Consider the following 144,179-nt stretch of genomic DNA (forward strand, 5'->3'; position numbering starts at 1 on the left):
AATGTTGGAGGTAGATTTGACAATTTCTTACCCGACTGTTAATAAGATACGAAAACAAAAGATTTCAAGTCAATACGATAATTAATCGGGTCCATATTGGATCACCCGTTTACACGCGAGTAACTCGTTTCAACCTGTTAGGAAAAAAGTTAGTTTTTATCCTTGTATTTAACAGAAAAATAACCATAGTACGTGGTAGTAAGGTAATCAGAAGATAATCCCCATGGTAAAATATTAGGATATAAACCCTTATATAAACTGCTAGCAAATCTAATCCAAAAATTCCCAAAGCATATTAAAAATACAAAGCAATTTAAAAATACCAAAGCACATTAAATAATTCATTTACAAGTGTGAAAAATGTTAAAAAATATTCAAACGCTCGTGATTGCAAAATTAATAAAAATTCATTAAAAATAGGCAAATGCTCATGACCGCAAATGTTAAAAAATATGCAACTGCTAATTTTTTTGTTTGAGTGCAAAATTAATAAAAATTAATGTACAAGCGTGAAAAATGTAAAAAAGTAAAAAAAAACAAATATATATATATATATACATATAATCACTCGTAAAGACAAGTTTTACAACTTTCTTGAATGACTCAATTCCGAAATCCAACACCAAAACCCATAAACCCTAACTTTATATTTAATCGTTGATTGTCATTTATGCTCTATTCTTTTTATTGGATTTCGTTTTTTAAATTTTGTTTTTTGAAAACATGATCTTTTAGCGGGTGCAGAAAAATGAACGGTTCGGATGGTTGATATCACTTTCCAATGTTTACTGTTAACTGAAATATAAGTCGTGTTATATAGTTTCTAAAGACTTTATAAACTTCGAGCAATATTTTCACTAGCCATAAAAATCTGAACGTGATACCAACGATCAGAACTGTTCATCTTTCTGCATCTGCTAAAAGATCATGCTTTCGAAAGAGAACAATCTGAAGAAGAATAAAAAAAAAATAAAAAAAATAAAAAAAATAAAAAAACTGGATGAGAAGAATAGAGCGTAAACATAAACGACAGTCAATGATTAAATTTAAATCTATGGTTTATGCAATTGTTGTAATGGCAGAGTTGACATCTCCACAAAAGTGCAAGCTTTGAATCTCATTGGCAAGGTTCTAACTTTTGAGAAAGGCTTTACAACCTTGAACTCTTTTCAGTTTGCATATTCTTGAACATTTGATATTTTGTAGTAATGTACTAATTTTTTTCATTAGGCTCTTATTTAGAGGTATAAAATACTTGAAAGACAAAAGTAATTTTATGTTTTGAAGTAATACGAGCAAAAGAGCCCCCGTGATGCCGCGTGTTTTAAAACTTTGTTAAATATGTGGAACTTGTAAAAATTTATTTACATCCATATCAAAATCCATTTACATCCCTATGTTCTATAAAGAACAAATCATACGTAAAAATTATCTTATTTACATCCATATGGTTGTATTAATATCTTGTTTTCTATGTCCCAACTTTTCACATTGTTGTTCAGTACTTCACTCTTCCTTTTTCTTTGCTGCTAAACAGATGTTTTTCTTGTACCATGCATGGGATTTTTAGAAATGGATCAAAACTAACATGCGATGAGAGCATTTCCACTGGACGCAAAAGAGGTCGGCACCCAATGAAAAAAACAAGCTAAGACTCAGCCAATCCACTCCAGCCCGTGGAATAGACTGGCACCCAGCCCAAGCCAGTCCACAGGCTGGCCTAAAATCGACAGAGGAAGGAGACGGCTCATCTGACGCCTTGCTAACATCATGGCTAAAGTCTCTCTCATCTGGAACCCCATCCCGATCCCTGGAACCCCATCAAACCCCTTCCCCTGATAAATCCATATATTCAACACCATGTCCCCCTTCCAAATCGTGATCTTTCTGCAACTTGGATCGTCGTCGATCGATTGATTAACTCGGATCTTCCTGCAATTGGAATTTTTTTTCTGTTTTGTATATTTTCGATGAATTTTTGAATATGTAGGTGTTGATTTTTGGGGGTTTACAGTGTGCGCAGGTCCAGGATGGTGGGTGTCCATGTTCAGAATAGGGTAGATTCGACAGCGTGGTGTACAAAGAGAAGAAAAAAAGGAAGAAGAAGAAGAAGAAGAAGAAGAAGAAGAAGAAGACGGGAGTAAGGGAGTCAGAGAAAAGAAGTCAGAAATTAAAAAAACCAAATTATTATTTTATAATAAAAATTAATAATATTTTAATAAAATTGACTAGGTTATTTTTTGGTTAGGGGTGGAGATGCTTTGGCTTATTACTGTTCATTGGGATCTATTACTGTTTACTTGAGTGGATAAATGAGCTGGGTGCTAGTGCAAAGTCTTTAGGGGTGGAATTGCTCTGAAGAACTTCTGTGTTTCACTTGCTTATTGATTGGGTTACAATCTCAGGATGAGAAAAGCATTCCATGATCTAAAAAAAATAGTTAAGAAAAGAAAAAAAGCTCATTACTTTGCTTTCATTACTGGTTGTGAATTTACTTAGAATACCAATTGGATGAAAAGGTATTAATTCATGAATTGTAGGAAAGGAGACAACAAATGCAAAGGTTATTTTGTGTGTGTGTGTGTGTGTGTGTGTCTATATATATATATATATATATATATATATATATATATTATACGAAACACACAAAAGGGATTGAAGTTCCTCCTATTCTGCAAGTACATAAAAATTAGAACTCACCAGTTGAAATGTCCCTAGCAATTTCCCGAGTTTTTACCGAGTAGGTATGCATGTTGGTCTTCATCAGTCACTCCATCAAACACTATGTATTCAATGAAAATTTTTTGTTGACTGCAGAATCAGATAAAAGGCCTATAGTGAGATTTTCTAGGAGTGTAAAACGATAGTAAAAGTTTCATTGCAAACAAATGAAAGCTAAAAGAATTTATTAAACACATGAGGTGCAATAAAACTTTACGTGTTCTCTTGGTAGTCTTGCAATGTATCAATCAGCTTTACTAAAGGAAAAGCCCGAGCTGCAGGCATTATCTGACAACAGATTTCTTGGACAGATGCATAAGTGAAACCGCTAATCCATAGCTAGAAGATCACTATGGAGCTTTTTGATAGCATGAATAATGCCGACCTACAGAAGATTAGATGCACAACTGTCAGAGTAGTAAGCCAAATGTTTTTAGCAATTGTGAACTACATCATTGCTTATGCAACTATGATTCACCCACATTCAATGAAAGAAGCAAAAGAGTACTTTGTACTACCTAATTTACTAATTTACTAAGATCCACAAAATCTAAAAGCTACAAAATTTTGATTATAGAATCAAATAAAATAGCATGAGAAAGTTATTAAGATACACCATATGTGAATGTTTGTGCAGATAAAAACATCTTAGAAATAATGGCAGTTTTCAATGCCTAGTCGACACAGTAATTTTCTTTGGCAGTCATGAGAAAGTTAATAAGATACACCATATCTGAATGTTTTTACAGATAAAAACATCTTAGACATAACAGCAGTTTTCAATGCTTACTGTCGACAACAATTTTCATTGGCGATAGGTGAAATAGTGATCCAGTCATAACATGAATTGCTTCAATTAAGGAACCCTACTCATTCAAAGGTTCTTCCATTCCTTGAAAAAATACATAAAATCAAAGTATTCAACATTTCAATGGTTCCCATATTTCTTCCGTATGCATACCATTCAATAACATCCACAAATGAGAGAATTTGGAAAAGGATCAAAGGATCAGGGTCACCTTGGGCACAACTCCAATTTGAACTTTCTTGATAGCATTGCAGAGGATTATCCCACTTCTCAATCCAAGCCTAACTCTCCCTCCGAAGGATCCGCCTGCATATCTATAGCAGCAACAACAACAATCATCTTTCAGAGTCCTCCGGCCGACTCATTTCTCCTTGTTGCTACAAAACAAAAGATTAGCTCAATTAGCACAAACAATCAAACGAAACCCAACTTTCAAGTATTCAATTATTTCAAACTTAATGGTTGAAGTAACTTAAGAAACTTATAAAGTATCAATTTGTAAAAGTTAAACCAAACAAAGGAGAGAGAGCTAATTTTCTGTTTGGTTAGTTAGAAAATGAAGGAAAATATAATCTTGACCTTTTGAGATACGCTAAACAAATTCAAAAACCCACTCCACATACAATCACTAAAACCGATTAAACTGGTTCAAAAGAACCGGTTTCCACAACCACTTCAAAAGTCAGCAAAAATAAAACCAAAAATTCAGAGCTATTTCTCAAAACATTAACTCCCAAAATGTCATACTATTTCTAGCCGATAACCTTTTCTGAAACCCTAAAATTCACAGATCAGAGGAACTTACTCATTGCAGGTTTGAAGCAGAAGCAAATTGCTCTTCTTTTAAAAAAAAAAATCATTGGGGGAAGATTCAAAAGTAGTAAAAAGAAAATAATGATTGAGCAAGGAAAAAAAAGAATTCTATACGACCATACCTGAGCAGCGATGTAGAATGTACACGGACGAAGCATTTTCTTTTTAGATGAAAACCTGTTGGAAAATCGAAAACCAAATGAGATTACATAGCACAAAAATTGAGGGGGGAAAATAGATTAAGAAAAGCAATTAAAAATGAAAACATGTAGTAGAATCAAAAACCAAATGAGATTACATAGCAGAAAAAAAAAATGACGGGAAAAACAGATTATAAAAAATAAACACAGAGGATGAATGATGTTGTCAATGTACTTAATTTCTCTTATAAAATATAAGACAACTATATATATTTCTCGACCATATGAGAGAGCATCAAATTTGAATAAACTAATAGAGGCATTAATCCTAAGTTGGTCATTCATTGTTGTCTGTCTAAACTTGATAGCATACTGTAAAGTCCTCTAGCATACATATTAATGCAATGTGAATTTAATTCCAGGGGCAATTTGATTTTTGCAGATTAAAAAGAATTGAAGAATATTGAAAATTAATAAACCCCATCACAACATCCACATCAGTGAAGAATCAAATCCAAATGTAAGTTGCAGTTTGTTATAGAGCATATCCAAAAGTAAATTGCAGTTTCCTATCTCTCTGAGCATCCAACAGAACATACCCTATAAAAAGATCAAAATCTGGACTTTAGCACCTATAAAAAAAAATTAAAAAAAAAAAAAAAAAAAAAAAAAACAATAAAATACAATCATAAAAGAACCAGCAGAGTCCATGGTACGATTCGGACAGGAAGCTTCCGCAAACATTTTTCAGAGCGCTAATGAAGATTTCCTTTAAAGACATAGTGCCGGTATAAAAGCTGTCATATAACATCACTTGGGAATGGGATTTAGTTTAGAGGCTAACCTTCCCGTAATCAAAAGGAATGATGCGTAAACCAGAAGGTAGAAGAGGTGCATCATCAGCAAAAGAAGCATCAATTGGAGCAAAAAAGAGTTCAGCACTGGAACCCAGAACATTCTCGTCCATTCCACTGCATAGCTATTAAAAAAATACAGCCATGAAATTTAAGCGGAATAACAAATAAATCAGAAAATAAACATCGAATAAACAGGATATTCCATACGGTAGGATTGTTTTTTGAATAACTTAGAGATGAGGAATTCAAATTCCAATGCAGACTCAAATGCCAAATAAACCAGAATACCAAATTGACTCTTGTGCTGATTTAATAACCCCAATAATAGTTATTCAAATTCAATAACCTAGAATACTAAATTCAATGCCCATATAATCAAACATATTTCAATAACCACAGAAGTTTAAATTGCTTACCGTGAGCATAGAGGGATTTGAAAGGCGACGAACAACGTTTGAGCCTGGATACAAAACCCTCAAAATCTGAAAAATTTGAACAAAAAACCCCCCAATAGTTACATATTTTTTCTAATGCTATGCTTTGAATCAATTGAGAAACAAAAACTCTGTATTTTCAATCCTTGGATCCCTAGAAAAATCACCAGAAGATAAATTGCTTACCTTCCGTAAATAGGGTTATGGAAAATGCGCGGATGGACTGGTGGTGCGTCGCGGTTCTCGCGTGTGCTGTGGAGCTAGTCGCCGGATTTGGGTGAATTGGTTTAGGGTTGGCGGTGGTTTCTTTTTTTTTTTTTTTTTTTTTTTTTCTTCTTTTACTGAAGAGAATCTCGTTGAAAGAGGAGGAATGGCTATCCACAATGGAGCACTGGAGCGGGAAAGAAGAGGTGGAGGAGATTGGGGCCAGTCCATTCGTTCCATGCTGTGAAAACAATTGATGTCGAATTCCAAAAACCACCGGGACACGGAGGAACGACAGCGCACAACGGAGATACACGTGTTAACATGGGCAATTTCGTAATTTTACTGTGCTGATGAGGAAAACAAAGATCAATCTGAACACTAAAACAGGGGCATTTTCAGTCATTTCACTGTGCTTATGAACAGTGCAACCGGGTTTTAGTATTTATAGAATTTATGTGACAATGTAGTATCTAGTATTACGTTTTTCATTTGATCATTTATTGATTTAAAATATTTTTTCTTTAACAAATAGCAAGTAGGATCATATTACCCATTTAATATTAACGGGTCAATATTGAATCGGATCATATTACCTGTTTATTTTAACAAGTGTTACACGACACGATTTATTATAATATCAAATATGTCACGAAAATGATATAAATATGAAAAACACGACATGAATGTCAGACCTAGTTGGAGGCACCGGCAGCAGCATCACAACAAGGACTATGATATTATGATAAATAGCCAATTTGGGTATCATATTTTCTTTAGCAATTTACGTAGATTTGAACTGAGTATTGATGCTACTAGAAATTTCGAAATGATGGGAATTCAAAGATCGTTTTTCAACGGTGATTTTATGTGGTCTCGTTCTCTTGCTATGGCGTTGTGTGGCTTTGCTCATCTGCAAAGATCGTGTGTGTGCACTAGTATTGGTTTGTCACGTCTATCGTTCTTGTGACAAATTTGTAGTGGTGCACTTTGCTTGTAGTAGTTGTGTAAAGGTTTTTAATTAATCACTTGTTTGTGCGAATTCACTCTAGATCAATGTATTAGTCACTAGAACAAATGTATCAAATTAGAACCCTTATATTTGTTTGTGAGATCAATGAAATATCGCTATCGTTTCTTGTCAAAACAATGGTACTTACGCTACATGGAGACCAAGAGCAAGGGCCGACCTTGAGGGAAGTTGGGTGAGATAATTGCATCGGCAGTCAGGGCCTTATAAGCATAAGGTTAAACTGCAACATAAGAGCCCAACGTTACTATTATGTCTTGGGCCATGAAAACTTCAGGGCCCTGGGGTAAGCTGCAAAGTTCTTCTTATGTACTTTCTAATCTTTATGTATAAAGCCAATAACCCCTATTGAGATCACAAGCCTTACCAAAAAGTTTTGGATAAAAATGCTCCCAAAATAAAAAACTTCAAAAGTAACCCAAAATAATGCACCAAATAATCTAAGGCTATTTTCATCATTTTGACAGTTTTTTTTTTAATAATTAATTATTTTTGTACAATTATTATTTTTTAATTAGTACCTCACAATATGCTAGCAATAATGTGATTCAATCAATGTTCATTAAATATTATTTTCTCTATTTTTTAACATGTTCAAAACATCTTAAGATGCGTGTAATGCCTATTATAAAAATGGTTTTTTGCACTCGCATAATAATGTGATTAAATTAGTTATCAAATGATTGTTTTTTTTTTTTTTGAACAAACAATATTATCTACACTAAGACCATCTCCAATGGTTGGGCTAAAAGCCAAATATTTTAGCCCGGAAAATTTAGCTTTTAGCCCAGAAACAACTTTTCTACTCCAACCGTTCTGGCCTAAAATTTTAGCCCGGGATTATTAAAGAATGAACTTAGGCTATTTTTTTTCTTAAATTAATATTTTTTTTAAAATAAATATGTAGATTGTCGTAAATTAATTTTATGAACATTTGAATCTAAAAAAATTTAAATTCCGATAAATATTGAAAAATCACTAAATTTCCCACAAAGCAAGCCGTCAACTTTTACCAATCTTTCAACCCTGGGCTAACTTTCAATTCACCAACCTTTCAACACCAAATTTTCAATTCACCAACCGTGCCAAGCATAGAGCAACATCTTCCTCACAAGTCCAATTACGACCTCTAATATACTCTCTTGCCATGTTGAACAATTTGGAAATGGAAAGAAATGGTAGAAAGATAAATTGGAAGAATTGTAAGAGAAATTTGAGTTTTGTGTGGATGTTTGAACAAATACATAGGTATTTATAGAGTTTTTGGGTGAATTTTGAGTTAAATAATTTTTTTTAATTATTTTAACCGTTAGATTTAAATTTGGGCCGTTAAATTTTTTTTTTTTTTACCGTTAGATTTGATTATATTTGATCTCAGCCATTGGATTCAATGTATTTTAAAATAACATATTTTAAAAAATGAAATTTGAATCTGGACCGTTGGATCAACCAACGGTCCTTGAAATGCAACCGTTGGATTGCAAAAGTAGCCGTTGGAGGTGATCTGGGTGGCCGACAACCCATTGACAGCGGGGCCCACCCTGTCGGGAGCGGACAGTAAGTGCTCCGCGTGGGGCGCGTTGGCGAGTGAACTGGCCGAGACTGGCCTTTGGGCCAGCGAGTCTAGTCGCGCGGGGGGGGGTGATTTTGGGGGGTATTTGGCCCAACTTTAACATTTGGCATTTAGCCCAATGTTTTAGCATGGGTTGGAGATGGTTTAGGGGGGAAATTTGGCATTTAGCCCACTGTTGGAGATGGTCTAAGGGAGAGGGGGATGAGCTTAGCCTCACAATAGGCTAGTAATAATGTGATTCAATCAGTTATTTATTAAATATTATTTTCTCTATTCTTAATGTAAATTCAATAGAATGTAGATGGAAATTGAAAAACCGATTTTATTATGTGAATTTAGTTGCTTTGATTGATTTGTGAGGGGTTTTTTCTAGCATGATCTAAGATTATTCATTTACTTCAAATATTTGACTTTCCTTTTGTCAATTCATTTATATAAATACATTTAAAACTTGTAAGTCGCATATAGCACGTCGTGATTTAAAAAATGTTTTTTGCACGAGCGTGAGCTTGTGCATGAAGGCTAGTTCACATAATTCTGGTATCCTAAAAGAAGTAAGCTAAATGTCTATACTTTTACTGTAGTTTGCAAATCAAGCAAGGATTGTATTTGTGCACTTCTTCTCATGCAAATCTAAGATTCTAAAAAACGCTATGTGCTAGTCGAGCTACAACGCTTAGTGCTTAGGTGGCTAGGCGAGATCTAGACGGGTGCCTAAGCAGATTTAGGTAAATTTCTTGTATATCTTGTAAATAAGTGCATACTGACACATAAAAAATTATACTTGTATGAAATTTATGGTAAGATAATAAAAGAATGATAAAATACAAAAAGAGTATCCAACAAGTTCAAAATTTAGAAACACATTAAACATATATACCGTATAACTTAAAACATTTCGAATGATTATATCTAATTTTTTAAAAATAAAAGTGAAAATCCCATGTAGTGGTGGATTAGAGCGTAGCGGCTGGGGCCTAGACGGAGTAGACGGTTTTGAGTAAATTTATTACATATGATATAAATTAATTTAATTCATAGGAATGAAATAATAATTCAAGTCAGTTTGAGTGATTAGTAAGTTAAATTAATTAAATTCAAACAGATAAAATATAATTCAAGATATTTTAAATAATTAGTATTTAGTTTTTAAACAATAAATATTTAAAAACCCTACCTAGTGGGTTGGGTAGTTCATAAACATTTAAAAATCAAAAGTTTGTTCATAAAAATCCTCGTGTGAGAGGTTTGACACCTCCCCTCCACCCCCACTCTCTCACATCAGGTAGGATTCCAAAAGGTGGAGCCGTTTTTACACCTTGGAAAGTGGACACGCATTTTTTTTTTGGGGTTTTCTTTTCCTTTTCTTCCTTGGAAAAAGGAAAGCCTATTAATGTTTTGAATTTTTTTCCTTTTCCTCTTCTTCTCCTTCTCCGATTACTCTGTTTTTCCATTTCTTCTTCTTCTGTCACTCTGTAAATTTCTACAGCAGCCTCTCTCGCTTCTTCTCCGAGCTCCTTCCTGCTTCCAATGCGCTCGCTCTCCCTCTCTTCTAGCTGCCAAACAGCCCAGCGTCCGCACAAACCTTGCCGATTTAAGAAACAATTTTGAGTTAATCGCAGCGGATCATTGCCGTTAAGCGCCCAAGCGCCGCCTAGGCGGCTGTCTCAACCGTTTTTATGAACACTGTGCAAATCTTATATGAATTCCAACACAGCAATTGGTACCTACGAAAATAATACCTGCTACGATTGTATCAGCAAAAATCAAACCATAAAGCTGCATTTTGAAGAAGAATCCTGCATTCCAATTCATATGCTATACAACTACACTTATTTTCTGGTTTAGTTTTGTTTCTTCGAGAGATCTCCTATCCAGGCTCTATCTTTATCGCTTACCCTTGATCTTGTTTGTGAGAGCTCCAATCCAGGCTCTGTCCTTATCACTGTATGCATACCCCATGCTGGAAGCCAACAAGACAAATCCTTCAACTTTTTGGATCTCATCGTCACTTGAATGCTGAACTTGCAGAATTGGTTGTACAAGGAGGGAACGAGTCCCCTGCGGTAGCATATCCCAGAGGTCCAGAATCTTAAACATAGACAAAAGTTTCATACTGTTGTAAGTAAAGGCAGTCATTTTCGGAAACAACGGTGATTAAATAATACCCAAGTTATAGCTACCTTCAATCTGAGAACGGTACAGGGTCTCCTTCACATCAGAAATGCCAATGCTTTCAATCTGTTTCTCAAACCAACCAAGTACGTCGGCTATTGAAACCTCATCTGATATGTTCCAAATTCCAATAGCCGCGTATGCACAAGTTATTTTCAACAGATATTATCTGAAATATTAGCAACTGCATTTTAAGACCTTAAACAAAACATCTAAAAACCCAAGAGCACAATTTTATTTACTCTCACTTAACATGACAAAATGTACCTTGTTATCCAAAATAAATATGGATTTTTCCCCTTCATCTATCTGCCAGGTAAATTTTATAACTGTGAAGTGCCAAAATGTAATAAAAACCTGCTATGTACCACTGCTATCGTGTTTGTATTGCACAACAAGATGTACATAGCCCAAGCCAAGTCCTCCTCCTGAGTATCTGAGACATTTTGTGATATCACAAATATTTTCTCACACCCTTGTGGGATGCTCGTTTGATCCATCGGAATAGCACCCTGCAATAAATTCCACATAGTCAGGCATACAAAAATGCTGATTAGGCAGTGCATACAACAAGCTATTCACAAAGTCATCGTGATCCAGTCTCAATAGATGAGTGCTTAAGAATGTAAGATCCCGATATTCCCATGGATTGGGATTGAACTCTTGGTGCGAATTGGTCTATAAATTGTACTGGTTCTACTATTTTAACTCACATAAAGAAATTCTACTCTCTTATCCGATTCAGCCGTTGAGAATCCCGTATGTTCTTTCATATTAAAAAGTAAAATGGATTAACCTAATGCTTGGATGACGGACTTTCAACCAATGAACTATAAACTCAATTATAAAAAGTTACACGGACACCACCAATGAACTATTGGAGCACTGCAAAAACACAACAACTGCGCTACATGGACTTTTAAAATGACACCTTTCAACGAGTCATTTGAAATTTCTTTTAAACTTATTGTATCTAGTCATTTTTAAGTCTCTCCTTGTAATTTTTGTGGTGCATTCTTAACAAATTTAGCCAAAGTTCCATGGAAGTTTAAAGTCCCTCATCCAAAGCACACAATAAGGGCTCATGCATCGAATATCACTTTAAGCCGCTTTGCATTTTTACGAGTTTTGTGCACATCGACATCTAATCAAATGGAGTTTATAAGGGCCTTGGAAATTATACCTTGAGAAATTTTCCAAGATAAGGAAGTGCTACGGAAACTCCGTCTAAGTTTATCTTACATTGCCAGTCCCAAGTCTGGATAAGGAAGGAGGAAGAGAGTGTTAGGTAGTCGACAGCCGGCACTCCTAGATTACGTCGAATCCTTATGAAAATAAATCCAGAACGAATATATAACCAACCCCACTTAGTGGAAAAATATTTTGTTGTTGTTGTTGTTGTAGGGAAGTGCTACGAGAATGCAGCCAAAGACAGATCCAAAGCTTCCGTCCTCTATACGAAAACCGAAAACAAAACAAACCCACAGAAATTAACATAAAATCCAACACAAACTGAAACAAAATTAACACACGAAAAATCGTTTCGTTCTCTTACAAGCTATACTGGGGTTGCAGTTGAGCCAACAAAATGGTTTAAAATCAAAAGCGAACCGAACCCGTATCCAATCCATCTGGGTAAGTAGGACTCGTCCAGCCCAAGGATTCCTACACAACCCCATCAACCAATCACATTCAAAATCTCAATCTAGAGAGAGAGATACCTAGTGTGAAGCGGAGGACGGAGAGCTTGAGTTGTGGGTTGGAGGTGCTGCTCGAATCGTTGAGACGAGCGGAGACTGGTAAGAAATTTGGGGAACTTTCTGGCGCGGGGTTTGGGCGGGGTTTTCAACTAACGGATTTGGGGATAGAAGGGCCCTTCTGGCGTTGCTCATTTTTTCTTGGGAACTGTTTTTCTAGCTCTAGTTTTTTTTTTTTTTTTTTTTTTTTTGAATTTAAGACCATCTCTAATGGTTGGACTAAAAGTCAAATATTTTAAAATTTAATTTTTAATCTAGAAATAGTTTTTCTGCTCTAACCGTTTTAACTTAAAATTTTAGCCTAGGATTATTAAAGAATGAACTTAGACTATTTTTTTTTGTTAAATTAAATTTAAAAAAAAAATAAATATGTAGACTATCGAAAATTAATTTTATGAATATTTTAATCTAAAAAAATTTAAATTCCGATAAATATTGAGTGGAGTCCAATTCGATTTCTGGGCTAAATTTTGGGGGGAAATTTGGCCTTGGTTTAGCATTTAGCTCAAATTTTCTCCTTGGGTTGGATTGGATTTTAGGGAAAATTTTAGGGGGTAATTTGGCTTTTAGCTCACCTCTTACATCTCGACCCGGGCCCCCACCAAATCCCCGGCTCGAATCCGCCGTAGCACGATATTGTTCGCTTTGGGCCCCGACCATGCCCTTACGGTTTTGTTTCTGGGAACTCACACGACAACTTTCCAGTGAGTCACCCATTATGGGATTGCTCTCGCGCGCTACACACTTAACTTTAGAGTTCCTACGGAACCCGAAGCCAGTGAGCTCCCAAAAGGCCTCGTGCTAAGTAGAGATGAGAATATACATATAAGACTTACATGATCCACTCCCTTGGACGATATGGGATGTTACACCACCATTGGAGTTGGTCTAAAAAGATGACAACGGGTGGCCAACCATAATTATTCATCATTTCTGAATCCGAAAAGGCTATGGGAATTTTACTTTATCCGTGGCCACAATCAAGCAAACTCACTAACTTAGAGTATCAAACCCGGAACCTCCAACATTTATTTATTTATCAAGGAACTGCAGTATGCGCCCTTACCATTGGGTCATTTATTGTGGTTATTCTAGTTCCAAGTGTTTGGGAGCTGAGCAAAAGTGGGAAAGCGTGGGATGAAAAGCAATGCTAGGTAAACTAAATTTATAAATAAGCACGTTAATCAACACTTAAGTAATAATCTAATTATCAACTTCCATGTCATTTAGTTTACAAAACTTACTCTACCTAGTATTACCTCGTTGAAGTGAGAGTCCAATGGTCCAAGTTGAGATTGCCCCAACTTCGAAAATTTGGGGAACTTGAAATTTTAGATGCATTTGTTGCCCAGGACTACCTCGGATTGGACTAGCTTTAAGGACTAAGGTGAATAAGAAGCAGGATAGTACAACTACAAAGCTTTTTCCCACTAAGTGGGGTTGGCTGTACGAATCCTAGAACATCATTGCGCTCAGTTCTGTGCCACGTATTCCGTTAGATCCAAGTACTTTAAGTTTTTTCATAGAGTCTTTTCCAAGGTCTTCCTAGGTCTTCCTCTACCTCTTTGGCCTTGAACCTCTGTCTTGTAATCACATCTTCTAATCGGAGCGTTAGTAGGCCTTTGTTTCACATGTCCAAACCACCGTAACCGATTTTCTCTCATGTTTCCTTCAATTTCTGCTACTTCTACTTTACCTCGAATGTCCTAATTCCTAATCTTATCATTTCTCGTGTGCCCACATATCTAACAAAACATTCTCATCTCCGCTACACCTATTTTATGTACGTGTTGATGTTTTGCCACCCAACATTATGTGCCATAAATTTCAACCATGTTCATAACAAAATATTCATGTTATTTGCTTCAACTTCAATTTCAACCAAATATTCATGTTATTCCCATCAAGCATTTCATCTTCTTCATGTTCAAAGTATGTTTGTGTCTGTTGAGACCCAAAAATGTCACATACAAGCTCGACCAAGCCTCGAAACCCAATTGTCATGCAAGCTTCTATTAAAGCCCAAATACATGCAAATGTGCGAGATCGAGGAGGAAATATATTTATGAACATGCCATGCTACAATAATTAGACCAGATCACGCCATGCCTATTTATCACGCTAGTCACTATTCATGCTAAGCTTAAGTCACATGCATGTGGCTTGTCAAGTGAATTGTGGTGTGGATGGTTATGGAAGTTCATTGGGCTTACTGGGAGTCAAGATAATGGAAGACTTTAGGTTGCTTGGGAGCCTAAAAGTCTAAGCTCATAGCCTTTGTATTCCACTTGGGTAAGTTTGAGAGAGAACTAGCTTAATTTGCCTTTTTCCCTAGCAAGCCAACCTTTTTAGTTATGACCAAACCATATTCATGCATTAAATGTATGCCAAACTTAGCAAGTCAAGCATTTAATGCTGACTATCCTTTCCTAGCTTGCACAGACAACCAAAGTGTTAAAGCCGTGAGGTGCGCTACTAGAATTAGCATTTGCGGAAGGCCATATTGGGATAGGCCCATCTTGGGAAGAAGCAAACTACAGGTCTCAACAGTGCAGTTATCTTACACCAAAATGGGTATAATAGAAGGCTTAAGGAGAAAGAAGGGGAAGACAAAGCCAGAAAAAGATATTCCCTTCGAACCTAGAGAAGAGCCCTTCACTTATATAAAGAGGAGGGGTAACACAGAATGGAGGAAGGGGTTAGGACACGCATAAAGGAATACAGAGAGAGATAAGAGAGAACGTAAGGGAGAGAATGCAAGGGAGAAAACAACCCTGTTAATAAGCCCAAATAGTTCCATTTAGTCCAGAAGCATAATTCAAGCCTTAAGCATCACCATTCATGCAACCTTAGTAATCCCCACAACCTTCCACTAAAATCCCAGTTATCGTAAGCTTTGCTGCTACCCTAGGAAACCTTGATTATCTACCAGAAAACACCATGCAACCATGCCAACTCTCTCAACATGCTAAACTAATGAACTTCTAGCTTCCACACCACGCTTCTCTTGATCAAGTCATTATTTGCCTAAATCATGCTATCTTCACGTCGTTGATCCAACCAGGATATTTCCTAAGACAAGCTAACTCTTTCGAGATATTCCGGGACTTGGTACAAAACCGAACCAAGGGAGACAAGAGGACGTTCTTGAAGCCCAAGTCCACCTTGATAGGAGCATATTTATGTGACTTTGTTATCTTATTTCTTTTCATTTACTTAATTGATTTCCATTTGTTATAGTAATTTAAGTTATTTTCATTTTATTGTAGGTCCAGTTGGTAAAGTTAACAATAAAAGGTCAAATGGAGCAATTTTGAGCAGTTTTGGACTTGGATTGGATAACATTCGTGGATAGCATATGGGTTGGACATTTTTGGTGTTTAAAAGATGTTAAACATGTGCTAAAATCTGGATAAATTAAAGTTGAGGCTTGGAAGACAAGGAATTAAAGTTGAGGCTTGGAAGACAAGGAATTGCACAGGAAAGAGGAATCCTAGTTGGAGTGAAACATTATCTTATCCTATCTTATCTTATCTCTAGTTGCAAGGAAGAATCCTAATCACATTCAACAATCTCCAACTGTTCTTAGAGTCCTAAAATGAATCAAAACGCCTAATCCCTTTCCTCCTTGGATTTAGCCATGCCATACATACATACATATATATATATATATATGCAATGTCCTGCAACGTTTTAGAAGGGTGACGCACCTGTCATTCATCCATTGATGTTGTTGGATTTTTCAAAGTTCTTTCTATCTTTGTTTTAAGTTTCAATGTTTATTTTAGATTGCTTTTCAATTATGATGAACATGTGTAACTAAGTTTCTTTTTAGTTAAAGGTGAATTCGAAGCCATGATAATATGTTTTATATAAATTGATTACATCCAGTTATTGTTTCATAAAACATGAATGCAATTTACTTATCCGGTTTATAGAGAACTTATTCTTGTATGTTTATTAAGGGTGCACACTTAGTTTGCATGTAGGGATTTGATGCTAGAATATAAAGGAATTTCATCTAATCGTTATGAACTTATATTTGTTAGTAGTAAAAGTCACTAGTCACGATTGAGTTAAGTAAATTCTTGGTAAGAGTATCATGCTTCATAGGTACGAATTCTTTGTCAATGCTTATGATTTTCACAGAACTTAATGATCTTCGAGATGTATCTCTATCATGTTTTTCATAGTTAGGGAACTTGAGAAGAATAATGTGGTTACTTCGCTGAGTCCAATTCAATGAACTTAAGGAAATCTGAGAGTTAATTAGTGTTGTTCATGGTTAATTTGGGGTATTGTCATTCATGGTTTATATGAAGAATTACTGGGAATCGATTTGTATGCATATGATTCATGTGTGGAGAAAAATCCTTTAGCTATCCTTCCATCCATATTTCATTCACAACTTAATTTACTTGTTGCCAATTACTTTTGTTTTAATTAAATTCATCCAAAATTCCCCAGTCACTGTTTTGTTGTTAGTTTAACTTAGTTTTAAATTTTTTAAGTTTAATTTGTGTTGATTAGCATCTCTTCTAAACCCCGGAATAGAATGCTCCCTACTTACTCGTACTACAATTGCATAATATATATGGTTTAATTTGTGTGTTAGTTTTTACCACATCACACCTCGACCTAAAAGTCCCCCAACATAAATTGGTGACTCTATTAGGGACCAACTCGCATCTTGATTCAATGACTCGAAGATTCAGTATAGATGCTACAAGGAGCGGTAAAGCCTCACTGCCAAGCAAGGCTGCTTACCAACTTGACGAGGCTCAACACGAAGGCCAGCACCAGGAAAGCCAGGAGAACCTGGATGAATATGTCGTACCAGACATCAAAGTAACCTTCTATGCTTTGGGTGAACCACAAAAAGAAATTGATGCATTTGTAAATGAGTTGAAAAACTTAACCCCAAAGCCAAAAAAGAAAGTAGTGACGAAACCTGCACGCCCAGGGAAAATACTTCTCAAGAGGAGCCAATTGCTGCTGCTTACAAGGGCCCTGAGAAAACACCATCCTTTGTCACTTAAGAAGATGTTATTGCCATATTGGAAAAGAAGTTGCACGAGAGCTCGAAGGGTTGGAGGTATGTTCCTAAGCCACCATACCTAGTCAACGTTCTCCACATGCCATATCCTAAGGGATACAAGACTCCTAACCTTGTTCTCTTTGACGGGAGGAAGGGTAGCCCTAAGGAACATATGAGCCGTCTCATTGACGCTTTAGACCATCTCCAAAGGAGATGTCAAGTTTTAAACCTAAAATTTAAATTTGAAGGCTTACGTGGCACTTTGGCATTTTTTTAACTTTTGGTCTCCAACCGATATGTCAAATTTTAAACATAAAATAATAATTCATATGTATTTTCTTTGCATTGGGAATGAAAAGAAGCAAAAGGATAATGCTTTAAACCAATAAAAAATTAATAAAAAACATTTAATAATTAACTAAAAAAAATCTGAAGGTGCTGTCAAATTTGGCAGCAAGGGGGAGATATGTCAATCCATGTCATGCCACATCAGATTTGGCTTCTCGGTTGGAAAACATTAATGCTGTCTTTTATTATCGTTATTGCTGATTTAGACAATTTGACATCTCCTTTGGATATGCTTTTAGGTCCTCATGTTGGAGATTGCAAGCTCTGTCTCAAGGAGTTCTCGAAAAGCCTAACTGACCGTGCCTATACTTGGTACACTACCCTCGCACCAGGTTCCATCCAGACTTGGGAGGAGTTAGCAGGCAAGTTCTGTAAAAATACTTCTAACATGAGGAAAGGGTCACGACAACTCAGCTTAACAATACGTGCCAAAAGCACCGGAAAGATCTAGTGACTTTTGTCAAACGTTTCCGAGACCTTGCCCTTGAGTGCTATGATGAGGAGAACGAGGAAACATTTATGGAGATTTGCATTAACAACATTGTTGCTGATTACAGGGTATACTTGAAGAACATTGGTAGTGCCCAGTCCTCAAGAATCTTGGAAGCAGTAGGAGAGACCAGCAAGTTAGTCAAGCATTCTACAAAGAGATCCTGGAAAACTGACAAGAAGGAAACTCATCGTGCCCTAGCTGTGGATGACATATCTGACTACAACCCATGGAAAAAGAAGGAGAGGAAGAGGGATAGGGAAATCTATCCTTCACTAGCGCCCAATGACGAGGAATTTCAGGCCATCCTGGGTGCAATGTTTGTAGGTGGAGCTATTAAACTACCCAGGCCCTACAAAGTCCCTTTTAGGGAAGATATGAAAGATCCCAGGTATTGTCGTTATCACCAGTGCATGGGACATCCCTCTACAGCTTAACAAACTCTAAGAAGGATTCTTTATGCAAAAATCTACGAATAAATGCTAGAGCTGCCATGCAAGACGTAAACCACAGACACTGACCCTTTGTTGAAACACTGAAGGAAGGAGGTAGCAGCTGCCATCATATGCTCTGGAGATGACGACGCCTACCACTTATGGATTAACGATCCCAAGCAACCGGAAGCCATTTGGGAACCTTCTGGAAGCATGGAAAAGACATTTTGGTGTAAATATTCAAAGCCACAAAGCTGTGACACCCATGGTCCTAAGTTAATAGATAAAGAGAAGAGAGTGAAGGCATCATGGATATTTCCCCAAGCTACAATGACGATGTCTTCATCGTCGAGATGTCAGAATCATACAACTTGAGAACCCCATAATGACAACAAATCAACCAGGAAATGACTACCGTGACTTCGCACAACCTCTCCGACATGTAAACTGATGCAGTAGAGCGTTACCTTTCCCAAGGGCAATGACCTATTGCAACACAGGCCCTCCAGAGAGATTGAAAATTCAAATCTCCCTTTGATCAGCTTGGATGTAACCCAGAGGCAAGGATCGATGCTGCTAAAACACTTATGCATGTTTCCAAGGACTACGGCCCCCAATGCTACGCTACCCAACCATAGAACAATGATGCCATTATCTTCATTGATCTTCACATGGAAATGGTTTTCCCTGATCATCAAAGACCATTGTACCTAGAAGGATAAATCAACGACGCCTTCACCAGGCGAACTTTGGTTGATACCACAGTTTTTCGTTTATGATGTGTTGGGGGGAGCCTAACCATATTGTGTGGTAAAGCCCCGAGCATGGAAGCATTACATGCCAAGAAGCCCCTAAGGAAACTAAAGATATGGACACTCTATAGTTGTTCCACACTTGGGGGCTCGACTTGGCCGGAACATTCAACTCAGCTTCTAAAGCCAATATATGGATCCTGGTTGCCACTGAGTACTTCACAAAATGGGTGGAAACAATCATTCTTGGGAAAGCAACAGGAGCTGCAGTACCCAACTTCATTAGGGAAAATAAACAGGATCAGGCACCACTGCTTTATGTCGTACTACCCCTAGGAAAACGGTTAAGCCAAAGTCACAAATAAGGTACTACTAAGGATCATAAGCGATACTTTGCACAATTACTCTAGGGGTTGGAGCAAGTATCTCCCAGATATCCTTTAGGTCTATCACACGTCTCCAAGGAATACCACAACCTGTGTAGAATGAAGGTGGAGATATCTCGAGTTACTCAAGGAAAAAAAGCGGAAACAGCTAAGAAATTAGCCTTATACCGCCAACAAGTTATCAGAGCCTACAATCGCATAATCAAGCCACTTAACTTCAAGGAAGGAGATCTCGTCCTCAGGACAGCCGAGCACATAAGGAGGCAGATCCTTTAAAGTTTGCCCCACACTGGGAAGAACTTTTTTGTGGCTAAAGTCGTATTATTGCTAAAACGCTCATGCTTATTTTAGAAAAAACAAGCTCCTTTTATGCAATGATCATTTTGCTTACTCTATAAGGCCTTGTAAAGCTATGCAATAATTGATGTACTTCAAATTTTAATGAAATGAAGGAGCATTTTGTCAAAATATTTGGTACATTTGTTTCTTTACATTGGCAAGAGTAACTAGAAGGATTTCTTCTCAACAAGCTATAATAGTAATCATGCCAAGGCTATAATAAAAGCCTACGCCAAGCAAACCACCCTAAGGGGCAAAACATGCTAAGGCTATAATAAATTCCCATGCCAAAGCCTATCAATGCAAAGAAAGTTGCTCAATGGTTCAATGCTCATGCAATATGCCAAACCAACATGCCATGCAAAACCATTGAGTCAAGCAACTAAAGATTTTCCAAAAGCTATACTCATGCAATATGCCAAGCCAACACGCCATGCAAAACTATGGAGTCAAGTAACTAAAGTTTTTCCAAAAGTTATACTTGTGCAATATGCCAAAGCCTATTGATGCAAATCGATGCCAAGCCTATCAATGCAAAATCAATGCTAAGTAAGCTGCTTAATGGTTCAATGTTTATGCAACATGCCACAACAACACGCCATTCAAAACCATTGAGTTAAGCAACTAAAGCTTTTTCAAAGCTATACTCACGCAACATGCCAAAGCCTATCAATGCAAAATCAATGCTAAGCCTAAGCCTATTGATGTCTATTGATGCAAATCAATACTAAGCCTATCGATGCAAATCAATGCTAAGCTTATCGAAGCAAATCAATGTTAAGCCTATCGATGCAAATTGATGCAAATCAATGCTAAGCCTAAGCCTATCGAAGCTTATCAATGCAAATCAATTTCGAGCAAGTCAAGCCTTCTTAGCACGCTCTGTTTCTCTGAGGAAACTCACCTAAATGTTCTCCTTCCTCAAGGAAACTCACCGATAGAGCACAAAGTACCAAAATTAGTCATTAGAAACAAGCAAAAGATCCAGCCTGTATCTCAAGGCCTGACATGATTTTAGTCAACAAATCCCCACACATGGAAATTAAGTAGCAAAGTTATTCCAATAGAAATTATCTCAAACGTCATGCCAAGTTAACCTTTAAAGTTCAAAGCTGAAGCAAGTAGAGAAACAAAACTAAGACAAAACGAAGAAGGCCTCATGCTTATAATCTGAAGGAGTAACTAGCCATTTGGAAAGAAAGATACAACAAAAGATCTTGCTCCACCAAGAAAAATGAAGCAAGGGTAAAGCAAAACAAACAACCAAGTGACATGCATTGCCTAAGAAAAATAAAAGATTGACCACAACAGACTAGCTTTCCAAATGAACACTGGAAGCATTAGCCCGCATTTGATCTGTCGCAAGTTAAAGGCAATTAGCCATCTCTTTTGAACTGCTATGGCACATCTACTTCAACTTGGACTTCTCATGCTTCAACACCTTACACTTAAGCTCGAAGGCATGCTTTATCTCCCTAACCTTGGCGAATTTCCCTAAGATGCCTTTGTCTTTCTTGAGGCAAAAGCCAAACATTGTGTCACGAAGCTTCTTCAATCTCTCGACCAATGAGTTTATAGGCATGCCTAGGGTCGCCAGATCGCTAATCATATCACACTAGCATAACATCTTATGTTCTATAAGCTCCGAATAGGGTACACGCTCCATGTCTAGCAATAGGACCCTTAGTTCCTTAAGCACCATGCTGCACAAATAGGGTGACAGTTGCCTTAGGTTTCCATCGGCCTCCCCTACCATCTCGAAGAATATGTCTAAGACGTCGAGCAACCCTGAGCGAACCATCATACCTTTGAACTCAACGCGAAAGATGAAAGTCTCGCCTTGAGGAATCAATTTTTCAATTGAATTTAGCATTCTCACACCATTTCTGAACTCATTCTTAAAGGCACCAAAGCCTCGTGCCATGGCTCTTACTCCTCAATTGAAGCTTGCTTTTCCGAAGGAAAAGTCTTTGGAGAAAAAATAACATTTAAAGCTTAGGCATCACTTGGAAAAACTCCATCATCTGCTGCCATTTCCTCAGGGAAAGCCACGAGTTCAGAAGGAACACCATTGAGGGCTTAAGGACATGAAGAAGCCAATGTAGCGCTCGTATTAATAGGAGAGATAGTTGCCCCAACATTCTCAGCATGCATGGATGAAGAAATCACCACATCCGAGCCATCAACATTCACCTATGAGGAAAACACAAAACGTGCATCGTGAATGGATAAATCAGTAAGCAGAAACATATAATATCACGAGCCACTAAGCCTATTTGAGGTAAAGCCTTAATGAGCTAACATGCATATACATGCATACATGCAACACGAAGAAAGATATGTCGATGCTCAAATAGGGATTAGTCACCTCATAACACATAGATGAATTCATGTGGGCAATAGAGAATGGGCAAGTAGTTGCAAAAATTCACATTAAGATATCAATTAGGAAAAAATAATACCTCTGCAGTCGTTGCAGTCACAACACTAGTCACTATGGAAGAACAATCTACATTCGCTCAGAATCATCATTGAGGAAAACATTAACCTCATTGAAATTTTCATCACCAATCAACTTTCTGCCGACAGCACCTTCCCTAAGGGAAGCCTAATGATACATTTTGTTTCCCAGCTCAGAAGAGACACTTGAATTGCTACTCTTTGTAGCTTCCAGATCCTTAATAGACTCATTGTTATCAGCAGCATCGTCGATACTCCAATCCTCTTCACTTGAACTGGAAGTATCGAGATACACTGCATGCTTAGGGGCACTAAATGATGCAAAGGCCTGTGAACTCCTAGTTCTACAGGCCAGACCAGCAGAGGCGACTTATTTATCAAATATTACTATGAAAAGACACGGTTAACATGCAATTCTGAAGGCGTTGGGGATCAAGCAAGGAAAAAAAAACAATGTTAGAAGATCCATTACCCATCCTCGACTTTGCCGAAACATTCTTCCACTTTGGTTCACTAGGAATATTAAAAGTGACAAATTTCCTACTGTTAGGAAGACCATCTTTTACCAGCTTAGGCCTGAAATGTTTCACCTTGCCACCTAAATCACAAAATACAAGATTCCTAAAACATGGGCTAAGTAGAAAAATAAAAGTAAAAGGTGTTCTAATAAGAAGCATACATGAAGCTACCCTATCATTCTGTCTACTAAACTTTCCCCTGCCATCACAAGATGCCTTGCTCTTCTTAATGCCTTGGGAAGAATCACCAGGAACGTTACTGTCCCCAGCCTTAGAAAGACATCGCCGTTTTAAGCCAAAAGTGACATTATCTAATACTAGCCTTGGATGGCTGAAGATATAAGAATGTAACCTCGGTTGCTTGTCTTCATGGAGCTTGGCGATAGCCTTAAAACACTTCGTCCAATATATCATATGGGCCTTGGAGATGCAACCCGCTTGAGTAATGTTGGAAATATAGTGGGAAGGCCGAAGGTTCTCGGGCAATAAATAGACGAAGCTTCAAAATAACCGACTGACGGAAACACTGTCTTCGACTAGGAAATACCATGGTACCCCTTGGTTAAAATCGAATTGTCACCTCACTCGAAAATGAGCATAAACTGCATTCATTTCCTTACTGTTCTCTCCAAGGAACAGAATCGGCGAAGCTAACAAAGCCAATGATTTCCCAGTAAAGGAAGGGAAATCCAAATTCTCAGACAAGGGAATTTGGGTCATGCTATTGTCTCCCCTACAAACGACATTAGTATAAAACATCATCAGTTCAAAACCTTCAGGGAACGCAGTGCAAAGGCGAAAAATGAAACTGCTCATGTCATTAAGAAGCTCTAGGATGTCTCACCTTTTCTCGGGAACCTTCTCAAACCAAATGCATGCCACCAGAAGTTTCTCAGGCATATAAGATGATGAATCAATAACAAAGCGGCTCTTAATGGCCCTGCAGAGGTTATGACTAATCTTCAAGCCTCTAATCATTTCCCAAAGGAAGATTTGTGGGAAGCTAACATGTAAGAAACTCTTAATCAGGGCATCGCCAGCTATCTGCTCATCGAAAGCATAAATCTCATTCAACTCGCTGTATAAGAGACCAAGGAATTGTGGAGCCAATGGAAGGACATGGCCCCGCATAATCGCCAAGGCCAAAACAATCACTCGGCGGTGGAAGGTGTCTTTACTGTTGCAAAATATAAAACGACTAAGCCACAAGCGTAGTATGGCCTCAAACCTACAAATTGGCTCCAAACTCTTCTGCCAAAAGTGCTTTATCTATTCATTGAACTAGAGGGCTTTGCTCAGTGATGTGGGAGCACCTTTTTTCAAGATATTATACACTTCAGCATCCACGAGAAGAATGTCATAATGGAAGGGGTTTACGTTCTCTACGATAAGAAGATGCAGGATGTTGGCTACGTCCTCCAGCATGGGGTGAACTCTCCCCAAGCACAAATAAAGGTATGAGTTTCTGTGCTCCACCTTCTAACCATATACTGAAGGAAATCAGACTCTACATGGACGACTTGCTTCTCAATCAAGAACACGGCATCCAAGACTTCTACCCTCTTCAGGATGGCGTATTGGTTAGACAATCCTAATTCGGTATCAACCCAGTTAGCCTAGTCGGTGGCTTCACTACAAGAAAAGTCAAAATGGATTAGAACCGCAGGGAACCGTCTGCTATTTATGCAGCACCTTGAAACGCACTTGGGATATACGAGATGAACCTCGTCCAGGAAATGCTCTTCTCCCTTGAAAGCCTTGTTCTGGAAGCCGAAAGAAGGCGGTGGTCTACCTCGATGGAGTCGGTTAGTAGTTGAAAATGACTCTTGTACGATGCCTAAGTATTTTTGAGAAACCACAGCCATAAAATTCCTATAGGAAACAGGCAACGAATAATAGGGGTCACAATACATCATATCATGCAAGGTAAGATATATAAGCATACAAAGTGAAACACAACAAGGAATCTCTCCCGAGAAATCAAGCAAGCACACCCTGGGAAAACAAGCAAGCGTGCCCCGTGAATGCAAAAGGATACGTGCATAAAATTCAAAGCCTTTCATGCAAGAGTCTAAGACTTTGACATAAGATTATTTTCCATACATGCTATCACGCAAAACGCATGCATCTTTCCCTACACATGCCATGATATCAAAGCCCAAAAAAATCTAGCCTCGAAAAGTATGTTATACGTATATCCAAGCAAAAAAAAGGTTATATGCGTTCAAGCTAATCATGCCAAGCGGATCAATGCAATTGATCAATCAATCCCGCTCAAGCACGCACCAACATGCAAAAAAGTTTGGCTAAATGACAATACCACAAGGCACATGAAAAGAAAGAAAAAAAATCTACAAAGGGGAGACCCAAGATCGAAAGTCATAGAGGAGCATGAGTTCGATTTCCCTAGGGAAAGATCATGCCTCTTCGCTCTATGAAGATCAAAACCCGAAATTTCCCAAGCGTAAGCAAAAGACCACATCATGCTTGGATTCACCAGCAAGATCGTCAGCGAAGACAAGGAAACAAGAAATTTTTTGAAGATGAAGGTTAAGGAACTCTTCCTTACATGAAATAATGTCTCGATGCAGAACACTAAAGAACCCAAAAGCACATAAAGATGCAAGTATGAGGTACGATGAATGATAAAGGAATGGTAGAAGAAAAAGTTGCGAAGGAAAGAAGAATTAAGAAAGAGAAAAAGAAAAGAATACAAATACCTATCCTAGAGAAGAGAGGTGTCTAAAATGATTACCAAGAAAAGAGGAGAGGTCCCAGAATTCTTTGGGTCATGAAACGGGCACGAAAAGCAAGGAAGCACATTGTCAATAGGTCACCAGCATCCATGCGAAAAAGAAAGAAAGAAAGGAGAAGAACTCCCATCAGGAAAGCCACGTTCAAAAGAACCACTTAGGCCTTGGTTTGATTATTTAGCCCGCCCAAGGTCATTCACAACCCAAATAATCATGGGGGCTAATGTTGAGGCCCAAAAATGTCACACGCAAACCCGATCAAACCTCAAAGCCCAATTGTCATGCAAACCTCTATTCAAGCCTAAATGAATGCAAAGGTGCAAGATCGAGGAGGAAATATATTTACAAACATGCCATGCTATGGTAATTAGACCGGTTCACACCATGCCTATTTATCATGCTAGTCACTATTCATACTAAGCCCAAGTTACATGCTTGTGGCTTATCAAGTGAATTGTGGTGTGGATGGTTACGAAAGTTCATCGGGCCTACGTGGAGTCAAGATTATGGAAGACTTTGGGTTGCTTGGGAGCCCAAAAGTCCAAGCTCATGGCCCTTGTATTTTACGTGGGTAAGTTTGAGAAAGAACTAGCCTAATTTGCCTCTTTCCCTAGCAAGCCAACGTTCTTAGCTAAGACCAAACCAGGTTCCTGCATTAAATGTATGCCAAACTCAGCAAGTCATGCATTTAATGTTAACTTTCCCTTCCCAGCTTGCACAGACAACCAACGCACGAAAGCCGTGAGGCGTGCTACCAAAATTAGCACATGCGGAAGGCCGTCCTGGGTAAGGCGCATCTTGGGAAGAAGCAAACTGCAGGTCTTAACAGTGCAGCTATCTTATAGTAAAAGGGGAATAATATGAGGCCTAGGGAGAAAAAAGGGGAAGACCAAGCCATAAAGGGAGATTCCCTTTAAACATAGCGAAAAACCCTTCACTTACATAAAGATGAGAGGTAATACAAAATTGAGGAGGGGGTTAGGACATGCAGAAAAGAATATAGAGAGAGATAAGTGAGAACGCATGGGACAAAACAATTCAAGAAATAAGCCCAGATAGTTCCATTTAGTCATGAAGCATACTTTAAGCCTCAAGCATCACCATTCATGCAACCTTATTAATCCCCACAACCTTCCAGTAAAATCCTAGTTATCGTAAACCTTGCTGCTACGCTAGGAAACCCAGATTATCTACCAGAAAACACCATGCAGCCATGCCAACTCTTTCTTAATATGCTAAACTAATGAACTTTTAGCTTCACACCACGTTTCTCTTGATCAAGTCATTATTTGCCTAAATCATGCTATCTTCGAGCCGTTGATCCAATTAGGATATTTCCTAAGACAAGCTAACTCTTTTGAGATATTCCGGGACTTGGTATGAAACTAAACCAAGGGAGACAAGAAGATCTTCTCAAAGCTCAAGTCCATCTCGACCTTAAAGTCCCCCAACAGTGTTATTCAAATCTTCTTTATATATAGAGTGGGAAGGCCCTTTTGGGGTTATACGCTTCACCCAAACATCAAAAATGTCCCCCAAACAAAAAGTTCAAAAGCAGCCCAAAATAATGCATCAAATAATGCAGAGGTATTTTCGTCATGTAAACAATATTTTTAAATGTTTAATTTTTTTCTGTGTAATGTTTTTTTCTTTATAATTAGTACGCTGGCAATAATGTGATTCAATTAGTTGTTTATTAAATATTATGTCTCTATTTTTAAACACATTCAAAACATCTTAAGAGGGTGCTCGTATCATATCCCGGCCCAGGCCCCCACCACATCTCTGGCATGACTCCATCGTAGCACGATATTGTCTGATTTGGGTCCCTATCACACCCTCATGGTTTTGTTTCTGGGAACTCATATGAGAACTTCCCAGTGGGTCACCCATCCTGGGATTGCTCTCGCGCGAACAAGCTTAACTTCGGAGTTCCGATGGAACCAGAAGCCAGTGAGCTCCCAAAAGGCCTCGTGCTAGGTAGAGATGGGAATATACATATAAGGCTTATAGGATCCACTTTCTTGGGCGATGTGGGATGTTACAATCTGCCCCCCTTAGGGGCCCGACGTCCTCGTCGGCACACTTCCGGTCAGGGATTGGCTCTGATACCAAATTGTCACATCCCGGCCCGAGCCCCCACCATATCTCGGCCTCAACTCCATCGTAGCACGATATTATCTGCTTTGGACCCCTACCACACCCTCACGGTTTTGTTTCTGGGAGCTCACATGAGAACTTCCTAGTAGGTTACCCATCCTGGGATTGCTCTTGCGCAAACTCGCTTAACTTCGGAGTTCCGATGGAACCCGAAACCAGTGAGCTCCCAAAAGGCCTCGTGCTAGGTAGAGATGGGAATATACATATAAAGCTTATAGGATCCACTCCCCTGGGCAATGTGGGATGTTACAGCTGATTATAAAAATGGTATTTTGCACGCGCATAATACTGTGATTCGATTAGTTGTGAAATGAATTTTTTTTTTTTTTTTTGAACAAACGATATTATCTACACTAAGGGGGAAGGGGTGTGCTTAGCCTTACAATGCGCTAGCAATAATGTGATTCAATCAGTTGTTTATTAAATATTATTTTCTATATTTTTAAACACGTTAAAAATATCTTAAGAGGCACGTAGTGCCGGTTATAAAAAATGTCTTTTGCACGCGCATAATAATGTGATTCAATTAGTTGTCAAATGATTTTTTTTTTTTAACAAACGATATTATCTATACTAAGGGGGATGTGTGGGTTTAACCTCACAATGGGCTAGCAATAATGTGATTCAATTATGCTAGCTGGAACCATTGAAATATAATCTTATTGCGAGTTTACCAGACTTACTAAAAAAAAAGAAAAAAAAAAAAAAAGAAGAAGAAAGAATTCTTTACAACTTTGAGTTGTGGGAACGTGAACGTTGAAACACTTTTAACAGCTAAATTGGTGCACCTGGGGATAATACGGTATCGTGATTAAGTTATGAGTTAGACAATTTAGGCATATTCGCACAAGAGGAACAAAATGATATTTGGGTATCCTCGAGAACTTCTCACTAGTTGTTGAGATGACGATAAGTCATCGGTGTTACGGGCTGCAGATTTAAATGTTAATGGTCTAATTGTTAGGTTCACTAAGCAAGTGGGCAAGACCGCTCATTTTCAACAACATTTACTAGTCAGTTATGGTTCGGACTCATTAGCGGAATTCGTGACACGACAAATGTTTGGCGAGGTCCATTTTTGTTTTGAGCTTTGATTTGTGTCGTGTAAATATTTTTCTTACTACATTGTTTTATTTATACGGGTATTACACTATTATATAGTAAGAATGGGTGAGCTTGGAGACATGAAAGATGAATAATTATATCCAATCGCGGCGGAATGACATTTTTTTTATGCAGCTGTTATAACTCGATTTCTTCTTGCGTATGCATTTACATACATATTTTCTCCCTATTTTCGAGTATTTTATTGTAGCAAGTTATTTTAAGTTTCAGGGACGAAATTTTCTTAAGGGGGTAGATTGTGACAACCCGTCCTTAATTTTACGTTTTTACTAATTTTAAAAGTGTGAATTTACGAAAATGCCCTAGAGGCAAGGACTTTGACTTCCGTTGACCAACGGTTTGAAAGAGGTGGGACTTATTGTTTTAGCTTATCCTTGTAGTACCCGTTGGTACGAACGAATAGGCAAAATTCGTTTGTGAGTTTGGGTTATAATGGTATAGTTACGAACGTTTGAAGTTGGTTATTTAAAGTTAGTTAATTGGTTAAGGAGGACCAATTAGATAAAAGGTTAAAGAAAAAAAAAGGCAGAAGCCCAATCAGAAACCAGGAAAGAAGAAGAAGAAGGAAAAAAAAAAAGGGAAGTAGCCTTCCCGTCGACCCACACCCACCGCGAGCTCCCATGGCCAACTCCGTTGGAGATTTTCGACGCCATCACCCCCATCTTGAAGCTCTCATTCCACTCTACAAAACCCACCCAACAACCACCTTGATAAACCACCACATGTGGTGGGGTGAAGCCACAAAATCTGATGCGTCAAAACCACATCCAATCACTCTTTTCAAATTTTTGGCGAATCGGCAAAGCAACGGCCGATGCCACAACTTGGGCTTTGCAGCCCATCATCCTAGGAGAAAATCCCAACCAACCTTGACCCCGTTGGACCACCGTAGACGACGAATCGATGCCGGGAAGCTTTAAGAACCCGCCGACTTTGTGGGAAATTAACCATCTTCTGTCCACTTTTGGACTTCGTGGCAGGTATGAAAGTTGTTCATCTCTTTGAGATCTTCATTTCTGTGAAATTTGAGAATTTTTAGAAATAGTGGAATTTTGTGGTGAACCGTGGCGGCCGGCCACTGCGCGTAGCGGCGCGTGGGCGGAGGCTCCACCTGACCTTCCTAGGCTAATTTTGAAACCCCGATTTATTTAACATCCGTTTAGTGAAATTATAATGTTTAATATAGTTTCATAGTTGACCACCTAGTTGGCCATTAAGGGTCCTTGCATGAATTGACGATCCAACCATTGGATCGTCACCAAATTTTAATACATTATGGTATGTAATATTTGAGGATATTAGAAACTTATGGATTGGAAATCTGACTTACGGATCTTCCCATATTGGATTTGTAAGTTCGTAAAATAAAACGTTGACCGCCACTTGAATCGACAATTGGTAGAGATCCAACTGTTGGATCGTAATGAAACTTTAGCATTATGTTCTAGAAGTATAATGTGGATCTTTAGAAGTTTCGGATCGGAAATCCAAGATGCGGATCTTCCGGATTGAGTTATGTAGGGTCGTGGACCCTACCGTTGATCTTTGACCAAAGGTTGACTTTTGGTCAATGGATCTCAAATCATTCTAGAACGTCATTGGGATGTGTTTTATGTAAATTACAGGTTCTATGGATAAGAGTTCTGAGATGTGACTGAATAATTGTTCTAGGTGAGGATCGTTCGTGACGTCTCGATATTTGTACTGGGGAGTTGTAGCGCGGACCTAAGGTGAGTGGGTCTTTTCCCTTTTATCGTTTATATATATATATATATATATATATATATATATATATATATATATGATTGACATCTCCACAAACGTTTATAAATTGAATATTTAATATAATTTCTGTGAATGTTTAGAAGTACATGCGTGAATTACGAATGGCTTGATCCTTATTAAGGGTGCGTAGGTAGTCTAACGTGACGTTATATGCAGCCATACAAGAAGTGAGATTAAATAATTGAGACAATAGCTTTGTTTGGGGAATAGAACAATGTGAGGGACATTGGTGTAAAATGTGAGATTTAACCTTATGTGTTGGTGGTTAAATGTTGGTTATAAATCAATGTGTGAAAAATCAAGAAATTAAAGTAAGGAAATGTATGTAATGATAGTTAATTAAACTAGTGTCTAGTTGGGCTTGTCACCGATGATTATCCCCAAAAATAAATAGTTCAGGAGTAGGGCATTACAGCTTATGCATTTTATGCTATAATATATATATATATATATATATATATATATATATGTACGTATGTATATAATTGAAAATGCTATGACATGGTTGAGTATTAGATTGCATTATGGTATATCCATATTTATATTACTTGCACATAACTATTGTGAATGCTTTGAAGTGCAAAGGTGAACGCAAGACACCCAGGTAAGTTCAGGTGAGTTTATGGTATTAGTTGAATCGATGGAGTTATGGCATGACTACATTTATGTGTTAGGCAACTTTGACATTGTCGTAATGGTTGCCCATGAGTTATACATGTTATATTGAGATGCATTGAGAACTCATAAACATGCACCCCAGTGTTAGTGTTCCCGCCCGTGGCCAGGGCACAGTCATTCACGTGATGTTCACCTCCCGCACCTTACGCTCACCTTGGACTCAATGTAGGTGCACAGGCTTGTCGTATAAACCACTATAGGTGGTTCCGACTCGTAGGTAACCCGCGATTATTCGCACAGTCTTCACGTGATCATAGCACTTAAGCATACTTATTTACACCCAGTCTTGTCATACAGACCACTAGAGGTGGTTCCGACTCGTGTGCAGGGATGTTTGATAAGCTATAAATTAAGTCGCACAAATCACTATAGGCGACTCCCGACTTGTATGCTAGCATTGATTGATGAGATATGGATAAGTCGTACAGATCACTATAGGTGACTCTCGACTTATATGTTAGCAAGGATTGATGAGATATCGATAAGTCGTACAGGTCACTATAGGTGACTCCTGACTTATATCCTAGCATTGATTGATGAGATATGGATAAGTCGTACAAGTCATTATAGGTGACTGCCGACTTATATGCTAACATGTTGATGAGCTATTGATTCAGTCGTATAGGTCACGTGAGGTGACTCTGGCTAGTATGTTGATGAGTTATTAGTTTAGCCGTTCAGGCCACAATAGGTGGATCTGGCTAACATACCATTTCATATTGATATAATGACTCCCGACTTATATGCTAACATGTTGATGATCTATTGATTCAGTTGTATAGGTCACGTGAGGTGACTTCGGCTAGCATGTTGATGAGTTATTAGTTTAGCCGTTCAAGCCAGAATAGGTGGATCTGGCTAACATACCATTTCATATTGATTTATTTCACCTGGGTTACTTATTCTTGTTAAGATATTTGACACGGCATAACTATGAGACGGTTATTTTGGTTAAACTTTAGAGTTATAGTCATGCCTGTTATTTTCTTGGAAATTATACAGGTGTTACAGCGAGGGGTTATTGCCTTTGGTAATTGAAATTGGTTTGAAAAGTTTTGTTTCACTCACTCACATTTTCTATTTTTCCACCCCTCAAGGTTCTTGCAGTATAGTTCCGTATCGATGAGGATTCGTGGCACTTTTCAGTACAGATGTCTTCTTATGATGGTATAATCATTATCTTACCTTACTGTACTATACCTATGCTCTGTATCACGCATGAAATGGGTCCAGACCCGCTCACCACGTACTCGTGTACTTAGGCACTTTAGATTTTAATTTATTCACATTTTATACATTATCACACTTTATGGCTTCGTCACCTTCCAGGTGTCGGCCAGCACGGCTCGATTCGGGGTCCTAGTGGACATTCCGGGTTAGGGTGTGTCATTAAGAGACACGTATCACTGGTGATAAAAAAAGGCCTTTCGCACGCACACAATAATGTGATTCAATCAGTTATTTATTAAATATTATTTTCTCTATTTTAAACACTTAAGAGGCGTGTAGTGCCAGTTATAAAAAATACATTTTCGCACGCGCATAATAATGTGATTCATTTAGTTATCAAATTATCATTTTTTTTTTTTAACAAATGATGTTATCTACACTAAAGGGAGGGGGTGAGCTTAGCTTCATAATGAGCTAGCAATAATGTGATTCAGTTAGTTGTTTATTAAAAATTATTTTATCTATTTTTAATGTAAATTCAATAGAATGTAGATGGAAATTAAAAGACCGATTTTATTATGTAGATTCATTTGTTTTGATTGGTTTATGAGGAGTTTCTTCTATCATGGTCTAACATTATTCATTTAGTCCAAATATTTGACTTTCTTTTTGTCATAAAAAAAATATTGAATCTATTCACGCATATAAATACATTGAAAATGTGTAAGTAGCGTGTAGCATGCCGTGATTGAAAAAAAAGAAGCCTTTTGCTTGCGCTCACGTGCGTGCATGAAGGCTTGTACCATATTAATTCATAGTTAAGCCAATACACAATGTTATCAAACTAAACCTCATTTCTTCTTTTGGCAATTGTCATCGATTGATAATTTGCAAAATTCTTGAAATTTCAAAACCAACAATTGATAATTTGCTTCACATGTAAACAAAAACCCATCCACAACAAAGCAGCCCATCACAATTTTGGTGCCTAGATGGACTTCTGTGGCCAACACCGTTTGAATGTCAGCCTCATTCTGAAAGAGATGACGCGATGCTGCGCGCGGTCGTAGCCATCGTCAAGCTGACCCATTGGTCGGCAGTAATTCAATTTTGGGATTTAGGCAGTGGGTGGGGCTAGTCGGTGTAAAGAGATTTGACGGCGAGGTTGTCAAGCAGGATGAGGCTGTGAACAGACTAAAGCATACAAGGGAAAAGCCTTAGTAGTTCGCTGCATTTTGGAAGGCCTAGCTAAGACCCTCTAACGAGGTCTTTAGTTAGATGCGAATCCCATTTAATTCCACTAAAATTAGTCCATGTGATTGCCAAATACAGGACTACACTAATTTTTAGTGCAATTCAATCAAGTGAAGGCTAATGAGGCCAAACAAACACGCTCTTAATGCACTCACTGGTATTAGATTAAAGGTACAAAGCTAGCATGTGTACTATTTGATTGCTATTAGATTAAAGGTACAAAGCTAGCATGTGTACTATTTGATTGTGGCAAAGGGCAGATTAAAATGTCTTTAGCTTTTTCGAACGCACTGGGAATTAGTTCTATTCTTTGAAATGTCGGAAACCTAGGCTTCCCCCAAAAAAGAAGAAGCAAAATGGAAGCGGTGCAGTCATGCACATCAAAACACAAAAAGCAAATGTCATTTGGTTAAATCTTAATTGTTCGCTCTTGAAAAATAATAATACGCAGCAGATAATTACCATGCAAAATGGTTGCATAAAGAGTGTGTGAACAAGTGTGTTTGAATCCAATTAGGGCGTCGAGATGGGCTCGATGAATAATACTTGCGTCTCATCCTTGGTATGGATTTTCTCTATACACATCACCTAATAAAAAAACTGTTCATCTCCTAAATCTTCATTTGAAATTGAAGATCCCCTTTATCGAAAAAAAAAAATCAACCAAATAGAAATTAATTAGTCATTGAAGAAAAGATAAGAGAAAATCGGTTGCGGTGGTTTGGACATGTGAAACGAAGGCCTACAGATGCCACCGTTAGAAGATGCGATTACGCGATAGAGGTTCAGGGGGATAGAAGAAGACTAAGGAAGACTTTGGAAGAAACTCTAAGAAAAGACTTGGAGTACTTGGATCTAACGGAAGACGTGGCAGAGAACCGAGCGCAATGACATTCTAGGATTTATACAGTCGACCACACTTAGAGCTGGTTTGGTATTGCCGTGCTTTGAAAAAAAGCTGATTCTGCTGTGCTGTAAGAATAAGCAGCTGTGAAATAAAGTAGCAGAGTGTTTGGTAAACTTTTATGTAAAATAGATGTGAAAAAAAGCTGAGTTTTGCAGCTTCTTGTTTTTGGTTTTTTTTCACCCAAAACTATGAAAAAAAACTGAAGCTGAATGTTTACCAAACACAAAAACAACTCCCAGTTTTTTTTCAGAATCACCGCAGTACCAAACCAAGCCTAGTAGGAAAATGCTTTGTTGTTGTTGTATTGATATGTATAAACTAAATTGCTACCAAAACCGTTTATTCATTTGACGGATATGGATGAATAAACTACCACCAATTTCTTCTCTTACTCACTATTACACCATGAATTTCATCTGATGAATTAATTATACTAACCCCTGGCAGATTTGGTCCATCTTTCAAACTTAAGACCCTCACTCAAACACTTGGAGGAGGAGCAGCAGCAAACAACGTTCCCCAAAAATTCAAAAATGGGACATTTTGGGTGTGGTCCCTAACTATCAATATTCTTTGACTGAAACCTTGTTAGTTTTCAATTTTTGATCGAAGTCCCTGAAATTAATGTGATAAATGTATTTCTATATAGGTTACTATATTTTTTAACTTAAAAATTGAAATTTATAGTTATTTATATTAATGAGATTTTAAATAAATAAAACTATAATTTGTGGGATTAAAAATATTAAAATATAAATTATACTCTCCAATATATTTTGTGTGTGTATATATCTCCAAATGTATGTATATAAATATAGGCACATTCATCAAAATTAACAAAAAAATTATTGTACGAAAATATGGGTACATACTTCAAAATCACACAAAAAATAATAAATATTAGGTGACACACTCTGACCGAGATCAGGGTATGCTGGCCGTCACGTGGAAGTGACGTAACTATGTGCACAGTGCGAAAGCTAATAAATAATAATAAAAGTACGAATAAATAAAAACCCAGCTATACACAAAGTAATAACACACATGTGCAAGCGTAAGTGTGAAAAACAAAGTTCAGAGCACAAAAGACCTAGTGCAGTCCGGGAGAAACAACACTAAATAAACACACCCAAGGGTGGTCCTACATTGGTGATAATCTGTCAGATAAGTCGGGAAAATCCTCTGGGGAGCCACCAAAAGCGCTAGCCAAACTAGAACCTGGAGGGGCGCAAAACAGAAAGCGTGAGTGAGCAAAAACAAAGCTTTTCAAAAATCATTTCATAAACAAAGTTCTAACCCCTCGCCGTAAAACCTGTATACTTCCCAGAAAAATAGAATATATACCTATATATAATAACCATGCTCGGAAATATGCCATGCCAAATGCCTCGAATTAAAATGCAAGTACTCAGGTAATGCCAATCCATGCCATATAATTTGTCAACCGGAGTCACCTAACATGACCTGTACGGCTGAAACTAGAGCTCAAATATCTATCTCACTAACTATACCTGCACACGAGTCGGAACTACCAAAAGTGGTCTGTACGACAAGACTGGGTGTATAATAAGCACGCTCAAGTGCTACAATCACGTGAAGACTGGGCAAATAATAGCGGGTCACCTACGAGTCGGAACCACCTAAAGTGTTCTGTACGACAGGACTGTGCACCTAACTTGGATCCAAGATGAGCATGTGGTGTGGGAGGAGAACATCACGTGAAGGACTGTGCCCAACTCTGGACGGGAGTACTAACACCGGAGGTGCAGGTTATGAGCTCTCTATGCATCTCAAATCACTACTGAACATAAACATAAACCATAACTCACCTGGCACTTACCTATGCGTCCGCAGCACCAACATATATATATATATATATATATATATATATGCAACTAATAATGCATAATTAAATGGGTAAACATAATGCATGGCATATAAACGTATAAACGTTTCATTTCACTTTCTATGAAAAACATAAGTATATAGGTATATATGAAAAACCAAAAGCCCACTCACTGGTATGTAGAAGGGTCGTAACCCCCTTACCTCGAGTGACCACGCTCGTCCTCGGGATAGGTCTCACCTATATGTGAAACAACTATAAAAACGTAAATTTTAAAGCACATAACCAACAATACGAAATAACTTCTCATACAATGCTCAAATGGGGTGTATGAATACACCAACGTGATCTACTCAACCTCACGAAAACCACCGGAATCTCACCAGGAAAACACTTTCAAGCACTAAAACCACCGGAATCTCACCAGGAAAACACCACCAACTCCGGCCAAACCTGCAACTCACGATCCCGACGTCCAAAACCTTCAAACGAACCACCCCGAGCCTCCTAAGAACCTCACCAAGCTTCCTACAAACTTGAAATTCCTAAAAACACATGGATTAACGTGTGCATGAATAGTGACCAAAATCGGGGATCTCGAGTTCGACGTGAAAACGAAGATATCCTTACCTGAAATGGGTATGGTTGAACTCCTAAGGACCTCACGAGCACAAATATGTAGTTTGTTTCCTCGATCCGTGACGATTTCAAGAGTTTGTGGTGTTGTCCGTACGAAAAGGATAGGAAAGGGAGAGAGTGAGTCTCGGGACAGGGCAGAGAGAGAGAGGAAATGAGTGTGGGTGTGTGTGTGGTCCAAAATCAACTAACAAATGCTTAAGAATGACCACACAACGAAACAAACATACTAGGAGCAAAACCGTCATTTTATCCCTACGGTACGAAAAGTCCGGGACAGGCTGTCACATTAGGCTTAATAACATTAGTAAATTTCTTCAATTAAACTTGACATGGATACATTCTCAAATCAAGAAAAAAAAATGTACCCATATAAGTTTAAAAATGGATTAGGAAAAAAATTGAATAGATTATATATATATATATATATATATATATAAATAAAAAGATTCATTTTACATAGAACAATTTGATATATTTAAGAATGTGTACATTGTAAGATTAAAAAATTGAAAACCTTTTTACAAAAAATTAAGGGGTACAAACTTGTCTAATTTATTTATTTTGATCTTGGAAATGTTTTGAATTGAAAATTAATTAGTAGTTTAATAAAGAGGTAAGTATTAAAGTCTTAAATCAATTATTAATTTTTATTTTAAAAATTACGTAACTTAAATGTAAATTTATTATTGCATTAAGAAACTTCGATGTAAATCTGAAAAATAATAACATTTTAGCTAGGGACGGATACCAATTGTTTCTTCAAAAATTCCCCCAAACAATGATAATCTTCTCTCCAATCTTCCACACCAGACTAATTCGATGCTTTTGTTCTTCTTCTTGCCGAAGCAGTCTTACGGAACCCCTACCCCTTCAAACTCTACTCAAAAGCGGCTTCACTCCCACGCTCAAATCCATCGTCCAATTCCTTCTCTTCCTCTCTCGAACGCGCCGGTTCAACACCCTCCTCCACTTCTTCTCCCGAATGGAGTCCAATCAAATCAAAGGCAACTCCCAGGCGCACTCCATCGTGACCTGGGCTCTCCTAGATCTGCAGAAATACGAAGAAGCAGAGCATTTTATGAGGACACAGATGACCGAAGCTTCGAAGTTGCGGCGGAATCGGATGAGGGACTCTCTGATTCAAGGCCTGTGTATCAACCGGAAAGACCCCGAGAAGGCTTTGTGACCCACGGTATTTTTCCTTCTTCTTTCACGTTTTGCTCGTTAATTCATTCGTTTAGCAATGAGGGAGATATGAGCAAGGCAATTGAGGTGCTGGAGTTGATGACTGATGAGAAAGTTAAGTACCCTTTTGATAATTTTGTTTCTAGTTCAGTGATTTCCGGGTTTTGTAAGATTGGGAAGCCGGAAATCGCAGTCAAATTTCTTTAGAATGCCGTGGATTCTGGAGCTTTGGAGCCTAATATTGTGACTTATACAGCACTAGTTGCTGCTCTTTGTAAAAGGGTAGAGTTAATGAGGTTTGTGATTTGGTTTGTAGGATTGAGAAGCAAGGTTTGGCATTGGATGTTGTTTTATTTAGTTGTTGGATTTGTGGTTATATTTCGGACGGGGTTCTGATGGAGGTTTTCCTGAGTCTGCATGTGAAGTGTATTTGGTTATGAGGAGGAAAGGGTCAGTTATCACAAGCAAAACTTACTATACAATTTTAAAAGGTCTAATTGGTGGTGGGAAAGATTCACTAACTCAGTCTTTCTCGAACATCTTTCTGAAAGAATATGGCCTAGAAGAACCCAAGGTAAGCAGGATTCTGGCTTACGACATATGTCTGAAGGGCGTTGATGATGCTCTCCGATTTCTAGACAAAATGAAGGACAAGCCTGCAACCGTCACTTTGCCTGTTACTCTTTTTAACACACTTATAAAGAATGGTAGAGTTTTGGATGCATATAAACTTGTCATGGTGGCTGGAGATGGTCTATCTATTCTAGATGCATTTGATTATTCGCTTATAGTTGATAGTCTTTGTAAAGTAGGATATATCAATGGGGCATTAGATCTGTGTAGTTTTGCTAAAAATAAATGGGTGACCCTTGATATCATCATTTATAATTCAGTTATAAATGGATTATGCCGCCAAGGCCACCTTGTTGAAGCATTTCGGCTATTTGATTCATTAGAGAGAATTAATTTGGTACCCACGGAAATCACTTATGCTACATCGATTGATGCCTTACGTATAGAGGGGTTTCTTCTGGATGCCAAGCAGTTTTTTGAGAGGATGGTTCTCAAGGGCTTTAAACCAAATATACATGTATACAACTCGATTATTGATGGTTATTGCAAAATTGGAGATATGAATGATGCCTTGAAGGTTCTTTATGATTTGGACTTAAAATCCCTCCAGCCTGATGAATTCACTGTTAGCATTGTAATCAATGGCTTTTGTCTAAAGGGTGATATGGAAGGGGCAATCAAATTCTTTGTCGAGCTTAAAGGAAAAGGTACATTACCTAATTTTTTGGGTTTCTTGTATTTACTAAGAGCTCTATGCGCCAAGGGAAGGATGGAAGAAGCTCGAACCATCTTGAGAGAAATGCTTCACTCCCAATCTGTTGTTGAGCTAATAAACAGAGTTGATGTTGAGGTTGAGACAGATTCTTTAGAAGGTTTTCTTGTTTCTTTGTGTGAACAAGGCCGTATCGAAAAAGCACTTACTGTCCGTAATGAAATTGGGTGCATGTTTTTCCCTGTTAGAGGTTCACCCAATACTCACCAACAATCTCATAAACTAGACAAGCCTTGTGACAGGGAGGCTTCTGGTACAGTTGTTTCAACTTCTGTAACCTACACTGATGCAGAGTTGGATAGTCAGCTTTCTGAAATGAAGAAAGTAGAGAAGGTGGCAGAAAATTATGATGGCATGGAGAGAAGGTCTCAGTTTAATGACTTTGACTATTGCTATAAACAAATTGCTATACTCTGTTCAAGTGGGGAGATACAAAAGGCTAGCCAGTTAGCAAAGGCAAAGGGGATGGTTCCCAATTTTGGCAGGGCCACTTGGTATAATTGAAAAATCTGGCTAAAATGGTGTTGTAACTTCCTTCCCCTTCAATAAGGGACCAGTGAAAGCAGTTACAGGTATATCTTCTCATTCTTTGAAAGTTTTTCTACCCTTTCAAATTAGTAATTGTTAATTGCGTGTGTGGTATGTAAGTGTGCTCTCGTTATTTATTTGTTTGTGTTATGCCATTTGATTTTTAAGCTTGGAAAGACATATGTATTGTTTATCTGCAATCTTTGTGTGCATATATTCAATTGATGATATAAGTGATATGAGGTCGCGTTTGGTACGCGGGACGAGACGGAACAGAGTGGAACGAAGCGTTCCGTCCCACGTTTGGTGCGCCTAAAATGACTGGAACGCATTGTTTCATGGAACAAGTTTTGGATGATTTTTAGTTCCACCTCCCCCCTGGAACGGGTTGTTCCATGTCCGTGGGACAGAAATTTCCAATATTTTAAGACAAAAATGCCCCTTGTCTTTTTCAAAATTTACAACATCAAAATCATATAACAAACCCTAAAAACTATCTTCTCTTCTTCTCAGCCGTTCCTCTTCACCTCTGCATCCCTCTCCCCTTCGCAACCTTCCTGCTCATCTTCTTCTGTGTAGCCTCGCAACCTTCCTCCTCGTCCCCTTCGCAACCTTCCTCCTCGTCCTCTTCTGTGTAGCAGCTCTGCGAACTCGGTGGTCCTCAGGTCTCGCTCTCTCTCTCTCTCCTTCTCCTCTGTATTTTTGGGTAACTTGAATGTTTGAATTGGTGATCACAAAATCAAGATTTGTTTGTCATTTACAGTATTAATAAGTGCCTGATTTCATTTGTAAACTATTTCTGTTTACAATAAATCCAAGTTGTTTGATGGGAAATCTGGTAACAGGCTGAAAGTGATAGCCTTTCTGCTTTTAGCCAAGAGTACATGATTTCTTATGCCATTGTATTCATCGGATTAATCCGGAGAAGAGTACATGGCCTTCCTACACGCTGACACGGCTTGGACATGGGGCAGGGGCCTTTTGTAAAATATTTTGGGAGTAGTTTTGGAAATATTGAATGTAAAATATTTTGAGAGTAGTTTAAGTTATGCATATTTCATTTTCTTTGTTTAAGTTCTAAATGTTTAAACCCTAAAACGTTTACGATATAAATGATCATTAAACTTATATATTTTTCAACATTTGTCATGTGCTCTTATGTGGTTTGCCTTGTTCCTGCAATGGGGAATATTTAGAGGGGTGTCCTTCTAAACAAGGCCAATTCTAATGTTTGTAGAACCTGAACTCCCTGAACAACAACCCACAATTGAAAGGACCAAAATTAGGGACTAAAAATTGAATTGGGGTGTGGGTTTTGCAATTTGCACAATAAAATTTGATGGGTTTGTGGTGAAAATTCGAATGGAGGTGTAGAAAATGGGAAAAATTACAAATTTTAAAGGGGTTTGCATGTGAAACACAACATATACCTATTAAAATTTGGACCAAGAAAAACAAATAATGGATAATAGTGTTCAAATTTGAACAACTTAATAAAATAAAAAAAAAAAGAAAAAAAAAAAGAGTCCTGTCCCGTTCCGCCCATAAAATTGTACCAAACAACAGACGGAACATGGGTATTTTAGTCATTTTAATCTTTTGGTTCCGTTCCGTCCATGTGCTACCAAACGCAGGACGGAACAACAGTCTTGTTCCGTCCTGCGCGTACCAAACATAACACAGAACATCCATTCCGTCCCGTCCCGTCCCGTCCCGTCTGCGTACCAAATGCTACCTGAGTGACATTATTTATCCGCTTTTTCCTGATGGTATCTGAAGACTTTTGGACTTCCAGATAAGCTATCTTTGTCAACATATTGATGGAAGGTTTAAAATTTAACAACATACTTCATGGTTCAATATCTTTGTTCTGACACTGTTATGATTTGCTGTTAATAATTGTTTTTTTGCTTATGTTAATCGCTGCATCTATGTGAACGCATATTTATATGTACTGACGTTCTTACATATATGTATACAGAGACTATGCCCTAAGTATAAGTTTTGGCTGCAACAGAATACTGTCAAACTAAACAGTATCAGCTGGTGGAACTTGAAACCGATGGTTATTTTGAAAAGGTTTTGTGCCATATAAACTTTTTCGTTGCTTTGGCATCATGAAGATGAAAAGGTAACCCTCTATATTGTTTCAATTCTTTCTTTGTTTATTTGTTTCTTTTGTCTATCGGTATTTATTGTTTAGTTACAGAAACCTGCTGCACAGTGTGGCGTTCAACCTTAAGTCGCCCTTGCTGCCGTCAAAGTATATGATGGAAAAAGTGGATGGTTATTTGTGCCCCAGGTAATTCACCAGCTCAGATGCATGAGTAACAGGTTAAACTCTCACCGGTTTTTATTTTTTATTTTTAACGTGTGCCATTTTTTCATTGCCTCCCCAAATATTTGGGCTACCTAGTCTAGGATTGAGACTTTCTTGATGATACTCTGTCTTCTAAGTAAGTTTTAAATTTTATATGCATTTCCCTACTCGCTTCGTACTTAAAACTGGGGCGTGATGATTATTTTGCTTCGTTCGCCTCTTTTCTTTCTGTCTGTATCTGCAAAAGACCCATTTTCTTTTTCTTCTTTTTCTTTTCTCTTGAATTGTCATTGTTTTTTCTTGAACCTCTTGCAGATTCCTCTGCTATAAGTATTTTTCGTTTCCATAATTATAGAGGAGAGCTGCAGCGTGACGCCAGATTATCAAACATTTCTCTCTTGTAAGCAAGCTTAACTGCAGAGTCCTAATAGATTATTGTGTATGATAACACCTAAATCATGTTCTTTCTTTTCTTTTGGTGCTTTAAATTCTCTTAATTTTACGGTATTGATTGATGAGCTAACAATTTCTCTCTTTAATCTTAGCCAAGGGACTTGCCACAACCCGATGATACTAGTTCGATTTAGTATTATCCGAACTTGTATGAAATTCTGTGTTACTCAACAAATGAGGTCTGGTGAAACATGTTGTCAACCTGCTCTATAACAGAAGAGAAAGTTACATTAAAGCAGCCTTAAGAAAACGGTGTCTGTAGAACCATGCACGTTGTCAATCAGGTTCAGGGATGCAGATATTGATTTGTTTCATCACCTCTGGATGATTTGGGCTTGGTTAACATTTGGTTTGAAAAAAGACACGCGAATTACGATTTCTTTGCTGCAAACGTAGAAATGTAGAGTTTCTTCATTTTCTTCACCTAATATCTCACAATCAAACAGTTAGTAGAACTTGTTCGACAGAAATAAGATGTTTCATCGGTGCTTCAAATTCCCAAAATGGTGCCTTGCCAGTGACTTGGGATCTGAGTAGCCATTTTTGGGATCCATAATTGCTTCATATGTAATGTCATATGCTTCGGCCAATGATTTAGCCACTTGGATACAAGCTTCAGAACGCAACTTTGGAACCTGCATCTGCTCAAATTCTGGCAGAGAACTCTCGCTTCCCAAAACAAGCCCAAAGAAAGCCTTCAAACACTCGGAAAGAGAGGCTGGAGAAGTGTCATCTATCTCTACCAATGGGGTAGTGCCAGTCTCCTTGCTGAGTGAGTCACGAAAGTAAGGCATCTTCTGCGACAAGCCACATCTTTTAAGGATCACATCGACTTCATTTTCTACAAGGGCTTGCATGTGTTTAGCTATCATCCCGAGGCACTTCACGTATTCCTCTGCAACCTCATGCCCAAGCAATGGTTCTTGTATGGCACACAAGCAATTGATGAGGAATATCTTCGAGGATGTTTCACTTGACTGCACCAATCCATTGAATAGGTATTAGGACGAAAGAAATGAAGAAGATTATGCATAAGAATCACACGAACATCTTCGAAACTAGCTTGAAATTTGTAAGAATAAGAGGCACATCTTTGGACTATTGCTAAACCAAACATTGATGTTATGTATCCTTTCCTCTATGTGTTTGGCAGGGGAGGGAGAGGATCTTGTTTGTCTTTGGCAAAGATTGATTTGGGATTAATCATAATTTGGCACCAGGAATAGATGCACACAAGTTGATGAGAAGTACAACAAAATGTAACAGCAAGCCATGCCGCTGAAGATAATCTGAAATCAGAGGCTCGGAAAGTAATGAGAAAAGAAACCTGAGATGAGGGGGCAGAATTGCTGTTGGACAATAGTGCATCAACTGGTGATTTAAGAAATTGACCTCAGTCAGAACTCATCCTATTTTTTCTTGAAGAGTAGCCAACTCCCTTGGACTTGTGGGCCTCTGCAGCTTGCTCACATATTGCTTACAGGAGTGGTTCTACTAATATAGAGAGCATTTGTTTGTGGGATCACAGAACTCAAAGCAATAGGCACAAAAGCACTCAAAGTGAAGTTCTCCGTAAGTTTGTTCTTAATCAATGGGAATGCGACAGTTTTGAAGCTTCGAGCATGCCTGAAAAACTAATGTCGATGTTGCTTTGACCATCATGAAACCAGATTATGTCAATCAATGCCATATATGTAATGGAATGTCCAGCACAACGCACCTTAATAATTGGATCGAGTAAAGCAGATATGACTGGACCAAAAGAAGGATTTTTGCCTAAAGTTGGAAGCATCATGCTGTTATGGGTCTCAACTATTTCAAGCAAAAGTGAGACTTCTTCCCTTACTGCTGGTGGAGGGGAGAGTTCAACAGAAACAAGGGGAGGATACCTCAAAAGCTTTTCCCCTCTGGTTTTCAGAATATCAAAGAAAGTTTTCCGAGCAGCATCCTTTAGTGTCCACAGTGTATCAGATAATGCTGTTTCTCTCCCAATAAATTCCGATACCTGCAAGTAGACACACAGCCATATATTAGGAGAAAAAGAAAAGAACGCCAAACATGTGGGACAACTTATTCCATTGATGGATAGGAAAAGGGATCACTTACAGTGTGGCTGTAAAACTCCAGGGTATTACTTAGTTTGTACGAAATTATAAGGCTGTCTTTCGAGAATCACTCTCAGGGCTCTTGGAGAACTGGTTTCTAGTTGGACTAGCATCTCCCGCGGCATCTGGATAAAGCCTGCAACAGGAACAAGAAGAAGAAGGATTAATTATATTCACAAATGGAAGTGCAACACAACCAATAGGTCTTTGTTTTCACATCTGATGTAACCAACCTAGCATGTCCCCGAGAGTTAGTATCATCTTTTATGTTTCCATGATCCAGAAAATAAAAAATTCAGATGTGAGAGAGTAGAGAGTGCCTGATGCTGTGTTCTCAAGAGCAATTTACAATTGGCATGATGAATTTCTTGAACATGTGAAAGCGCCTTGAAGAAGTTGTCATTCAGTTCTTCATCCCTCAATGCACTTATCTCACAAACCCCAATCAACAAATCAATCCACTGATTCGAATCTCAACACAAACCAACACCAAAAGCCCAAATCAAAAACTAAATCGATTGATTCGAACCTCAACCAGAAAACCCTAATCAATCAATTCATTGAAATCTCACAACTTATAAACGCAAACGGTTTGATGGGTACCTCTTGATTAGAGAGCTGGTAATCGCGTAGGAAGCAAGAGACGATCTGCTTGAGCCTTTCGGTGGTGGCGGTGCAGCTGCTGAGAGCGTCAGCGATCTTGTCGCAGCTAGTGGCCAAGGCCTCTTGGGCAGCCAGTGAGGCCTTCAGGAACTTGAGGTTGGTGGCGAGGCCTCGCTTCTCGATGGTGGATCGGAGGTTCCGCCGCGACTGAGGGGTATTTTCGGAATAGAAAGATGAAAGGGTGTTGAGTGAGGCCAGCACATCGGGGGAGTCGGTGCGACACTCCAAGACCTTTTTCACCTTCCGGGTAAGTCCCGGCGCCAGCTTCGCTCGTGTCAGATTAGCTAGTTGTTGAGACAATAGTTTATTAAGGTGATGATTCCGAGAGAATGATCATTCACATTCGGATTGAGACCAATACAAGAATTACATAACGTACCAACGTATTAACACATACCCAAATTAAAATTACACAATGTTTGATACATATGTGAGTCACTCGATGAAGGGTATGTTGTAGGATTGGGAGGATTTGACAATGTATGTAGAATGGCCATAAATCCTGTGGAACTTCTGCTGTTGAAAAAATTGATGCAAGTTGAAAGGTTGTAAACTTCAAATTAAAAATTAGTAAAAGAAAAGCTTAATCTATGGATACTTGATTTAAAAATTTGAAATTTGAAACGTGTATATCAGAATATCTTTTGAACTTAAAAATCTCTCACTTATTACTAAAAATGCATATCACTAAACCGCAGTTCCAACTGCGTTATACTATTTACAACGGTATAGACTATACATTACACACTTGTTCAAAATACATGAGCTTAATAACAGATAATATCATAGGCATATATTATTGCATATGCTTTAGCTCCAAAAGCCTAGACCATCTCTTATCAACAGAAGCAGTGCTTTTTCCACCAATATCTGCAAATCACAAATTGTGGGGAATTAATTACTTTCTTGCTCAAAATAATTGCTAATTTTTTTCTTGTCACACAACACTTACACTGCACAGTGGGATATGATTTCTCACACAGCTCTGAACAAGTATCCTGCAAAGTACAATTTCACCCCGTCGTTAATCAATCATTAAGGGTCTTCCTTTCGTGCTTTATGTCCGTATTATGATCGAAACTATTTCATTACTGGTTCATACTTTAATGGAGGTTGCAAGCCGTATCGTGTCCTGTATGAGTGAATCAAGTTCTGCTTCATTTCCAGGCTTCACGTAGATAACCTGTTGCAGCATGCAGCTGTGTGAACACACTATCATGGGGGGCTGAGAGAGAGAGAGAGAGAGAGAGAGAGAGAGAGAGAGAGAGAGAGAGAGAAGGAGAGCAAGAGATACAGAGAGTTTAGGGACTTAATGATGGATCATCGCCACCGATTTCAGGAAGTTGAACCGTGTGTTCGTCCCTGCTTGATGACAGAACCCACACGTTGAATTGTGTGTCAATCTGTTTAGACACAACATAACCAGATGAGTGCTGCAAAATTTGCGTCTCGTTTATTTCCATAAAGTACGATGTTAATATGTTTACCAACGCATAATTTGCTGAATAAATTTATTATCTCTAGCATTATTATTGTTGTGTTGTCTGGAATTTATATATGATTGAAGTAACGACTAAGATTTCATGCTTCTGCTAAGAAAATAAATACCTTTCTGCAGTAGGTAGAAGAGCAGTTGCTACATTTTCTGTTGAATGATGTTAATATCTTTCCATCAACTGAGAAGCCAAAGCTAGCATGCTGCAGGTAGTCATAAGCAGAAGGGAATTAACACTGGTGCTTAATCGAAAAAACTGTCTCGTTAACGACGATTATCTAATTTGCTATTCGAAAAAAATGGGAGCGACCTTGTGGACGCAGAGATTAACCGAAATTTGAGCGTCATGTGTATTTTCATCTTCGATCAAATCATCCAAACGCAGGTCTTGGAGGGAGAGAATGTAATCACAGCTCCAATTCCCATGCCATTTCCCATCTGCTGTTGATAATCTGATCACGCTCCGTGGGCTACTACTCCTGCTCTTCTTTTTGTTACCCTGAAGCACAAGTGGCAGCTCAACTATATTTATAATGCTATGGAGTAGTTATGCCTAGAACAATGTTCGGTTTGATAGACTTACGTAATCAGACTATGAATCTATATTGCGTATGCATACAAAAAACCACACATCCATATAACAATTGATGTGATCGATGGTACGCGGACTTATAGTTCAACACCTTAAGCTTCTTAATATACACAACATAAATGAAGAAAGCAAAAAAGCATGAGAGAAATCTGTGTTGTTTGAGGTTGGTACCAGAGAGAGAGATTTCCTTTTAGAAGAAGCTCTGATTGTGAAAGAACGAGACACCGAATCGGAGAATTTGGGGTTTGCCGGAGTTACAGAGAGAAGCTTAATATGCCTTGCTGATACCAGATGACCAGCTTCTGCCATCTCTCTTGGACTATAGTTCTTGTCCGGAAGGAGGAGAAATGTCGGACATGAGTTCTTGTTCGGAACCTTATCATCATATAAAGCGGTGGTACTTGGAAGTTTGGGAGACACTCAAAACATGGGCTAAAATTACAATGCTGCCCTCTTACGAAACGTTGTTTTGTTTAGGAAGGAAATTGTATCAATAGTCCAACAATTTAAATTAATTAGAGTAATGGTCCATCAACTAAAAATCTATGATTATTGATTCTTTAAATCATCAAAACGTATAGTTATGATTAGGGGTGGGCAAATAGGTTCTGTACCCACAGGTCGGTGCGGGAAGGGGTGGGTACAAAATTTCAAAACACAAAACGGGACGGGACGGGACGGGACATATAACCAAAATTAGTGGGACGGGGCAGGTTCAAAAATAGGAAGGAACGGGCCCCCGACCCGGCCTGTTTCTAGCTTTCTAGCTTTAGAAAATTGAAGTGGGTTTAATGTATGTCAAATCCCTCCACCTTTTATTGCCATATTTTCATCTTATAGACTGACTCAGTTTCCCGTTCTCCATTCATTCACAACTCAAGCTCGAGTTGAGTCCTCGACAGTAGCCGTCCTTCAACAACCACCATCAGACTCCACAGCCCTCGACAACCACTATCAGAGTCCTTGACAGTAGCCATCTTAGACTCCACAACCCTCGATTCCGTCTTCGTCTCCCTCTTTCTGGAAAAATGTCAGTGGCGGTAACCTTCAACAACCACCATCACCATCATCTCTCCGAATTGAGACCACCATCGTCATCTCATCTCCTTTCAAATTAAGGTAATATAATTTCTAAACTCTTAATTTTAACTCTCTGGTTAATTTTCTGGATTTAGGGATTTATGGTTATTTGCAATCTTTGATTCTCTCTGATCAATTTTTATATTTGAGAGTTAGGGTTTTCTACAATCTCTCAGTCTATTAAGCAGTTCTTCATACCCTAAACACAATCCATAAATTTTCCTTCATGGAAATTAAGAATTAGGAAGTTAGGGATTTAGGGTTCAAATGTTCATTACTGTACCTACCGGGTATTCCATAATGTTTGAAATTTGAATTGGGAATTAATGTATTGTTCAAACTTGCAGGCTTGTTGTATAGCATTGAATGGGAATTTATTTATTGTCCAAATCTACAAATGTACAACAGCTTGACATATTTGACATGTCTCACTTCTTAATTCTTTAATCTTTGGGGGTTTTGTGTTGCTAAGGAAATTTCTGATGCTATTTCAATTTTGACATCATTGCTAAGGAAAATACTTTTGTGCTGTAAATTTATTTGAGGATAATTTGATGATTGTTCTTTTCGTGATGATAGTTCTGTACTAGTCTCCCTAAATACAACTCCTCAGTATGTCAGAGGAATCTAAAGAACTATTGTCAGGTAATGCAAAGTTGAGTGCTGCTCTTTGTTGCGTGTATTTTCTTTGATGGATTGCTTTATTTGAATCTTGATATAATCAGGCATTTCATAGTAGTCCAGCATTTGAACTTACCAGCTCCGATGACTTTATTTGGTTTTTTTTAACTCCCTTTCGAGCAGCCCTACGTTGAATTGGCGCACTGCTATGTCAACGAAAAAATTGTGCATTTGGACGCAATGGTTGATAGACACAGGAAAAAGTATGACAATGTGAGTTCTTATTATGTTTTCATCCCGTTGTTTTTCCTTTATTCGTATGTCGTATCCATGGTGTTAAAGGAAAAGTGGATGCAACATGATTTCTTTGTAACCTACGATTCTCTGACTTGAATTCTTCAACCTTCTTAATTTGGCTTTGGAATTTTGTTTTTCACCAGGACAACAATCTTGTTGGACAGTTGGACTGGTGAGACAGATATTATCTTCCCAGTATAATCGAAACATTCAGAGACTGACTTAGACATACTGGACTCTTTCCCTTCAAGATTTTCAACAACCTGTCCCTCTTCATTTAATTTATAATATATATATATATAACAAAAAAAAAAAAAAAAAAAAAAAAAACTAAGGACCCATGGACTTGGCCCGAACCGGCCCGTTTCAACCAGGTTGGGTAAAGTCCGATTCCTATATAAGAATCTGCTATCCCCAGCCCGCGCCGGCCTGTACCCACCCCTAGTTGTGGTCATTTTCGTTAAGTCTGTTAGAACTTTCATCAAATGAGTCACGTGGGCTGAATCAAATGGTAAGTATGAAAAACCAAATGAAAAAAATTATAGCAATGATTACTTAATTTTAACCCAAGTGAAGAATTGGTCTCGAAACTTTAACCCAATTATAACAATTATTCCACTATAACCCATTTTGACAAAATTGTAATGGAATTGATGAAGCAGAATGGCTGCACTTTTTTTGAGTTAGAACACCGAAAGCCCATCTTCATTTGCCTCGATAACATTGGGGCTTCGAAACCCTGGAACAGGTGGAATCATCTGGTTAGAACCCTAAGGTACACTCTCTCTCTCTCTCTTTCTCTCTTTCTCTCTCTCTCTCTTGCCTTAAACCGTAATATTTTTCGTACTCCCAAAAGTTCGAAGATCTCGTTTGTCGACCACATCGGCAGGGCAGGCGGGACTAATCTGTTAAATAGGTTTTGCTACAAAATTTTATGTATGTTTTTCTTAATGATGCAATTCTTGTTTATTTTATTTTCTGGTGCTTGAATCCTATCATGGTTTGAGGGCTCTCATTCAATTAATACTATTTTTTTTTTGAGATTCAGAAGTTATTATTCCGAATTGAAGTTTCCTTCGAAAATCGAGAATTACTTTAAATTTTGATTTAGGTTTTTATCAATTGAAGAATGCCACAAAGATGGGGGTTTTCGGAATTGTGTTGATCAATTTGGCTGACTTAATTTCTGTAAGACTGTTTGTGTTCCCATCGTTTTCGGGTTCATCTTAGAAAGTTTTTCTAGTCGGCAGCAATTCGGGTTTTCTGTATTTAGTAGTAAAACAGCTCAGTACTTACTAAAGTGGTCATGCGTATTTATAAATGCTTCTGACCATTCGTACGAGTTTTCCTGAAGTTTGTAATGTGCAGGTTGTAGTTAGCACAAGGCTGTTTTAATGCCTGTTAATTAGTCGATTCATACTTAAGGTACCGTTTGGTACGTGGGGCGGATGGAACAGAGTGGGACAAGGCGTTCCGTCCCACGTTTGGTGCGCCTTGTTTCACAGGACGAGTTTTGGGTGAATTTTCGTTCCACCTCACCCTCCTGGAACGACTCGTTCCACATTCGTGGAACACAAAATTATAACCTCTCCGTCTCCTTCTTCTTCCTCCTTGTTTCCATCCGAGGGCATCTTTGCTCTCGCTCCGTTCTGTTCCGTTCCATCCTGTCCCGTCCCTTTCCATTCCGTTCCGTCCCGTTCCGTCTGCATACCAAACGATACCTGTGTTCCGTTTTTTTTTTTCTCGACAGAAAATGATAGGGTCCATTTTGCCCTTACCAGCTCCTCCTTCTGATGGAGACCTTGGGCCTCGTCCGGAATCCCAAGTGACTGAACTCAATCAGGATGAGAAGCAATTGGACGAGGAGTTGAGCAAAGCCAACTCTACATCAGTTGCGATGCATACCAGGGCTATTGGTATCATACATCCTCCTTCAGACATTAGAAACATTGTTGACAAAACTGCCCAATTTGTGGCAAATAATGGACCGAAATTTGGGAAAAGGATTATGGCTAATAATACCGGAAATGCAAAGTTCAGTTTCTTGATTTCGACAGATCCCTACCATGCATACTATCAGCATCGGTTGTCTGAATTCCGTGCCCAGAATTAGTCTTCTGGACAGCAACCATATACACAGCCTGCGGATTCTGCTTCACCTGAGTCAGCTCCACCAGGTCCAGCTGTAGATGGTGAAGCAGGAGCCCCAAAGCCTGATTTCTCAGCCCAGTTTAGACCGGTCCGCAAAGTGCTCGAACCACCACAAGCTTAGGAGTTTACTGTTCGTCTTCCTGAAGGTATTACTGGGGAAGAGTTGGATATTATTAAGCTCACAGCCCAGTTTGCAGCTCGAAACGGGAAAACATTTTTGCAAGGATTGACAAGCAGGGAAATGAACAACCACCAGTTCCATTTTCTGAAGCCTATGCATAGTATGTTCACGTTTTTCACTTCTCTGGCTGATGCGTATTCTAAGGTGTTGATGCCTCCGGAGAATTTGCCAGATAAGCTTAAGAAAAGTGTTGCTGACATGACAACTGTGCTCGAGAGGTGTGTCCATCGATTAGGGTGGGAGCGTTCACAAGAGCAAGCAAGACAGAAGGCTGAAGATGAGATTGAGCAGGAAAGGATACAAATGGCTATGATTGATTGGCATGATTTTGTTGTGGTTGAAACAATAGACTTTGCAGATGATGAGGATGAGGATTTACCTCCTCCGATGACCCTTGAGGTTATAAGGAGAAGCAAGAACACAGATATGGAAGAAGACGTTGAGCCTGGTAAGGTGGTGGAAATGGAAATGGATGAAGAAGAGATGCAGCTTGTTGAAGAGGGCTTGAGGACATCTAGACTTGAAGAGAATGATGATGAAAAGAAGAATGAGAATGTGGTGACAGAGGACCCAGAACCACCAATGAGAATTGTGAAGAACTGGAAGAGACCTGAGGACAGGATCCCTGCCGAAAGAGACCCAACAAAGTATGTCATTTCCCCAATCACTAGAGAGCTTATCCCGACCAACGAGATGTCTGAACACATGAGGATTTCTCTCATTGATCCAAAATACAAAGAGCAAAAGGAAAGGATGTTTGCTAAGATTTGGGAGACTACTCTTGCTCAAGATGATGAAATCTCAAGAAACATTGTGGGCCTTGCACGAACCTGTCCTGATGTTTTTGGTACCACAGAGGAAGAAGGTTCTAATGCAGTCAAGGCTGAGATTGAGAAAAAGAAAGATGAGCAACCAAAGCAGGTCATTTGGGATGGTCACACTGGAAGTATTGGCCGCACAGCAAATCAAGCAATGTCGCAGAATATCAATGGAGAGGACCAAAATGATGGTCTCAACAATGATGCTAGGAACCTTCCTGGTCCTGCAGCTCCTCCTCCAAGACCTGGTGTGCCTTCAATTCGTCCTCTTCCTCCACCACCTGGTCTTGCCTTGAATACCTCGTCCTCCAAACACAGTCCAGTATTCTGCTCCACCTAGCGGCAGTCTCCCTGCTCCTCCACCAAGGCCCCCAGTTGTCCAATATCAATCAATTCGACCTCCTGGACATCCAATGCCCATGAGTTCTGGACAGCAGTCCCCTGCTCAATTGACCACGTCCTATGCCTCCATCCATGTCTATGAATGCACCTGGTAGTTCTGTACCACCTTCACCTGGTTCTCAGTTTACACCAATGCAAGTTTCCCGACTGTATGTGCCTCTTCTCGTTCCTCCACCTACAATGCAAATGATGCCAGCCCCACCTTTGCCTCAGGGAGTGCCTCCACCACCACCTGAAGAAGCTCCTCCACCGTTTCCAGAAGAACCTGAGCCAAAGCGGCAGAAGCTTGACAATTCTATGCTTATTTCAGAAGATACAGTTTCTGGCACAGCATCCGGTATGGATTTTTTCGATATCCTTGTCTTTCTACCATAAATTCTTTAGTAAGTGCAATGCTATTGTATAATGGATTGTTGGTAGCCTGACAGAAACTATTCTTTTAATGGATTGTTGGTAGCCTGACAGAAACTATTCTTTTCTTTTCTTTTTTATCTTTTTGGTTACAGGGACCTGTTCGCATCACAGTATCTGTGCCCAATGTGGATGAAGGTAATCTAAAGGGACAACTTTTGGAGATCACGGTGCAGTCTTTGTCAGAAACTGTTGGCAGTTCGAAAGAGAAAATTTCTGGGGAGATCCAGCTTCCAGCAAACAAACAGAAGTTGAGTGGGAAACCTGGTTTTTTCAAGGACAACATGTCACTTGCATTTTACAATGTTGGAGCAGGAGAAACGCTTACTCTTTCATTAAGGGAGCGTGGTGGAGGAAAGAGATGAACATATTATGTGACCCAGGCGATTAAGGTTCTTGTTGGAATTTTCTTGTTACCATGAGAATCTGCAAGTTATCATGTGGGGCACTTTTATTCTACTTTCTTTGATGTTATATGGGAGATTATATGTTCGTCATGTGTTGATAGGATGATTTTGCCTGACATATTATTGTTGTCTTTAAAGTTTAAACTGATTGCTAATGTTGTTTCTACTACAGATTTGGTGCTTTGGCGAGTGTCTCTCAAGGACAATGGGAAGTCGATCAGCTTCTTTCCTTAACCAGAGCAAGTTATTTAATAAAATATCTAATTACTGCTCCTTTTTGCAATTCAGTTTTTTCCCTGGAAAATATGTGCTCATTGTCTTATTATGGTTTCGAGTCTTTGATATCTTTAGAAGCATGCTTGGTGTTAGAAGACCTTTGTTTATCTTAAGTTATTTTCAGTGTTCACTTTTTCAATTATTTTGATGAAAGATTTTGCTGTTGGTGAATGTTGGTATTTCGGGTCTTGTTATCTAGTATGTAGTATCATTTTGTTGGTTTAAACTATACTGTGCATTTAACAAAGGGCGTATAAACTTTTGTTATTTTACGTTCTGCAATCCTTGAACAGCCAATAGCAAGCAGCGGCTGGTAGAGTTGGTGTTGTCTGATGATGGTTGTTAACTAAAGGAGAGAGGCTTAGAGGTACGTGTTGGGCATAAATCTCTTGTGCAAATCGTTCTCTTATAGCTCATAGCTCCCAGTATAAATTTAATTGGAGTGTAACTGTACAACGCATGAGAATGTGATAATCCCTACTTGTTATGTTGTTAGTGTGGAATGCGGATGCAAGATGGTATCATGGTGAGTGAGTTTGACCACTGGCGGATTTGGTTTTATTTTGGCAACGAAGAGATGATTACAAGTTTATTACAAATGTACAACGTGCTATAAAAAGGAAGAGCATGTGTAAATTACAACAATTGAGATACAAACTTATCACGTTTGAATCACCTCTTTGATAAGGGAAATGATTTATACTATATGGCACGTATTGCATGTGATGCTGTACTCGTATCATTTAAATTGTTTTCTTAATAGAGATAGGGTTTACCTATACAAGTAGGTTGCGCCTCTATTAGAAAGGTGGTGTGCAGAATATGATTAGAGTAGCATTTTTGTATGGTATAAGAGGATGATTACAATCAAAAGGAAAAAAGTTCGGAATCGATCTTAAGAAGATGCAACTGGTAGATAGGCCTTTGTTTTCATCTCATTACTTTATGGATTCAAACTCTCTCCCTTTCTTTTAGTGTAGATCTATAAACCATGAATACGGGAGTTCCATAGAGATTTGGCAACGTAAAAATTCTCAATGAATCCCGATTTGTGAGTCGCATGGATTCACTAATTAAATAAATATTAAAAATATATTACATTTAAGTAGTGAATAGGCCATTTGTTGGGGGACTTTTAGGTCGAGGTGGACTTGGGCTTTGAGAATGTCCTCGTCTTCCTTGCACTGGCTTGTAATGCCTATGGCTAGACGCTTTCTTTCCATAGGTGCATTATGGCCGTAGAATCACCAAAGTGTCTTACTGCCATTGATGGGTCCTTCACTATTGAGGATCGTCTTCGACGAGGCAGGCCGTCGCCTCCTCTTGGTTCTTAGAGCAAGGCCTTCAAGGATGAAGAATCCTCCTTAGATTCAATGCCTCCTATTGATCCTAGACATATTTCTTGATGTTGCATCGAAAATGGGTTGCTTCTCGTCGTGTCGATCCACTTCGAGTTTTCCTGTGGTGAGGCTATTGGCTGGGTGGATTGGGTAAAGACTGAGCTCAGCTTTGCAAAGCAGTGCGCGACCTTGACAAGGGCCAAGGTTTTGGACACTGTCTTCATGACCAAGAAACAAGTTGCTCGCCTCAAGCTTGAGTTTCTTCGCCACATGGTTAGGCGGTGGAGTACAGAGACCCACACCCTTGTTTGTGCTTGGGGAGAATTCAACCCTACTCTAGAGGATGTCGCTAATATTATGCATCTTCCAATTGTGGGTAACGTGGAACCCTTCCGTTACGTCATTCCTTCGGCAAGCACTGACATTTTTGATGTTTTGAAGAAAGGTGCTCCTACATCTCCGCGCAAGGCTTTTTGCTTCAACGAATGGATCAAACACTTTTGGCATAATAAACAAGAGTCGAACTGCAGGTTCAAAGCCATGTTGTGCTTATGGCTAGGTCGCTTCATCTTCTATGATAGCAAAGATACCTTTAGTCGCCAAGTGATTCCTTGGGCCATAGCAATCGTACGTGGCCAAGTGGTTCTGTTGGCTTCGTGTTCCTCAGGCTCCTCTACCACGAATTGGACTAGCTTCACACCTTGGAGGAGCAGTCACAGGTAGTGCCCTATTGAAAAGTTTTGTATGTGCTACCTTTCTTCAAATTTTTTTTGTGGGAGTGTATTAAGGGTTTGAAGATAACTTTTTACCCCTCTAGCGCAATGAAAAGCCGTTACATTATTGACTCTGCCTCTGATTTACCTAAGAAGCTCCCACTGGCTTGTCAATGGTTTGGGAAGATTCTTGCAAAGAAGTAGGACTTCCTAGAGCTTTTGGATGATGTGAACAATTTTATTTTTTGTTCAGATGTGTCAGTCCTCGAAGGTTTTTCCTCCGTGATGTTCTTTCATCGATGTTGCATGTGAAGATGATCAAAGTGTGATGTCAATTCCTCTTTCCGATAATCTAGATTTTCCTTTGCTCATCGAAAAATCATTAGTTGTGTTAGCTCTCTCAGTCCCTTTCAAAGGGGAAGATAATGAGGAAATGAGTGCAGTTTACTCTCTTCCGGGTGCGACGACAATTGGGTTTTGATTAAGGTATGCCAATAACTTTCCCTATTGAAGCTAAGACCTCTTTCAACAATCTGTTTTAAAGTTCTGTGTGTGAGCCTTCGCCATATTTTCGTCCTTTCTAGTACATTACCAATCGAACCTGAGTAAGTGGCATCTCTAAAGGCTATGCTGCTTACTGGTTGAAGAGTTTCTCTGCCATTGCCTGATGTGAAAATTATCTTGACACACAAATTAAACCCTATTTGTGACAATTGTAGTATATATGCAAGTAGGGATCGTTCTAACCGGGGATTAACTAGGATGCTAATCTACTTTAAATTGACTTAAAAACACTTAACTAGACCTATATGATTCAAAACAAATTAAAAAGACTCAAAACAGCACAAAACAAGCAAATAGACTCAAACTAGACTCCAAAGGGTGATTTGGACGAAATTTAACTAACTTAGACTCAAAACACTAATTTGGACAGATTCAAACACTTTTCTAACTAAACTAACACACTTAATAAAAGGGGGAATTGACTTGGACGAAATTAATTAAATTGGACAGATTGTAAACTAAACAGATTAGGCACTAAATTAGGTGAATTGAATGGGAAAAAGGCTAGTTAGAGGGTCTTTCTCCACACATGCACATATGTAACACAAATTGATTTCCAGATTTTATCCCTTTAAACCATGAATGACAATGCCCCAAATTAATTGTGAAAAACACAAATTAACTTTCAGATTTTCCTAGTTTCATTGAATTGGATGGAATACGCATCGACAATCAAATTATTCTTATCAAATTCCCTACATGAACTGCATAATAGAGATAAAATCAAAGATCATTAAGCTTTTTGAAAACCCTAAACATTGACTAGGCATTCGTAACTATGAATTGCATGATACTCTTGCCTAGAAATTACTTAATACAATCATGACTAGTGATTTTTACTACTTGTGAATATAAGTTCATAACGATTAGGTGAAATTCCCTTATATCCTAGCATCAAATTCATGCATGAAAACTAAGTATGCATCCTTAATCAACACACAAGAACAAGTTCTCAATAAATCAATTAAGTAAATCACATTCACAATTCAAGAAACAAAATCTGGAGGAAATCAATTCATCTAAAACATATGTCCATGGCTTTGAATTCACCTCTAACTAAGAAAAACTTAGTTACACATGTTCATAACAATTGAAAAGCAAATTAAAATAAACATGGAAACGAAACGAGGGAAGAAAAAACTCCCAAAGTCTCCAATGGATGCAGATTCCTTGCGGCACAAGGGTCTCCTTCTCCTATGGAAGCCATGACACACCTTCTTCTCCTTAGGATTTGCGGCACAAGGTTGTATTTTCTGAATGGATGGTGTGTGTGTGAATGAATGAACGAATTGAATGATGAATGGCTGCCTAGGGTGTGTATGGGGGTGCGGCAACTTAAGGTCCCTTTATATAGTACTCGGCCAAAACCCTAGCAATCAGAATTTAGGGTTAAACCTAGCAGAAATAAGTGATTAGGGCCCCTAGGGTTGCGGCAAAGGTTGGGAACTTAAGTCCTAGCCCAATTGGTTTCAGATATGGACTAATACAATCCAAATCCAAGAGGAAAATGGGTAAATTAAGTCAGAATCCAATCAGAAAAAGGTTTAGGAATTTCGTCCAAAATTGGGCCTTCTAGAAACTAAGTGTTTTGTGGCTGATTTTGGGTGTTCTAGAAGGCATAAAAAGGGGGAAAGGTGTGGCACCCTTTTAGGGTCAGATAAGGCTTCTAGAAATTAGGTTTTTAGGTCCACTTGTAGCTAGGATTAAGGTGGAACAAGATTAGGTTAGGATAAGATAGGATAAGGTTTGGATAAGATAAGGTTGTTAGGATAAGTTTCCATATTTCTTGCTCTTTCCTTATCTTCTTTGTCTTGAACTTTCCTTTTCTGATTTGTAGCATGTTTCTAACCTCTTTTGACTCCAAATTCATCCATCCACCTTGCTCCATATACAAGCTATCCATAATAAGCCCAAAACTGCTCTAAAAGGCTCAAAATTGCCTTTTGTTGCCAACTTTGTCATTAGGACCTACAAACAAACGAAAATAGCTTAAAACACTATAATAAGTAGTAATTAGCTCACTAAATGTAAGGAAATAACATAACTAAGTAGCATAAATATGCTCCTATCATTGCCAAGTTTCATGGTGACAAACAATCGCGGTTGTCTCCCAATGTTGTCAACCATCCCTGACTAGTGCTAGAGCCCACATCGGCTGCTTCCGGTTTGAAGCGTTGGTACCACAATTGAGGAAAGCAATGCTTTCGGTGATTCTTCCCAGAGCACGAAGAAGAGTAGAGCTGTCTAGTGTCGATGAAGGGAAATCTACAAGTGGAGGGAATAAGGCGGCTTCAGGTATATTTTCTTAGCTTGACTTATCTTGTTAACTTTCCTCTTGCATGCTTTTCCTAAGTGCTTCACATGTTGTGCCTCAGTGATAGGAGCATATTTATGCGACTCAGTTAGCTTGTTTTCTTACATTTATGTTGTTAGTTCCTAGTTATTTTAGTATTTTAAGCTATTTTCGTGTGTTTGTAGGTTCAATTGGCTAAAGTGGCAAGAAAGTGCAATTTGGAGCAATTTGGAGCAATTTTGGGCTTGGAATGGTTAGCACATGCCTGAAGTAAGGTGGATGGATGAAATTGAAGACCAAAGGAGGCTAGGAATCTGCTAAAGAGATGTAAGAAATTAATTCAAGATTTGGAAGAAAAGGAATCAGCTACAAAGAAGGAAACATGAGTCAAACTTCCTTATTTTGACTTAGTCAATCCTAATCTTTTCCTACTTATGTTCCAGCTATCAAAGGGGTTCCTAATCAATTTAGGACACTCAAATATATGTTCTAGAAGCCTAAATCCCATTCCCAAACTCAATGCCGCATCTCCCTTCCCTTTCCCTTTCCTTGCCGTGCAAGGGAGCACCTTTCCCTTTCCTATTTCCTATTTTCTGTCCTTGCCACACCCTTCTTCCCTTTTCTCTTGGGATTTTGACTTTAATTACCCTTTTTCCTTGAGGATTTGGGGTCTAAATCTTTCCTAAAACATTTAATTAAAGCCATGATCCTTTCCCTAAAATATTCACATTCTGCCGCACCCATTCACACATCATCACATACACAATTCTAAAGCAATCATCCACTCTCTCCACACACACAGCCGCACCAACCATTCAACCATCCTACATGCACAATTCCGCACCTTACCATTGATCCATTCTTGACCATAATACACCATAACCCAAATTCAGCCATTCCACACCTTTGTGCCGCAGCCTAGCAAGGAAGAAAGAGAGGAGGAGCAGTCTTGGACGTTTTTGCCATTCAAGTTGGATTGTTGGAATGTTTTTAGGTGTAATATATCATTTGTTTTCAATGTTTAATTTAAATTCTCTTTGTTTTGCTGTGAACATGAGAGGCTAAACTTGTTTTAGCTAGAGAAGACTTCGAAACCATGATTATATTTGCAATATGAATTGATTAATTCCAGTTATGATTTCATAAATTATGAATGCAATTTACTTAACTATTTGATTAAGAACTTATTCTTGTATGTTGATTAAGGAGGCCTACTTAGTTTGCATGCATGAATTTGGTGCTAGAATATAAGGGATTAATATAAGGGAGTTTCACATAATCGTTACAAACTTATATTCACAAGTAGTGAAGGTTATTGGTCACAATCGTGTTAAGTTAAATTCTTGGCATGAGTATCATGATGTCATAGTTACGAATGCCTTGTCAATGCTTATGATTTTCACAAAGCTTAATGATCTTTGCTTGTGTCTCTATTATGCAGTTCATGTAGGGAACTTGGGAAGAATAATTTGGTTGCCGATGCGTTGTCCGTCTAATTCAATAACTTAAGGAAAATCTAAGGGTTAATTAGTGATGTCACGGTTAATCTGGGGTGTTGAGATTCATGGTTTATTGAAAAAGCAACTGGATATCAATTTGTATGCAAGTGTGTTATGTGTGGAAAATGACCCTCTAGCTAGCTTATCACCCATCCATTCACCCAATTTCGTGCCAAACTTTGTTTAAGTCTTTAAGTTAATTGTTTTTACTTTAAATTCGTCAAAAACCCAATCCCCCTTACTTTGTTGTGTCAAATTAGTTAGAATCTGTCCTAATTTGTGTTTTTAAGTGTTTGAGTCAAAGTTAAGTTAAAATTCATCCAAATGACCCTTTAGAGTCTAGTTTGAGTCTATTTGATTGTTTTGTGCTATTCCAAGTCTTTTTAGTTTGTTTTGAGTTTTTTGAGTCTAGTTAAGTGTTTTTAAGCCTAGTTTAGTGTTTTTAAGTCAGTTTCAAGTAGATTAGCAATCCCTCATAATCCCCGGCCTAGAACGATCCCTACTTACATCTTTACTACAATTGTCAATAAGAGGGTTTAATTTGAGTGCAATCTTTTATCACATCACTTAGATGACGCAGTGAAACACTTCAAGCCTCAGGTGGTGAAGGACGGTCCACCTAGTAGCAAGCTTGACTCTTCCCCTGCTCTGAAGAAATCGAAGAGTGAAGGTTCCGCAGCGAAGCCAAAGACTGGTAAAAGACCTTGTTCCCTTGCTTCTTGCTCATCTTGCTTTGTGGCTTGATGCTAATTATAAGTTTTTTACAACAAAGGCTCTTACCAAAGAAGTAGTTCCTACTGGCCCTACTTGTAGGACTAAGAGTGCCAAAGTGCCTGCTTCTTTTGGCACTCCCAAGCCTCATGAGTTCTTCGATATCACTGAAGCAAGTGAGGAAAAACGGAGTGCTGGGGAAGCTGACGACGATGAGGCAGCTGGAGGAGGCTTGGCCATTGAGGAAAGTATCAATACAAGTGCCGAGTCTGACCTTGGAAGCGGAGAACATCTTCAGGCTTCCCTAGGGAAGGACACAGAAGGTGAAGAGATTGGCAAGGAGCCAAGCGGCAAGGATGATAGTAAAGTAACAAAGGATGTTGATCTTGACGAAGTTGATGGATTTTTGAATGATGACGTTTAAGCGGAAATAGAAGGTATAGAGGTACATTTCTTCGTTGATGCTTGCCCTTGCGTGAATTTACTACTGTTTACCTTCTCCTTGAGTATTTGAATCTTGTTTAGACTTGCATGTGCATGTAAGAAGTAGCTAATTTCGCCTAGCATATTTTCTTCGTGTTTTTTCATGTGTATGTATAAGCATGTTGGTTTGTTGGAATTCCATATTAGATAGCTTCCGTGGGCTGTGCTACTTTGTGCCTCTGCTTGTTGATCCGTTTCCTTACTTGTGCATATTTTCTCGTTTTCCCTCGTAGGTGAATACTGATGTTGTAGGGCCTAGAGTAGGTGTTGAAGCCCTCGGGAAGCTCAAGCATAATATCGCTAATGAAGATAGGGTATTAAATTCGATCGAGGAACTGATTCCTTCGAGCGAAGCTTTCTCTTCCTGGGTTGACTTCAGGGGAGTAAAGCTCTGTTCCATACTAGCTGAGGTGTTGGGTTTGAGCGTGCCGGTGATGAAGATGTGAGCCTGATAGGTTTATCTTCATGCGTGGAATGATTTTTGAGGAACTGGGGACCTTGCTTTATGGCATGAAACATACTTCCCCATTGGAAATCACAGAGCACATGCTGCTATGTTGGCAAGACATGATTAGCGATGTGGTAGCTTTGGGTGTGCCAGTGGGTTCCTTAGTTGAGAAACTGGGAGAGTTGCGTGATACCATGTTTGGGCTTTGGCTTGAGAAGGATAAAGGCGTTCTGGGTTAATTTGTTAAAGTTAGCAAATTGACGTGTGCTCTTGAATTACAGCATAAGGAATTAGAGGTTGAGAAGCTCAAGTTGAAGAAGTTAGTATGCGGGAGCTCTATGGAAATAGTAACTTGTTTTCAACTTGCGGTAGATTAATTGCATGCTGATACCTCTAGCAGTTCCTCAGAAAGGTGGCGTTATGAGCTTAATTCCTCACCTTCCCACAAATGTGCACTTTGCATGACTGTTTGCATTTTTCTAACCATCGGCTTCTTTTCTTGGTAGAGCATGAACCTTGAGATGTTGAAGTAGCAGACCATGAAGAAAGTTGTTTTCCTCACTCCACTTTCACTTTTAGTTGTACTTTCCATTTGGACAGCTAGCTTATTGTTTTTCAAACAATGGCAATAAGACTACTTTGCTTTGCGTTTTGCTTATTTGCCTTTGACTTTGGCTGTTGACATTGAATTTAGCATGATGCTTGTGATGTATTTAATCTTGTAATGACATTGGCTTTCTTTTACTTCGAGTGCATGAGAATTTGTCGGATAAAATTCTATTTAGAGTTTCTAAGACATAGGTTTGAGCTTTTGCCCTCTTTCCTAAGGGCAATAGGTAATCCTGCCACTTGGCCTTTTATCAACGAGCTTCCCCGAGGAAGATGAAAAAATGTTGCAGCCTCTATAAGGAAGTAGAGCAAGTTAGGAAAGTTTGGCTTGCTTAACATTAATAGGCTTAGCATTGATTAGCATTGATTTGCATCGATACGCTTAGCATTGACTTGCATCAGTAGGCTTAGCATAACATTGATTTGCATTGATAGGCTTCACATAACATTGATTTGCATTGATAGGCTTTGGCATATTGCATAAGTATAGCTTTTGGACAAGCTTTAGTTGCGTGACTCAAGGGTTTTGCATGGCGTGTTGGCTTGGCATGTTGCATGATCATTGAACATTGAGCAACTTGCATGGCATTGATAGGCTTGGCATGTTGCATAAGTATAACTTTAGCATGATTTTCCCTTTAGGGCAACTTGCTTGGCATGGGCTTTCCTTATAACCTTGGCATGATTATGTTATAACTTATTCAGAAGAAACCCTTCTAGTTACCCTTGCCAATGTAAAGAAACGAATGTACCAAAGATTTTGATAAAGTGCTCATTCATTTCATTAAAATTTGGGGTACATTAATCGCTGCATAGCTTGACTGTGCATGGCTTGACTGTACGGTTGTAGGCTTTGGTAACTTGTTGGTGGTATAGAGTTACTTTCCTAATTGCTTTTGCCCTATTTTCCTCAAGTAACTCAAGGTCTTTCCATCACCAGCTTGTGTATGCTGCAGCATCCCATTCCACGTCATTGAATGCTAAAACCCTTGCCATGGGCATCATCATTTCCACAGGGGAAATAGCTTCGGACCCATACACCAAGAAGTAAGGAGAGAAGCCCGTAGCGTTCCTTGCAGATGTGCGATGAGCCTATAGGACATCTGGAAGATGAGTGCCCCAGCCTCCAGCGTAATTGTGTACCATCTTGCTTAGGATTCTTAGCAGTGTCTTATTTATGGCTTCAACTTGACTATTTCCCTTAGGATAGTATGACTTAGAGTAGCGGTGCTTGATCCCGTAAGCATAAAGTGTGGCACTTACTTGTTAGTTCACAAAAGGTGTGCTGTTGTCGCTCACTATCTTGTAAGGTATCCCAAATCAGCAAACAATGCATTCCCTGATGAAATTGGATACTGTTGCTCCTGTTGCTTTCCTGAGAGGGATTGCTTCTACGCACTTCGTGACTCAGTGGCTACTAGGATCCATATGTGGCCTTCGGAAGCTGGATTGATTGTTCTTATCAAATCAAGCCCCCAAGTATGGAATAGCCATGAAGTGTGCATGTCTTGCAGGAACGTTGGAGGCTTATGGGTTAAGTTTCCATGAACTTGGCATGCATGGCATCACTTGAGCATGTTGTGCATGTCTTCCCTCATATCCTAGGCTTAGTAGCTGCTTGTGCAATTTCTTTCGTCCTTGGTGCTCACCGCATTCTCCAGCATGTACTTCTTGCATGACTTATGAGGACTCGGATAGCCCAAGGCATCTCAATGGTTCCCCATTGAATCCATTCCAGTATAGAGTTGCCACATCCATGAAATACGTCTTTGTTGTCCCTTTCAACTTGCGTGCATCCTTGACATTGTTTGGCAGTGTTCCATCAATAAAAAAGATCAGGTATGGGGACCTCCAATAATCAGTGATGGAAATTGCAAATGCCTCTTCTGGGGAAAGTGTTCTACTGCATTTTGGATAGTCGGCTTGGATGCATGTAGCTTGTTGCTTAATCTCTGGCTAGTAGTACCTCTTTCTTTGTAGTCAGCGGTAGAGACTCACAACTTCATTGACTTCACATGTAGTCTCATGGGTCTCCTGCAACTGTTATTGTGCTTCTTTTTGTCTGAGGGATCGGGTTAGCTGATAGGAGCATATTTATGCTACCTAGTTATGTTGTTTCCTTGCATTTAGTTAGTTAATTACTACTTATTATAGTCTTTTAAGCTATTTTTGTATGTTTGTAGGTCCTAATGGCAAAAGGAGCAAGAAATTGCATTTTGGAGCCATTTGGAGCAGTTTTGGGCATGGATTGGATAGCTTAACTATGGAGCAAAATGGATGGACGAAATTGAAGACAAGAGAGGCTAGGAAATGCTACAAATCTGGAGAAAGAAGTTCAAATACAAAGAAGATAAGGAAAGAGCAAGAAATAAGGAACATTATCCAACCTTATTTATTCTATCCTAACCAACCTTATCCTATCCTATCTTATCTTATCCAAATCAGTTTGTGCCTTAATTCTAGCTATTTAGAAGGGATTAGATATACAATTAAACACATAACTCAGATTCTAGAAGCCTAATCCTTTATGTGCCGCATGTATGCCATTCCTTGAAGGTTTAGGAGTTGTAATCCCTCTCCTACAAAGGTGCCGCACCCCTTAGCCTAAGTTCTTCTAGAAATCTGCCCTTTATCCCTTCTAGAAGTCTAATTTCTGCCACAAAATACCTAGTTTCTAGAAGCCCTAAGTTCTGGCAAAAATTCCCTATCCCTTTCCCATTTGGTTTTAAATTCGTCAAAAACAATTCCCCTTTCATTTAGTCTTGTTATTTGAGTCAAAATTTGTTTTCTTTTAGTCTTTAGAGTCAAGTTAAGTTTTATTTTCACCAAAATCACTTGTTTGGTCTAGAATTGAGTCTTTTTGAGTGTTTGTTGCTATTTTAAATGTTTTAAGTTAGTTTTGAGTCTATAGAGTCTAGTTTAGTGTTTTTGACTCTTAATTGTGTTGATTAGCATCCTTAGTTAATCCCTGGTCTAGAATGATCCCTACTTGCATATATACTACAATTGTCATAAATAGGGTTTAATTTGTGTGTCAAGTTAATTTTCACATCATTAGCATTCTTTCAGATAGGCGCTTGTACAATGTCTTAATAACATTGATGTACTTTTTAAGGCATTTGACGCTGGGTTCTCCGCTTGGCTTGGAAAATTCCCTTCTAACAGTTTCCCTCCAGGTCGTCACCTTCTAAAGCTTCTTCTGGGAATGGTGCGTTAATGGCTGGGGCCTTTCTTCTAATTACAGCAATGTTGGGTTACTCTTCGACTAAGGTAAGCTTGAAGCTTGTCATGAGTTTCTCAGCTATAGTGTGGTATAATGACAAGGTTACTTCCTTCACCTCGAAGCTTCCTTGGACCTGGCTCAGGACCAAATTCGAGTCCCCTACGATTCTTATCTTCCTTGCGACCATTTCCATGGCTGTGGAAAGGCCTATGATGAAAGCCTCACTCAGCTACGTTGTTTGTGCATGGAAAGCTTAGCTTAAAGGCTAGGGCGGTAGCATGGCCTTATAGATTAATGAGTACAATGCCAGTTTCTCGTCCCATGGTTGTGGAATAACCATCGAAATGCATGACCCATGGCTTATCTTCCACAGTGGCGACAACTATCTCTGGCAGCGCACCTGGGACTTCCTTGGAAATGGTGGCCTCTTCTTCTTCGGGGAATAATGCTATCATGTTTATCACAGCTTGGCCTTTGATAGCCTAAGGCATTACATATATAATATCAAATTCAGAGAGTTGGAGCAATCAATGAGTGAAACGGCTAGACAACATAGGTATAGTGAGCAAGTACCTTACCGGGTCAGACTTTACCATAAGGTGCAATTTGTGGGCTAGGAAATAATGGTACAGTTATTGTGATGTGTAGACATGAGCTAGGTAGAGGCGTTCCATCTTCTTATAGCGGGTTTTGGTGCCTTTTTGTTGTCTGCGGACCAATCTACTTCTTCCTTAGTTAAACTGCCTTGGGCAAGTAGGGCTCCTACTACAGTGCTTGTTGTGGCTAGGTAGAGCTTGAGCGGAATGTCTGGGATTGGTGCCTTCATGGTAGCAAGGATGGTAACTAGCTGATGGACTGGTTGATAAGCTTCACTTCATTCCTTAGTCCACATGAATTCCTTCCCTTTCCTAAGCATTTGGGCGAAGGCTCCTGTTACTACTGCTAATCTTAGGATGAAGCACCGAATGTAGGACAGCTTCCCCTTCAAGCTTTTAAACTCCTTTGCATTTGTTGAGGGGCATGAGAGTTTCGATGGTGCACACCTTGTCCAGATCTACATTGATGCCGCGTTGATGCAGTAGGAAGCTCAGGAACTTGCCTGAGGAAACACCGAAGGTGCATTTTTTGGGGTTCATCTTCAACCCATATATTTGGCATCTTCCCAGCACTTTCCTTAGCACTTCATAGTGTTCTTCCCTAGTCTTGGATTTCACGACAAGATTATCCCCATAGTCTTCCACTTAATTCCTCATCATGTCATGAAAGACTGCCGTCATTGCTCGTTGATAGGTGGCACCAGCGTTGTTGAGTCCAAATGGCATGACGGTGTAGTAAAAGTTTCCAAACGATGCGCTGAAAGTCGTCTTCTTAAGAGATCACTTCCGGTGCTGTTCACTTTTAATGAAAAACCACATTTATACATTTCCTGGTACTATTCATTATACCTTTAAAAAAGGCTTTTCATTAAAAGGGGAGTTTTTTTTGGATTTTTCGTTAGTTTTCCTAAAAATTAACCCTTAATTTCAAAAATGTCAATTTTTATAAAAACTTTCAAATACATCCAAATTTTCACTTAAATAGACATAAATACCTCAAATTAAAAATTAAATAAATTAAAGGTTTTTTAGCTACCATCGCCTCAAGCTTCAATCCAACTCACCTTTGCTTCTACACTCCACCACCACAACCCTATCCCCTTTGACCCCCTCATCATCGACATTGAGCGCTGTCATGGTTATCACAAGTTGGAGTAGCAGAATTTCAATTATGCCTACTAATATCATTTTTAGTTTTAAATATAAGAATAGTTTTTAAAGTTAATCCACATGTCGTTATATGATTGTATTTGTGAGACCCACGTGGCGCCACATTATCACATTAATAGAGCAATTGACATATTTTTCATGAAAAAACTATAATGATCATGATGGACAAATTCAAAGAAAGACCAAACTGATTCACGATAGACAAATTCAAGAACACTATTATTGATTATCATTAATTATTAAGGACCAAATTAAGAAGTTATGTCAATATCACGAATTATTTTGGCTAAAAAACCTTTAATTTATTTGATTGTTAAATTTGAGAGTATTTGTTTGTATTTAGCTGAAATTTTGGATATATTTGAAAGATTTTATAAAAAATGACATTTTTAAAATTAAAGGTTAATTTTTTGCAATATTTAATAAATACTCCCCCGAGGGTTTAACCTCCCCATCCACCCACCCACAAAAACCCAAAAACGATGACTTGGCTTCACACAATCCCTTCACTTGGCAGCCTTGAGACGTGTTGCCCGTCATCTAGGAGAAATTTTTAATTGTGACGGAAATATAAATGGTATACCACCACATGTTTTTATGTAAATGATGAGAAATTTTATTTTTTAAGTTTAACATTAATATCTCACCGTTTAAACAGTGAGACATGATCAACACTGGAAAAATCTCTCGTCATCCGGGTAGCCCCAAACAAAACCTCGACGATATACGGAGTGGCGGGAACGATCAGATTGCTTACAGGTAAGTCAATTGCTTGCTTTTACTCGCTTTGGAGTATTTCGAAACGAAAATGTGTAACTTTTTTCCGTTGTATTGTATAAATCTGTGGATTGAATGGCTATATTTCCAGGGAATGGTGTTTGTTTGCTGAATTGATGTGTTTGGTGCAGGAAATTATGCTCTTGTAATAACTTCGCGGACGGAAGTTGGGACTTATCTCGGCTTCCCTGTTTATCGAGTGACCTCGATGAGGTTTCTGTCCTGCAACGATGGTATGAAGAATTCAACTGCTCAGGAGGTAAGGGTTTTGATTCTTTTCATTCGTTAGCGAGTTTGAGAGTGACTTGGGATGTTTTAATTTTGTGATGTGTTTGTGCAGAAAAAGGATGAGACGTACTTCATGGCTCTGTTGAAAACAGTCCAATCAACTCCGGGGCTGTACTTCTCGTACAAGACTGATATAACACTAAAGTAAATTCTTATGTCTATTTATGTATCTATTCGGTAAAGTGTTGTATTTGTTTATTTAATCATATATAATTGATCATTTCTACCAGCTTTCAAAGAAGATGTAAGTTAGTGGAAGGATGGATGGCCAAACCAATATGGAAGCAGGTTAGTTGGAAATTTGGAATATTGGGCTTATCGGGACCTGATTAGTTCTTAAAAGTGATTCATGTTATATACATCAGGTGCATATAAGCATATATATTGTCCACGCGTTTAGTTTACTAGGCATCCTCAACTCTTTCCAATTCAGAGGGTTAATGGGGAAAGAAAGGAAAACCGCCCTAAGGATTTGCCAACTTCTGTGTTTTTGTGCACTATACTTATCTTTTGTTCTCAAGGTGAAAGTTTCAGCTCAATAAAGATGCCTTCTCAGTTCATATCCTTGAAAACATGCCATCCTTTGTGCAATTTTTTGGTTGTCAAGAGATTCTCCCTTCCCCTTTATCCAAAGAATTTTTTTGTCAGCACTAGAAGATGAGAAAGCATGAGTATCGAGTCAACTGACATACCATATCATATGGATGTTTATCAGTTTTTTCTCTTAATGCCATTTTAGCTCCTATCAAATGTTTACTTTACACATTATGATCTATGACTAGTAATTGCTTGGTAGTTTTTAACATTATTTGTGTTTTCAGGCTGACCCTCGATTTGTTTGGAACATAAATCATTTGTGTTTTCAGGCTGATCCTCGATTTGTTTGGAACAGAAATCTTTTGGACGAACTTATCAAGTATAAGGTTAGACTTTCCATCTTTGAGGTCATAATTAGTTAAACAATTTAAAGTATTTTCTCGCTTACCGCCACTTAATGTATATCTTTAAGGAAGAACAGCATTTCCAAAAGTCGTCAGTTCTTCGCGCACAAATTTTATTGCTAATGCTCATTAATTTTCTCATGGCAGCTTGATGGGTTCATTATTCCTCTAGTACAAGGAAATATCCTGAATTTACTGATTTCTTATGTGTATGTCCCTCTCTCTCTCTCTCCCTCTCTCTCTAAGATTGAGACTCAGAGTTAGGTGAGTAATATGTTATGGTGTTCCGTGACCTACATTTAAGCTTCCAGACTGCACAGCTAAAGCTAAAGGCTTATCTGCCACACTTACGATGGTCTCAAAGAGGTGTACCCGGCGTCTAGGCCCAATCTTATAGAGATGATTGATTCTTGTAGTCACTTTTGTGTCCGTATCTGCATGTTTTGAAGGACTTAAACATGAAACACTGTAATGTGGTCGTAGGGACAAGAATGTGGAGAAGAGGAGCCAACCTTGATGGAGATGTTGCTAATTTTTTTGAAACTGAGCAGTTGGTGGAGATTGAAGGTTTCCAGCCCTCATTATTGCAGGTAATTCTCATATGAAGGTTCAGAAAAGAAATGTGTGCTAAGGTATTATTGTATCGGAGTATTTTTAGTTACTATTATATTTCTTTGCCTAAATAGGACATTAGCTTATATCATGGTGTCATTGTACATGTGATCAACTAAGTTGGCCGAGGATTAAACATTTGAGAAAAGTATATTTTGTTGAGAATGAATCCCATATTGATGGGAGGAGGGACCTTGCATGAGCTTATAAGTAAATTGGGCTAATCCCCATATTGCAAATTGGTTTTATGGTGGAACCTCAACTTTCTTCACATTCTGCGCTCCTTGTTGATATGAGAAATATCATAATTGTAGAACTTTGTCATTCTTTTCTGAGGTTTATGGACTGCCCCTCACATAGATGAAACTTTTGTACAGTTTAGCAAGGATAGATTGGTTTTTGCCAACTTTTATACATTTAGAGAACTTTTTCAATACTATACTTTCTAAATATGCAGGCGCTGTTTCACTATTAACCCTTAAGACTGATAATAGATTGGAAGTTTTGTCATAAATTAATTCAAGAAGATTTATTTATCTATTCCTTTTTTCTGTATAAAAACCTTCCATAATACTTTTGATATGTTTTTCAGATTCGAGGTTCAATTCTGCTTCTTTGGTAGCAAATTGTTGACTTGAGCTATAAACCACAACTTAGGATTATTACTCATGAGCAGAGAGTAATTTGTCGCCAGAGATGCAAATCCATCCCTTTTTACTCTTTTCTGGCTTCATGGTACAGTTCTTGTTAGAGTAGTTTCTGAATTTTCCCAATCTACTTACAGTCAAATGTTGTGGAGCACCATTTTTTTGATCTTTCCCAAAGATATGGAGAGACAATGGCAATAGACCTAACTGATAAAGTAAGGGTTTCTTCTCTTTTTAACTTTTTACTTTGAATTTAACAATCCTTGAACACTGGTTCACCTTTACGTTAAGCTGAAAATTTTGCAATTTTTTTCCTTCAAATTGTGTTTGTACGACATGCTCACCTTTTTGTGGCTCTGGGATTCGCTAAATAAGCAATGGTGTGTATAACTCGTCCCAGCTGATTGCTTGTGCTACACAAGTTTTACTTTTTTTTTAATTGTATGCAAAGTATATGTTGTTTCATATATTTCCAGTTGTTATAAGCTTTCCATTTATTGTTATTTGTAGCATGGTGATGAAGGTCAACTAAGCACGGCATTTTCTGCTGAAATGCAAAATCTACCAAACATGAGGTGACAATTTGCTTACTTATGTATGCAACTATGTTGGCTCCCAACTGAATCATTTTCCCACTTCAAGTGGATTCCTTTTTTGTTTTCGAGGTTGCTTAAAATGAAGTCAGTTCTATTGGTTGGCATTGGGAACAATGTCAGAAATGAGATTTTGTTCTCAACTTACTAGTGTTTTTGTAGCAGATACGTTTCATTTGACTTTCAACATGTATGTGGTAACTCAAACTTTGAAAACCTAAAGGTTCTATACGAGCGGATCTCAGAGCCATTTGAAAAGCAAGTGTAATGAAAGCGTAATATCTGATTGAATTAAGTATGCCAAAATCCAGGTATGCTGGCAATATGTAATACTGTTTTTAATCAAAACTGTTCCAGCTGAGCAGATACTTCCTTGTAGATGCGAAGGGCAATATACTTGAGGAGCAGAACTGCATTGATTGCCATTGCAGGAGTAAACTGAGATTTGACATTCAATTGTTTACTGGTTCTTTATTTTGTAGAGTTGCTTGGCCCAGAAGTCTCTAGATGCACAGTTGCAGAGGACTGGAGTGCTGGATTCTTCTGAAAGCATTTCTATGTTTGCTGAAGACTACCAAACATTTAGAGCATGTATGGAATTATTCGTGTCATGTATCCTATCTTTCATAAATGATCAAACGATGTCTATAATAAGTTGTTATACTTATTCTCAATTCCGGGTCTTTGGTGTGGGCGGAGCAAGGTGACGAGATAAGCCTCGACTACGCAGGGACATATGCCCTTAAAGGGGACCTGGTTAGGTAAATTCAACTGTATAGTATGACTTGAATCATGGACTATACACACACACACACACACACACACACACACACACACACACACACACACACACACACACACATATATAATGTAATTATGTATATATGTCCTTTTTTTTCGAATCATATTCTGGATCCATATTACCGCAGATAAGGGAAGCAGACATTTGGAGGAATAATTAAAGATGGGATGAGTGCTCTTTCAAGATATTTTTTGAATAACTTTCAGGATGGCATTCGGCAGGTAAACTGCCTCTCTTTGGCAAATAGAGTATTCCTCATCTGCATGAAAGCAAGTGACTTCCATGTATATATACTTGCTTGAAATAAGTTTCAAATTTGTTCAGGATGCTATGGATCTTATCAGTGGCCGCTGTACAGTTAGAAGGGATATTTCACCATCGCGGGCTGAATCTTTTTCTGTACAATGAATCTTTCAAAGAAATTGAAGTGCCTGAAGTCCTTGTCTGGTTTCATATATCCCTTTGTTATCAGTTGTACAGATCCTGGGTAGGATAATAAAATCTTGGTCCATCTTCTCGGAACCTTGATATTTTAGTTTATGATCGTTTGGGGAGTACCCTTATGGTTCAATTGCATCTCATGAAAGTAAATTTAGTAAGAAATCATGCCTACTTTAGCAAATACGAGCGATATTTAATGGATATGCCTTTAGTAACGAAAGGAGAAGTAAAATTCAATTCTAGCAAACTTGATGTTTGATTGGCCAGCTTGGCATGTAATCATCATTAGTTGGCCGCGAATGTAGGTAACTTGTGCCGCTTTTAAAATGCCTTCACTGAATCTATGGTCAAGTTTTAAGTGAGAACAAACATTGCAGTATCTACCAGTGGCATCAAAAAAGGTATTACTATTATTTGGTTTTGCCTGAAATCTTAGAACATGGAACTTTGTTCTCAGGTGCGAGTTCTATTCAATATTCACTAAGACCTGAGAAATTTCGAATCCAACTTGCAGCGGGTCGAAATGCCCAACAGTATATGTCTTCTGTTCTTTGTGCTGGAGTGACTGCTGGAGTAGTGGCAGCGGTTAAAGCTAACGGAAGGTAATTCTGTTTGAGACCTCGCTTGTGCAGACTAGTGTAACATTATTCTGAACTCGTTCATTCAAACCGTAGAGTTACTGTGTTGCAAGCCTTGTAATTTCGTAGCTAATATTTACAAGCGACTTGTGGTTAAAATGGTATACTTGTTTTACTGTTTCCGGTTGCAGCCGACAAATTACTTGGTACATTTGGCCACGAGTTCAAATGGCAGTGCAATCGGACATGGTACACTACTTTAGAGATTGTGTGAGATCGCTAATTCAGGGGGCCACGTTGTTTTGATAATCTTTGCAATCCAAATAAAAAGAAATCGCTCTGTATTACTTGGGTGTGTTTTGATAATCTTTGCTTTAGTTAAATTCAACTACGCAGGGACATATGCCCTTAAAGGGGACCTGGTTAGGTAAATTCAACTGTATAGTATGACTTGAATCATGGACTCTATGTGTGTGTGTGTATATATATATAATGTAATTATGTATATATGTCCTTTTTTTTCGAATCATATTCTGTATCCATGTTACCGCAGATAAGGGAAGCAGACATGTTGTTTACGATAACATGGGTGTGTTTTGATAATCTTTGCAATCCAAATAAAAAGAAATCGCTCTGAATTTACTCCAAATATTCTAAACATGATTTCAACCGGACGAAACACTTACAATGCCCTTTTGCTGGAATGGGATTGATTACAAACATACATAGACATCCCTCTTATAGAGATTTCACAAAGACTAACACAAAACATAGGTGTTCAAAAGTCTTACCACAAAATATAAAACACAAAACATAGGTGTTCAAAAGTCTCTGCACATCCGCACTTTCACACATATTTTTAGACTTTTGTATACACACATAGCTTTCGGCCATTACAGAAGGCTGTCACTCTCTGCTTTCTGCCAGTACAGAAACATTGACAGCTATCAAAGTAAAAGATAAGTATAGCTTTTGAAAAACAAGGCAGCTATAGACAAAACATGCTAGCTGAAAAGTGGTCGTGTAGCCAACTATTCCACCAATTTCGGCCACTTTAGTTTGATTTGAACTTCCAACAGTTCCAACAGATTCCTTAATTTCTGTTGACTAACTACTAAGTTGGTCTATCTTAATTTCTGTGGCCATCCAATCTCAAGTGTATTTTCTTACATGTGATAGGATTTCTTCTCTTTTGTGCTTCTGTGCAAATTAAACTTTGGTTTTCTGGTTTTCCATTTGTCTTTGAACAATGATGGAGCATTCACGTACTATTCGTAATTTGGGTTTGTTGAAATTCCTGCATGGCTTCTTTCTCTTAGTCTTATGCATGATGAGCACATGTCCGGAATCTACAGCATTTCCCAGCTCTACCTTGCTTGGAAACGAATCTGATCGCTTGGCTTTGCTAGACTTCAAGAAAAGAATAACTGAAGATCCCCTCAGTGTCATGAGCTCGTGGAATCATTCCACCCACTTCTGCAGTTGGGTAGGCATTACATGCCACCGTGCCACCCAAAGAGTCTTGATTCTGGACCTGCAAGATAAACAATTGGTGGGCTCCATTCCACATTCCATTGGGAATCTTACTCGTCTAATTGAAATAAGCTTGGGAATCAACAAGTTTCATGGTGAAATTCCTCAAGAATTGGGTCGACTGCGGACCTTGGAAAGTCTCAACCTGTCTTTCAATTCTTTAGGCGGGAAACTTCCGACTAATATGTCCCACTGTACACAACTCAGATTTTTGGATCTTTTATCCAATAAGATTATTGGGTCAATTCCACGCCAACTCAGTTCATGGTTGAGTTTGACTGTTCTACAACTTGGAAAAAATAATCTCAGTGGAACCATCCCAGGTTGGATAGGAAATTTTTCTTCTTTGAGGAGTCTTAGACTTGGCGGCAACAATTTTCAAGGAAGCATACCAAATGAGCTCGGGCATATAACAACCTTGGAATTATTCATAGTTGGGCACAATAATTTGTCTGGTATGCTCCCTTCTTCAATTTATAATATTTCTTCCATATACCTAGTCAGTGTTTTTATGAACCATTTCCATGGAGAGCTACCACCAAATCTCGGCATCTTGCTTCCTAATCTCGTAGAAATTTACTGTGATGGAAACAATTTCACAGGAAATATTCCTGTATCATTGTCAAATGCTTCTAGACTTCAATTGATTGATTTTTCTTGTAATGACTTCACGGGGACAATCCCTGGAGAAAGTCTCGGAAGCTTGCGAAGCTTACTTGTGCTAAACCTTAATCAACTGGGAAATGGAAAACTTGGTGATATGAGTTTTCTCCATTTCTTGACTAATTGTACTAGTCTTCGATATCTGAGTCTTAGCTTTAATCGTTTTGGGGGAGAAATCCCGAGATCCATAGCCAACCTTTCGACCCAACTACAAACTCTTTATCTATGGGGTAATTTGTTACATGGAAGCCTCCCAAACGGCATTGGAAATCTTATAAACCTTGCCGATCTAGTTATGACTGATAACTATTTGGCGGGTGTTGTCCCCGAAGAAATTGGGAAGCTCAAGAAGATGCAGAGACTAGTTTTGAGTGAGAACAAATTTTCCGGGCCAATTCCATCTTCCCTGGGTAATATGACTTCATTGATAGAGCTCTACGTGGACGGAAACAGTTTTGAGGGAAGTATACCTCCAAGTCTTGGAAACTGCCAAAAACTGTTAAAACTTTTACTTAATAATAACAATCTAACGGGCATCATACCTAAAAAGCTTATGGAGCTTTCAACCCTTTCAGGTCGTTTAGACCTGTCTGGAAATTATTTGACTGGTTCATTGCCAAGTGAAGTGGGTGATTTGGTGCATCTCACAGTGCTAAATATATCAAACAACAAGTTATCAGGGGAAATCCCTAGCACCATCGGCCGTTGTAACAGTTTGGGGGGCTTGTACTTGGACGACAACAAATTTGAAGGAACAATTCCTCAGTCTCTTAAAGATTTAAAGGGCTTGGAAGAACTTGACATTTCAAGCAATAACTTATCCGGGCAGATTCTTGAATTCATAGGCAAGCTTGGAGCACTTCAGTATCTCAATCTTTCGCATAATGATTTTGAAGGTGAGTTGCCCAAAGAAGGAATTTTTTCAAATGTCAACGGTGTCTCAGTTCTTGGAAATCATAGGCTCTGTGGTGGTATCCCAGAATTACATCAACCTACATGCCCCAAAAATAAACACCATTCATCTCGAGGACTACTTTCCCCAAAAGTAGTCATCCCTATATCTTGTGCACTTGCATTCATAATTGCTCTATCATGCTTCTTTGGTGCTCGTTCAATGCTGAAAAAGTCAAGAGATGGACTTGTAACTTCACGTTCTTATAAGGATTGGAAATTAGGTGTTTCCTACTCACAGCTTGTTGAATCGACTAACGGTTTCTCTGTGGATAATTTGATCGGTTCGGGAAGTTTTGGTTCTGTTTTTAAAGGGGTAATTCCTAGCGATGGAACGGTAGTTGCTGTTAAGGTATTAAACCTTCAACAACAAGGAGCGTCCAAGAGTTTCAATGATGAATGCAAAGCTTTAAGAAGTGTCAGGCACCGAAATCTTGTCAAGATCATAACTGCATGCTCAAGCATTGATAATCATGGTAGAGACTTCAAAAGTCTAGTCTTCGAGTTCATGCCAAATGGAAGTCTTGACTCGTGGTTGCATCCTAGAGATGAGGAGCAATCTCCAAGTAAGAGATTGAATTTTATGCAAAGATTGAACATAGCCATTGATGTTGCTTCTGTGTTAGATTATCTCCACAACCATTGTGAAACGTCCATTGTTCATTGTGATCTAAAGCCGAGCAATGTACTTCTTGATGAAGACATGGTAGCCCATGTTGGGGACTTTGGTTTAGCAAGGTTCCTCTTGGAAGCATCAACTGATCATTCCCTCAGTCAAACAATGTCATCGCAACTAAAGGGTTCTGTAGGTTACATTCCTCCAGGTATGAGATTCCATCATTCTAATTTCATTTTTCAATTCTTATTAACTTATTACTAAAAACCAACTAATTAAATCCTATTTATTAAAGATATACTATTGACTCTTTTTCCTGGAAACAAGTAACATTAATCTGAAATAAGATATCAATTTTAATAGTCAATTGCATGTGACATCTTATTGTCTATATGTATGTCACTGCAGAGTACGGCATGGGAGGCCAAGTTTCCATACTGGGAGATGTTTATAGCTACGGGATACTCTTGCTAGAAATGTTCACAGGAAAAACACCTACTGATGACATGTTCATTGAAGGTCTAAGCATTTACAAATTTGCAGCCATGGCTTTGCCTGACCATGTCATGGACGTTGTTGACCCTTCATTGCTCCTCAACCTCGAAGCTGATGGTAGTGTTAACGATGACAGATATGAAAGGACTGCGCTGCCCAGACGTAACAATCGTAGAGTGGTGAAAGCAAAAAAGGTAGAGGAATGCTTGTTTGCTGTGATGCAGATAGGACTGTCCTGCTGTGCAGTATCACCAAGAGAGCGTATGCTTTTGAATATGGTTGTCGGAAAAATGAGTGCAATTAGAGACTCGTACCTCAAAGTTCAAGAAGGCTAAAAAAGGACAAAGATATGCTGCTTGTGGTTTTTCTTTTCTTGTTTTTCTTTACTTTTCCTGCCGTCGCTTTGAACCTTGCCTCTTTTATGTCAACTGTTGTTTTAAACAAACAAAGTTTTCATTTGTATGACTTGAAGCTTTCAAATTCTTATTTGTGTGGAGCTATTTGTGGAAGAACTTTGCAGTCAATCGACTGGGAAATGGAAAACTTGGTGATTTGAGTTTTCTCAATTTCTTGACTAATTGTACTAGTCTTCAATATCTGGGTCTTAGCTATAATTGTTTTGGAGGAGAAATCCCAAGATCCATAGCCAACCTTTCGACCCAACTACAAATTCTTACTCTAGGGGGAAATATTTTACATGGAAGCTTCCCAAACGGCATCGGAAATCTGATAAACCTCATTGCTCTAGAGATGGCTCGAAACTATTTGGCGGGTGTTGTCCCTGAAGAAATTGGGAAGCTCGAGAAGATAGGGAAACTGTATTTGTATGATAACAAATTTTCTGGGCCAATTCCATCTTCCCTGGGTAATATGACTTCATTGATAGAGCTCTGCATGCATAGAAACAATTTTGAGGGAAGTATACCTCCAAATCTCGGAGACTGTCCAAACCTGCTACTACTTACACTTTATACTAACAATCTAACGGGCAGCATTCCTTAAAAGCTTATGGAGCTTTCAACCCTTTCAATTGGTTTGGACCTGTCTGAAAATTATTTGACTGGTTCACTGCCAAGTAATGTGGGTGATCTGGTGCATCTCACACTGCTAAATGTATCAAAAAACAAGTTATCAGGTGAAATCCCCAACATCATCGGCAGGTGTGCTAGTTTGGGGGGCTTGTACTTGGACGACAACAAATTTGAAGGAACACTTCCTCAGTCTCTTAAAGATTTAAAGGGCTTGGAAGAATTTGACATTTCAAGCAATAACTTATCGGGGCATATTCCTGAATTCTTAGGCAAGCTTGGAGCACTTAAGTATCTCAATCTTTCTTATAATGATTTTGAAGGCGAGTTGCCTAAAGAAGGAATTTTTTCAAATGTTAGTGGTGTCTCGATTCTTGGAAATCATAGGCTCTGTGGTGGCATCCCACAATTACATCTACCTGCATGTGAAGGAAGATTTGTGAAAAACAAGTTCATTTGAGCAACATCAACAACATGCAATTAACAATTAAAAGGCGGAATCATGTTTATATGCACTCAAAAACAAAACTTAACCCATGAACTTCAAAGCCTAGTAGATAGGTGAACAAAGACTCAACTCAAAACAAAGTGAGTTGAGAAATCAATACATTTGTAGATTCCTCTTTGCATAAGCAAAGGCTAATCACCCAAAGAGAGGGCCTTCATTCCTTGCATCTTAGATCCATGGATTTGGATGGATGAAAAGGTTTCTCCAAGTTCCCAAAATTGAAAACCTCTAAGTCTCCACACCAAGGCATATTGTAGAAGAAATGAGTGACCTTGGAGGAGTTTGATTGCTAGATGATCCCTCCAAGGTGGCTGAAATTTTAGAGAGAAAGGAGAGCTTGTGTTCTCTTCCTTTCCCCAAAAACAACCCTTAATGAATTTTGGCTATAAAGTCATACTTATTCCTTAATTCATTTGAGTGGCAAACTTGTAAATAAGTCCAAAACCACTCCTTCTTTAACATGGGATTTATTGGGCTATTTGGGCATTTTTGAATCATTATTCATTAAGTTGTCACACAACTTAAGTCAATGGACTTGACGTTCGAAGCCCATTGGGCCTTAAGGTCCAAAACTATCCCGAGGTCTTTTAACGAACTTATTCGTTTGATTACTAATCATATTAATTAATCCTTGCCATAAATAATTAAACCATTTAATTATTCTTACTCATCTCCGTTGAATCTTCAATCTCTACCTTACACGGTGTACGATCCATTAGGTTCCTTTTAGCGAGGCAGTGGGCGATTCAAACTCTTTCAAATCGATTGTGAATTGGAACTTACTTTCAATTCTCCCGTTAGTGATAATACACTTTTAGGGCTTCCACAAACCATGGTTGACGCCTAGCAGCATGTCATGGTTACCCAAGCTAATCAGAAGAGGTGGAGAACCTATTCAGTTTTAGGATTACAAATGCAATACGGTCTTTCTCTAATACAATACTCTTGACCACATTGTTTGGTTTGATAGTTTATTCATGTCTACTATCCAATGTGAGTCTTGTGCTTATATGATTACCTTGAATGTGATTTGGAACACATTCCTAAATCTCATTCATACTTTGGCCAAAGATTCTTAATCATATCATAGAGTATTCTCCCTCAAACAGTTTGAAGGTTAGAGATCCCTTGTTGCGCATTCACTTGCCTCCATGGCTAAGTGGCTTAACCCCAACGATGCCGTGGACACCCTCCTGATGGAGTGACTTTGACATAATCAAAGATTAAGGACCTAACCACAAGACAACTGTGATGCCTCAGGTCAAAAGACTAATTTGCATTATCCCAACCATGAGTTCTCATGTGACATGAATATGAGAACTCTTCATTGATCGTGTTCAGTGAACTCATTCTCTATTGAGCACCTACGTACTTGTCTTGATGTCACACACACCAATGACTCGAGACTAGTCACTCTCCCTGAGAGAAGACATAGCACGTACTGATCTTAACGGACTGTCAATGCCCAATTGACAATCCTATGATCAGGAACGTTTAGGATGTGTCAACGAAAGAATGGTCTCATGAATCTAACTTCTTTTAGATCGCATTCTTCCAATCACATATTCCTTGGACTTATCGTTTAAGCATATAACATTTATATAAGACGGCTCAAACAATAATCTTTGCCCTTTACATTTAAACTACATTAGTTTAACATTGTGAAATGTCCGTAAAGTATCATCATATGATTGGTTTTAGGGCACATTTCCAACAATCTCCCACTTGCACTAGAGCCAATCAGCTTGGTTATCAGTGATGATACCTCTTCTGTAATTCATTTCATAAATGGCTGAGTAGTAGGCTTAAACAAGATGGATATCTATATGTTATCCATAGAAGCAACCTTGAGAATAACGACGTCACCATTATTCATGATTCCTAATCATGTGGTTCAGTCTCTCATTTGAGTTCGGACCTTGATGAGACCTTGATTCCCTGGCTTGAGCTATCGCCCCATTAGTGTCATACACTTTCTGGTTGGAACCGAATAGATAGTTCATAAATGAACTTTCCCATCCAAACAACATTGTTGTAAACTTCTATATGGCAATATATTTTGCATTCATAATGGAACACACTAAAGTCATTACTTTAATGTTTCCATCCAAATATCTTTTTAGTCATAATAAAGAGATATCTGTTTATCTCTTCATTCATAATGAAGAAATATCCAATGATGGATTAGATTCATAATCTAATACATTTACGCTTCCATTACGTTACTCTAATTCTTTCTCAATTATTGAGTAATATATCCTTTAGTATTTCTCAAATACTTAAGGACTCACTTGACAGTTGCCATGGTTCTGATCCTGGGCTTGCACTGATATTGTCTTGTACCTTTCTAGGTACATCTTATATCAATGTTTTTCATACAATATGAAATACATAAATCACCTTTCTGCTTATGCATAAAGGATTCTATTTACGCATTATTTCTTTGGGAGTCAAAGGGTACATTCCCTTTGAGAAGAACAACTTCCTAGTCTCACTAAAATTGTCATTCTAATTGAAGTTTATCATCAAATGAGAAACTTCCTAGCATCTCTTGTCTATTTTAGGGATTGATATAATCCAATTATATCTTGAAATATATCATTATAGATTTCCATTCCATTATATAGACTATATCTCCCATATACATTCTATCGTTATAGAATAACTTTAACGAAGAAGTACTCTTTTCATTTCCAAAAATTAATATATCATATATATATATATATATATTTAATTTTAGGAATACGATTAACTCCCACTAATCTTTTGTAAACCTAGTAAACAAAAGATTCATTTACATCTTTATGAGAAATCAAACAATTGATCTTTTCTCATAAGACGCTTATAGCTCCCTCTAGCTTGCTAAGATCCATGATGGATGGATCTCTACAACTAACCTGTCTTGTGATTTATAGTTTTAGACATATATTATCAAGACTATCTTAATAATGGTTTCGGAAACCCATATTATGTCCAAACATTAAATCACCATTTAGTTGTATAGGAACTAATCTAAGAAGTATATATCATATATATATGGGTAATTGATAATGTCCAACGAACTAAATCTTATTCATGTTCATTCTTCTCCTAATGGAGAAATTCATTATCTTACGATGCTACTTTCCTTGATATTTTTCAAGGAAATTAATCTAAAGTGTTACTTTTTCCTTGGATCAAATCTAAGGAGGTAAATACTTTAGACGTCTTACTCATCTACTTACATTTCTTGAATTCTTTGAAACCTTTTGCAAAGTATTCGGACTTGTGTTTATTCAGAATAAACTATAGTCCAACCGAGAGTGATCTTCGGTGAATGTCATACAACATGAGTAGTATTATGTTGTGGACAAGTGCCACTAACATCTAAGTGAATTAACCTCAACAACTTTGTGATTCTTTCTTCTTTCCAAAAGAATAAAGATTCGAACATTTCGCCTCTATACAATTTTAACAAGAAGGTATTGGATCCGGATCTAACGATCCAAAGCATCCATCTATGACCAACTCGTAACTTATGTTTTAGAGGTATCACAACTCAGTTGGGATTAGTCACTACCTTGCAACCTTTTGGGTTTTAAGCATCATCGTATTCTAAACAGTTAAACTACCACATCATCTCTACTATAGAGACAACCAATTAAATTACAATAATCTAATTATTGATTAACAAAGAACATTGTTTTGTCAAACAAAACATTTATCCATCTCTACTATAGTGACGGATTTAAGTTCCTTAAAATTGGAATGTAAAGACAATCTTTAGTATTTTCCAATTTCTTTGGTAGTTCATATGAGGAAGTAAGTACAATCCGCTTTCGCAGAGATCTATATTTTATTCACTTTCCGAATGTGAAGTACTTTCTCTTCTCTCATTAATCTTCTACTTTTTATTAGCACACTTTTACAACAATTGTAAAACATAGTTACTAATACGGAATCAAGCATTCAAGTAGAAGAACCAACTGTTTTGAACTATTTCAAGAACATATTACAACACCTTCGAAAGGTGTGTTCTTGACACTTGCAAGACATTTCTTGCAAATACCCCTTCCTATGTCCATCCTTTCTTAAAGAAAGTTTGTTCCCTTGGAGTTATTTTTGCTTTCTTCATTTGACTTCTCCTTTGACTACAATAGTCATGGTCCCTAAACTCCCACTACCTCTCTTGAAACTTATTTCAAATGTGTTATACACATCAAACGATTTGGAGAGCGTGCGGTTATTGTTCACTATATAGTTTACAATAAACTTAGTGAACCATTAGGATAGGGACACAAAGGTGAAGTCCTTGCCTAGTTTCCGTCTCGTTAAGTGGTTTAACACTTCAACACTCAATGATTCAAAATCATTATAAGTCCATGTTGATGGACTATTTTTGTCAACCAACCATTATGTTCTAAACATAATTACAAACTTTCAAGAGTTGTTCAAGGCAACTCTCATTTCTTCATACAACAATTTGTATTTGAAGAATTATGACATTAAAAGTGTTGTCCTTCTCATGTTAGACTTATCTAACATATTCTTCCAATGATACATTATCAATAGGAAGATTGTGAGGATGAGACTACTTAGTTACATCTACAAGCCATTAAAGACAATCTATGGGATTGTAGAACTAAGTCCGGAAATTAAAGCATTCGGCTTTTCTTTGTCAAGTTTTGGATAGCGTTTGCAAATATATTGGTAAACAAATACATAACGAATATAAATTGATTGATTTTAAGCCATTTGATTCGGGTCTTTAAATCAAATAGCACCACCCACTATTTTTGGCAAATTCCATATCCCTCATCGGAATTCGAGAGTTTTGGAGGAAACTCTTAGTAGGGTATGGGAGGCTCACTATTACCAAGCCCACCTCACGATGATACGATATTGGCTAGCATTAATAATAATGAGAGAGTACGCTTACTCATTTGCATCTCTTGCAAGTACCCATCTTATTTGGCCTCTAGAGAATGTTGCCTCACAATGATATGATATCGGCGCCATTGCACTTAGTTAAGTTGTTCCCACCATGCTTAGTTCATGAAGGGGTTCAAGAATAGCCTCACAATGATATGATATTGGCCATCCTCGTTGCCTACACTCACCTCATCATATGCGTATAGACTCCTCCTGAGTGTAAGCATGCACTTTGTACTCCCCCATGATAGGGTGAAGCCGGTGTACAAGTCACAAACGATTGGAGCCTACCACGGTGGAAGGCCACGAAGAGATATTCAAAGCATCTCTCGCTTATCAACTTAATAATGGTTTGGTTGAGGGTTTTAGGTCTCATCACATAAATATTCATTTTAATCTAATTAAAAACAATTTTGATCCTATTACAACTATTGGTCCATTTGATTGATTTAGTTGTATATAATACTCCCACTAAGCTTTTAAAACGGTTTTTAAAGCAAGAGTATATGATACTACTAACATAAGGTTTGCATTCATTGATGGACTATATAGTTGCCTTAGGGCCTTAGGATGACTATGAACCTTTGATTCGATTCAACACGAGCCTAGTGTTGAATCTCGGTCTAGGGATGGTGATTGATTTTAGTTACGTGTTTAATCATATTAAGGCGTGTTGTCTTATTGGGCGTTGGACCCAACTACTCCAATTTCATGCATATCGAATAAAACAAGAAAGGAGTACTTCAAAGTAAATAAGAGCTTATGCTCTTTTACAACAATTGATCAAATCAAATTACTTTAAAGTAAAGAAGAGCTTATGCTCTTTTACAACAATTGATCATATCAAATTACAACCAAAATTTAATCTACACATTCCCATGGTTCAAACAAATTTGAAACGGCCTTTCACATAGCTCAATTATAGTAGGCTTAGGTTCATAATCACCCTTTCTTTAATTAATTAACGCTTTAACTAATTAAACTTGAATGCAACATTTTCATTTGGTTTTTGTATCCATAGAATTGATTTAAATGGAGCTAAATGAAATGAAAATCCAATTCTCATTTAAAGAGACAAAACAATTTTGTTCTCTACCTAATTTGGGCCATTTTGCAAAAACTTAAACTTTTGGGGTCACTTTGTAAAAACATAAAAGTCCACTACTTCATGTAATTACAACTAGAACCCAAAAATTTCCACAAAAGCTAAAACTTCATTAAAGGAGCAAAACAATTTGTCCTTTTAGTGATTTTGGACCTTTACGTAAAAACGTAAACTTTTGGGTCAAAGTACAAATACACAAAAGTATCAAAACTTTATGTAATTGCATAAAAGCCCCACAAGGACCCTAATTGAGTAGGGTGGCCGGCCATTGAAGCAAAGTATATAAAAAAATTTCAAAGTTTTGTAAGTGGGGTGTGTGAAATGGAATAAATCATTACACACCTACCCACTAAAATTTCTTTAATTTTTCAAAATAAATATCTAATATATTTAAACATAAGAAATATTTCAAAACAAAACTTTATGAAATAAATCAAAACTTTGAATCAAAACACCAAACCTTTTGTTCTTGGCAAGAACATATCAAGAACAATGAAGAACATTCATGAAAAACCCATAAGAGCTCCATGAACATTCTTCACCCAAAAACATCCCAAAACCACTCAAACTTAAGGGAAATAACATACAACCATACCAGGGTATATAGGGGTTCCATAAGTCACTTTAAAACACTTTTAACAAGTCAAACAAGAACCCAAAAATCCACCCTTTGGATTTGGCCGAATTTCCCCAAAAACATGGCACCAAAATTTTAGCTCCAAAATTCATGCTCATATGAACTACATCTACAACATTTGAGATGGCAAATTTTCTAACAAAATTTACATTCAAAGAAGCAAGAATAAAGCTTGTAACAATTACAACATTCAAATCACAAACTATGAATTACAAAACCTAAAAGGATTCACCAACTACTAGACTTAGGCTCTTGATACCACTTGAAGGAAGATTTGTGAAAAACAAGTTCATTTGAGCAACATCAACAACATGCAATTAACAATTAAAAGACGGAATCATGTTTATATGCACTCAAAAACAAAACTTAACCCATGAACTTCAAAGCCTAGTAGATAGGTGAACCAAGACTCAACTCAAAACAAAGTGAGTTGAGAAATCAATACCTTTGTAGATTCCTCTTTGCATAAGCAAAGGCTAATCACCCAAAGAGAGGGCCTTCATTCCTTGCATCTTAGATCCATGGATTTGGATGGATGAAAAGGTTTCTCCAAGTTCCCAAAATTGAAAACCTCTAAGTCTCCACACCAAGGCATATTGTAGAAGAAATGAGTGACCTTGGAGGAGTTTGATTGCTAGATGATCCCTCCAAGGTGGCTGAAATTTTAGAGAGAAAGGAGAGCTTGTGTTCTCTTCCTTTCCCCAAAAACAACCCTTAATGAATTTTGGCTATAAAGTCATACTTATTCCTTAATTCATTTGAGTGGCAAACTTGTAAATAAGTCCAAAACCACTCCTTCTTTAACATGGGATTTATTGGGCTATTTGGGCCTTTTTGAATCATTATTCATTAAGTTGTCACACAACTTAAGTCAATGGACTTGACGTTCGAAGCCCATTGGGCCTTAAGGTCCAAAACTATCCCGAGGTCTTTTAACGAACTTATTCGTTTGATTAATAATCATATTAATTAATCCTTTCCATAAATAATTAAACCATTTAATTATTCTTACTCATCTCCGTTGAATCTTCAATCTCTACCTTACACGGTGTACGATCCATTAGGTTCCTTTTAGCGAGGCAGTGGGCGATTCAAACTCTTTCAAATCGATTGTGAATTGGAACTTACTTTCAATTCTCCCGTTAGTGATAATACACTTTTAGGGCTTCCACAAACCATGGTTGACGCCTAGCAGCATGTCATGGTTACCCAAGCTAATCAGAAGAGGTGGAGGACCTATTCAGTTTTAGGATTACAAATGCAATACGGTCTTTCTCTAATACAATACTCTTGACCACATTGTTTGGTTTGATAGTTTATTCATGTCTACTATCCAATGTGAGTCTTGTGCTTATATGATTACCTTGAATGTGATTTGGAACACATTCCTAAATCTCATTCATACTTTGGCCAAAGATTCTTAATCATATCATAGAGTATTCTCCCTCAAACAGTTTGAAGGTTAGAGATCCCTTGTTGCGCATTCACTTGCCTCCATGGCTAAGTGGCTTAACCCCAACGATGCCGTGGACACCCTCCTGATGGAGTGACTTTGACATAATCAAAGATTAAGGACCTAACCACAAGACAACTGTGATGCCTCAGGTCAAAAGACTAATTTGCATTATCCCAACCATGAGTTCTCATGTGACATGAATATGAGAACTCTTCATTGATCGTGTTCAGTGAACTCATTCTCTATTGAGCACCTACGTACTTGTCTTGATGTCACTCACACCAATGACTCGAGACTAGTCACTCTCCCTGAGAGAAGACATAGCACGTACTGATCTTAACGGACTGTCAATGCCCAATTGACAATCCTATGATCAGGAACGTTTAGGATGTGTCAACGAAAGAATGGTCTCATGAATCTAACTTCTTTTAGATCGCATTCTTCCAATCACATATTCCTTGGACTTATCGTTTAAGCATATAACATTTATATAAGACGGCTCAAACAATAATCTTTGCCCTTTACATTTAAACTACATTAGTTTAACATTGTGAAATGTCCGTAAAGTATCATCATATGATTGGTTTTAGGGCACATTTCCAACAGCATGGCCCAAAAACAAACACCATACATCTCGAGGACTACTTTCCCCAAAAGTAGTCATCCCTATATCTTGTGCACTTGCATTCATAATCGCTCTATCATGCTTCTTCGGTGCTCGTTCAATGCTGAAAAAGTCAAGAGATGGACTTGTAACTTCACATTCTTATAAGGATTGGAAATTAGGTGTTTCCTTCTCACAACTTGTTGAATCGACTAACGGTTTCTCTGTGGATAATTTGATTGGTTCCGGAAGTTTTGCTTCTATTTATAAAGGGGTAATTCCTAGCGATGGAACGGTAGTTGCTGTTAAGGTATTAAACCTTCAACAACAAGGAGCGTCTAAGAGTTTCAATGATGAATGCAAAGCTTTAAGAAGTGTCAGGCACCGAAATCTTGTCAAGATCATAACTGCATGCTCGAGCATTGATAATCATGGTAGAGACTTCAAAAGTCTAGTCTTCAAGTTCATGCCAAATGGAAGTCTTGACTCGTGGTTGCATCCTAGAGATGAGGAGCAATCTCCAAGTAAGAGATTGAATTTTATGCTAAGATTGAACATAGCCATTGATGTTGCTTTTGCATTAGATTATCTCCATAACCATTGTGAAACGTCCATTGTTCATTGTGATCTAAAGCCGAGCAATGTACTTCTTGATGAAGACATGGTAGCCCATGTTGGGGACTTTGGTTTAGCAAGGTTCCTCTTGTAAGCATCAAATGATCCTTGTTTCAGTCAAACAATGTCATTGCAACTCAAGGGTTCTGTAGGTTACATTCCTCCAGGTATGAGTTTCCATCATTCTAATTTATATTTTCGGTTCTTAATTATTAACTTACTACTAAAAACCAATTAATTAAATTCTATTTATTAAAGATATACTATTGACTCTTTTTCCTGGAAACAAGTAACATTAATTTGAAATAAGATATCAATTTTAATAGTCAATTGCATGTGACATCTTATTGTCTATATGTATGTCATGGCAGAGTACGTCATGGGAGGCCAAGTTTCCATACAGGGAAATGTTTACAGCTACGGGATACTTTTGCTAGAAATGTTCACAGGCAAAACACCTACTGATGACATGTTCATCGAAGGTTTAAGCATTTACAAATTCGTAGCCATGGCTTTGCCTGACCATGTCATGGACGTTGTTGACCCTTCATTGCTCCTCGACTTTGAAGCTGATGGTAGTGTTAACGATGACAGATACGAAAGGACTACGCTGCCCAGACGTAACAATCGCGGAATAGTGAAAGCAAAAAAGGTAGAGGAATGCTTGTTTGCTGTGATGCAGATAGGACTTTCCTGCTGTGTAGTATCACCAAGGAAGCGGATGCTTCTGAATATGGTTGTTGGAAAAATGAGTGCAATTAGAGACTCGTACCTCAAAGTTCAAGAAGGCTAAAGAATGGCAAAGATATCTGCTTGTGGTTTTTCTTTTCTTATTTTTCTGTACCTTTCCTACCATCGTTTTGAACCTTGCCTCTTTTATGTTAGCGGTTGTTTTATAGGGACGAAGTTTTCATTTGTATGACTTGAAGCTTTCAAATTCTTATTTGTGTGGAGCTATTTGTAATTGTCTTGGTTATGTCTATCCTGTTTAGAATAAACTCAATGCTGAAGCAGTTTATAACATTTTAGTCTCATATTTCTTCCCAGATGGTTGCATGTGCTACACAAGTTTTGTTGGATTTTTTTTTTGTTTTGATAGCATGTGGGTTATGGTTGTGACGAAGGATGAAAGATTGTTTTAAGGCACGTATAAATATGTTGCCATTCATAATTTATTTGCCCCGACATACAATGTGCAAAAGGGATATGCAAATAAGCCTTGTGGATACAGTTAAGCCCGACGTTATGCCTATTGTTTATCCAAGTTTTGCACACTCCTAAAACAAAGTCCAAACACTCAAGGAGATAGATAAGAATAGTCAAGATTTAACTGGAAATGATACTGCATATTTAGTTTTTAGGCTTTCATTATGTCAAATAATAGGAATATAAAGATAATTCTCACTTTTTTTTTTCTTCTCTCTAGCCTTGATATCGCTTACATTAATTTCTATATTGTGTCGTGTTCTTTCTAAAACATTTGATCGAGTTGATTTAATAGGCAAATAAATAAGATAGCATGCCTCAAAATATGTTTTCCGCAGATAAATTTATTTTATTATAACAGGTCGTCCCCCTTTACAACATAAAATTGGTAAATAAGAAAAACAAATTTTGTTATATGAATTTTTTTAAACAAATAATATTATCAATATAGAAGTGGATCAAGTATTTAACGATAATGTGGTTGAAATTCGTTTTTATCGTGAGTCAAAACCTCTCCCAATCTCTCCGATCCCCTGTTACAGTAGCATCCCTTCATCCGAGTCCTCTCCAGCTATCTTCAGTAAGCTTTGCTCTTTTCGCATATGTAGAAAACTACTGCTGTATTTTGATTATTTCCATCTAAAATTCAAATTTCTAGCCGAATGCGCATTGATTACTTGTTTTAGGGTTCCTGTTTTGTTCAATTTATTAGTTGTTTCATCAATTTACACAGCATGTGTAATTCCCACAATTTGTTTTCTGAGATGGGAATTAGGCAAACATCGGAAGCACCCAGAAGTTGACAGAGTAATTAGAAATTAAAAAATTTGGATTTTTTAGGTTTTTTTGGTATTGGAGTTATGGGGCAATGAACTGCTTTGCATTGATGAATTGGTGTGACAAAAGTAAACCACTTTTATTATTTTTTTGCATAGTTGCAAAAACAGATCATGTTTCGCTTAGCTTCTGGAAATCATTTTGTTTTGTTCGTCATCGAGACTTAGCCAATATTCTAATCAGGTAATTTTCTTAGGAAACTTGCTTGTTGCTGCTTGTATGTTTGACTGTTGTACTTTCTCGTTCGATACGTTTCGAACCTACTCTCATTCCGTGGCTAGTCTAGTTAAGGAATTAATGACTTCCATAATTCTCACTCGTAATCTTTGTATGTGGCATGCATCTATGGATGTTTGAACTCCTCGGTGTTCTTGGAGCTTTGTTTATCCAATTTCATATCTGATTTAAGATTCAGTAGATGAACTTGGCATTTCCTTTTTATCTTCTACTGAAGAGGACTCCATGCTAAAGATTGCTTAGTAAGTCGACGCTATACTCTTAGAAATCTTTCAAAATCTCAATTGAGTACGCCCCGCTTAATGATTTTGGCTACAGAGTGTGTCCTACCCTTTGCTCTCAAGTCCGATCCCTTCCCCCGAGATTAGGGTAGTCAAAAGAAAGGACCCCATTACTATGCGATGCAAAACTTATGGTCTACAAAATGAACACCTTTGTTAGATGATCGAGCCATTCAGATTTTGATCAAGCTCTATGGAATGTGAAGAGTCATATAAGTGTGAATTTACAAAAATATTATTCACATCTCTTCTTAAGAACATAGATCATTTGCGTGAGCGAGATTATTGGAAAACATATATTTCAATATGTACGTATGTGTATAATACGTTTTTAGTACATTAGAGTTGTTAAATGTATATTTCAACGAATCATTCTGACGTGTACAACAAACAGAAGCACACAAATTTACGAACGAGAATAAATAATTAACAAATAGTTTTATTGTCGGTCGCCGCACAATTTCAAACCTCATTGGATTTCCCACTTCATGCATAAAAGAATTGAGACTTGTTGAGTTATATACATCCACCTCTCTCTCTCTCTCTTTAATGGCGTCCAACTGCACACGCGTCTCCGTCTGAGCCTCACCTCCTCTGTTTTCCCTTCTCTCTCTCTGAAAAAAAACAAAATGCATGAAGCTTGCTCTCGAAGTATCCTCACTCATTAGCATTACTTGCCCACAAAGCAAATCAAAAACCAAAATCCCAAAAGAAATCCCCCACATTTCGAATCCCACCTCCTATTTAATCCCACCCATCTCTCTGTTTTTCGTCGCCATTAAAACCCCAGAAAGCTTTGCTGTTTTTGTTTTGGTTATGACAAACGGTTCTCAAAGCGGCAATGCGTCAAACACATTCGAGGCATTCTACGAGGGCTGGCTGGTCCAGCAAGGACACTTCCTCGATGAGCTCTTATCGGCCCAGCAGACAATCGACGAGGCCCGAGATGAAGACCTCCGAGATTTGGTGTCTCGGGTTCTCTTCCATTACCAGCAGTATTACGACGAGAAATTGCAACTTGGACAGCGAGATGTTTTACTGGTTTTCTCGCCGACGTGGTATACTTCCTACGAAAGGAGCCTGCTTTGGATCGCCGGGTACAAACCGAGTATCGTATTCCGGCTCGTGACCGAGTCGGTGTCCGATTTGAGCGACCAGCTGCAGGTCAGGATGGCCCGGCTGAGGGAGGCGACCCGGGTCGAGGAGCGCGCGCTCAACGACAAGCTCGCCAAGATTCACGAGAGCGTGGCGGCACCGCCGTTCATGGATGCGGTGAGGCGGTACGGGAGGGCCGGCCACGGGGAGATCGTGGCGGACGACGCGGTGATCAAGTCGCTTAAGTCGGCATTGGAGACCGTGGTGGAGAATGCCAACTTGCTGAGGACGACAATGGCGACGAAGCTGGTGGATTTGCTGAGCTCGGGGCAGGCAGTGAAATTTTTGGCTAATAATTTTGATTATGGATGGTAATGGTAATTTTGAGATGTGCATTATGTTATATTTAATATGATTGCATTTTGCAATGGAGCTTGGATGATGAAAATGTTTTTATAAAGGAAAGTTTTGAACTTGGGACACAGTAAATTTAAATTTGGAACGCAATGAATAGGAAATGATTATGTAATTTGCTTTAGTTACAGAGAAAAATGACACTTTATAAGTTTCGATTAGACACCAAAAATATTACTAAAAGGTATGATTTTTGGAATGTATGGTCAACAGAACGAGACACGGCAGAACTAAGAAAGGTATGATGTTTAGAATGTATGGTCAACACAATGAGACTCGACCAAACTTCTACTTGTACTTTTCTCCTGCTTGGAGTCCAATTAGATCAAATTTTAATCGCTTAAGGAAAGGTTACCAGATGATCAAGAGAACGAAACTTGCTTAGACACTTCTAGTCAAACGTTTCTCCCACTTGGAGGCCAATTAGACCAACTCCAAGCACTTAAGAGCAACTTTTTATCTCATGGACGACAGTTGTTGATTAAAAATGTCTTCGAAACTCATGGGAGTCTGCTAGGTTCCTACACTAAAGGAGTCGATAGCAAATGTTACCTAACCCTTTACCGACAACGGTAGGACAGAGGAATAGGTATACAAGTCAATAAGACACAGCAAATTTAAAATCAATCCTATCATTGCCTTCAAGTCCTAGCTTGAAAATTGCACCCATTTAGTATTTTGAATGTATAAGCAATAGGATAACTAAATGCATCAGGATGTCATTTTTTTCTACCTTCCCCATGCGAGCATGACCAGGAGTCATTTTACCCGCCTCATACAGCTTGCAGAGGCGCCAACCTATAAGAACCATAGCTTGAACATTACCAAGCATACGGACAAGTTTCTCTTGGTTGATCTGGAAAGCTGCAAGAGGGGCTCCAAATTGTTTCCTCTCCTTCAGATACCTTTCAAATCCTTATAATTTAGACTTAATACAGAGGAACTTGAATTATGGTAAATGGAAGATGAGAGAGAGAGAGAGAGAGCGCTGCTTAGGCATGTTTTTATACCTGTGACATATATCATAGACCCCCATACATAAACCAATAGGTTGCCAGGCGACCATGACACGCGAAACAGCAAGAACCTGTATTCAGTAGTTTAAAGCAACATCAAATCAATAAATACTCATGAAGACAACATTATACGTGTCACTCTCACATGTGTGAGAAATGAGAGACCATAGCACATCTGTTTTATATTAGGGCAACATAATGAAAAACTTTGCTCCATGCTCCGTAGAAAGAAGATTCAGAGTTATAACTTTGGGATAATGTCGTTATAACTTTGGGATAACGTCATCACAGTATCAAGCCTTATCTCTCAAAAGGGGAATAAAGAGCTATTACAAAGACCAATATGCATCTCTAGTCAAGCTTAAACATGTCTTGTTTATTAAACATAAGCTCGAATAAGAAGTAGAATTTATGTCTAAATTACTCTAAAGGGAGAAGATTAAACAAATTGCAATAATGCAGCTCTGCAGCTTACCTTGTTAGTATCCTAAAAAGAATTAACACCAGGTAGCCTTTCCTCATCTGGAACAAATACTTTATTTAAGAGAATATCTCCATTTTGAACAATGCGTAAACCAATTTTATTTTCTATTTTTGTAGCTGTCAGTCCAGGGGCATTCTTCTTTACTATAAATCTGAAATAGAAGGAGAAAAAAAGCATTCAACATGAGAGTGCTGCTACGATAAACCATCATGCTAAATTTTGGATGCATCTAGGCATCTAAACACCAAAGCAATTTGGAGTCAAGGAGAAGCATAATCAGAAAGAAATAATCGTAAATTCTGCATAACTTTGAAGCTTGACAAACAAGTTCCGAACACATATTGAGAGGTTGTTCGCATGTTTATGTTTTTACATACCCATTAATCTGATTTGTTGTTGTATTCCTAGCAAAAATAATCAAGACATCGGCAAATGTACTATTTCCTATCCATCCCTTTTGGCCTTCAAGTACCCAACCTCCTTCCACCTGACGATCCCAACAACACAAGAATACATGATATAGCATGATCGGAGCCATGACACCCAAAAACCAAAAGAGCATGATAATACCATTTAACAGAAATAAAGAAGCAAATGAGAAGGTTGAAATCCTTGACCTTTGTTGCTGTCGCTCTCAAGGCACTTGCATCACTTCCATAGTCAGGCTCAGTCAAACCCTTTAACATGCAGATAAACAGATCTGAGTATCTTGACATTAGCATAAAAAGATATTAGATACGAATATCATAAAAGAGCATCTTACCCAGCAGGCGACAGTCTTAAATTCAGCCAAAGAAAGTAGATATTTCTGCTTTTGAGCCTCCGACCCACATAATGCTATTCTTCACAGTCCAGAAATGTTAGACTAGTTATAAGCCTTGACGTGTCAACAACATCATTTTTCAGTGAAGGTTTGGTTATTTATAAAACAAAAGGTCAAAAATAAAATTATCCAAATTCTAACCAATAGTAAGCATTGCTGCTGAGGAATGAACCAAGAAGAAAGTAGAACAGCTTGCATCAACTCTTGCAATTTCAGCTGTAGCAAAAGCATTTGCCGTAAGAGAAAGACCAGGACACCCATAACCCTGATAGAAAGAAGGCCACAAGCGAAATTACCAACCCATCCAACAAATTATCGAACGCAAGACTTAAAAATAACTTATTAAGTTATGTATTAAGCACCTTGATTGTCCCACCAGCAATGCGCAATGCACCAAGCTTTGGAATAATTTGAAATGGAAACTCTGCCTTCTCACAATACTGAAAAACCAAGTTCGCAGATCAATCTCATTGTTTACGAATGTATATTAAATAATTAAATATTGACTGTTTTAGCCTTAATATGAAATGCAGAAATGGTTAGAGTAAAAAGGATACCTCTGCCATAATTGGAGCCACGTCTTTCTCCATACACTCTCTTACTCTCAACCTAATAGCCTGCTCCTCAGGTGTCAATAGATCATCAATCTGGTAGTAATTCGAAGCTGTAAATTTTTAAGGCCAAGAGATAAGAATATGGAAGTTAATTACTGAAGTTGCCCGTTTCTTCAAATTACAAATCAAAATCACAACAACTAAAGAGGTGCACGAGCAATGTACTAAATATTCACAAGGAAACAAAGTAAACAAACCAGAATGCAAAAAGTGAGACAAGATGAATACGCAAATCCGAGAATTTCGACTCAATAGTCTGGATTCACATAAGTTACATAACAAGAGGAAATCCTGAACTGTTTTACAAAAGACAATTTCTCCATAGACACACATACAAGTTTATCTATACGATATCTATTATATAATGATGGTCAATGTTCTTACTGCAGGGAGGAAAAGTAGAAGCCGGCGTTGCTTGCGGAAAAGCAACTGAAACATCCAATGCAGGGGAATTGAAGTAATTCATCATCTCATTATTCTTAACATTTTTGCCAGACATCTTGATTTGATTGTATTCGTTGAAGCCATCCATAAACATGCCTTGCCCTGAGGTTGAATCGATCATGATGTCCATGTTGGGCAATGGGAACTCATCTTTTGGGCATGCTGCATTGAGATCTCGGTAGTTGATGCATATCTAGATTTGGACAATGTTCTTCTTCTTTACTAGGACGATGTTGGCTAGCCAAATAGGGTGTTTGATATGCTTGATAAATTCTGTAGCAATGAGTTTCTCTACCTCGACTTTGATTTTAGCCTATATTTATGGGTGGAAATTCCTTTTTTACTACACAACAGGCTTGATCCCAGGCTACGTATTTAGCGTGTGGCATACTAAATTTGGATCAAGGCCTGGCATCTCTTCATAGCTCTAGGCAAAGTCGTCCTTTAACTCTTTTAGCAGGTTGACTAGTTTTTTCTTTTCCTTAACAGTTAAGTAAACACTAATAGAAATCAATTTTTTCACAGAGGGATCATCGCTTCAAGTTTTTTACCATAGACACTAATAGAAATCAATTTTTTTCACAAAGGGATCATCACTTCAAGTTTCTTACCTCTTCAAGTTTTTCCGCTACTGCAGTAGATCCATCATGCATGCATTTTGGCGCATGCATGATTTTCTGTAGGGATTCATCCTTAGCAACAGGTGCATGCTTGTCTTTAGTTTCTTTGGGAATTTCACTTGTTTGGTGTGCAACACCTCCATACTTGGGGCTTTACCACACAATGTGGTCAGGCCCCCTAACCCGTCATAAGCGGTAGACGATGCGGCTGTCGAGAATCATGACCTTGGAGCATTGAGGTGGAGTGTTGGCAAGAACATTGGCTTCTGGTTGTATATGTTTTCCTTTGCTATGAATTCTTGGTCACTAAGATCTCTAACTTCTTCCCAAAGAGGTAAAGGTATCCCTGAGGCATGTGATATGCCACTTCCGATACTTGAGAAATCATTTTAGAACTCGACATCAAAATAGTGAACTTCATTTAGGTTGAATGACATCTGGTTTCTTGGGATGCGAATAGGCCTTAGACCAATCCTTCCCTTGACACACTGGTGGTAGGTGGAGACTGCGAGTTTATGCTAGTTTATCCATGGCCTTTCGAGTAAAGGGTGGTAAGCCACGTTGATGTCCATCACATAAAACTTAGTAAATGACCTGATAGGGCCGATCTTCAAGTCGATCTTGATATATCCAATAGTTTCCTCGCTGCTATTCCTAAACCAATTGATAGAGATTTGAGACCTTACCACCTTTGATGTTGGGATGCCTACTTTAGTGAGCACTGCCAAGGGTAGACTGTTGACGGAGGAACCAATGTCAACCAAAGCTTGCCTAATGAAAACGTCATTGATTTGTCCTTCTAGGTACAATGGCCTTCGATGGTTTGGGAAAGCTACTTCTATGTCTTCATCAGTGAAGATGATGGCATTGTTGTTCTCAAGGAAGGCCTTTTGTGGTTAAGCAGTATAACATTAAGGGCCATAGTCCTCGGAAACATGCATGTCAGCTTCAGCAGCAACAGTCTTTTCTTCCAAGCCGTATTCAAGCTGGTCGAAGAGGGATTTGAACTTTAGGTTTTCCTGGAGGACTTGCGCTACAGTAGGCCCTTGCCTTTGGGAAAGGTAACGCTTAACCGCGTCAGCTTCCATGTTGGGAAGGCTATACAAAGTCAAAACCATCATTTCCTGTTTGAACACTTGCCCTTTTAAGGCTTCCTTATTGTATTCTTCTAGCATATTCATAGTGAAGACTTCATCACTTAGGCTTGGGGCAAAATCCATGAGATTTGCATCTTTATCTCCCCATGCTTCAGCTTGAGGCCGCGAATTATCATAGCTCTGTGGCTAGGAGTATTTGCACCAGTAAACCTTCTCCATGTTCCCATAAGGTTCCCAAATGGCTTTAGATGGCTTGGGGTCGTTGATCCACTGGCGGTAATCATTATCATCTTTGGAGCATGTGATGATAACTGCCATCTCTTTCCCTCTGCGCTTCGGCAGAGGGTTAATGTCTATGGCTTACATCTTGCATGTTAGCTCTAGTGTTCCTTCACGGATTTTTGCATGGAGAATTTTTCGCAAAGTTTGGCATACAATAGATGGATGTCCCACATCCTGATGGTAGCGACAGTATATGGGATCATTTCTATCTTCCCTGGAAGGGGTTTTGTACAGCCGAGCAGCTTGATGGCCCCATTTACGGGCATAGTATTAATGATGGCATGGAATTCTTCATCGTTGCATGCTAGTGGATGATAGGTTTTCCTATGGCTTTTATTTCCTTCATTTTTTGTGGGTTGTAGTTAGATCTGTCATCCACGGTTAGGGCATGATGAGCTTCTTTCTTGTTAGTTTTCTAGGATCTGCCCGAGGAAGGCTTAACTGACAAGCTGGTTTTCTTTACTGCTTCTAGGAGCCTCGAGAACTGGCTAATACTGATGTTCTCCAAATACGCCCTGTAGTTAGCTACAATGTTGCCGATACAGATTTCCACAAGAGCTTTCTCATCCTTCTCGTCATAGCAGTCAAAGGCGAGGTTTCGGAAACGTTAGATAAAAGTCATTAAATCTTCCCCGTGCCTTTGGCACTTATTGTTGAGCTGAGTTATTATGACCCTTTCCTCATGCTAGAAGTACTTTTTACAGAACTTGCCTGCCAGCTCTTCCAAGGTCCGGATGGAACCTGGTACGAGGGTGGTGTACCAAGTATAGGCACAATTAGTTAGGATTTTCGAGAACTCCTTGAGATGTAGGTTGTAGTTACCTGCATGAGGACCCAAAACGTCAATGAAACGACTTATATGTTCCTTAGGGTTACCCTTCCTCCTGTCAAAGCGAACAAGGATGGGGGTCTTACATCCGTTAGGATATGGCATGTGGAGAACGCTGGTTGGATATGGTTGCTCAGGAACATATTTCCAGTCCTTTGAGCTCCTGTGCATCTCATTTTCGAGCATGGCTACGATGTCTTCCTAAGTGACAAAAGATGGTGTTTTCTCAGGGCCCTTTCCAGTAGTAACATCTGACTCTTCCTGAGAAGCCTTTTCCTTGGGCGTGCAGTCCTTGTCACTGACATTTTCACTTGGCTTTGGGATTGAGTTTTTCAACTCTTTCACGGACGCAACAATTTCTTTTTGGGCTTCACCCAAGTCATGAATGGCCACGATGATGTCTGACATGTTATATTCGTCCATGTTTTCTTAGCTTTCCTGGCATTGGCCTTCACGTTGAGACTTGTCAAGTAGAGAAGCAGCTTCGCTTGCGTATGAAGCGTTGTCACTCATGGCAGTGTTCCTTCTAGATCTTGGAGCCATTGAATGAAGACTGCGACTTGTTTTCAGCAGAGTCGCTAATTTATGTTGGGGGACTTTTAGGTCGGGGTGGACTTAGGCTTTGAGAATGTCCTATTGTCTCTCTTGGCGCAGGTTCCTAACAAGTCATGGGATATCTCGAAAGAAATACCTTGTCTTAGGAAATACCCTGGTAACATCAACGGCTTAGAGATAGCATGAAAGATCAACATAATGACTTGTTCAAGTGAAGAGTTGTGTGGAAGCTAGAAAATTATCAGTTTACCTGAGAGAGAAGGTTTGCATGGTTGCATAGCATTCTTAGCTGCATGATTTGGGCTTTTCTAGGGTGATAGTAAGGCTGTTAATGGTTGAGATGTTTGATGGAAGGCTGTAAGAATTACTAATGTTGCATGGAAGGTGATGCTTGAGGCTTGGAGTATACTTCTGGACTAAATGGAACTTTATGGGCTTTTTTCTGGGTGGTTCTTTCTCATCACTTTTTCTCTATCTCTCCATCTGTGTTTTTCCCCTGAATCCCTCTAATGGCTTCTCCCCCTCCTTATGTAAGTGAGGAGTTCTTTTTTAAGCTTCAAGGGAACATCTCTTTGTGGCTTGGTCTTCTCTTCCTTTCTCCCTAACTTTCCTACTATTCCCATTTTGTTGTAAACTAGCTGCATTGTTGAGACATGTAGATCGCTTCTTCCCGAGACGCAGTTTCCCCAGGGCGGTCTTCTGCAGGTGCTAATTCTGGTAGTGCGCCGCGTGAAATGAAAAGGGTATGAGCTTGGATCTTTAAGCTCCTAAGCAGCCCAAAGTCTTCCATGACCCCGATTTCACATTGGCCCGATAACCTTCCATAACCATTCACATGACAATCCACTTGGCAAACCCCGAATATGTGACTTAGGCTTAGCATGAACTGTGGCAAATGAAGCATGGCGTGATGAATAGGCTTGAGCATGACGTGAATATTCGGCTTAATCATCATGACATGGCATGTTTGTAAATATATTCCTCGTCCATCCCATGCCTTGGCATGTGCTTGGGCTTGAATGTAGGCTTTGCATAACAATTGGGCCTTGAGACTTGGTTGGATTGGTGTGTGACATTTTTGGGCCCCACCATTCAACCGCTCACCGTTGATAATCCTTACGCATTTAAAAATTAAGAAAGTTCACATAGGCCTGCCTAGACTCGTGCATAGCCCGCCTATGAACCCGTCTACGTTGCGACACTTGCTTAGACAAAAAATAGAAAACTTCCATTTATTTTGTTCAATAAACAGTACGAGACTTGTTGGATACTTCATTATATGCTTATTCCCCATGTTTTCAATATTTTCTACTAATTTATAATTTATATATCATTTTATTTTGCAATTTAAGTATTCCAATTATGTTTTTTTTTAGGATAAGTAGACATTATATGTTACATAATAAATTTAGTGAAAACTGGAAAAAAAAAAAAAAAAAAAAAAAAACTATCTAGGTTAGGCTTTGCTTGCTGCCCGACTAGACGCCTAGCACAGACACATCTTACATTACTTTTGGGCCTAATGTCAAGTGATTTGGTTCTCTTTCAAATTATACATATATAATATTAGATTTTGGGCTTGTTTAGTTGGATCACATAATGAAACCCATATGCACAAGCTGCAATAATATAGCATTAGAGAGACTAATCAATCTTCACCTACATCTCATATTTATAACAAACACATCATGACATATCAATGTAACTGTTAATTACTTTCTTTGTTTTCCTGATTATTATTAGATCATGCACAATGAACCCCAATTAATCATCAAGAAGTTGACAATAAATCCTCTGGAAATAAACCTGGCTTGCAGCAAGATCATAGGCAACATTGTAATGTTGTTGCGCCATAATTCCAACAACGTTCAAGTCACTTCCCTCAGGAGACACTTGCGCACTACCATGCAAAACTCACCCTCCCCATAATCTGGAAAAGTGCTCTATATGTCTAACCCACTTGCAAAGTTCAACACAACATCTGGAATTCTTGTAGCACAAACCTGAAGGAACACTGAGCTCTTCCACCTTTTCCAATCTTCCATCAAACAACTTTTGCACTTCATCTCTAAGGACATTGTATGCACCTGTGGCTAAGAAGCTTACTGTTGTTCCAGGATCGATGACTGTTCCACCCGAGCCTGATTCTGTTCTCTTGAAGATTTCCGGATCGATTTCAAGCCGCTTTTCGTTGAGGCTGACGCTCTCTAGGGTTAGATAGTAAAGATTATTGTAGACTTCAAGTGGAGTTGAAGTGCCTTCTATCTTTGCACCATCGCCTAAGACTAATTGGTTATGAGTGTAGTTAGGATCCCTTATCTACCGATGCAATAAGAGAATTTTGACCCCATGTGGTTTGCCAAAGATATGTTTGAAGGACCTAGACCAAGTATTCCATGTTAGAATTCCCTCCTCATGACATTAAATGCCCATCTTTAATGCGCAGCTGTCTAAGAAGCAAAATCCTTGGACAAAGAAAGGTCTTTCTAGTTTCAAGAACTGAGTAAGTGTAAAGCAGCCCAATATTGATTGCTATGGCTATCCCCTTGCATAGTTTTTTAGAAGGGAGTTGAATATGAATATTTATATGTTTTTAGCCTGTAGCACACTCAACATTCCACTAGGCTGCCCGTTGTAACCATCACTGTCATGGGCACAACCAAAAACAACATTTAAACGGTGCTAATGCCTTCATCGGACGTCTCAAGGGTGAAAGTAGGGTCCCAATAAGTTCAGCTACTTTGGTTCTATCAAGGTATGCGTGAGAGAGTTTGCAATTGTTTAAGGGGTCACATTTGTCACTAGGGGAAATTGTGCAATATGGGGATGAGCACGATAATGTGTGTATGTTGCGGACTTAGAAGGGTAAAAAATCAGACTTGTTTGTTCAAAGCACTTGGTGCAAGGAAGGCATTGAACCCACAAGAGGTTGCACCCTGTGTCTATGGTTAAGAGCTATGGAACTGGTGGCTCACCGATTGAGAAATTCGCCATAAATTGTGCTCCGCTGTCTTCTGCAACAAGACCAGCACGGATGTCATTGTCACTGAAAAAACCAGCCTTTGCTCCCAAGCATGCTAAGTGTGCCCTGAAGCGTTTCAATGTTCTTATATCACTGTCTTTGATGGTTGCATTAGGATTGTAGTACAGAGAGAAAGCCGAATCATGGTGAATGAGTTCTGTGGCAAAACCCCTTGGTGTTTGGACGGGATAGAATTACAGTTAAAATCTGAAGACAAAAAAGATGAAACTTCCTCCGAATCTTTAAATGCATCATCCCAACAAATAGTAAAGCCTAACAATCAAAGCATCAGATGGGCCGACTACCAGGATCCACAAGACCCAATTGCATAAAGCCATGTGAATCAACAAGTCAAGCCATGTAAACGCAGTCAGTCACTATGTCAGTCACCAGGAGAAGAATTTAGTCATCATTTCAAGACACCATGTGAAGCATTCAAACATTATTCACATTCAGACATTATCCACACAGGAAAAGTAAGAAATCAATCAGTCAGCAGGAATCACTTAGCACTTTCTACAATAAAAGTAACAATTATTCTGACAAGTTTACTATTCATGAACAATAAAAGCAAGTCATCTTCCATTATGTGCTTCAACAGTAAAGAACTCAATAATTCAAGTCTCGTTTTCCAAGTATATAAGAGGAAGACTCCGAAGACAAAGAAAGCAAGTTAATTTTCACACCTTTCCTTAGTTCAAATTTTCTTTAAAGTTCACATTGTATTCAAAGAAATCAAATATTGTGAACACTTTTAGAAAGAGAAGAAGGATGCATATGAGCGCCATCATCCAATTCTTTCAGTAAAGTTTATCAGTCAATTGTAAGTTTTCAAAAGTCAACAATAAATGATATTTTCAGTAATTATATTGCATCTTTAATTTAAATTCATTATTTTCATCATAAGATACAATTTTACTTAGCAATCTCAGTCATTCTAGAATTGAAGTATTTATTTCTTATCTTATTCACAAAACAAAAACTGAGTCGGATTTCTATACATTCATGTTATCAATCTATTCTAGTTAATCTTATCTCATCCCTCATCTAATAAACAAATCCATTGTCAGATCAATTGTCATCTGGTATTTCCGCGTCATTTGGTATCAGAGCCAAGTGATTAGTACTTGATTAAGTCATTTATAGTTAATCCATTGCCAGATCAATTATAATTCTTGGTAATTGAGTAAGTATTTCCGCATCATTTTCAGTCAAGATTTGACTGAAGTCAATTCAACAAAAAAAATATACTTCTTTTAATTTTTATGGCCAAATATAAAGTTCCATGGATTTTAAAATGGGGGTTCGAAGCAGACAATGAAGAAGTTCAGAGTCAAATCGGTCAAATGGTGGGATAAATTCAACCAGCAAGGAATCATTAAACAGGTTCTCAGTGAATTTCCCATTGAACCATAGCCAGTTATCGAAGCATAGTCATTATCAGATATCTCTCCATTTTCCTCACTCAAAGAAAAGTCAAAGTCTTCGAAGTCATCAAAATCAAAGCACAAAGTTGCAGAAATTGAAGACCATGGACAAAAACTTCTCGCTTAAGCGGAACAGTCACAGTCACATGTAGTCTAGTTACAATTACAATTAAAATCTGAAGATGAAGAAGATGAAACGTTCTCCGAATCATCAGATGCATCATCACAGTAACCAGTAAAAACAAATAGTCAAAGTACCAGGTGGGCTGACTACTAGGATACACAAGACCCATATGCATAATGTCATGTGAATCAACATGTCAAGCCATGTGAGCATGGTCAGTCACCATGTAAAGCATGTGAAGCATTCATACATTATTTGCATTCAGACAATATTCACACAGTAAAAGCAAGGAATCAATCAGTCAACAGGAATCACTCAGCATGTTCTACAGTAAAAGCAATAATTATTTTGACAAGTTCACTATTTATCAATAGTAAAAGCAAGTCATCTTCCATCCTGTGCTTCAACAATAAAGAACTCAATCATTCAAGTCTCATTTTCCAAGTCTATAAGAGGAAGACTCCGAAGACAAAGAAAACAAGTTAATTTTCACACTTTTTCTGAGTTCAAATTTTCTTTGATTTCACATTGTATTCAAAGGAACCAGATATTGTAAACACTTTTAGAAAGTGAAGAAGGATACCTATGAGCACCATCATCTAGTTCTTTCAGTAAATTTTATATGTCAATTGTAAGTTTTCAAAAGTCAATTATAAATTCTATTTTTAGTAATTATATTGTATCATTAATTTAAATTCATTATGTTCATCATAATGTATGATCCAGTTTTACTTAGCAATCTCAGTCATTTTAGAATTGAAGTATTTATTTCTTCTATTATTTACAAAATAGAAACTAAGTTAGAAATCTATTCAGAAAATAGAAACTGAGTCAGATTTCTATACATTCATGTTATCAATCTATTCTAGTCAATCTTATCTCATTTGTCATCTAGTAAACAAATCCATTACCATATCAATTGTCATCTAGTATTTCCGCATCATTTGGTATCGGAGCCAAGTGATTGTAATTGAGTAAGTCATTTATAGTTAATTCATTCTACCCAATTTTGGTCTTTGCAATTCAATATTTTATCTATTCATTGGTTTCTCAAATGTTTAAGTTTCTAATCTCAAACCAAACCAGCAGAGCTTGAGTCCAAACAATAAGTCTTGATGATGTGACATGAGTAGAGCAGGAAGAGCAGAGAGAGAGAGAGAGAGAGAGAGAGAGAGAGAGAGAGAAAACCCAATAAGTAGATAATTTATTTCATAACTGTAAACCCAGAAACTAGATAAAATGAGTCGTCTATTTAGGAAAAACTCATCTACCAGTACTAACTCTAGATCCAATTTAAATAGGATCCCAGACGTAGTAAATGAAGAACAAAAGTTAGAATTTTAGTCAGACGAAAGTGTCGACTTTGGAGATTGAATATCCCGTATCTAGTAAAGAAATTTATAAGAAAAAATGGTCACTTTCTTTGTTTAAAAGTGAACACCATGTAAGAATAGTCGAGTAAGCTTATGCTCTCAGTAAAGAACATGAAACCTGTCAACTATTCACACAGAATAAATAAGAGATCATAGAAAAGACGATCATAATTACATTCACATTGGTCTTGTACAAATCGCAGTAAAACCATTAACAAGAAGAGGTCTCAACACCGTTACCATGTTATGTCTCTGAGATGCAAGATTCACTAACATTAGTGATAGCATTCTTGGAATGATTGTGTCAAGCCTTTACAATGGACCAATCCATTTTGATTGTTTCCTAGACCTCACAATAAACCTAACAGACCCACACATGATAAAAGCACTCACATTAAACATAAAAACCTTTGGTTATCAAGTCTTGAAAGGTGTCTAACCACTAGCTCTAATTTTCAGAGTTTATTACAAGTGCATGGGTAACAACATGAACTTCCAAGTCATAGCCAAGAGTCCCGGAGAACACACTTTGTTAATCCAAAGTAATCAAGAAAATACCAATATCAAAATATCTAGAACCATCAAATGGTCAGACATTAGTTTACCATCAGATTGGTTTCTAATTAATGAAAGTAAACTAGTTGATACTCAAAACAACTTAGTCAATCTAGACAATATAGAACAATACTATGATGGTACAGTTACAATCAATTTCAACCCTTTTGCTAGGAAGTCGAGCGTCCAACTTCAATATTTAAGTCAATCAATTAGGTTCAAATAACCATGTAAACACAAAAATTCTGTAACGAATGAAACGAGAACACATGCACAAAGTAGATTTGTATTGATGAATTTGTAGGCTACAATCTTTGTTTACAATGTTCTTCTCATTTAGTCTTCAAATTTGATAAGATGTGTACGTTGTTAATCCAAGGGTCACGACGAGTTGATCTCGAACGAATGATTAAACGATTGCTTCAAGTTTTGAGCTTGAAACAATGCATGGATGATCTTCACCTCAAAGCAGCTGCGGCAAAGGGTGATGTTGATGCAGGATTTCGTTGATTCAAGGGTCTTGGCGACTTAATCTTGAAATGAACGTCATTACAAGTTTTAAGCTTGCAACAGAGTCTTGAAGGAGTCGGCACAAGTGCTTGTTGATTCTTCAAGGGGAATGCTTCGGCTTTAGTCGAAACAAAACTTTGGCCCTTATGCTTGTGGGAGGATCTTATATTTATAGGCTTCTCAAGGCTTGCCTTTGGGTGGATTTGGCTTTGATTTGTGTCTTGATTCTTCCATGGGAGGATTTAGGCACATTTTGTGTCTTAATTTCAGCCACCTTTACTCCCTTGGCTGAAATTAAGAGGCTTTATTGCCTATTTTGTAAACAATCTTCAATTCTTGTTTGTTTTTGAAGATGCCTTAGCTTTCTTTCCGATTTTAGGATCACTTTAGACCTTTTTGCCGAGTTTAAGGGAGTTTTCTCCTTTGTGCCAAATTTTGGGAATGTTTTATACTTCCCTTGCTTGATTTATGCCACATGTCATTGATGACTTGTCCATTTGTGATGAGTCATATGCCACGTGGAGCTTTGTGATGCATCATTTGTATACAACAAAATTTACATGTCTACAAATGCCCCCATTTCAAGGCGCGTTGTAGGCATGTGCTTGTCACATGTAAGAAATGTGTTTTGAAGTCCTGCAATGTGAATGTTCTAAATCAAGGGTCGTTGAGACTTGATCTTGAATTAGTTTGCTTCTTCAAGGGCCGTAAAGGTGTACTTCTTGAATTGATATGATGAATTTTGTCAAGGGCCGTTGAGGCATATTTCTTGAACGAAACATTTCTTCAAGGGCCGTTGAGGCTTGGTCTTGAATTGAAGTGGTGTATTTCGTCAAGGGCCGTTGAGGCTTGGTCTTGAGTTGAAATTAAAGTTTTCTTTAAGGGCCACAGAGGCTTGATCTTGAATGAAGTGATGAATTTCGACAAGGGCCGTAGAGGCTTGGTCTTGAACAAAACATCTCTTCAAGGGCCGTTGAGGCTTGATCTTGAATGAAATGAAACTTTTTCTTCAAGGGCCATAGAGGCTTGATCTTGAAAGAAATGAAAATTTCTTTTTCAAGGGCCGTAGAGGCTTGATCTTGAAAGAAATTTTGAAAATGGATAAATCGGCACATACTTATTGTGCATATTTGATTTTCCATAATCTTTGACAAAATACATTTGGTGGATTTTGGGACTTGATTTTCTTTTCCTTGTGGGTGTACGAAACAAGTGTTTTTCATTGTCGTCGTATGAAACAAATGTTTTTCCTTTGGTAGGAATCCTCTTCAATATTGGTAACGAGGATGACTTCCTTCAAAGTGTTGGAAAGCTTTTGTGACTTCCTTCAAGGTTTTGGAAAGCTTAAATGCTTGTCCTTGGGTAAGTCGGATAAGCAATTTTTTCACCTTCCTTTTTTTGTTCTTTTTTTTTTTTTTCCCACGGCAAGGAGGTGTCTTTTTCTTTCCACTTTCGATTTCCTGCAGCAAGGAGGGTGTTTTGTTCTTTCCCCTTTCGATTCCCAACGGCCAGGAGGTATTTTTCCTTTCCCATTTTTTGTTTTGGAAAATATGTCATCTGACTTGAACGCCCAGTTTGAGGTTGATTTCTCTTCTGGAAAATTCTGTAAAAATATTGAAAACGTAGCTTTATCCCTTATCTTTTCAGACATATATTGCATGCCACTAGGAAAAATCAGGAAAGCCTTCAACTTTGCATTTTCCTACAGCTGCGCAATCCTGACGGGAAAACAACTTCTGCGGGAATAACTTTGAAAAAGGGAACGTTTGGCTTTAAGGAAAATTATGAAATTTGGACTCAATGATCCTCATCTACTCAGCTTCCTTCTCCAATTTTCCTTGCATCGAAACTCCTTCGGAAAGTTGAATTATCACAAAAACGTCCTGCTTGCGCAGATTGGCTGAAACTTGTCATTTTTTTTTTGGAATTTGCTTCCTTGTTTTGATTTTTCTTTTGCTATTTGGGTATGTATTTCCCTTATAGCATTAGGAAGCAATTGACCCCCATTTATAGGACAATTTAGTGTGCATTTTTTTCACAACATAAATTCTTGTTGTGGCTTGCTTGTTGTTGCTACTTGGAGCTTGTTGTAGTGCATCATTGGTGCTGTGCAAAAGACTGCAGCGTGTTTATGTTGTGTAGTGCCTTTTGGTCACAATATTCCCTTGGTAGTGACGTTGTCATGCGCATCTGTTGCTATTGCTGTTGTGCCCTATAGTTGTTGCTGCCGTGCCCTTTTTGCTGGTGCTTGGTGAGAGTTGTAGCTGCTTGAAGCTTGTTGCAATGCTTCACTTTACCGTGTGGGGTTGCGTAGTGCGATTACGTGGTGTTTTAGTTTTCCTTGTGATTATAGCGTGCTTTGAAGGACCATCTTGTAGCTGCCCTCTTCGCCATGCAGTGCAAGAAACTGCTTGCGTAATCGCTGCGGGGTTGCGTAGTGCGATTATGATGTGTTTTGGTTTTCTTTACTAATGTAGCGTGCCTTGAAGGACTATCTTGTAGCTGCCTTCTTTGCCGTGCTGATCAAGCATCGTGGCTGATTTCTTCTTGTCGTTGTGACATTGTCATCGTCATTCTTCAACATTCATGAGGTTTGGCTCGCATGTCTTTTGCTTTAGGGAAACGATTTTTCCTTTCTTTGCCATCCCACTTTTATGCTTATGTTGCTTTGTTTATTTTGTTGCAGCCATGATATTTTTCAAGTGCTTTAAGAGCAATACCATCACCATTCTTGCAAAGGAAGGTGATTAGCAAGATAGAGGAACGACATTGAAGCTTTGCGTGCCGTTGACTGGCCCTAAGGTGCTTGTTCTTCCTTCAAAAGACAACTCGGTACATATCAAATCATGGTCCTCTAACGCATCTTGGGAGGTGACAGATTTTGGTCGACCAAATACAAAAAAGAAGGCATGTACATCGAGGATTCTTATCTTGAATCCTTCGCACCATGTTCGTGACAATCCACCGGCTTCGCTTGAGCTTATTGATGATCGCATCCGCAGCGGAGCTATGACTGAGAATAACACCTTGTCAACTATTGGAGAAGGCATATTTTTTTTTTTTTTTTTTTTCACTTTGTAATAAGGCTTTGTAGCTGAATTCTTTCTTTAAAGAAATAAAGTACTCACATTTTGAATTTGCTCTTTATTCTTCAAAGTGTTTGTGATTTTGTTGATGATGTGACTGTACTTGAAGTTTTTTGAAGTTTCAAGTTGCCTACGTAGTACGTACCCTCAGTTAAGGAGGGATTAAGTCATGACGTAGTTCAAGTGAGTGAGGGTTTTGGCAATTTTGATGGTGATCTTGTTGGTGATTTTTTTTTTATTTTGTTTTCTCGTACACAGTTTATGCTCATGTGGGCCAAGAGCGATGAGTGTCTCCTTTTAAGCTCGTGCGAACAAGGAACATTATGCCATGTGTAGGTTAGGCTCCTGCAGGTGAAGAACATTGTCGCCGTGTGCAGTTTAGGCTCATGCAGGCGAGGAGCATTGGATGTCACATTGTAAGTTCATGTGAACAAGGAGCATTGAGTGTCACTGTTTAGGCTCGTGCAAACAAGGAACATTGTTCCCGTGTGTAGTTTAGGCTCGTACATGCAAGGAGCATTGTTTGTTTGTTTTAGGGGTAGTAACGCTTAAAGAATCTGCCATTGATGGGGCCAATCTTTAAGCCGTCTTCCTCCATGAGTAAGTATGCGCCATTGGTGTAGACCTCTTGTATTACGTAAGGTCCATCCCACTTTGATGGGAACTTGCTTTTGTTTTGTGAGTTGTGATGATGGGCCTTCATAATGCCAAGACAAGATCTCCAGTTTGGAAAGCCCTTGGGCGGACCTTCTTGTTAAATGCCTTGGATAGCTATGCTTAGTAGCATTCCAAATGTTGTTGAGCTTTAAGCCTCATTTCGTCGAGTGCTTCCAACTCTTGAAGTCGTTTCTTTGCATTTTCCTCTTCAGTCAAGCCTTCTTGTATAGTTATCCTTATTGAGGAGATTTGACTTTCAAGCAACAGAACAACTTCCACGCCATATATGAGAGAATAAGGCGTAGCTTGGGTAAGAGTTCTATGTGTCGTCATATATGCCTAAAGTGCTTCGCTTATTCTTTTATGCCAGTCTCTCTTCGTTCGGCCGATTACTTTCTTCAGGAGGTTGCACAACATTTTGTTGAATGTTTCTGCAAGACCGTTGGCTGGAGCATGATACATATAAGACTTTTGCTATTTGAAGTTGTATTTCTCGCAAAGTTTGTCCATGAGTTGGTTGGAGATGAAGTGTTTGATGAAGGCTAGCCGCCTCTGTGGACTTTTTAGCTCATGTATGTTCCTTGGTTCGGGCATGCTTTGAATGGCCTTGCTCTTTGATTGTCCACTTCAATGCCACGATGCTTGACAATGAAGCCAAGGAACTTCCCAGAAGTAACGCGAAAAGCACACTTAAATGGGTTCATTTTGAGGATGTAGTGTCGTAGTTTGTTAAACACCATTCGTAAATCCTTCAAGTGATCGGATCTCTTCTTGGTCTTGACAACCATGTCGTCTACGTAACATTCTACATTTTTATGTAGCATGTTATTGAAGATTTTCTGCATTGCGCATTGATATGTAGCTCCAGTATTCTTCAGAGCAAAGGGCATTACCTTGTAGCAGTAGATACCTTTTGGAATGTGGAAGGCTATTAATTCCTTGTCTTCGGAAGCCATGTGAATTTGATTGTATCCAGAGGAGCCATCCATGAATGACAATGCCTCGTGGCTAGTGGTTGCGTCCACCATGAATTCAATGATTGGCAAGGGAAAGTCATCCTTTAGGAAAACATCATTAAGGTCTCAGAAGTCTAAGCAAACACGTATTTGTCCAGATTTTTTAAGGACAATGACGATGTTGGAGATCCACTTAGGGTATTGCATTTCTTGGATGAAGCTTGCTTTGATTAGCTTGTCAATCTCAATTTGAGGGATGAGCTCGGATCGATAACGTCTTTGAGTTTAATTCTTAGTTACTACAAAATCTATAACCCAAATTGTTTACCAAAAACATAAGGTAAATTTTTAAATTAATCACCCAATTCTTTTTCTTAGACAAATTTTCAACAAAAGATTACTTTTAAGGTTGCATCTAACTCCCATTAGACTGCCTACGTACCCTTGAACAGGATCAAGGCTTTCGTAGTTCACATTCATTGGAAATTCTCGTCAGATTATCAAATCATCGGAAATTCCGACCAAAATCATTGGAATTTTCAAATCACAATTCCTCACCATCATTGGCAAAACAACAATTTCATCACCTTTTTCTTTTATCCCAATAAGTGACTAATAGACTGGAAATGATTGTAGTATACCTTGCAAATATACCTTTGCACACATACTTACCACATTCATAATTCATTCTCGTAGCCCTCACATGGAGCTTTCTCTCGAAAACATTGGGCTTTTGTGCTCGTTCAACCATTTCTCCACATTCTATGGGTCATTTCATCCAATCCCACATCCATGGACTGTTTCTGTCCAAATCAACATCCATGGGCCTTTTCGCCCAATCCAACATCCACAGGCCCTTTTCGCCCAATCCAACATCCACAGGCCCTTTTTGCCCAATTCAACATTCTTAATTGCACAGGTATAATATGACGCTTCCATCTACTTGTCACAATTTCACAATCATCTTAACGTTCAAAATTTTCATAAGGCAAAACACAATATCAACCCAATTCAAGATTAATCCGAGACTTTAATCAAGTGCTCATCTTTGAGGCTATACCATGAAATATGACATCTTAAAAATTTTTCTACTCCCATTCAATTCAATTCATTGTGATTCACAATATATATATATATATATATATATATATATATATATATATATATATATATATATATATATATATACTTCCCACATAAATTACTCATTATCCATAAATCTTATGAAATAATGCAATGTCCATGAAATTCATAATTCACATCCACAACTCAATAATTTCTCACATTGTAAGGTAGGATCATTTGCTTTGATACCATTTTGTAATGCTCTGACCCGAAAAATTTATTTCGGAAGATAATTACTATGATAGGCCCAAATTAAACTCTTGTTTGTGTTCTACCATTTATCACAATTCTTTTATTTAATTCTTAGTTACTCACAAAATCTATAACCCAAACGGAGTTATAACGAAAGAGATATAAATGAACAAAGATAGGGACAAAATGGTCATTTAATTGTTAATCTAAAAAGCTCCAGATTGGTGGACCAATTATCTGTGATGCCACATGTATGGTTGAGATGAAAAGAAAAGGAGAGAAAAGGATGGGGCGGATGAATCAGAGGGGAGAGGGAGGAGTGAACTAATAGGAGAGGGAAGAAAGGAGGGAAATGAGGGAAGAGAGAATGAGAGGGAAAAAACCGAACCCTTCTTTGACCTGCGACCCGGCCAGATGAGTTTCATACTTTTTGACGCTTTTCAGGTGGTTTTTTTTGGCAAATCATATCAAACAACCACCTGGGAAACATTCCACAACCTTTCCTCTATCTATTCCACCCTAGATTTGATGAAAATTGACCTTGAATTGGTGAAACCTGCACTGGTGGGTGTGGTGTTACCTTACCGAGATCCACCAAGCCTGAAACGTTCTCTTCCAATTACCACCACCATTAGACTCCCCTTAAGGCCTGGAACAAAGTGCAAACAATTGTAAGGGTGGTGGAGCACCAGAGGTGACAAATCTAAGCCACCCGTTTCTAGGGTTTCCGGTAGGTTTGAGGGAAATTGGAGCTTTTCCCGACCAAATTAGCTTTGGTCATAGGTATGAAATTTGCTTTACTCATTAAGATCTACAGTTATATGGAATTTGGTAATTTTCAGAGTTAGTCGGAAAATTTGGGTTTCCGTTCATCGAAACCCACCACATGCGTCGGTGCGTGGCCATTGGGCAGATGCTATCTTTTCATGCAAATTTTGATATTTTCAATCCGTAATTTGTACCCATTTGATGTGATTTGATTATGAAAGCTAATGTTGAATATTTTCGTTACTAGATATTTTCGGAAATGGATAAAAGAATGAATATGAACTATGAAAAGGCTTGATCCTGTTGAAGGGTATGTAGGCAGTCTAACGGGAGTTAGATACAGCCTTAAATATAACCGAGATTAATATTTTGTTGAAAATTTGTCTAAGAAAAGGAATTGGGTGATTAATTTAAAAATTTACCTTATGTGTTTGGTAAACAATTTGGGTTATAGATTTTGTGAGTAACTAAGAATTAAATAAAAGAATTGTGATAAATGGTAGAAAATAAACAAGAGTTTAATTTGGGCCTATCATAGTAATTATCTTCCAAAATAAATTTTTTGGGTTGGAGCATTACAATGATTGTAGGGTTAAGGCCGGGCATTTCCTTATAGGTCCAAGCAAATACGTCTTTGTACTCCAAGAGCAGTTGTTAGTACTCTTCGACCTTGGCTGTACTTAGCAATGCACTTACGAAGATAGGCTTTGGTTCTTCTCTTGTGCCTAAGTTAAGCTCCTTGAGATCATCAACCGTGGCTTGCCCCCCGTCCTCGAGTTAAGGTGGCGCAGTAGTGACATCTTCCTCAGGTCTTCGTCTTCTTTGTCCTCTTGGATTGTGATGTGGAAGACGTCTTGGACCTCCTTTTTAGTGTTGTCCCCCTGGGCTTGTTGGCGTGAAGATTGACCGATGTGGATGATGGTGCGCCTCCTTACCTTTAGTGGTCATTTTGTGCCCACCTCTAGGGTTGATTGGCGTTTCATCCTTGAAGGAATCGAGCTTCGAACATTGTCTTTTTTTGCTAGACTTTTGAGTTTTTCTTCCTCTTTCTAGAAGGCTTATTGGTTTCTTCAAGTCTTTCCAAGGCCGACCGTCATGGAGGAAAGCTAGCCGTGTTGCTTTGTTTCTTAGGTTTTGACAACATTTCAAAAACAGAGCTTTGGGGTGTTGGCGTATTAAGCCACTTGAAGATGGAAGTTCGGTCTTGACCACCAATGCGATCAAGTGCCGAAATTCTGGGTTTTGAACGATTCAGCCTATCAAAGACCGACGTTCGTATTTCAACTCGGACCATGTTCATCACTTTTTGTCCTTCTTGGTTAAACCTTGGATTAAAAGACGGCTTTAAGATAGTTCATCTACCTTGATGCCAATTGTAGTCATTGTTGACTTTGCCATGATGTTTATGGCCGATCCACCATCCACAAGCATGAGTTGACTTTGTGCTCCCTTATGTATCCAGAGACGAAGAGAGAACAATTATGAGACTTTGATCCTAGCAGCAAGTCTTCGTTAGTGAAGTTGATTGCATCGTGGGTGGCAGAGCATGTGGCATATTCATTTGGCCGAAGCTTTAAGCTTTCACCCTTGCTTTCTTGTGCTTCGTGGACATCAGGGCTTGCCAAGACTGTTACTAGTGCTTTTCGCATCTCCTTGGGAAATTGCAGTGCCTCCTCGATGCTAAAGTATGACACTAGCCTTTCTTTAGGTGGTGGAGTTTTCTTTTACTCGATGGCAATAGCTTTGCTTTTTTAGGGCTCTTCTATCTCCACTTCAACCATATGATAGGCAACGGTAGTGCACTGTTGGAAGAAGTCATTTAGGAAGTACTCGTGCAAGGAAATGGGAAAGCATGGCTCTTACTCCATAGGCCCCTAGCGTATGTCAGCTTAGCAGCTCTTACGTTTCTCTTAGGCTTCCTATTGTTGCAACGGCGGTGCTTTCTCCTTTGTTCCACCTTGGGCTTTTAAGTTTCTTTTAGGCTTCCTATTGTCGTGCAGCTTGAGCATGAACGATAGTGTTCATGCGTTACTTGAAGAGGCACGGGATCGAAGGATTCAAACATAAAATGCAGCAGTGTGTGTTGGGGCTGTGTTTTCAAGGTCGAGTTCAATTCGTCCTTGTTATGCTAGCTTCATGATGAGCTCCTTAAAGATGAAGCATTTGCCAACAAGATTGCTTACAATATGATGGTATTTACAGTACTTAGGATTGTTAATATGATTCATCTCTTCAGGGCGCTTGCATTCAGGTAGCTCGATCACTTTCTTCTCTAGCAAGTCGTCTAGCATTGCGGCCACGTTAGAGTCTGGAAAAGGGTAAGTCTTAAGTTACAGTGTCCTCAAGGTGTTTTTGTGCCTATCTTCAGTGCGAGAAGGCTCACCGCTCTTTATCTCATTCACTTTGTTCTTAGAGAAGATTTTGATGGACGCATGAGAGGTTTTGATGGGGGTAGTGTTGACCGTAAAAGCTTCATTCACAGGCTTCTACCTAGTCTTGTCTACCTTCGGAGCAATCACCTTGTCCTTCTTGAAGTCAGTGATTAGCTTATTCTTCCCATGATTGGCGATACTCAGCTCCATGTCATGGGAATGTGTTGCCAGTTCCTTAAATGTTCTCGACTTTATACCTTGGCGGATGTAATGTAGCCCCCAGTGCATGCGTTGAACACACATCTCAACGGCGAAGGTTTCAAAAAGTCGATCTTTGCAATCCAGACTTAATGAACTCCTGGAGTACAAATAAGGCAGAAGGAAACGGTCGATCGAAGCATGTGGAGACAACCACAACAAATACATGTGCTGCTTCATTCGCCGTTTCTTCAAAAGCAAAGGTATCTCATATCATCAAGGTCTAAAGCAAAAGTATCTCATATCATGCTCTTTCCCTGTCCTTTCCTTTGTCCTTGTTATTACTCGCATGGCAAAGTAAACGAAAGCAATCAGAGGCACTTGGAGTTAGTCTTCTGTTCTGGAACCAACTGCCTGGAATCCATTCCTGATTGCTTACCTAGCGTTGCTCTCGAGTAGTCATCTTCAACGGTTGACACACTTCCAGAGAAGGGACCATTTCTGCAAGGGGAGCAAGGCAAAGGAAAATGATACATTGAAGCATGTGGAGACAAACATAGGCTGAGTTATCCTCTAACCCTTTTCAATACGAATTGGAAAGATTGAACAAAGAAACAGACCAAAGGAGTAAGCTCAGACCTTCGGGGGAGACCAAAAAAATCCTGCTGCCCAGTTCAAGAGTAGCACAAAGGAAAATCAACGATGGGAGGAACCCCTGTGGAATCAACAACATCAAGCCTCAATGCAATCACCAAGGAGAAGATGGAATTTACATTCCACAACCAGATTTGCGTCTCTAAACTCTTCTCTTTGTTAGTTACATTCTGCCATGTTTAGTATGTTTAAATGCTTTTTGTGTGTTTACTTATGCTTTGTATGAATCTATGCTTAAAACATTGAGGACAATGTTTGATTTAAGTATGGGGGGGTAACTAATGTTGTTAATGCAAATTCGTGGGATTTTATCACCCATAACTTCAAATGTTGTTCCTTGCTGTTTTAAGGTGTTTTTAAGTTGTTTTAGAGTGTTTTTAGTGTGTTTTGTTTTATAACTCCGAAAATCACATAAAAATTTGAAAAACATGTTTTGAAAAGCCTAAAAAGAGTGTTTTGAGTCGTTTTTGTGTGTTTGTGTCTTAGGGTACCTTCCAACACAATGATAAGGATTTGGTTTGTAATTGCATGACTGTTAAAAAGAGTTATAAACATGGAGAAAAGTTTGATTTACTCTTGGTATATGCTTGGTTATGGTTATAATATATGACTTCACATGCAATCATAAAAGAAAAATTCGTTTTTGTAACATGCTTGAAGGAAGAAACTCATAATAACGCTACATCCCTGTGAGACTCGAGCCATTACTTTCTTTGGAGAGTTATTTTCTGTGATTCTTTGTTTTCTAAAGTTGTTGCATGATCTCATTATTCCTTGCTTGGTTGCTACTTAGAATGCAATTGTATCATGATAGAACTAAATGCTAGAACTTATATCCGTTTCATTCAAAGCATGACATTGAATTGCATAATATATATATCAAGATGAAGTTGTGTTGTTGCCACCATAGCCAAATAGCCTTACTTCCCATACTTCGTATATATTAGTTTTAACCCCGTTGAGCCTCGTTTAGCCTATTTTCTTTGCTAACCACATCACCCCTTACCTAGCCTAGAGTAGGACTTTCCTATACCCTGGTTCTTGAAGTATAGTGAGCATGACTTAAATGAATTCCTTTTGATTAATATGTTGCAGAAAATAAGTGTGGGGGAAGGGATTGTTGTGTGTATGTATGTGCCTAAGTCTTAAAGGAGGCACGGGAAAAAGAAAAAGAAAAAAAAAATGTGAGAAAAAGAAGAAGAAAAGAAAGAAAAAGAGTGAAAATAAGTGAGAATGGACTCACAAGTGTGATTGTTGAAGAAAGGGCCCAAAAAGTTTGAATATGGCCCTAAGTTTTGTGTGACTTCCCCTTGGGTGTTCAAAGTTGACTTCTGCGTTCTAAAGGGAATTCTAAGTGCCTAATTCAATACTTTGCTCACTATTGCTTAAAGAACGTTTGTTTTCCCTATCCTTTCTTTGTTAGCCAAACACCTTTAGCCCCGTTTCAACCCTTATGCTTCTATCTTGATCGTTATGTGTTCAATAATGTGGAGTTTGGAATTGATATGAGCTTATGGTGTCACTGGTTCTCATTCTAAGTAGTAGCATTCCATTCATGAGATCATATTCATGTCATTATCATAAATCCAGAAAATGCTTTCCTTGTTATAACATATGTGAGTGTTCGTCTACATGTTTACATCAATCTCTCACATATAACTAGTGTAGGGTGTGTAGTCAGAAAATCTGTGGGAAAATAGAGTGCATTCTAGTAAGGAATTGAGGAAATTCTCTAAGGCATGTTACTACATTCAAAACATGGTTTTAAATGCTTAATTGTGAAATAGTATGTGGTGACTATGATTAAGAATGTACTTAAGTGTGAAGATGACAAAAATCTATGGGACTAATGATTTTTAACTTGTCATGTGCATTGGAAATCCCTGAAACGATTGTTGGAAGGTTTAGGTTGAGTTTTTCTTGTTCAGTGTCGTTTTGTTTTTGGTTTCTTTTGTTTTGTTTTGCTCGAGGACTAGCAAAAGATAAGTGTGGGGGTATTTGATAGGAGCATATTTATGCGACTTAAATGGCTTGTTCTCGTGCATTTACGTTATGTTTCTTTAGTTATTTTAGTACTTTAAGCTATTTTCGTGTGTTTGTAGGTCCAAAGGGCTAAAGGAGCAAAAAGATGCATTTTGGAGACTTTTGGAGCACTTTTGGGCTAAGGATGGATAGCTTATGCTTGGAGCCAAAGTGTTGGACGAAATTGAAGACCTAATTGAAGACCAAAGTGTTGGAACCTTGTTCCCTTTAGTTTTAGGACATTTAAACCTTTCCTTTATCCTTAGCCGTCCATAACATTCCAACATTCCACTCCTTCATTTCAGCCACACTCCCACTTATCATCACCACATATCACTTATCACATATCATTCACCACTTATCATATCATACACTCAATCACTTATCACATATCACTTATCACACACCACATATCACTTATCACATATCATTCACCACTTATCATATCATACACTCAATCACTTATCACATATCATTCACCACTTATCATTCAACCAACTTTGCACATGCATTCATCATAACCATGCCGTGCATCCCCTTTACATTTCAGCCATTCCACATGCACATTCAATCATTCACACATGCACCCTTTATTCTTTCATCATTCCATCCACTCATTCATCAAACCACTCCCATCCATTTCATCATTGCAAACATTCAAACAAACACCACACATTGCCGTGACTCTTCACTCCCATTTCCAGCTTTTCCTTTGCATTCCCCCTTTAATCAACACATGCATCCACTCACCAAGAAATCATTCATTCCACATGCACCCAGAAATCACTCAATGCCGTGAGTTCCCATTGCATTTCCAGCTTTGCACATGCATTCACTCACCACAAACAAGTCACATGCATTCATCAACATATCTAGCTGTCATTCACATGCATTTCATTCATCATTTCCACCCCCAGATGTCCCTTTAATTCACATGCATTTCCACCTAGCTTTCCATCTCACAACCACCAGAAATCAACCAAAACCGTGCATTCCCTTTCATTTCTGTCAAAGCACATGCACTCCCATCCACCACTCATTGCCGTGCATATTCCATCAGAAAATCCACTTCATTCACATGCATTCATCATCATTCACCACACCTTGCAGCCACATGCATCCTTTAATTCAATTCCAGAAAATCAACAACCCATGCCGTGCACATTCATACACTTTCACATGCATCTTGGCAGCTTTCACATGCACACACATGCATTTTCAGCACCAACAACACTCATTGCCGTGCACATTCACTCACCATACCATTCCAGCATTTGCACATGCAACCTAGCTGTCATGTTCCCCCCCATTTCACCTATAAATACTCATTCATACACTCTTCCATAAACATTCATCCATTGCAGAAATGTAGACCATCAAACCATCTTTGTGCCGTGAGTCTCCCTTACAATCCAAACACCATCCTTCCATTTCCACCACTCCCCAAACCATTCACACCATCAAACTATCCCTAGACCTTGTGCTACAACGAAGAGGAAGAGAAGAGTGCCTAAACGTTCATACAGTTCAAGTTTGAGTTGTTGGAATGTTTAGGTGTTTCTTTGATTTCAAGGTTTAATTTCAATACTCTTTGTTTTGTACGAATAAGGAATGGAAGATAAGAGGGCCTAAACGTTCATACAATTCAAGTTTGAGTTGTTGGAATGTTTAGGTGTTTCTTTGATTCTCTTTCTTTTGTACCATGAGGAACTAAACCCCCCTTGGTTAGGGGGTGATTCGAATATATGTTTATGCTTGCATTTTGATTTGAATACTTCTAATTGCGTTTCATAAATTGTGGATTCAATTCGTTTAACTGTTTGATTGATAACTTATTTATGTATGTTTATTGAGAGTGCACACTTAATTTTCATGCATGAATATGACGCTAGAATATAAGTGAGTTTCACCTAATAGTTACGAACTTATATTCACAAGTAGTGGAGGTTGCTTATAAACAATCGCGTTAAACGAATTCTTGGCATAAGTTTCATGCGTATTCCATAGTAACGAATGCCTCGTCAACACTTATAATTTTCATAGAGCGTAATGATTCTTGCTTGTATCTCTATTATGCATTCATGTAGGGGACTTGTGGGGAATGTTTTGAATTGTCGCATGCGCTAACCCATCCAATTCAATAACGTTAGGAAGATTTGAAGGTTAATTAGTGCATCACGGTTAACTTGGGGTGTTGAGCATTCATGGTTTATTGAAATGAAATTGGAAATCATTTTATTATGCAAGTGTAACATGTGTGGAGATGAACCCCTTAGCTAGGTTCCCATCCCTTAGTTAGAAAGTGTCTTAGTTTATGTTTATAAGTGTTTTGATTCAATTTATTACATAAATTCGTCCAAATTCACCAAAGTGCTCAAAACTGCCCAGAAAGTGTTTTTAAGGCAGTTTTGAGTGTTTTGGGTGATGTTTGAGTCTTTTTGTTTGTTTTAATGTTTTAAGTGTTTAGTTTTACATTCTTTGAGTTAGTTTAGTGTTTTATATTGTGTTTTTACGTTCTTGAGTCAAGTTATTACTTAATTTCGTCCAAATTTGTGTTTGTGCTCAAATCTGCCCAGAAAGTGGTTTTTAGGCAGATTTGAGTGTGTTTGTGTTGTTTTGAGTCTTTTGGTTTGTCTTAGTGTTTTAAAGTTTAGTTTTGCATTCTTTGAGTCTAGTATAGTGTTTCATATTGTTATTTTACGTTTTTGAGTCAAATCCAAGTGGTTAACAATCCCTCCTAATCCCCGGTCCAGAACGATCCCTACTTATACTTATACTACAATTGACAAAAAGAGGGTTTAATTTGTGCGCGTGTAATTCTCGCATCAGCTCCATGTTTTCTTGGATATGGATGGAAGAATTGGGTTCTCCAAAAGTCACCAAAGTTGGAGACCTCTAAGTTTCGACATCAATGATGGTTGAGGAAGAAAATGAGTGACCATGGAAAAATTAGATGATAGTAAATTTTCCCATGGTGGCCGGCAGTTCTAGAGAGAAAAGAGAGAGAGTTGTTCTCTTTTCTTCCCTTAGAAAACCCTAATGATGAAAACATTATAAAGTCCTTTATATAGTCCCTTCAATTAAGTGACTAAAAGAACCACAAACCCTTTCCTTCTCTATATGGCTGATGTGGTAGAAAATAACACACAAATTAAACCTTATAAATTATGCAATCATAGTATAAGTAATTAGGGATCGTTCTATTACAGGGATTAGAAGGGATGCTAATCAACACAAATTAAACTTATAAAACTGAAAGCTAAGTTAAACTAACAACAAAACAATGACTGGGGGGATTTTGGACGAATTTAATAAAAACAAAAGTAAATGGTAGCAAGTAAATTAAGTTGTGAATGAAATATGGATGAAAGGATAGCCAAAGGATTCTTATCCACACATGAATCATATGCATACAAATCGATTTCCAGTTATTCTTCCTATAAACCATGAATGACAATGCCCCAAATTAACTGTGTACAACACTAATTAACTCTCAGATTTTCCTAAGTTCATTGAATTGGACTCAGCGACGCAACCAAATTATTCTTCTCAAGTTCCCGAATTATGAAAAGCATGATAGAGATACATCTCGAATATCATTAAGTTCTGTGAAAATCATAAGCGTTGACAAAGCATTCATAACTATGAAAAACATGATACTCCTGCCAAGGATTTACTTAACTCAATCATGACTAGTGACTTTTACTACTTGCAAATATAAGTTCATAATGATTAGGTGAAATTCCCTTATATTCTAGCATCAAATCCCTGCATGCAAACTAAGTATGCATCATTAATAAACATACAAGAATAAGTTTTCTATAAAGCAGATAAGTAAATCACATTCATGTTTTATGAAACAACAGCTGGATGTAATCAATTTATATAAAACATATGATCATGGCTTCGAATTCACCTTTATCTAAAAAGAAACTTACCTACACATGTTCATCATAACTGAAAAGCAATCTAAAATAAACATTGAAACTTAAAACAAAGAGAGAAAGAACTCTGAAAATTCTAGCAACTTCAATGGATGAATGGTAGGCGTGGCACACTTCTCAACGTTGCAGAACACTTCATATATATATAGGGCACAACTAGGGTTTTCTTTAGAGTGAATGAAAAGAGAGGGAAAAATAGGTAATCAGAATTAGGTAATTCACCTAGAATAAAAAGGGCATGTAAAAGTGGCAAAAGGCAAGTTTTTCTGGGGTAAAAGAGGCTGCAAGATATTCTGGGGTAAAAGAGGCTGCAAGATATTCCAAAGTGATCCCAGCAACTTAGCCTTTATTTTTCACATTGTTGCCTTATTTGGCACCTCCAAATCAGGCTAGATATCCCAATTCCTTTCCCATTCTATTCCTGGTCTTCTAACAAGCCAGATTCATCTTTGATTCTTTATTTGGTCTTCTCTCTAACTAGGATTCCTTTTTCTTGTGTAATTCCTTGCCTTCGAAGCCTCAACTTTAATTTCTCCAGATTTTAGCACATGTTTAACACCTTTTAAACACCAAAACGTCCAGCCCATATGCTATCCACGCCTGCTATCCAATCTAAGTCCAAAACTACGCCAAATTGCTCCATTTGACTATTTATTGTCCTCTTTACCAATTGGACCTACAATATGTTGGAAATGTGCCCAAAAGCCAATCATATGATGATACTTTACGGTCATTTCACATGTTAAACTAATCTAGTTTAATATAAAGGGCTAAGATTATTGTTTAAAGTCGTCTCATATAAATGTTATATGCTTAAACAATAAGTCCAAGGAATATGTAATTAGGAGAATGTGATCTAAAGAAGTTAGATTCATGGGACCATTCTCTTTCGTATACATATCCTAAAAGTTCCTGATCAGAGGATTGCCAATTGGGCATTGACAGTCCGTTAAGATCAGTATGTGCTATGTCTTCTCTTAGGGAGAGTGATTGGTCTCAAGTCATTGGTGTGACTGACATCAAGACAAGCATGTAGGTGCTCAATGAAGAATGAGTCCACTGAACACGATCAACAAGGAGTTCACATACTCATGTTATATGAGAACTCATGGTTGGGATAATGCAAAGTAGTCCTTTGCCTGAGGCATCATAGTTGTCTTGTGGTTAGGTTCTTGATCTTTGACTATATCAAAGTCACTCCGTTAGAGGGTGTCCAAGACATAGTTGGGGTTAAGCCACTTAACCATGGAGGCAAGTAAATGTGCAACAAGGGATCTCTAACCTTCAAACCATTTGAGGGAGAATACTCTATGATATGATTAAGAATCTCTGGCTAGAGTATGAATGAGATTTAGGAAGTCGGTCCAAAACACATTCAAGGTAATCATATAAGTAAGAGAATCACATTAGATAGTAAACATGAATAAACTATCAAACCAAACAATGTAGTCAAGAGTAGAAAGACCGTATTACATTGTAATCCTAAACTAAATAGGTTCTCTACTTCTTCTGATTAGCCTGGGTAGTCATGACATACTGCTAGGTGTCAGTCATGGTTTGTGGAAGCCCTAAAGGTGTATAATCACTAAAGGGACAATTGAAAGTAAGCTTCAATTCACAATTGATTTGAAGAGTTCTAATCACCCACTGCCTCGTTAAAAGGAACCTAATGGATCGTACACCGAGTAAGGTAGAGATTGAAGAAACAACGGAGATGAGTAAGGATAATTAAATGATTTAATTATTTATGGCTAGGATTAATTAATATGTTAATTAATCGAACAAATAAGTTCGTTATAGACCTTGGGGGCCCAATGGGATTTGAATGTCAAGCCCATTAACTCAAGTTGTATGACAACTTGAAACACAAAGGGTCTCAAAGCCCAAAGAATCCAATATGGCCGGCCATAAGAGTGAGGGGTCGTAAACTTGGCTTAATGATAGGAGCATATTCATGCGACTTAAATGGCTTGTTCTCGTGCATTTACGTTATGTTTCTTTAGTTATTTTAGTACTTTAAGCTATTTTCATGTGTTTGTAGGCCGAAAGGGCTAAAGGAGCAAAAAGATGCATTTTGGAGACTTTTGGAGCACTTTTGGGCTAAGGATGGATAGCTTATGCTTGGAGCCAAAGTGTTGGACGAAATTGAAAGCCTAATTGAAGACCAAAGTGTTGGAACCTTGTTCCCTTTAGTTTTAGGATATTTAAACCTTTCCTATATCCTTAGTCGTGCATAACATTCCAACATTCCACTCCTTCATTCACCACTTATCATATCATACACTTATCTTATCATCACCACATATCATTCATTTATTACTTATCATATCATTCATTCATCTACATATCAATAACCACTTATCATTCATTTATTACTTATCATATCATTCATTCATCTACATATCAATAACCACTTATCTTATCACTCAACATATCATACACTTATCATTTATCATACTCATAATTATCTACACATTACAACCTAAAACACATGCACATTCACCCACATGCACAAACACACATTATTGCCGTGCACATTCCATTGCACTCCTCCTTTCATTTTCAGCCACATTCCACATGCATTTGCAAATGCATTCCCTCACCAAGAAATCATTCAACACATGCAAACACAAGCTTTAACCAACAAACAAAACAGCCAACACATGCACCATTACACTATTGCCGTGAGTTTCATTCCATTTCCAACATCTTCACATGCATTTCCAGCTTTCACATGCCTTCACATTCATTTCCAAACAATAATCACTTCAAATCACATGCACAAACATGCATTTTCAGCACCATTACACTATTGTCGTGAGTTTCATTCCATTTCCAACATCTTCACATGCATTTCCAGCTTTGCACATGCATTTCCCTTTCATTTCAACCCACATGCATCCTTTAATCATTCAAACATGCAGCCACATTCCCTCCTAGCTGCCATGTTCCCCCATTTCACCTATAAATAAGCATCCATTCTTCCACAATTCATTCACTCTTCCATACAAATTTCAGTCACAAACACCAAGCAACAAACCCCTTGTTGCCGTGGGTTCTCTTCATTTCCAGCATCATTTCCTTCTATTTCCACCACTTCCCAACCCTCCAAACCACTCCTCATCCATTTCCATAATCCCCCAAACCTCACCTTAGACCTTGTGCTACAACAACGAGGAAGAAAAGAGTGCCTAAACGTTCATACAATTCAAGTTTGAGTTGTTGGAATGTTTAGGTGTTTCTTTGATTTCAAAGTTTAAATTTAATTCTCTTTGTTTTGTACGTATAAGAGTGGAAGAGAAGAGTGCCTAAACGTTCATACAATTCACGTTTGAGTTGTTGGAATGTTTAGGGGTTTCTTTGATTTCAAACTTATGAGGAACTAAACCCCCTTTAGCTAGGGGGTGATTCAAAACTATGTTTATATTTGCAATATGAATTGATTAACTTTCGTTGGAATTTCATAAGTTGTGGATGCAATTTGTTTAACCGTTTGATTGATAATTTATTTATGAATGTTTATTAAGAATGCGCGCTTAATTTTCATGCATGAATATGACGCTAGAATATAAGTGAATTTCATCTAATCGTTATGAACTTATATTCACAAGTAGTGGAGGTTGCTTATAAACAATCGCGTTAAACGAATTCTTGGCATAAGTTTCATGCGTATTCCATAGTAACGAATGCCTCGTCAATGTTTATGATTTCCGTTGAACTTAATGATCTTTGTTGAATGTCTCTATCATGCGTATTCCATAGTTAGAGACTTTGATTAAGAATAATTTGGTTGTAATGCGTATTCCATTCAATCCAACGAATCTAGGGAAATCTGAAAGTTAATTTAAGCGGACCTAATTAACTTGGAGCATTGAGTTTCATAATTTATCGAAAGACCAACTGAGAATCAATTTTGTATGCAAGTGTAACATGTGTGGAGAAGAACCCCTTAGCTATTCCATCATCCATATTTTCATCACATTCATCTTTACTATCTGTTTTAAATTATAATTTGTCCGTTTAATTTAATCTCGTCCAACCACAATTCCCCCCCCTCTATTTTGTTAAGTCTTAATCATTTGATTTGTCTTATTTTATGTTTTTAAGTATTTGGAGTCTTTTGAACTTGTTTTGAGTCTTTTAGTTTGTCTTAGTGTTTTAAAAGTTAGTTTTATTTATTTGAGTGAAGTGTTTAGCATCCCTAGTTAATCCCCAGTTAGAACGATCCCTACTTACATCATTACTACAATTGTCACAAATAGGGTTTAGTTTGTGTGCGTATAATATACGTGTCAAATTTTGGCGCCGTTGCCGGGGATTAGCAAAGTTGCTAATCCCTTGTCTTTATTTTTATATTTTGTTTTTCGTCCATTCTTATTTCAGATTCTTAGTTTGTTTGTTTCCTTGTTTTTTAGGTACTGTGTATGACTCGTAGCTCTCGTCCTATTATAGAGAACATCTCCGACTTTGACGGTGATTTTGAACGCACTTTGAGGAGAACGAGGAGTCAACAAGAGCCACCACAACCTCCACCACAACCTGGGCTTGAAGAAGACGAAGTAGGTGAAGAAGAAAAGCCCACGGATCAGATTTTTGAAGAAGAACAAGCCATGGCAGCAGATAATAGAACCATCAAGGAGCTTTCGGCCTCGGGTTTGGCCAATGCAGACCCTCTTTGCATTCAATACCCCGCGGCTGCCCAAGGCAAGACCGATGAATTTGAACTCAAATCCAGTTTGTTACACCATATTCCGAAGTTCCATGGCTTGTCTATGGAAGACCCCAACAAACACTTGAAGGAGTTCGAGGTGGTTTGTTCGAGCATGACCCCCGTCAATGTGGATGGGAGTATATTGAAGATGAAGGCCTTTCCATTTTCACTTATGGACAAGGCCAAAGATTGGCTCTACGAACTAGCCCCGGGAACTGTGACTTCGTGGGAGAGTATGAAGTGTGCTTTCTTGGAGAAATTCTTCCCTACTTCGAGAGTGATTCTCCTACGGAAGAAAATTAGTGGTATTCAACAGAATCATGGTGAGACATTCCCGGCTTATTATGAGCGCTTCAAGGGCCTTGTAGCTTCATGTCCTCAACATCAAATGAAGGAGGAACTTCTCCTTCAATATTTCTATGAGGGCCTTCTTCCTATCGAACGTCAAATGCTTGATGCATCAGCGGGAGGAGCATTGGTGGACAAAACACCAAGGGATGCCAAGATTCTCATAGCCAATCGAGCGCTCAACGCCCAACAATATGAAGGAGTGGGCCAAAGGGAAGCACCACGGCAACAAAGTGTAAATGAGGTGAGTGCTATTTCTGAAATTCAATCACAACTTTCTAATCTTACTTCTCTTGTTTCTCAGGTTGTGATTGGTCCAAAAGCACAAGAACACCAAGTTTGTGGCGTGTGCTCAATTCAAGGGCATCCATCCGACAAGTGCCCTTAACTAATCGAGAATGGTGGGTGGGAATCTGCCAATGCCATGGGCTATGGGAATCAAAACCAACCAAGGAACGATCCATATTCTAACACATATAATCCAGGTTGGAGAGACCATCCAAACTTCAAATGGAGGGAGCCACAACAAGCTGCCCAACAAGGAGGATTTAGGCCAAACCCCCCTGGTTTTTATTCCAAGCCGTATGCACCCCAACAACCCCAACAACCTTCGGCATCATCTCATTCAGGTACGTCCTTGGAAAGTGATCAAGCTATGCAATTACTAACCTCTATTTCGCAGGGGTTGCAAAATCAAAACAACCGGATAGCAAATAACGAGAAGGAGATGACGGATATGAAGAAACAAATAGGGCAGATTTCTGAGTTCCTTGGACAGATTAGAGAGCAAGGAAAGCTTCCTAGCTCAACCACAGTCAATCCAAAGGGAGGATTCGAATCCGCCAAGGCCATCACCCTAAGGGGTGGAAAAGAAGTTGGGACCGAGCCAAACAATCCCAAATCTGCCTAGAAAGTAGATGAAGAGACGACACAACCTGAGGCAGATCACCCTAACTCGGCCAAATCAGGTAATTTAAGTTCAAATTCATGTACTTCACGTCCTAATCTGCCCAATGTACCTTTTCCTCGCAGGTTCATGCAAGAAAAAAAGGAAGAAAGCGAGAAGGACATTCTTGAAACGTTCCGGAAGGTGCAAGTGAACATACCGCTTCTCGATGCAATCAAACAGGTTCCAAAGTATGCTAAATTCCTCAAAGACCTATGCAATACAAAGAGAAGAAGGGCAAACAAAGAGGTAGTGAAGGTAAGCGAGAATGTGTCCGCTGTTTTGCAACGTAAACTGCCTACCAAGTGCAAAGACCCCGGTAGTTTCACGATTCCTTGTGTGATTGGACATAATCGTTTTGAACATGCCATGCTTGATTTAGGTGCATCCATAAATGTCATGCCTTATTCTATTTATGCATCTATGAATTTGGGTGAATTAAAACAAGATGGTGTAATTATACAATTGGCCGATCGTTCTAACGCGTATCCAAAAGGAGTTTTGGAAGATGTGCTTGTGCAGGTGAACCATTTAATTTTTCTGGCTGATTTCTACGTCCTAGACATGGAGGATTCAGCCCATTCTACATCTTTGCCGATTCTCCTTGGTAGGCCATTCATGAAGACGGCCCGAACGAAGATTGATGTATACAAAGGCACCTTGACAATGGAATTCGATGGGGAAGTGATTGATTTTAATATTTCTGAAACTATGAGATATCCCGTTGATGACCATTCTTGTTTTTCCATTGATGTTATCGATTCTTTGGCGCAGGTATACCTTGAAGAATTGAACGAGGACGCCCTGGAAACAACCATCACTAAGGCCATAGAGCGCAAAAATGAAGGATTTGGGCCAATGCAAGGCCACGGCAAGGAGGAGGAATTCTTTGCAATGGGTTCTAGTGAAGAAATAATTGAGGTTGTGGCAGCCCTTGAGTCATTGCCACAACAATATGGTAAGGTTCCACTCTCACTTTCAAATTCAGTTTCCACTAAGATGCTACCTTCTGTTGTTCAGGCACCATCGCTTGAACTTAAGCCGTTGCCAGACCATTTGAAGTATGTGTTTTTGGGAAAAGGCGAAACATTGCCCGTCATCATTTCATCAAGTCTCACGGCAATGGAGGAGGAGAAGCTTGTGAGGGTGCTGCGAGAACACAAAACGGCCATAGGGTGGACTTTGGCCGACATTAAAGGAATAAGCCCTACCACATGCATGCACCGTATACTTCTTGAGGAGGGGGCTAAACCAACTCGAGAGGCTCAACGCCGTCTCAACCCTCCGATGATGGAAGTGGTGAAGAAGGAAATAATCAAGCTTTTGGATTGCGGAGTGATCTACCCTATCTCCGATAGCCGTTGGGTCTCTCCAGTTCAAGTCGTTCCCAAGAAGTCCGGAGTAACTGTTATCAAGAATGATGAGAATGAGCTCGTGCCTACACGCATTCAGACTGGATGGCGGGTATGTATCGATTACCGGAAGCTAAATGCCATGACTAGGAAAGATCACTTTCCTTTGCCATTCATCGACCAGATGCTCGAAAGGTTAGCCGGTCATGCTTTTTACTGTTTTCTTGATGGATACTCTGGATATAACCAAATTGTGATAGCCCCGGATGATCAAGAGAAGACCACATTCACATGTCCCTTTGGAACATTTGCTTATCGTCGCATGCCATTTGGCTTATGCAACGCACCGGCCACTTTCCAAAGGTGTATGGTAAGTATATTTTCCGATTTTGTTGAAAAGATCATTGAGGTTTTCATGGATGATTTCAGTGTATTTGGGAGTTCATTTGATAATTGCTTGGATAATCTGACCTTAATTTTGAAACGATGTGTTGAAACTAACCTTGTCTTGAATTGGGAGAAATGTCACTTTATGGTGAAACAAGGTATAGTTTTAGGACATATTGTTTCAGAAAAAGGAATTGAAGTTGATAAATCAAAAATAGACCTTGTACGTCACTTACCCTCTCCTACTTCGGTTAGAGAGGTACGTTCGTTTCTTGGCCATGCAGGGTTCTATAGGCGTTTTATCAAGGACTTCTCCAAGATGTCCAACCCTCTTTGCCGATTGCTTCAAAAAGATGTGCCATTCAAGTTTGATGAAGAGTGTAATTCGGCATTTAACCAACTCAAGGAGAAGCTAGTCTCGGCCCCCATTATTGTACCTCCAGATTGGAGCCTTCCATTCGAGCTCATGTGCGATGCATCCGACTATGCATTAGGAGCTGTTCTAGGACAAAGAAGAGACAAGCGGCCGCATGTCATATACTATGCCTCTCAGACTCTCAATGATGCCCAATTGAACTACTCCACGACGGAAAAAGAACTTCTAGCTGTGGTTTTTGCTTTAGATAAATTCCGTTCATATTTAATTGGTACTAAAGTAATCGTTTATTCTGATCATGCAGCTTTGAGGTACTTGATCACGAAAAAGGAAGCAAAGCCGAGGCTTATCCATTGGATTCTTCTTCTTCAAGAATTTGATATTGAAATCCGGGATAAGAAAGGAAGCGAGAATGTAGTGGCTGACCATTTAAGCCGAATGATCCACGAGGAGCATGAACATGCCGTACCTATCCCTGAAACTTTTCCCGATGAGCAGCTGCTATCCATTGAGGTAAGTGAACCATGGTATGCAGATTTAGTGAATTACTTGGTGGCTAAACAAATTCCAAATGAACTAAACAAGCACCAACGTGATAAGCTTAAAAATGATGCACGTTTCTATGTTTGGGATGACCCTTATTTGTGGAAGTATTGCTCAGATCAAATTGTACGTAGATGTGTGCATGATTCTGAATTTCACTCAATTCTAAGCTTTTGTCACACATATGCATGTGGTGGTCATTTTGGCACACAACGCACTGCCCTCAAGGTTCTAGAGTGTGGTTTTTATTGGCAGACTATATTTAGGGATGCTAGAACCTTTTGTTTGTCTTGTGATCGTTGCCAACGAATGGGTAACATAGGTACCAAGGACCAAATGCCGCAAACCCCTGTCTTTAATGTTGAAATTTTTGATGTTTGGGGCATTGATTTCATGGGCCCTTTCCCTCCATCTTATGGTTTCACTTATATCTTGCTAGCCGTTGATTATGTTTCTAAATGGGTGGAAGCAAAAGCCACCCGTACTAACGATTCTAAGGTGGTTGCAGATTTCGTGAAAACTAACATTTTTGCTAGGTTTGGAATGCCGAGAGTAATCATAAGTGATGGAGGGTCTCACTTTTGCAATCGGACCATTGAGGCGTTGCTAAGAAAGTACCATGTCAACCATAAGGTCTCCACACCTTACCATCCTCAAACAAATGGCCAAGCCGAGGTGTCTAACCGAGAAATCAAACAAATTTTGGAGAAGACCGTTGGACCAACAAGGAGGGATTGGAGCTTACGTTTAGATGATGCACTGTGGGCATATCGTACGGCATACAAAACACCCATTGGGATGTCACCTTTTCGGCTCGTCTATGGTAAGCCATGTCATTTGCCCGTAGAGTTAGAGCACAAGGCACATTGGGCCGTGAAGATTTTCAACATGGACATAGATGCAGCGGGAGTTCATAGGAAGCTCCAATTGAATGAACTTGAGGAGATTCGGAATGAAGCCTATGAGAATGCCCGGATGTACAAAGCCAAGACCAAAGCATTCCATGATAAAATGATTCGAACCAAGACCTTCACAGTTGGGCAGAAAGTGTTACTTTTTAACTCTCGCCTACGTTTGTTTCCTGGTAAGTTGCGTTCTAAATGGATTGGCCCGTTTGTTGTTACTAATGTTTTCCCTCATGGTGCAGTGCAAATCAAAAGTTCAAGGACGCAGCAAGAATTCAAAGTGAATGGGCATCGATTGAAGCCCTATTACGAGATGTTTGAGGAGCATGTCGTGGAGGAGGTACCCCTCCATGCCGTGGAACCTAGTCAAGCTTAAACGGAGGTACCGTCCGGCTGCAAGACGTAAAAGAAAGCGCTTCGTGGGAGGCAACCCATGCATCCGAATAGAGAAGAACTTGGAAACCCCTTTAAGAGACTTATTTTTATTCCTTTCTTTTTCTTTACTGCCTTTACTTTGCTTTCTTTCTCGTATTTGTTTATTTGCTTGCTCTGTTGTGACTTTCTGCTTAAAACATTGAGGACAAAGTTTGATTTAAGTGTGGGGGGGTAAACAATTTGTATTTGCATGAATTTCGTGGGATTTATTCACCTATCACTTAGAATGTTGTTTCTTGCTGTTTTAAGCGTTTTTAGAGTGTTTTAGTGTGTTTTATAGTGTCTTGGTATAAAACTCCGAAAATTTGATAAAAACTTAAAAAAAAAAAAAAAAAAAAAAAAAAAAAACACTCTTCTCTTTGTTGCTATTTCGTTTCTGCCTTGTTAGGTTGTTTAGTTGTTATTGTTTGTTTGTTTATTAATTGTGTGAGTCTATGATTATAACATTGAGAAAATGTTTGATTTATTGATAGGCACTGCTAAACAAAGAAAGATGGTGCTTCACAAAAGGTGTTTGCTTGAGGCCCCACTACGTGGCTTTACTCTTGAAGCGGAAGGCGTAGGAACAGAAGGCATCGGAGCGGAAGGCGTAGGAACAGAAGGCATAGGAGCAGAAGGCATCGAAGATAGAGCATTCCAGGCCTCAATACTTGGCCAAGCGCTGGATGAGCCAGGAAAAAGGTGCCGCTGGAGGAAAGACGAGAACCTTTGACGGTCACTGTGAATCCGACCTTCAGACTCTTGCAGCTCATCAAGCTTCCTCTTCATGCCCGTCGAATAGTTGTTTGCAAGCACGTGCAAACTTCTATTCTCATACTTCAGCTGCTGGATCTCCTGCTTGAGACTTTCCACCTCTGCCATCAATGATTCCACCTGACGGGAGCGGGCAAGCAGGCGTTGGCCCATGTTGGACACAGAACTCGCACACTGAACACTAAGTGCGAGGGACTCTTGAACGGCCAGCTCATCGGACCGTCCTGACAGCAGCCTACTATCTTTCGGAGTGAGGAGGTTCCTAGCTACTATTGTAGCTGTTGTGGCGTCCTGCATCACGGAGTCTTCACCTGTGAGAGGACCGTTAGAAGAAAAGAAAGAAGGGCGCCATACGTTACCTTGACGCGGCGCGCCCGTATCACTGCTAAGGCTCAATTCCAAGCTAAGGTTCGATGAGTTTGCCATTTTTCAAAAGTGTTCAAAGAGAAGGGATGGAGTTAAATTTCAAAGGGCCGGAGTCGATTTTCAAGAATAGGAAATCTTCAGAGTGTGTTTGTTGTAGTGATCGATAGCTCAATAAAAAAGCCAAGGCGACGCGTCCACCAATTCAAAAAGCCAGAATTTCCGGCGTAATTTAGGCGACGCTTTCTCGGCTTTTCAGAAGGCGCGTTCAACTTTGTCAAAAGATTTCTTCTTTTCTGACAACACGTGGAGGCCATCATCACAACTACACATCTTTAGCCGACAAGCGCAAAGTTCGGCGACGCTTTCTCAGCTTTTCAGAAGACGCGTGCAGCTTTGTCAAAAGGAGCCGCATCTGCACTACCACGTGTCGTTCAGAAAGCGAAGGGGCGTCGTTCAGAAATCGAAGGGGCGCCTGCTCAGAAATCGAAGAGGCGTGTTCAGAGATCGAAGAGGCGCCATTATTTCAAAAAGCCGGATTTGCGGGATCAAAACGTTTGTCGACAAAGGTAAAAAGTACCACCACTTGATATTATCTCTATATATGTCGACCTTCGTCTTTTATGGCAGGGCAAACCTGAAAAAAAATGCCCAACTCTCCCTCACCTCTGAGGGCGCACTCCCAGCAAAGCCTTTCGAAATACTCAATTCTTTCTTCTTCCCCAAAGATGATACCAGATGCCTGGAGTACAGATGACCCAGGAGGAAGCAGCACAACAAATACATGTGCTGATTCATTCACCGCTTCTTCAAAAGCAAAGGTATCTCATATCATCAAGGTCAAAAGCAAAAGTATCTCATATCATGCTATTTCCCTGTCTTTTTCTTTGTCCTTGTTCTTACTCGCATGGCAAAGTAAAAGAAGCAATCAGCCGGCACTTGGAGTCAGTCTTCCGATCTGGAGCCAACTGCCTGGAATCTATTCCTGATTGCTTACCTAGCGTTGCTCTCGAGTAGTCATCTTCAACGGTTGATACACTTCCGGAGAAGGGACCACTTCTGCAAAGGGGAGCGAGTAAGGCAAGTGAAAATGATACATTGAAGCATGTGGAGACAAACATAGGCTGAGTTATCCTCCAACCCTTTTCAATACGAATTGGAAAGATTGAACAAAGAAACAGACCAAAGGGGTAAGCTCAGACCTTCGGGGGAGACCAAAAGAACCATCCTGCTGCCCAGTTCAAGAAGTAGCACAAAGGAAAATCAACGATGGGCAGAAACCAGTTCAAGAGTAAGCCTGTGGAATCACAAAGATCAAAAGCCTCAATGCAATTACCAAGGAGAAGATGGAATTTACACTCTATAACCAGATTTGCGTCTCTAAACTCTTCTCTTTGTTAATTACATTATGCCATGTTCAGTATGTTTAAGTGCTTTTTGTGTATTTACTTATGCTTTGTGTGAATCTATGCTTAAAACATTGAGGACAATGTTTGATTTAAGTGTGGGGGGGTAACTAAGTATGTTGATACAAATTCGTTGAATTTTATCACCCATAACTTCAAGTGTTGTTCCTTGCTGTTTTAAATGTTTTTAAGGTGTTTTTAAACTGTTTTAGCGTGTTTTGTTTTATAACTCCGAAAATCACATAAAAATTTGAAAAACATTTGTTTGAAAAGCCTAAAAAGAGTGTTTTGAGTTGTTTTTGTGTCTTAGGGAACCTTCCAACGTTATGATGAGGATTTGGTTTGTAATTGCATGACTGTTAAAAAGAGTTATAAACATGGAGAAAAGTTTGATTTACTCTTGGTATATGCTTAGTTATGGTTATAATGTATGACTTCACATGCAATCATAAAAGAAAAATTCGTTTTTGTAACATGCTTGAAGGAAGGAACTCATACAAACGCTACAACCTTGTGAGACTCGAGCTATTACCTTCTTTGGAGAGTTATAATCTGTGATTCTGTGTTTTCTAAAGTTGTTGCATGATCTCATTATTCCTTGCTTGGTTGCTACTTAGAATGCAATTGTATCATGATAGAACTAAATGCTAGAACTTATATCCGTTTCATTCAAAGCATGATATTGAATTGCATAACATATATCAAGATGAAGTTGTGTAGTTGCCATCATAGCCAAATAGCCTTACTTCCCATATTTCGTATATATTAGTTTTAACCCCGTTGAGCCTCGTTTATCCTATTTTCTTTGCTAACCACATCACCCCTTACCTAGCCTAGAGTAGGACTTTCCTATACCCTTGTTCTTAAAGTATAGTAAGCATGACTTAAATGAATTCCTTTTGAGTTACATTATGCAAGAAAATGAGTGTGGGGGAGTAAAAGTTTGTTCTTATGTTTATATGTATGTTCCGAGATTCAAAAGAAAAAAAAAAAAAAAAAAAAAAAAAAAAGAAAGAGTGAAAATAAGTAAGAATGAACTCACGAGCGTTGATGGTTGAAGAAAGGGTCCAAAAAGTTGAATATGGCCCTAAGTTTTGTGTGACTTTCCCTTGGGTGTTCAAAGTTGATTTTTGCGTTCTAAAGGGAATTCTAAGTGCCTAATCAAATACTTTGCTCACTATTGCTTTAAGAATGTTTGTTTATCCTTCACCTTTCACTGTTAGCCAATACCCTAGCCCCGTTACACCCCTTTGACTTCTATCTTGAGTGTTGTGTATTTCAATTTGTGGAGTTTGAACTTGGTATGAGCTTATGGTGTCACTGGTTCTCGCGTCTAAGTAGTAGCATTCCATTCATGAGATCATATTCATGTCATTGTCGTAAAATCCAGAAAATGCTTTCTTTAATATAACATATGTGAGTGTTAGAATTCATTTTTACATCAATCTTCTCACATATAGCTAGTGTAGGGTGTGTAGTCAGAAAATCTGTGTGAAAAATGAGTGCATATCTTGTAAGGATTTGAGCAAATTCTCTAAGGCATGTTACTACATTCAAAATATAGTTTTAAATGCTTAATTGTGAATTAGTATGTGGTGACTATGATTAAGTATGTACTTAAGTGTAAAGATAACCAAAATCTGTGGGAATAATGATTTTTAACATGTCATGTGCATTGGAAATCCCTGAGGCAACGTTGGAAGGTTTAAGATTGTGTTTGGTTTGTTTCGTTTCGTTTTATTTTGTTTTTCTGTTTTGCTCGAGGACTAGCAAAAGCTAAGTGTGGGGGTATTTGATAGGAGCATATTCATGCGACTTAAATGGCTTGTTCTCGTGCATTTACGTTATGTTTCTTTAGTTATTTTAGTACTTTAAGCTATTTTCGTGTGTTTGTAGGCCGAAAGGGCTAAAGGAGCAAAAAGATGCATTTTGGAGACTTTTGGAGCACTTTTGGGCTAAGGATGGATAGCTTATGCTTGGAGCCAAAGTGTTGGACGAAATTGAAAACCTAATTGAAGACCAAAGTGTTGGAACCTTGTTCCCTTTAGTTTTAGGATATTTAAACCTTTCCTATATCCTTAGTCGTGCATAACATTCCAACATTCCACTCCTTCATTCACCACTTATCATATCATACACTTATCTTATCATCACCACATATCATTCATTTATTACTTATCATATCATTCATTCATCTACATATCAATAACCACTTATCATTCATTTATTACTTATCATATCATTCATTCATCTACATATCAATAACCACTTATCTTATCACTCAACATATCATACACTTATCATTTATCATACTCATAATTATCTACACATTACAACCTAAAACACATGCACATTCACCCACATGCACAAACACACATTATTGCCGTGCACATTCCATTGCACTCCTCCTTTCATTTTCAGCCACATTCCACATGCATTTGCAAATGCATTCCCTCACCAAGAAATCATTCAACACATGCAAACACAAGCTTTAACCAACAAACAAAACAGCCAACACATGCACCATTACACTATTGCCGTGAGTTTCATTCCATTTCCAACATCTTCACATGCATTTCCAGCTTTCACATGCCTTCACATTCATTTCCAAACAATAATCACTTCAAATCACATGCACAAACATGCATTTTCAGCACCATTACACTATTGCCGTGAGTTTCATTCCATTTCCAACATCTTCACATGCATTTCCAGCTTTGCACATGCATTTCCCTTTCATTTCAACCCACATGCATCCTTTAATCATTCAAACATGCAGCCACATTCCCTCCTAGCTGCCATGTTCCCCCATTTCACCTATAAATAAGCATCCATTCTTCCACAATTCATTCACTCTTCCATACAAATTTCAGTCACAAACACCAAGCAACAAACCCCTTGTTGCCGTGGGTTCTCTTCATTTCCAGCATCATTTCCTTCTATTTCCACCACTTCCCAACCCTCCAAACCACTCCTCATCCATTTCCATAATCCCCCAAACCTCACCTTAGACCTTATGCTACAACAACGAGGAAGAAAAGAGTGCCTAAACGTTCATACAATTCAAGTTTGAGTTGTTGGAATGTTTAGGTGTTTCTTTGATTTCAAAGTTTAAATTTAATTCTCTTTGTTTTGTACGTATAAGAGTGGAAGAGAAGAGTGCCTAAACGTTCATACAATTCACGTTTGAGTTGTTGGAATGTTTAGGGGTTTCTTTGATTTCAAACTTATGAGGAACTAAACCCCCTTTAGCTAGGGGGTGATTCAAAACTATGTTTATATTTGCAATATGAATTGATTAACTTTCGTTGGAATTTCATAAGTTGTGGATGCAATTTGTTTAACCGTTTGATTGATAATTTATTTATGAATGTTTATTAAGAATGCGCGCTTAATTTTCATGCATGAATATGACGCTAGAATATAAGTGAATTTCATCTAATCGTTATGAACTTATATTCATAAGTAGTGGAGGTTGCTTATAAACAATCGCGTTAAACGAATTCTTGGCATAAGTTTCATGCGTATTCCATAGTAACGAATGCCTCGTCAATGTTTATGATTTCCGTTGAACTTAATGATCTTTGTTGAATGTCTCTATCATGCGTATTCCATAGTTAGAGACTTTGATTAAGAATAATTTGGTTGTAATGCGTATTCCATTCAATCCAACGAATCTAGGGAAATCTGAAAGTTAATTTAAGCGGACCTAATTAACTTGGAGCATTGAGTTTCATAATTTATCGAAAGACCAACTGAGAATCAATTTTGTATGCAAGTGTAACATGTGTGGAGAAGAACCCCTTAGCTATTCCATCATCCATATTTTCATCACATTCATCTTTACTATCTGTTTTAAATTATAATCTGTCCGTTTAATTTAATCTCGTCCAACCACAATTTCCCCCCCTCTATTTTGTTAAGTCTTAATCATTTGATTTGTCTTATTTTATGTTTTTAAGTATTTGGAGTCTTTTGAACTTGTTTTGAGTCTTTTAGTTTGTCTTAGTGTTTTAAAAGTTAGTTTTATTTATTTGAGTGAAGTGTTTAGCATCCCTAGTTAATCCCCGGTTAGAATGATCCCTACTTACATCATTACTACAATTGTCACAAATAGGGTTTAGTTTGTGTGCGTATAATATACGTGTCACTTAATTGCAAGTTTACCACTCCATTGTGAGGTGGTATGAAGGGAACTTTATAGCCATTTCATCCTTAGGGTTTCTTTTGGAGAAAAATATGAGAACACAAGCTCTCATTTTCTCTCTAGGAGGCCGGTTGCCTTGGAGGAATTACTAGCATCTATTTCATCCAAGGTCACTCATCTCTTCATCAATACTCTCCTTGGTGTAGAGACTTAGAGGTTCTCTATTTTGGGAACTTGGAGAATCCATTCTCCTCCAAGAAATCCATGGAGCTAAAAAGAAAGGAATGAAGGTCCTCTCTCTTGGGTGATTAGCCTTTGCTTATGCAAAGAGGAATCAACAAGGATATAAGATTTTTCAACTCACTTTGTTTTGAGTTGAGTCTTGGTTCACCATAAATACTAGGCTTTGAATTTCATGGGTTAGGTTTTGTTTTTGAGTGCATACAAGCATGATTCCGCCTTTTATTTGTTAATAGCATGCATAGATGTTGCTCAAATGAACTTGTTTTTCACAAATATTTCCTTCACAATAATATGAAAATAACTTAAATTACTATAATAAATGGAAATTAACTAAGTAAACGCAAAGAAATAAGATAACAAAGTCGCATAAATATGCTTCTATCAATGACCGGCCTCCTTAAGGCTATGGGTTGTTTGGTCCCTTTTGGGTCTTTAGTTAATAAGTTGTCATACAATTTATGTTAATGGGCTTGACATTCAAATCCTATTGGGCCTTGTGGCCCAAAACTAACCTAAGGTCTATAACGAACTTATTCGTTTGATTAATTAACATATTAATTAATCATAGCCATAAATAATTAAACCATTTAATTATCCTTACTCATCTCCATTAAATCCTTCAAACATTACCTTACACGGTGTGCGATCCATTAGGTTCCTTTTAGCGAGGCAGTGGGTGACTAGAACTCTTCAAATTGATTGTGAATTGAAACTTACTTTCAATTCTCCCTTTAACGATTATACACCTTTAGGGCTTCCATAAACCATGAGTGAAACCTAGCAGTATGTCAAGGCTACCTAAGCTAATTAGAAGAGGTGGATAACTTATTCAATTTGGGATTACAATGCAATACGGTCTTTCTCTAATATAATACTCTTGACGACATTGTTTAGTTTGATAGTTTATTCATGTCTACTATCTAATGTGATTCTTTTACTTATATGATTACCTTGAATGTGATTTGGAACAACTTCCTAAATCTCATTCATACTCTTGCCAGAGATTCTTAATCATATCATAGAGTATTCTCCCTGAAACGGTTTGAAGGTTATAGATCCCTTGTTGCACATTTACTTGCCTCCATGGCCAAGTGGCTTAACCCCAACTATGTCGTGGACACCCTATGACTGAGTGACTTTGACATAGTCAAATATTAAGGACTTAACCACAAGATAACTATGATGCCTTAGGTCAAAATGATTACTTTGCATTATCCCAACCATGAGTTCTTATGTGACATGAGTATGAGAACTCCTCATTGATCGCGTTTAGTGGACTCATTCTGTATTGAGCACCTACATACTTGTCTTGGTGTCAGTTACACCAACGACTCAAGGCTAGTCATTCTCTGTAAGAGAAGACATAGCACATATTGATCTTAATGGACTGTCAATGCCCAATTGTCAATCCTATGATCAGGAACGTTTAGAGGCCATCAAAGAGAGATGGGAGAACCTTTGGCATCACAATGAAAGATTATCCAAGGCTAATTCTTATCTTTGAAGTATAAATTTTGTTCTAGCTAAGAACAAGTAAGAACATTTGAACACATAAGCAAACTAATAACACTTTAAAGAAAGCATGCATTCAAAAACAATTCTAAAACCCATGACTTTCAAAGCCTAGTGAATGGTGAACCACAATACTCTTTAACTACATTAAAGAGAAGAAAGGATTTTGAGATTCATTACCCTTGAAGCTCATCCTTGTTTCCACAAGGGATTCACCCAAGTGGAGGGCCTTCAAGTCACCTCTTAGCTCCTTAGATCTTCCTTGTGATTTTCTTCCTTTTGATACTCCTTTGCTCCTTGAGGATGTGAGGAAAGTATCTCCAAGAACACCAAAAGTTTGGTGTCTCTAAGTCTGCACACCAAATATGAGGTGTGAAGATGAAATGGATGACTTAGAGGAAGAAAAAATTGCTAGCTATTTTTCCCCTAAGTGGCTGGCCTCTATAAAGAAAAGGGAGAAAAAGTTTCTCTTCTTTTGCCTCAAAGAAAACCCTAGTGAGAGAATGTCTATAAAGTTGCCTTTAGACCACCTCACATATGAGTGGCAAACTTGCAATTAATTCAAGTCCATTACCACTTACCCCATGTGATAGGAGCATATTCATGCGACTTAATTAGCTTGTTCTCGTGCATTTATGTTGTGTTTATTTAGTTATTTTAGTGTTTAAGGCCACTTTTGTGTATTTTCAGATTATAAGGCCAAAGTGTGCAAGAAGATGCAAATTGGAGTCTTTTGGAGCGAAAGAGGAATGAATGAGTTGAAGACTTGAAGAAACGACGAATTCCTACTCCAATGATGAATTCTTACCAAAACGAGGAATCCTACTCAAACAAGGTTTCCTATTTTAGGAAAGTTAATCCTAAGTTTCCCGTTTTGGTAACCTTTCCTAATCTTAAACGTCCGTATTTTTCTAGCCATTTTGAAGTCTTTGTAGGCGCTTTAGGACACAAAACGAAGGCCCTAGCCCAATTATCCATCCTTGCCATGCCCTTTTATTTTCTTCCCTTCCCTTGCCGTGCAAGGGAGGGCAATTTTGTCCTAGGGTTGCACTTAAAACACATGCTTTTAAACCCTAGCCGCACCTTTATATTTATGTTTTAATTTCCTATTTTCGTAAGCCTTTGATTTAATTTTAAATAAGCTAGGGTTAGTTTTCTGAAATCATACATTTTTCCTAACCCTAGCCGCACCCTTCCACAATCTCCCTTGAAGCCGTAGCCTCCATAATCCTTTTTCTCCATTTTTCAGCCGTCACCACCATCCCATAATTTCCCACCTAGCCGTGACTACACACATCCACCCTAATCCCCTTTTCAGCCGCAAGAATTATCCCATATTTCATTCTATCCAGAAAACCATATAACCCTAATTTCCTCAAAAGCCGTGGCCCCCCCCATTTTATGATGGACCCTAATAAACAAAAGCTTTCAGCCGCAACTTTGGATTCCATTCATCATTGACCCTAAATTACAACCAAGCCATTGCAGCCAATTCCCACTTAAGCCGTAGCCCCCCATTCACACAGGGGTGAGCCATTCACCATAATAAATTATTCTATCATTCACACACAAAAACCTAGCAGCCACCATCCCTTCCATTTTCCTTCCATAATCCGTGCATATCCATTCCATCCTAGCCAATTTCCAGCCTTCCTCCATCACTGCCGCAGCCATTCCACCACTCTCCACCACCTTCCAAACCTTCCTACACCACCCCATAACCTTGCCGCACCACCAAACCTCCCTAAATCCGTCCCCAACCCAAAACAACATCCAGAAATTCCCAAAAACCTCACTGCCGCAGCAAGGAGAAGAGGAAAGAGGAGCTTCGACGCGCAGAAATTCAAGTGGATTCGTTGTGCGTTCTAGGTGTAATCCATCCTTTGTTTTTTATGTTTAAATTCAATTTTATTTTTCTTGTTGTGAACATGAGAGGCTAAACCCCTAATTAGCTAGGGGGTGATTCGAAACCATGTTTATGCTTGCAATATGAATTGATTACTTTTGGTTGGAATTTCATGAATGGTGAATTCAATTTGTTTAACTGCTTGATCGATAACTTATTTATGTATGTTGATTGAGAGTGCACGCTTAATTTTCATGCATGAATATGACGCTAGAATATAAGTGAATTTCACCTAATAGTTATGAACTTATATTCACAAGTAGTGGAGGTTGCTTATAAACAATCGCGTTAAATAAATTCTTGGCATAAGTTTCATGCAATCATAGTAACGAATGCCTCGTCAACACTTATAGTTTTCATGATGCTTAATGATTCTTGCTTGTATCTCTATTATGCAATTCATGTAGGGAACTTGTGGGGAATGCTTTGGGTTGTCGCATGCAATCATCCAATTCATTAACTTAAGGAAAACTTGACGGTTAATTTAAGCGGACCTAATTAACCTGGGGTGTTGAGTTTCATAATTCATCGAAAGACCAACTGAAAATCAAATTGTATGCAAGTGTGACATGTGTGGAGAAGAACCTTCTAGCTAGCATTCATCCATATTTTCATCACATTCATATTTATATTCTGCCTTTTAATTACAATCT

At 38.4% G+C, this 144,179-nt stretch overlaps 6 protein-coding genes, 2 long non-coding RNA genes and 6 pseudogenes across 17 annotated transcripts; 8 read left to right on the plus strand and 6 right to left on the minus strand.

The window, feature by feature from the left end:
* Positions 1-2,610: 2,610 nt before the first annotated feature.
* Positions 2,611-6,183, minus strand: LOC137732291 (uncharacterized). The gene is made up of 6 exons (XR_011068323.1): positions 5,960-6,183; positions 5,756-5,821; positions 4,465-4,519; positions 3,741-3,906; positions 2,939-3,106; positions 2,611-2,811 (listed from the first exon to the last, which is right to left on the minus strand). It is a non-coding gene; the product is annotated as an uncharacterized lncRNA (long non-coding RNA).
* Positions 6,184-10,467: 4,284 nt separating this feature from the next.
* Positions 10,468-12,647, minus strand: LOC137730698 (protein COFACTOR ASSEMBLY OF COMPLEX C SUBUNIT B CCB2, chloroplastic-like; annotated as a pseudogene).
* A 25,725-nt stretch (positions 12,648-38,372) lies between these two features.
* LOC137731831 (pentatricopeptide repeat-containing protein At5g57250, mitochondrial-like) lies at positions 38,373-42,992 on the plus strand (annotated as a pseudogene).
* Positions 42,993-43,904: 912 nt separating this feature from the next.
* On the minus strand, positions 43,905-46,690 carry LOC137732821 (conserved oligomeric Golgi complex subunit 6-like; annotated as a pseudogene).
* Positions 46,691-46,785: 95 nt separating this feature from the next.
* LOC137731830 (large ribosomal RNA subunit accumulation protein YCED homolog 2, chloroplastic) lies at positions 46,786-48,628 on the minus strand. Of its 2 annotated transcripts, XM_068471064.1 has the most exons (7): positions 48,452-48,628; positions 47,999-48,187; positions 47,802-47,891; positions 47,507-47,596; positions 47,296-47,376; positions 47,146-47,191; positions 46,786-47,063 (listed from the first exon to the last, which is right to left on the minus strand). In XM_068471064.1, the coding sequence occupies exons 1-7, from the start codon at positions 48,587-48,589 to the stop codon at positions 46,990-46,992; spliced, it is 708 nt and encodes a 235-aa protein (XP_068327165.1). In that variant the 5' UTR covers positions 48,590-48,628; the 3' UTR covers positions 46,786-46,989. The 2 variants fall into 2 exon arrangements, with proteins under 2 accessions (XP_068327165.1, XP_068327166.1); XM_068471065.1 differs by lacking the exon at positions 47,507-47,596.
* Positions 48,629-49,264: 636 nt separating this feature from the next.
* Positions 49,265-50,602, plus strand: LOC137730613 (uncharacterized). Its single transcript, XR_011068195.1, has 4 exons — positions 49,265-49,399; positions 49,940-50,005; positions 50,165-50,254; positions 50,422-50,602. It is a non-coding gene; the product is annotated as an uncharacterized lncRNA (long non-coding RNA).
* A 42-nt stretch (positions 50,603-50,644) lies between these two features.
* On the plus strand, positions 50,645-55,399 carry LOC137732318 (probable splicing factor 3A subunit 1; annotated as a pseudogene).
* A 13,801-nt stretch (positions 55,400-69,200) lies between these two features.
* Positions 69,201-74,075, plus strand: LOC137731779 (phosphoinositide phosphatase SAC8-like). 9 transcript variants are annotated; one of them, XM_068470994.1, is made up of 14 exons: positions 69,201-69,332; positions 69,482-69,609; positions 69,691-69,782; positions 69,869-69,926; positions 70,460-70,561; positions 70,727-70,788; positions 71,063-71,169; positions 71,784-72,053; positions 72,349-72,413; positions 72,597-72,742; positions 72,914-73,022; positions 73,135-73,192; positions 73,361-73,454; positions 73,558-73,961. In XM_068470994.1, exons 2-7 carry the CDS (start codon positions 69,559-69,561, stop codon positions 71,094-71,096), a joined length of 399 nt encoding a protein of 132 aa, XP_068327095.1. In that variant the 5' UTR covers positions 69,201-69,332; positions 69,482-69,558; the 3' UTR covers positions 71,097-71,169; positions 71,784-72,053; positions 72,349-72,413; positions 72,597-72,742; positions 72,914-73,022; positions 73,135-73,192; positions 73,361-73,454; positions 73,558-73,961. The 9 variants fall into 9 exon arrangements, with proteins under 9 accessions (XP_068327095.1, XP_068327092.1, XP_068327096.1 ...); XM_068470991.1 differs by adding an exon at positions 73,980-74,075 and having other exon boundaries at positions 72,597-73,192; positions 73,558-73,632; XM_068470995.1 differs by having other exon boundaries at positions 72,597-73,022; positions 73,162-73,192.
* Positions 74,076-75,344: 1,269 nt separating this feature from the next.
* LOC137730640 (probable LRR receptor-like serine/threonine-protein kinase At3g47570) lies at positions 75,345-79,076 on the plus strand. The gene is made up of 2 exons (XM_068469614.1): positions 75,345-78,223; positions 78,424-79,076. The coding sequence occupies exons 1-2, from the start codon at positions 75,502-75,504 to the stop codon at positions 78,843-78,845; spliced, it is 3,144 nt and encodes a 1,047-aa protein (XP_068325715.1). The 5' UTR covers positions 75,345-75,501; the 3' UTR covers positions 78,846-79,076.
* Positions 79,077-88,880: 9,804 nt separating this feature from the next.
* LOC137732822 (probable LRR receptor-like serine/threonine-protein kinase At3g47570) lies at positions 88,881-89,468 on the plus strand. Its single transcript, XM_068472084.1, has one exon. It carries the CDS (start codon positions 88,881-88,883, stop codon positions 89,466-89,468), a length of 588 nt encoding a protein of 195 aa, XP_068328185.1.
* A 30-nt stretch (positions 89,469-89,498) lies between these two features.
* On the plus strand, positions 89,499-90,167 carry LOC137732824 (probable LRR receptor-like serine/threonine-protein kinase At3g47570). The gene is made up of 2 exons (XM_068472086.1): positions 89,499-89,541; positions 89,746-90,167. Exons 1-2 carry the CDS (start codon positions 89,499-89,501, stop codon positions 90,165-90,167), a joined length of 465 nt encoding a protein of 154 aa, XP_068328187.1.
* A 2,198-nt stretch (positions 90,168-92,365) lies between these two features.
* Positions 92,366-93,479, plus strand: LOC137730557 (protein RESPONSE TO ABA AND SALT 1-like). The gene has a single exon (XM_068469539.1). It carries the CDS (start codon positions 92,569-92,571, stop codon positions 93,403-93,405), a length of 837 nt encoding a protein of 278 aa, XP_068325640.1. The 5' UTR covers positions 92,366-92,568; the 3' UTR covers positions 93,406-93,479.
* A 581-nt stretch (positions 93,480-94,060) lies between these two features.
* Positions 94,061-96,955, minus strand: LOC137732825 (acyl-coenzyme A oxidase 4, peroxisomal-like; annotated as a pseudogene).
* A 5,017-nt stretch (positions 96,956-101,972) lies between these two features.
* LOC137730957 (aspartic proteinase CDR1-like) lies at positions 101,973-103,202 on the minus strand (annotated as a pseudogene).
* Positions 103,203-144,179: the final 40,977 nt, after the last annotated feature.

Source organism: Pyrus communis, chromosome 4 (assembly GCF_963583255.1).
Source record: "Pyrus communis chromosome 4, drPyrComm1.1, whole genome shotgun sequence".
Taxonomy (NCBI): domain Eukaryota; kingdom Viridiplantae; phylum Streptophyta; class Magnoliopsida; order Rosales; family Rosaceae; genus Pyrus; species Pyrus communis.

Excerpts from the sequence above, each read along its gene's own strand:
- LOC137731830 (XM_068471064.1), bottom strand. The coding sequence starts at position 48,589 with ATGGCAGAAGCTGGTCATCTGGTATCAGCAAGGCATATTAAGCTTCTC. Across the intron at positions 47,892-47,998 it reads TTAATCTCTGCGTCCACAAG|CATGCTAGCTTTGGCTTCTC; the intron begins GTCGCTCCCATT and ends GACTACCTGCAG. Across the intron at positions 47,064-47,145 it reads ATCATATCCCACTGTGCAGT|ATATTGGTGGAAAAAGCACT; the intron begins GTAAGTGTTGTG and ends TGTGATTTGCAG.
- LOC137731779 (XM_068470991.1), top strand. The coding sequence starts at position 69,559 with ATGAGGTTTCTGTCCTGCAACGATGGTATGAAGAATTCAACTGCTCAG. Across the intron at positions 69,610-69,690 it reads AGAATTCAACTGCTCAGGAG|AAAAAGGATGAGACGTACTT; the intron begins GTAAGGGTTTTG and ends GTGTTTGTGCAG. Across the intron at positions 70,789-71,062 it reads AATTTACTGATTTCTTATGT|GGACAAGAATGTGGAGAAGA; the intron begins GTATGTCCCTCT and ends ATGTGGTCGTAG.
- LOC137730640 (XM_068469614.1), top strand. The coding sequence starts at position 75,502 with ATGATGGAGCATTCACGTACTATTCGTAATTTGGGTTTGTTGAAATTC. Across the intron at positions 78,224-78,423 it reads TGTAGGTTACATTCCTCCAG|AGTACGGCATGGGAGGCCAA; the intron begins GTATGAGATTCC and ends ATGTCACTGCAG.
- LOC137732822 (XM_068472084.1), top strand. The coding sequence starts at position 88,881 with ATGCTGAAAAAGTCAAGAGATGGACTTGTAACTTCACATTCTTATAAG.
- LOC137732824 (XM_068472086.1), top strand. The coding sequence starts at position 89,499 with ATGTCATTGCAACTCAAGGGTTCTGTAGGTTACATTCCTCCAG. Across the intron at positions 89,542-89,745 it reads TGTAGGTTACATTCCTCCAG|AGTACGTCATGGGAGGCCAA; the intron begins GTATGAGTTTCC and ends ATGTCATGGCAG.
- LOC137730557 (XM_068469539.1), top strand. The coding sequence starts at position 92,569 with ATGAAGCTTGCTCTCGAAGTATCCTCACTCATTAGCATTACTTGCCCA.